General features: G+C 36.6%; 4 protein-coding genes across 8 annotated transcripts in view; 2 read left to right on the top strand and 2 right to left on the bottom strand.

Annotated features, from left to right (window-relative positions):
* C9H4orf54 (chromosome 9 C4orf54 homolog) overlaps positions 1-11,067 on the top strand; it is an 18,437-nt gene extending 7,370 nt beyond the window's left edge. Inside the window, exon 2 of the mRNA XM_030818457.1 lies at positions 6,410-11,067. The gene's annotated coding sequence lies outside the window, so the exon portion shown is untranslated. The remainder of the gene's footprint in view (positions 1-6,409) is intronic.
* A 12,301-nt stretch (positions 11,068-23,368) lies between these two features.
* On the bottom strand, positions 23,369-83,048 carry MTTP (microsomal triglyceride transfer protein). Its single transcript, XM_003257501.3, has 19 exons — positions 82,890-83,048; positions 72,141-72,300; positions 65,344-65,531; positions 63,922-64,065; positions 58,096-58,203; positions 55,972-56,088; positions 55,532-55,671; positions 52,443-52,593; positions 50,141-50,298; positions 46,618-46,786; positions 45,647-45,754; positions 40,402-40,614; positions 38,386-38,597; positions 36,120-36,217; positions 35,907-36,028; positions 34,216-34,443; positions 28,270-28,394; positions 26,145-26,315; positions 23,369-24,698 (listed from the first exon to the last, which is right to left on the bottom strand). Exons 2-19 carry the CDS (start codon positions 72,199-72,201, stop codon positions 24,527-24,529), a joined length of 2,685 nt encoding a protein of 894 aa, XP_003257549.1. The 5' UTR covers positions 72,202-72,300; positions 82,890-83,048; the 3' UTR covers positions 23,369-24,526.
* A 22-nt stretch (positions 83,049-83,070) lies between these two features.
* On the top strand, positions 83,071-98,216 carry TRMT10A (tRNA methyltransferase 10A). 3 transcript variants are annotated; one of them, XM_030819163.1, is made up of 8 exons: positions 83,071-83,214; positions 87,774-87,981; positions 88,922-89,084; positions 89,708-89,779; positions 90,906-90,980; positions 93,186-93,335; positions 96,131-96,236; positions 97,789-98,216. In XM_030819163.1, the coding sequence occupies exons 2-8, from the start codon at positions 87,797-87,799 to the stop codon at positions 98,055-98,057; spliced, it is 1,020 nt and encodes a 339-aa protein (XP_030675023.1). In that variant the 5' UTR covers positions 83,071-83,214; positions 87,774-87,796; the 3' UTR covers positions 98,058-98,216. The 3 variants fall into 3 exon arrangements, with proteins under 3 accessions (XP_030675023.1, XP_030675025.1, XP_030675024.1); XM_030819165.1 differs by lacking the exon at positions 83,071-83,214 and adding an exon at positions 83,452-83,570 and having other exon boundaries at positions 87,785-87,981; XM_030819164.1 differs by lacking the exon at positions 83,071-83,214 and having other exon boundaries at positions 87,767-87,981.
* Positions 98,217-101,810: 3,594 nt separating this feature from the next.
* On the bottom strand, positions 101,811-135,340 carry C9H4orf17 (chromosome 9 C4orf17 homolog). 3 transcript variants are annotated; one of them, XM_030818456.1, is made up of 10 exons: positions 135,253-135,340; positions 129,626-129,845; positions 120,272-120,481; positions 118,400-118,464; positions 113,025-113,168; positions 106,362-106,443; positions 104,839-104,959; positions 104,716-104,802; positions 103,631-103,674; positions 101,811-102,187 (listed from the first exon to the last, which is right to left on the bottom strand). In XM_030818456.1, the coding sequence occupies exons 2-10, from the start codon at positions 129,750-129,752 to the stop codon at positions 101,988-101,990; spliced, it is 1,080 nt and encodes a 359-aa protein (XP_030674316.1). In that variant the 5' UTR covers positions 129,753-129,845; positions 135,253-135,340; the 3' UTR covers positions 101,811-101,987. The 3 variants fall into 3 exon arrangements, with proteins under 3 accessions (XP_030674316.1, XP_030674314.1, XP_030674315.1); XM_030818454.1 differs by having other exon boundaries at positions 104,716-104,959; XM_030818455.1 differs by lacking the exon at positions 135,253-135,340 and adding an exon at positions 131,873-131,938 and having other exon boundaries at positions 104,716-104,959.
* Positions 135,341-144,179: the final 8,839 nt, after the last annotated feature.

Raw genomic sequence — 144,179 nt, 5'->3', positions numbered from 1 at the left:
TTTAGCTGCAATCTAGAAATACATTATTTAAATTCTTCTTCTGGGAGAGTCTGCAACAGACAGTATGTGATGATAACAGATAAAGAGGGGAGGGAGAAAATTAAAGACAAATAAGTCATCTTTTGCTTAGTGTAGAAAATTTTAAAAATATTCAATATGCATGGGTAGGAGACTCAGAATTAGAGAATTGGTTTCGAAGAAGGAAAAGAGTAGCCTAAAGGCAAAAGTGTTTTAATCGCTTAGACAGGTGGTGTGTTTACCTAGGCTGTTTTGGACCAGCTAATGCTATGAGGCCTTTGTGCAAGCTGTGGAGGTGCAGAAGCAAGGGGAAGGGAGGACAGGGAAGAGAGGAGGGAGGATCGGGCACACACTTGCACAGTATCCTCTTAAGCAGCTGCCTTTGGCCTTTCCCCTGTCTGTTGAGTCTAGAGAGATTAGACTTGGGGTTGTTTCCAGTAGACACAGATATACATTAGAGGTTTTAGTGTTTGGGACTTGAATAGTGATATTTGAAAATGTTTCCCTTTTTGAAAGCATGACATTTATTTTAGTAAATAAAGCCCTAAAGATAGACAGACAGGCCAAATCTGGTTGGCAGCTAAAGATTAGCTTTTTGTATGCAGGTAAAAGTTGACTTAGCCAAATTGAAATAATGAATTAAAAATTTTTCAAAACTCGCCATTTTGAACATTCTATACCAACCTCCAAAGAAAAGCCAGATGGATTTTTTTTAAGTGGTAATTCTTTTCCTTGTGTAAAAAAATTGTAAGTACTGTTCAGATATTTCAAGATACTCATATAGATGGTCAGTGTGAGAAATCTTGAAAGGTGATTTCAGGTCAAAATTTCCTTTAAAAACCAGACTTATTGCAGATATTTGTTTTGAGGTAGGGTAGGTTTATGCCCCCTTTTCAAATGAGAATTTGTGTAAATGATTTTATCTGACCACAGTATTTCACAGAGAAGAAAACTGGGACTTAGAAAGAAATGGTTTTACTGAGGTCCCCGAGAATGAGAGAATGAGGACCTTTAGAACCAGCTCTTAACTCCTGGGCCACACCTTGCTCCCTGCAGACCACTCTATGTTCCCTGGTGTGATGCATGGAGCGAAAAAGGGACAGTAAAGGAGGTGTAATGAACTCTGAACTGGCAGCAAGGACACCTGGGATCTGCTCTGTGGTGGCATTAGGCCATTAACCATCTGTGTTTCCATTTGCCTCTCTGGACATTTGTAAAATGAATGCTTCAACAAAATGCACTAATTCAACAAGCATGAATTACATGCCTACATTCTATGAGCCACTGTGTACTCCCTGTTGGGGCCGTAAACCCACATACAGATAACACAAATTAGGGGCCTACACTCCAGCGGAAGACAGACTTGTATACACAAAACTGCAAAACAAGTGTTCAAGAACTGTCATAACCTTTAAGATTCCTTCCAGTTCAAATAATAAGTATTTCATCGTCTATTTTTAGCACCACATTGCAATAGGGAGCTTCACTGTTCTTCCTTCCCATATATATTTGGACATAAACAGCTGCTGTTATCTTTTTCTGATTATTCTCCTATAAATGTTCCTTTATTAAAAAAAAATTTATAAGTGGGTTTTTCTCACTTCTCTTCATCCTGTGGTCAATATCCCAGTACTTCGCAGATTTTGCCATGCCACAACTCATCTAAAAAGATAATATTATTCACTTTATTATTATTTAGTACTCTCATCTCACATTGTGATTAAGGGACAAGGCTGTGCACCACCTGGGACCCAACTGCCCAGATGGCTACAGCAGTAACCCAGTTGCAACACACCAGTGTACTAGGCACACCAGTTGCAACGCTTCACCACTTTCTTTTGTTGTTGTTGTTAGGCCTTTTTGTCTGCCTATTTTGGTTTTTAATGTTCCCTTTCCACATGATCTTTGACAACTTTTTAATGAGATTTTCTTTTTAGATTTCTGTTATTTGAGGAACATGGCTATATTTTTCCCTTCCTGACATGCTCTCCTGCCCATCCACTTAGATGCTGTATTTTTGTTTTAAGATTTTAATTGGGACTTGATACTAAATGCCATTTACAAGGGCATAAAGATAAATATGTAATATTAACAAAAGAAAACTTTCATTGGCACAAGTAGTGGATATCAGCCTAAGAGAATTGCAATTATTTTGTTTCATCCCTGCGTGTTATTTATTTATTTATTTATTTATTTATTTATTTATTTATTTTACTGTAAGCCTTTGTTTCTTCCTTTCTCCCTGTGTTTCATGTTGCTCCTGCACTGTTGGTCTTTCTTTTCTATTTACTTCCTCAGAGTTATTTCTACCCCCTGTATAGGGCCCCATGCATCAGCAACTAAAGTAGCAAGAGCAAGGGCTGGATTCAGGGAGAGCTGTTTTATTATTCTAATGAGTCCCTAGACTGGTCCTTAGATCATCAAACCCAGTCTCTTTGTATTGAAATTCCAAGAGGAAATTGGCACTCAGAAAGGTTAAGTGACCCTTCCTTAGTCACAGAACCGGGACTCAAAACCTAAATATTCCATGCCAGTCTTTTTCTTTTTTAGAGATGGGGTCACTACATTGCCCAGGCTGGAGTGCAGTGGTGCACAGGAGCCTTCTTCTTCTTGTCCATTTCTCCTTTTCCTTTTCTCCCTAAGGCCACTTTTCTCTGATGGAGTTACTTCCTGGTGTCTGTCCCACTAGTCTCTCTTTTTTCCATTGCCATTTGCTTGAGAATTTACTTTTTGTCCTTTGTTTTTTTTTCAACTTGTTTCTTGTTGTGGTTTCTCATTTTCCGTTCACTTCAACTTGATTTAGTTCAGTGTTCCACCACCTTGCTTCTTCCCTTTTCCTCACTTTTCTTGTAGTTTTTTTTTTTTTTTTTTTTTTTTTATCATAGATTAGACAGCTTAAAGGGTAGGACTGGGTGAGTCCTCCATCTCCCTCACCTGAATGTTCTTAAAGCATTTGTACTTGGAGCCCAGGCAAGTCATCTGAAGGACAGGAAATTTGTTGCTTCGGTGCATGCAGGCCAGGTAGCTAATCTACAGGCTATAACCTAGACCTTTTATTTTCACTTCATTCCATAGTTACCTTCATGAATTGATTAGTTTATTTCTATTTTCCCCACTAACTTGGTAGTGACTTCCTCTCCCAATTATTGTATATAGCTGCTGTTTTATTTTATCTTCTTAATGTATTTGTTTGTTTTTGCCTTTTCTTTTCTCCTTTTCCCTTTAATCACATTGTGGCTTTCCTTTAGCTTACTATTTTGTACCCTTCTTCACGATTCCATTACCTTTATATTTTCTTTTTTAACTTATCTAAAATTAGTAAGAAATTAAAAGTAAAAGCTAGTATGTATTAATTATTTAGTATATACCAAGACTTAACATCATTGAATTATTAACACAGGTAGGTACTATTTTTAATCTCTGTTTGACAAATTAAACATTAACTTATCCCAGATCAACAGCTATTGAAATCCAGGCACTTGGAGCTCCGTGGCCCGTGCTCTTATAGATCACCCCCTTGCTCATCTATTTGTCTTATTCTCTGCTCTCTGGTCTCAGTTCTTTGTTGTAAATTTCCCTCTTCCCTTATCTGTTCTTTGTGTCAGGACTTTCCCACTACCTAACTTCTCCAAAATTTTTCAGCCATTGCATTTTTCCTCTCGGCCACATCAGTCCGCTAAAGGGTTAATTATATGACACATTAAAGTCCTTGTGGATGGGGGAAGAGAACACAGTTGGAATTTGACTGACTGCCCTGCTGCTAATTTTCCAAACTTCTGTTTCATTCAGAGGAAATAGAATCTTCTGGCCATTTTACTGCCATGGAGGGTGTGTGTGTGTGTGTTTGTGTGTGTGTGTGTGTGTGTTGTGGCTTGGAGGAAAGAGCAGGGAAAGGGAATAAGGTAAGAAACTGACCCTGAATCTGTCAGTGTTCAGCATATACTAAAACTCCATGTGTGTTTTTCATTTGATTAAAAAACTAGCTGTCCTTAGAACATGGTATGCCCCAAAAAGAAACCTGAGCGAGTTTAAGGACTCCTAGGAGCTGTGGCTCCCAGCGGTGGGAGAATTTTTGTTTATGTAAAGCAGAAGAATGTGGGCTGTAAAGGTAAGGGTGAAATCTTCTTGGATGCCAGTGGATTAAAGCATTTTAGTTGAAGGGAAGCTGTGTGGCTTTTACTAAATCACGAGTACGTGTGCCTTGAAGTCAGGCAACCCCAACTCAGATTCTAATACTGTTACTTACTAGTCTAAGTAACTAGTCTTACTTACTAGTCACAGTGTAGTCCAGGCAAGTGACTTGCTGTCACTAAGCCTCAATTTCCTCATCTGTAAAATGGGGTACATTTCAGGAGAGTAGTGAAGACTGAATTATGAAACCATGACAGAAGACATAGTACATAGTACACGGCTCATATAAGTGTTCAAGCTCCCTTGAAACTAGATCCTCATAAATGCCTCCGAATCTTCTTATCTTCTCAGGGCCCCTAACCAGAGCAGAAAATCAGCCCTTATCAATGCAGACTCCCAGGGTAAGCATCATGGACCTGTGCCCAGGATTGCTCTGTATTTCCCCAAACCGGAGGCAGTGCCCACAGCTCTGCAGTCCTCTTTGAGCTAGCTGGCTGATCTCTCAGGGCAGGCCAGTTGGCTGTGTGTCAGGGTACTCTAGTATCCCCCAAGGCCTTCCAGAATGTTATACAACTCTGAGCATAGCTTGCCAGCTGTGTGTGGTGATTTTCCCCTCTGTCTGGGCACAGGCCGGCGTGGAGAAAGGGAAAATCTGACCCAGCATCCCTGTTGAACTCTGTCATGTGTTCCGGTCCTAAAACCGTGGGAAGTCATCCAGTTAAACTCCCTGGTGACACAGTGTAGTCATCCCTTCATCTTTACTGACTTCTTCATGATCCATTCTACTGCAGTAAATGTTTGTGAGGCCTCTAACAGGTTAGCTATATTGGCGATTTTTATTACTTTTTCTTTAACAGGAATTGGGAGCAACTTTACTACTTTTCAATTTCAAACCAAATTCCTCTGAAATTAATGTAAGCAGAAGCGATATTCTGTGACTATCCAAAAAGGCAATATCTACACTATCAATCCCTAAATATGATCCTAGCAGATTGTATAACCAGATTTCTCCTTCATTTATATTACCGTCGCATAGTGCAATCTCTCTCGACTGTTTCCTTTCTCTCTCTCTGTCTCCCCTCAATGTCTTCTCACTGCTCAAGGAGTCTTTGCAAACCTTGCCTAGTGATGGGACTCAGCCAGAGTTGTTATCAAACCCTTGGATCCACATTGAAATTATTCTTCTCAGTCCCATATTTTCTTTTCTCCCTCTTGTAATTAAATTTTCTTTTTGTATTGCTGCTTTTTATGTCCTAAGGTAGAAAAACTTACATTTAGCAAATGAGAGGTCTCCAAATTCACAACGGTCCTTTTCATCTTGCAGGTCATTCCTCAATATAAAGTACAACACAATAAAATAAATGTGGAGTATATACATATAAGCTTAAAAATTATTCTTATAGACTTCTTTTTTAAAACACATATTTAAACAAGTTTGTTTCTAGATGACAGAATTAAAATGTCCTTTGCCTTGCTACTCTGAGTGTATATAATTGGCTAGATAGCTGTTATTTGATACTTCTTGGAGGTTATTTTTCACATGAGCCTTCTTAATCCCTAACAAATATTACCTGTAGGCCACTCTATTTCTGTTTTCATATTATGTTCACATATCAACTCCCAAATGTTAAGAAAAACTTACTTAGGCAAAGTTCTGGTAGATATACGAGAACTTATATGGAGATAGAAAAGGCTAACCTTCAGTAAGCTTTTGAACATGTCAATGCTATTCTAGAATGGATTTAACTAAGTTAGGTTCTAACCAGTACATCCTATTTTGAACAAAATGTACTATGTGAATCTCCACATAATTTAAGTACTGGTCATTTGCTTTGCAAGAATTCTCAGTATGGAGTTTACTCATTTAATAAGATTGATAACTAAATTTCAAATATTTCCATTTAGCTTAAATATTTCTGCATGCTAATATTAGAAACATATCTATTATATTATTTTATCTTTTCTATGAATGATTTCAATGAAACTGAACATTTAATTTTAAAGTCATTTTTGAAGAGTTGATTAGATTTGATTCAAGTTCCACTTGGGGCAATTTCTTGAAGTTGGCATAATGTTTAGTAAGTTCATAAAAACATTTGCCAAGCACATTTTAAAATGTTAACTTCATTATTAACATTGAAATTAGTCAAACAGTAAATAAAATGTATTTTAATATTTTTCTTGTTTCGTAAAAGTGAAATTTGCTTTTAGAACTAAAAATCTTTTCCTTGACTATTTTTTTAATTTTTTTATTTTATAGGAGCAAGACAAAAAGATGGACTATTCTTCTTTAATCTGGAATTTGCATTGTAATAGCACTAAGAATTAATTCATCTGAAAAACTTCTTCCACATGTGTTATTCTTAATTTTTGCTTCTTATAAGCCAAGTGTGTAAGTTTCTATATTTTTCTGAACAATCCTCTTAAGGCAGTTTTTATTCTAATTTTATTAAGTTGATTGAATGGTTGCATTTTTTCTCTTTATGACTATTTCTTTTTATACTTCTACACAGGATATAAGCTTTTTATTCACCTCCTTCCCCCCTGTACTTGTGACTAGACAAACAATTCCTTTGTTCCCACTCTTCAGTCAAAACATGCAACAGAATGGGATTGATTCTGTTGTAAACCAAGCTAGTAAATAAGTAATTTGGATCATGAATCTCCTTATAGGTTCTTGGAATATATCAAGACTAGCTGGCTGAGTTGTAATACATATTTAAGTTTTCAATATGATGGTCTGCTCTTTGAATCATATATCAGCCAAACCTACCCATTCTCTTGGTTATGCTTTATATGTTCTTTTATTAGGTTTGGCACGATTTCAAATGTGATTGTGAAAAATGGTGGTTTTAATGTTTGTGCTTTATTTTATTTTTCCCATTTTTACAATGCCACAACACTATTTGTTGCCTTAAAATAGAATGGCTTGAAATACTGGAAAGCCAATGATTGCATCTAAAATTAAGTACTTAGTCTCAGAAAGGTATAAAATATCTATTTTCCTTTAAGAATCCAATTATTTTTGTGGGTGCATAGCAATTTTCTTTTCTTCAGTAATTCCCTCCATAGTTGCATACTCATGTCTCTCATGGATTGTTTAGTCTAAAGAGTGACTCGTTTGGGGCAGTAGAGTAGAATATGGCACTAATTCAGTGGCTGTGATTCACTCCAGCCCTAGCCTCACTATCCCAATAACAGTAACCTAGAGTTACAGCACTTGCTCCTTATGAGGATGAGGCAGGTTTGAAGAGATGTCAAGAATCCAAATCACAGAATCTTTTATCAACATTTAGTACTGTCTCAGTTGTAACCCAATTCTGAAGGCTATTTGAGTGAGTGTTCACAGGGAGTCTTGAAGACTGGAAGACTTGATTGAACAGATAAATATTTAGCTTGTTATAATAAGTGTATCGATATATACTTGGCAAATGTTACATTGAAATATTACTTAATTACTTTTTAAAGGAATAATTTGAAGGTTTTCCCAGGATTTTTTTTTTTTAAGAATCTCCTTTTATTTACCAATTTGTTTAAAGATAAAGCATTCTGGTAATTTTTTAAACACCCTATTATTATTGTAAACATCAGCAATATTTGCTTTCTGCTTAACTTTTCTTCATAAGCCACAGAATTTTATGCTACTTATGACAAAAAGTGTGAGTAAAAAACTAGGAGACTGAGTTTTGTATGATTTATATAATCTTGTTACTTTGTAGTTATGCTTCCCATCTCAGACTCTTAAAAAAACTTAATTTCACTTTCAGGGCCTTACTTTAAGGGATCTTACTCTGAAAAAAAGTTCTCTTGGGTATAGGGAAAGGTTTGAGGCGGGAATAGTCAGCTCTGATCACGATTCAATTGCTTGTGCTGATGAGCTGTGAAATGAAGCTATAGACTTTATGAGACATGAAATATGAAACATAGTCTCTGTGTATAAAAAAGATGCCCTTGTTCCAAATTCAAGAAAAAGATATTTCTTTATCTTAGAGGTCTTCTTACCCGTCAATCAATTCCCCCCAGAACTGACTTAAGTTTTCTCCACTGGGGAACAAGTCTTATGACATCAGAGCTTCCTCGTTTTCAGGAGAGATTGGCTGGGTATAAGGTAACTTAATATTGACCCAAGAAAGTAGAATCCCTTTCAGAAATCTTACACTTATTTTACTGAAAGCAGCACCAAGAAACCTCCAGTATTTGAATATACCTGGTGAAACCTATATAGGATTTGGGTGGATAGTACCAAAATTGTTAAGACTGGTTTAAAGCCAAATGCGACTTTCAGGAAAAACCAGTGGCCATGTTGAGTAGTGACTGCTCACCAGCCCTTCAAAAAGAGAGACAACTCCTTCTCTAGAAAATGTGGTAGAGTTGAGGGTTTGGGACCCCTAATCTATGTATCAGTGTTTCTCGCTAGCAGATTTGAGTTTTAAATTCTCACACTGAGGTAAATCAGGACACAAACTAAGGAAAGAAAGAAAAAGCTTTTCATTTGTTTGTTCTATACAAGAGGCTTCACCTTTTAGGAAGCTGCCAAGGAAACAGTGATGTCTAAGTGGTTAAAAACGCAACTTTTAAATAATGTTCTATTAATATCATGTCATCTGTTGATAATTTTATGGTTCTCTATTTCACCAAATCATACAAAGCTGCTAGGCCATTCACTACCTCCAGTGATAGGGAAAAAATATTTTCACGGGCATGAGGTAAATCTCAATCTTTATTTTTATTGTTTTGTCATTTCTTGAGGTTGCATGAATATTTGAATGAAGTGATATACCCTTGCTTTTATAGCTCAACTGGAATCAAACAAGAGTCTATGAAGCCTTCTGACTCATAAAACTATTACCCTAATAATGTCCCTTTAGTTACTGAACTTCCCTTTTATTTTTTATTACTATAAAACCATTAGTAAAACATTTCCTAAATAGTGCCTTGAACTTGAATCTAATCAGAATTGCAGAGTCTGGCTTTTATAATATCCTCTTAGGGTTATATGTGTGGCTCAGTTTTCCAGAAGACCCACTTTTTACTTGTTGATAAAATGGTCATATTTGAAATATGTCCCATTTTAATCGTTTCTGGAAAACTGAACATATTTGTAACCATATAAAAATTTAATTCACCAGAATGTATTTTTTTAAAAAGTACTCAATGAAATTGCCCTCAGGATTAAGTGAAGGCCCAGATATGTAGGTAATGACATAGCACATAGGCTCTCTGTATGTCCATTTATCGTGGAGTAAATAAGCTAAAGCAAATTACACATTATATCTTTATAACAAATCTCAATTATTGACATGTATTTCTAATACATCCTTATGTCACTGGAAATACCTGGTGATATAAATTCCTTTTTCTTATTTTCAAATTTGACATTATCATCCTTGCCTCTTAAAAAGATACATTTTAATTGTTTTCATACTTCATAGAAATCAAAGTCTGTGTTTGCTACAAATTGAATGCTCACGTTACCTGAAATAATACTTTGGACTGCAGGACAGGACAGTATTGATTCCTAAGTAGATTGACTATAATCTCATGATAAGTATGTATATGTGCATGGGAAAACAACATTCAATAATAGTCTTTGTGTTTAAAAACTATCACGGTATACATTTTCTTATGTGGTGCTTGAGGAGTTTCTACAGTTTACAAGGTGTAGGTTTGCACCCCAAATTCTCAGGGTATACTATTTCACCCAAATACTTGAAAGAAAAAGGTGCCCTGTATTTTATCAGTACTGTTGAGGGGGAAATTTTTTGTGTAAGTTTGTTTGATAAAACTGCTTATAAAAATCAAATTCACAAAATATGTTAGGCTTTCACATAATTTCTAAGGAGATGTATGTAGAAATAAGATATATATTATCAAGAGACTGCTTATATATTCTTAACTAACTTCTGGGTCCTAAGTAGACCTCACAGGTGCATAAAATCATTAATAAAGCATGTAGCACTTGCTAATTGGTGCCTTAAGCTTGAATCTAATCAGAATTGCAGATGCTGGTCCTCTGGGGAAAAAACATGTCTGTCTGTGGCACGTGTGAGTACTAGGCCCAGGGGAAGAGTCTGAAAATTGAACTCATTTGTATGTCCTGTGTCTCAGAAGAGAACTGAATGTTCAGAGCAGCATTTGTAAGCTGTTAACATTCAGTATTTCGTGTTGCAACTAGAACACATTATTAGATTTATTCCTGTTTAATTCATAATGGTGCAGAATAAAACACACACACATATCTGATTTGATTTCTTTTTCTTTTTTTAAGTTTCATAATTGCTTTTTATGGCTCGTGTTAATGGCAAAAAGTCCTTCCCAGGGCTCCCTGAATAACTTACCATACCTGTATCCATAGCAGGTCACGCTTTCTTTTTATCCCCACTTTGAAGACGTGTGTTTCTGTATTTACACATAAATCATACTATTGTATAGTAAAGACAACAGTGGTTGAAAAGAATGTGAACACTGTAGAAGTTACGTTGGAAAAAAGGAGAGTAAATTGTGTGATTAATGGGGAAGGATATTGGATAATGTTATACACCGGACTATGAAAAAAGCTGGTGGTAAATGGGAAGAATGTGAAATTTTAAACTGCTCTCAACGTAGGAATTTTGGTGGAAAAGTTCCTGCCTGAGGTCTGATATGATTCAATTGTAGAATGCAATGAGCTTGGCCAAGGGGACTTTGAATCCAGCCAAGGGGACTTTGAATCTCAACAGCTCTGAGAATCACATTTTCAGTGCATTGAATATGGAGTAAACTAGACAAGGATTCTGTGAGACTAGGCTACTTACCTTTAATTGCCAGCATTTGTAAATGATTGTGCAATCTTGTATAATGGTCTTTTATTTTGACTGTTTTGGAAAAAAAAATGTTTTACTGTTTTTTTCTCCCCAGTAAAAATTACTTCAAAGAAAACATGCATTGTTTGTCTTTATTTTAACTCAAAAAACAAGCTATGGATAGTTTTATTTTCTTCTACTTTAAATCCTTCATTTAATTAAAATACTCTATTAGTATTTCACATCCAGATACTATTAATTTTCTATTGCTGTGGTAACAAATGACCACAAATTTAGTGGCTTAAGACAACACAAATTTATGATCTTACAGCTCTGGAGGTCAGAAGTCTGGTATTGATTTTTGTCTGTACCCAGAGTATTTTACTTCCTGTACCCAGAGTATTTTGGCCAACCTAAGGAGTCTGATCTGAGCTTGGCTCATTAAGTAGCATTGTAAGGAACACCAACCAAGGTGTCTGACACTCCACTGACACCGAAGAGCAACACAGATAACATGTGTCCCTGAGAGTCCACGGTGAGGCCCCAGAAAGTAATGTGGTCATCCCTCTCAAAAGCTACATGTCAGAGACATACATTTTGGAAACCTACTGCACAGTGAAGATTAATGCTGTAACATGTCCCTTAAATAATCCACTAGTCAATTGAGATCACTATAAACCTTAAGATTAAGGCCCCAAAATGCTTGAACCCATATTCCACAAAGACAGACATCCAGGATTCCTCACATCTGTCTAGTCATTGGGGAATATAGAGCAAGAAAGGAAATTAAGGGCAGTTTCAGATCTTATACGTTACCTCTGAGTCACCTCGGGCTTCCGGCTCTTGTTTCTAATGAATTCTCAAACTACAATCTCCACTTTGCATCAAGTATGCACCATTTTTCTCTGCACTGCGTTACCACACCAGCCTTCATTACAGCACACTTACCCAATCCTGAATATTCCAGAAACAGCAACTGTATGTGTGGCAGCATTTGGCTGAAGGTTTGCTGTATTTGGCTGAAGATCAGCAGGTAGTTCATCATACGGCAGGCAGCTGCATTAGCATACACCTTAAACCTGAACCACTGGCATTCCTATTCTTAAATAGCCCCATGCCATCTCTGGCACGAGATCATTTTCACTGGTTGTTGAGTTTATTTGTGCTCCAGACACTCTACTAATTGCTAGAGCCCTCTCCTTTCATCTTCCACTTCCTCTGCTCCCTAGATTTCTGGTTCCCCATCCTCTATGTTTCTGTAATTTCTTGTATAAAGCAGTTTACCTATCTAATGAATCCCTATTGATGCAGACCCACTACACTATATCCAGAAGATCTTACTTTCATAAGCAAGCATGCCTATTGCTCTAGTTATGTACTGCTGAGAAACAATCTACCTCAAAACTTAGTGGCTAAAAATAACAAAAATCATTTGCTTAGCTCATGAATCTGCAATTCAGGCAGGGCTCAGCATGGCAGATTTGAGTGTGATTCACATAGTATCAATCTAGGTATGGGAGAATCCACTTCCAAGACGGCACACTCACATGACTGACAAGTTGATGCTAGCTGTCAGCTGGAAGCTTAGCTAGGCCCTAGAGAAAAGGGTCTTGATTCCTCTTCATTTGGGCATCTTGCTGCTTGGGCTTCCTCAGAATATGGTGGCTGGGTTATAACAGGAGGCAGACAGTGCCAGTTTCTTAAGACCTATTTCAGAAACTGACAGCGTCACTTTCATCATCTCTATTTGACAGGAAATCACAGAACCCAGATTCAATGGACAGGAACATAAATTCTACCTCTCAATGGGTGGAGTGGCAAAGAACTGGGGGACATGTTTTAAAAGCACCATACTCATTAAGAGGTGTTTTTAAACAGTTATTTTTTTAAAAGGAATTCTTAAGTCAGTTCTTAGATCAGTATCATCTCTGTGAAATAAGTTTAGTAATAGCACTCTTATTAACAGTATATAAAATACTACAGTGTGTATGTATATATATAATATACACAAACACAATATATTTAACAGTATTACAATATAACATGTCATATTTATGACGTATGTATTATTATAATGAGAAAATTGTGAGATAATATGTATCACTCCTAGCCTATAGTTAGCATTCAAGAAACATTAACTGCTATGATACACCTCCCCATTATAGCACCTCTGCTTCTGAAAACTTCAAATTCATTGTTATACAGGGTACTTAAAAATAATCATTTATTGGGATTCCTTGTATGCATTATATTTACAAATATAATGCATATTCATTGAAAAAAATTTTAATTACAACATTTTAAAAATTAGAAAACAGGGGGAAAAATTTTTACTTGGAGACTCACTGCACGAATTGCCTCTAGAAAATAAATATAAGTATATTTGATATTTTACATGCTATTTTGTTTTCTACTTTTTTTGCTTCATAATATTGTACCTCTTCATTTACCAATTGTCAGGTTCTAACTGAGATCCAAGGGGAGTTGGTGGGCGAGTGCGGGGGAGCTGGAAAAACACTCAAGGAAACATAGACAGTTTTGACGTGGCTTTACTCTTTCTAGGCACGAGCAAGTCCAGGCACTAGCCATATGTACAGCGTTAGCAAGATAATTATACCTTTTACAAACAATAGTGGCTCCAAGCCTAGCATGAACTCACGTGGGTGATCACCTAATGCACCTCATTTGGCGTAGTTACACAATGAGTAGAGTTGTGCACCTCTGCTCCAAACTCACTGAGTCATGCTGGACTGGATGTCTGCCTCGGCCTATTCTTGACCACAGCACATCCATTTTCCTTACACCAATATTCTACCTCTTTGTCTTCCAATATTCTTGGAGGAATGATTTTTAACTGCTCTATCTTTTTTCTCATATAGCTGTATTATAATATGTTTAATCAATCTCATATTTTAAAGTATTTATAGTTTGGAGCTATGAAAATGATGCTGCAATAAATATTTTTGAACATAAATCTTTGTAAGCATCTCTGATTATTTTCATGAGGTAAAGTCCTCTAATTAGAATTACTAAACAAAAGGGCATGAGCATTCTTAGAAATTCTGACACATGAGATTTTGAAATGTCTTCCTCCCTTCATCTCCCAATTCCACCATCCCCACACACACCTAAATCACCAGTTCCTTAGAAATATTCTATGCTAACGAGAGCTGCCCTGCAAACACTGCATTTAGAAACCTCATATTTTAGCACTTCACTTATTTCAAATTATCTTGAAGGTGGAAGCATGAGCAGCTCCTTGTGATTTGCAGAAATACATATTTCACTGCAGAAAGTATTATATAAACTTTTACTTTGACATTTCCCTCACTTGCTACTTTACAGACATCAGGAAAGAGTAATGGACTAATGGTCTTATGTGGTCTTACGATTGTCATTTTCTTTCTTCATTCCTGGGTCAAGTTTCTCTAGAACAGGTCTCTCAAAGTGTGGTCCCCATATCAACAACATGGGAAACTTAACCTGTTTTCAGTGCAAATCCTTAGACCATCTTACACCTGTTAAATCAGAAATGGACAGGGAATGGTGAGAAGCTGCAATCTGTATTTTAACAAGCCCTCCAGGTGCTTCTCATGCAAATTTGGGAACCACTGCTCTGGAACACTGTGCCCTGGCAACACAGTTTGGTCACCTTCCTGGACGGCAGCAAGACTGATATTCCTGAGTAGAAAACTCTGCTCTTGACCCATTATATTAGTGTACTAGTCCCCAGTGAGATATTTTCTCTCCAATCCTCATTTTCCTCAATGATTTTTAACAATGGAGACAATAAATGCCTGTCTCAGGGTTTTGTGAACATTTCATAAAAACAATTCTTAAAAAATATTGTTTTCCTTCTATATTGATACAATTAATCTAGCCTTTATTTTTTGACCATTTATCTTTTTTTTTTTTTCTTTTGAGGGAAGTGTCAGAGTACCAGGGCATGAGGGGAGAGTAAATTGCTTTGCTATGGAGGCTGTAACAGAAATCTGCCCACTTCAAATGGCACCTTGGACATCCTGAAGAGCAGTTTAAGTTATGGATGCCCTTAGCATCCATAGGGAATAGCTCAGGGGTCATTGAACACAGACTATACACTGCATGGAGAATGCTGAGGATATATACATGGCCCTGAGTTTGAGAAGCTCACACTTTATTTAGAAAGATATTTACATAAGTAATCTTAAAGTAAAACTTCTAAAAAATAATCACATAAGGCAACAGAGAAAGGCAGTCACCTAAGTTGGTTTGGTTAATTTCCAGTTGGATTGTATATTTAATAAGCGTACATGGGAAGCAGGTGTCTCCATAGCTGGCAGATTCTATGTGCAGGAAATGTAATAGGAGCTGGGCTTGGTAAGATTTGTTTGGGCAGAAGGGAAGGGGGAAGGCAAGAACAGAGAAACAAACAGCTAAGGGTAAGATCTGTTTGGGACAGTGCATATTTCAGGGGCAGGAAAGGTGATATTCGTGAAGAGTCATGCATAGGAGACAGGAATGAAGTGTGGAACCTGAGTGTGAGAAGAGAATCGAATTCTAGTCTTAGGAGCTCAGACTGGATCTTGCCATAGGTAGCAGACTCCTCTGGAGTTAAATCTTTCAGAATTAAATCCAGACTCTGCCTTTTCGCCAGCTGTGAGACATTGGACAAGTCACTGAATCTCTCTGTGTTTTGATTCTACCTAAACAAATCGAGTGTGTAATAATAGTTCCTACTTGGTAGGGTTGTTATGAGAGGGAACTGATTTAATGCCTGTAAAGGGCCTAGAGCAGTACATGGCACTTAACAAGTGTAATATAAAATGTTTGCTAAATAATAAAGGTAGAGAAAACTTTGTTTAGGCATGTTAAGTAATGTTAATTCTTGGGAATTGTCTGCTCATCTAACAAGTGCTTTGTATTTACCGTAACTCCTTCAGATCTCATTAAAGACAAATGTCTGTTTTTTTTGTTTTTTGTTTTTTCTTTTTTTGACGGAGTCTCACTCAGGCTGGAGTGTGGAGAGCAGTGGCATGATCTTGGCTCATGGCAACCTCCACCTCCCTTCAGGCAAATTGAGTGGGAGAAGTATTTTAAAAAGATAGATACCCCCAAACCAAATAGCATTGACTCATTTTCACTAACAAAGGAAATCAGTTAATTTATAACTAAAGCCTATTCTGGAAAGAGAATGTCCACACTTTTACATGTAATCCTAGAAGATTATGGCAGGAATCTTTCTATTAAAAATAGAAGGGTGAATATAGTTTACAGATTTACATCATGTTCCAGTTAACTATGAATAAATTCAGCTTTTATGCATAGGAAGGTAGCAAAGGATTACTAGTGTCATTCTAGACTAACTATAATCCCAAGATAGGAGGTAAATGATTAGCTAATATACCTCCAGCAGTAGAATTTTTATCAGTCTAAATATTCATATTCTTTTCTACTCTCATCAAATAGGATTGTGATTTTTACAGCAGGCTCTATAAGACTGCAGGTTATTTCTCTGCACACTCAAGCTGAAGACTAGCAGACCTGACTCTATGCTGGGGTCTTAGATGTCATGGACAGTAATGGAAGCTGATACAAAGTTAAAGGAAAATAGCAGTTGGTTAAGTAGCAGCTGGGGTTGAGGTAAAGTACCCATGTAGCCTAATTCAAATCACCTCCTCGATGATGTTTTCTTTATCTTTTTTCTCTTTATGCTCCATTAGGATTTTGAATATGTTTCTTTTACATTTGTATAATTGAACTAAACTATTTTTAGATGTATTGCTTCCCTCACTTCACCGAGTTTCTTGAGATAAAGCAGCATATCTTGTTTTTTTTTTAATCTAGTACATTTCTTGATTCTAATAGATGCTCCATATTGCATAAGACAAATGATTAAATAAATTAACAAGTTGTAGAGAAGGACTCATCATATAAGCTTGGCTGGATTTCTTTCATTTTCCCCTCCAAACTACTTTTGACTGTTTCTACCTGATTTGTATATAGTTTAGATTAATAGGACACTCTTGCCCTCTGGCTCCTGGCTGATTCAGCTAAGGGGTACCATCAACAGAAGACAGAGAGATGAAAGAAAGTGAAAACAGAGTTTCCCTAGTTTCCACCCAGTGGAGATGGTGAGAGTGGTTGCATCCCTCTACCCAAGGCCACAGCTCCACACAGTTTATACTCTATGGGTGCCAATAATCACTCCCTCCGTTGACTTCTCGGGATCCCTGTTGTTAGGAGCCTCGGGGAGCTACATCATCCCTTGTGGTTTTTTCTATATCCTGCCCACATCTTTATAGAGTTTTTTGAGCTCTCCTCAAATTACCCAGTTTCAGTTTCATGTTACAACCCTATTTCTTATAGGGGCCTTGACATGGAAGGAGAAACTGATGTTAAGGAAGATGAAGACCGAGAATAGGTAGAAGTTTAAACATAGATATGACATTCTGCTCAAGTCCTAAACAAGAATGACTGAGCTGGAGTGGTGTCTTCTGGTATTTTCTTCCCTCTCAAAAATCCTATCCATTTTACTTATGATGTAGAGTTCTCTTAAGATTTTCTCCAAAAACTTTCTACTAGAACTTTCTTATTTTGTGGATGAGTTTTAGATTCATTCCATGCCCCCTAGTGAAAAGACTTACTCTTTTCTTCTTGGTAATTATCATATTTACAGAGGACAAAAGCAAAAAAAAAAATGGTTAAGAAAGGATCAGTGAAATCTCAGGTCAAGTTAGGTATGCAGAGAAATGGATGGAAGTCATGTTTTTACAAAATGGAAGAATAATTTTTTATAATGTGAAAGTAGTGTTTTCATGATAAATAAACAAACAAAACTGGTAGCCATTCCAAAACTTATGATGTTCATGGATGAATGTCCAGAAATAGATTCACTCTATTGAGTCAGAACATAAAATGTTGCTTTACTCAGAAATTGTGTAAGACTGCACATGAAAAGTTAATATTAATGAATACTTATTAAATGCTTGTTATGTGCCAGGAACATGCTTATTACCTTACTTCATCCTCACAACAACGTATGAGGTGCTGCTCATTTTCCCAATGTAGAAGCTGAGAGGCTTGAAGGTTTATGTAGCAGTAATAAGAAGAAGAGGTGAGATTTCACGTATGCAGGAGTATCTTACTCCAAATCTCCTCACTGCTGCAATCCCCTGCCTCCCACCTTCCTGGATGCTGCATGGGAAAGGTTTTCATGCCATTCTGCACCAATTCTGGAGAGTTAGAGAGAAAATTACTACTATGCTCTCCAACTACCTATAAGGAGGAGGTAGAAATAAAGTGCAAACAAACTCCTTTTTATTAAAACTGATCAGTTATAAGATATTGGTCACTACATCTCCAAAATTAAAAACATTAACCAAATGCTACCAAGTATGTGCTGGGCAGTATGCTTTACATGCATTATCTCCATGAATCCTTAAAACAACATCGTGAAATAAAGATTATAATACCCATTTTGGAAATGGCAGATAGGTTGAGTCCCATGCCCAAGATCCAGCAGGTAGTGGAACTGGATTTCTAATCCAGGCCTCCCTGTCCTATTGGCTTTCTCTCCCCTCTTCCTTCTGGGGGAGGAAATTGACTAAGTTGACAAGAAACACTGAAGCTTCAACCAATCTGAATCTCAAACATATTCTTAGTGCTGGTACAGGCACCTCAAGTTGTGTGTCCCTTCTCTGTGCAGTCGGACGTCTAGACTATCTTGAAAGTGTTTTAAACATTCAAATAAGCTTTTATTAATTTTCAAGCACAGCAGAACTTACAATACTTCATATTCATGAGTTCTCCATCTACGGACAGATTCAACTAACTGAGAATCAAAAATATACGGAAAAAAAATTTCATGAAGTTTCAAAAAGCAAAACCTGAATTTGCCCCACATTGACTACTAAGTTGAAGTCATGTGAATGAAGTGACGTTTAGACATTGTATTAGGTATTATAAGTAATCTAGAGATGCTTTAAAGTATACTCAAGCATGCGTGTAGGTTATATGCAAATACTATGCCATTTTATATAAGGGATTGAGCATCCACAGATTTTAGTATCCACAGGGGTCCTGGAACCAATCCCCCACAGATACCAAGGAACAAGTGTATATTACTTAGTGAAAATAGAACTAGAGCTACTGCCAAACGATTTGGGCCTTCCTTTCACATCCCGTGGTTATTAGTGTCTGTCACTGCTGTCACCACCACCACATTTTTCACCAGCATTGTCATCTTTGCTATGTTCACTCTCACCACTTCTATTCAAGATTGTGCTGGAGGTTCTTGCCAGGGCAATTAGTCAAGAAAATTAAAAAATAAAAACATTCAGATGGTAAAGAAAGAAGTAAAACTATGTTTATTCAAAAATGACATCATTTTTTACATAGAAAATTCTAAAGAATCTATTACCAAAAGATACAGAATGAATAAATGAGGTCAGCACTGTTGCAACATAATTTATTTTTTACATGAGCAATATGTTATACAAAAATAAACTATATTTTTATATACTTGCAATGAACAATCAAAAAATGAAACAAATGTGTTCAGCATAGCATCAAAAAGAATAAAACATTTGAAATAAATTTAACAAAAAAAGTGCAAAGCTTATACTCTGAAAATTACAAAACACTGTTGAAAGAAATTCAAGGTGTGCATAAATGAAAAGACGTTTCGTGTTCATGGACCTGGAGACAATGTAATTAATTTTTGATGCACAGATTCAACACAATCTCCATTTGAACCCAAGCTGGCTTTGTGGAAATTGACAGGCTAATCCTAAAATTCATATGAAAACTTAAGGGACTCAGAATTGCCAAAACAATCTTTAAAAAGAACAAAATATGCAATTCACACTTCACAAGTATAAAACTTACTGCAAAGCAACAGTAATCAAGGCAGTGTGGTACTAGCATAAAGATCGACATAGAGATTAATGGAATAAAACTAACAGTCCAGAAATGAGCCTTCATGTTTGTGGATGCCAAAATAATTCAATGGGGACAGAGTTGTTTTTTCAACAGTCAATGATGGCACAACTGGAAATCCATACACAAAGGAATAAATTTTGATCCTCTACTTCTTACTATATAAAAAATTAACCATGATGGACTAATTTAAGGGCTAAAATATGAAGTTCTTGAAAGAAAACATAGAGTTAAATCTTTGTGACTTTGGATTTGGCAATGGTTTCTTAGATATGACACCAAAAGAACAAACAAACAAAAAAGAAAAAGTATAGATAAATTGTATCTCACCAAAATTACAAACTCTTGTACTTCAAAGGCCATTATCAAGAAAGTGAAGACACCAACAGAACGAGAGAAGATTTTTGCAAATTATGTATGTGATAAGGGACTTATACTGAAAATATATAAATAATTCTTACAATTCAAAAATAGGAAAAATATTCAATTTTAAAAAGTGCAAGGACTTGAATCATTTTTTTTCTTTTTTGAGATAGGGTCTCGCTCTGTCATTCAGGCTAGAGTGCATTAGCACCATCATGCCTCACTGCAGCCTCAACATCCTGGGCTTGAGCGATCCCCCAACCTCAGCCTCCGAGTAGCTGGGACTACAGGCATGTGCCACCAAGCCCAGCTAATTTTTTTATTTTTATTTTTTTGTAGAGATGAGGGTCTTCCTATGTTAGTCAGGCTGGTCTCAAACTCCTGGCCTCAAGCAATCATCCCACCTTGGCCTCCCAAAGTCCTGGGATTAGAGGTGTGGGCCGCCATACGCAGCCAAATACATTTTTTTATTTATTCAAAATATAGTGATAACTTCACACCCAGTAGAATGACTATAATCAAAAAGAGGGATATTAATAAGTGTTGCTGAGAACGTGGAAATATCAGAACCCTTATACACTGCTGGTGGGAATGTAAAATGGTTCAGTCACATTGGAGAAAATTCTAGCAGTTCTCAAAAAGTTAAATATAGTGTTAACATTTGAGTCACCAATTCTACTGCTAAGTATAAAGAAATGTAAACATATGCCCACCAAAAAGTTTGTACACAAATGTTCATAGTGGAATTATTCATAATATCCAGAAGGTGGAAACAAACCAAATGTCCGTTAACTAATGAATGGATAAACACATGGCATAACTGTATAGTGCAATATTATTCGACCATAAAAAAGAATACAGTGCTCATACATGCTACGACGTGTACGAAACTTGAAAACACAATGCTAAGTGAAAGAAGCCAGTCACAAAAGACTACATAGTACATACGATTGCATTTATATGAATTGTCCAGAATGAATCTATAGGAACGGAAAGTAGGCTAGTGATTTCCTAGGGCTGGGAGATGGGTACATTGGAAGTGATAGCTAAAGGGTACAGGTTTCTTTTTGGAATGATGGATACGTTCTACAATTGATTATGGTGGGCTTCTGATTCCATCAGAGGAGGAGACCTGAACAACCACAGAGAAAGGGCAACTACTCCACCGGGCGCGGTGGCTTACACTCGTAATCCCAGCACTTTGGAAGGCTGAGGCGGGCGGATCACGAGGTCAGGAGATCGAGACCATCCTCGCTAACACGGTGAGACCCTGTCTCTACTAAAAATACAAAAAATTAGCCAGGCATGATGGCGGGCGCCTGTAGTCCCAGCTACTTGGGAGGCTGAGGCGGGAGAATGGCGTGAACCCGGGAGGAAGAGGTTGCAGTGAGCAGAGATTGCGCCACTGCACTCCAGCCTGGGTGACCGAGGAAGACTCTGTCGCAAAAAAAAAAAAAAAAAAGAAAGGGCAACAACTCTTAGCTTTATTGCTGCTGTCACATGTTTCTCATTTTCATAACCTACTGTCTGTATTCGTTTAGCAGCAAATCTTTAAAACCAAAAGCATGTGGGAAACATCCTATAATGGGTTCAGAGAGCAGGTTCTGAGGTGAAACTACTTATATTTGAGTCCTGGTTCTTTCACTTTCTAAGTGAGAAAGTGTCTTCTGTGGGGCAAATTAGATGTCTTGTGTGCCCAATATTGTACTATTCAATACAGCAGCTTCTAGCCACATGCATCTACTGAACGCTTGAAATGTGTCTCATCCAAACTGAAATGTGCTTTATATACAAGATATATACCACATTTTGAAGACCTAATCTTCCCCACAAAAGTAAAGCTTCCCATTATTAATTTTTATATTACTTACATATTGATACGATAATACTTTGGATATTTTGGGTTAAATAAAATATATTATTACAGTTTACTTTGCCTGTTTTGGTTTGCACTTTTAATGTGGCTACTAGAAATTCCAAATTACTTATGTGACTCATATTATATTTCTCTTAGTGCTGATCTATTATATGGAAATAATGCTACCTGTTAAATATAGTTTTTATGAAGATTAAATTAATGTATGGAAAATGCTTTAAAATACCTCGCATATAATAGGCACTCAGTAAGTATTAGCTTTAACACTTACTTGAGGGTGGTCAGTTTAGAGAAGCAGGGAGCAACTTGTCACAGGCAGGACTGCAGCATGAGCCAGGGAATGACAATAACACTTCACAGAAGAAAAGAAGCCAGGCTAATCTTAAGGCTTGCAGGAAACATCTGACTGGACAGAGGCCTGGAGATTCACATTAGGGGGCTATACAATTCCCAAACAGATGTCTTTTCAGAAGACAAATGTGTCTGTATGCTGACTTTTGTAATGGAGAAGTAGTCAGAACTAGAGGACTGCAAATGAGGTTTGAATTTTTTTTCTGGCTCCAATATCTTATTTCCAAATGTGGACTATCACTCTACCCCTCTTTATTTTCTATCTTGTTTATCTAAAAAAGGAGTTACCGTTTGTCCTATGCTGCTGCTTTCTTGTTTCTTTGGAGCATGTTAGAGTTGCTCAGGATCATCCATTCTCCACTGGGTGGGCAGATACTTGGCTCAGCAGCCCAGTAAACAGTTGGAAAATGGCAAAACACTAACATTCAGGTCACCACAGTTGTCACTGTTAAGTAAATGATTACATTTTGCAGAGGTGGCTGTGATTTTTTAAACCTCACAGGGCTGAAGTGCCTGAGTCCACAACATCTTCAGCTTAGTGCGCTAGACCAACTCACTTTCCCTGCGACGTCAGCATCTTTACAGAGTGGTTTCCCCAAGGCTGATGCTACCGTATACCATGTTCCACCCACCACCTTAGTTTCTGATTCCTTTCTTCCTTTTTAGTAACATGACAGTAAAGGGGCCGGTCCAGAGCTTTATGAAAACTGGGGTTATGGCATGTTTTCAAGCTCACAGGTCCTTAAGAGGTTCCGACTGCTGATATTTTCAGTGGCCCATTTTTCAAATGGGTCTGGTCTCCCATCTAGAGAACCTGGCCTGACCTATATTGCTGCAGAGGCTTAGCTGTGTATGTGTCTAGGCTCAGAAAGTGGCAGGAATGAGAAATATGGTGTTGGAAGTAATGAAAGACAAAAGGAATTCAATATGATTTCTACATATTTATTTTATTACACTTCGTTTTCAATTTACAACAAATAGTGGGCTAGCTAAACTTTCATTTCATGTGTCTGTGTTTAGTGGAAAATAAGCACCTGTCATTTGTTTTGGGTTTATCACCACATCTGTTTATTAATAAATATTTGCAAATATTCAACATGGATCTTTTAATTCACACAAATAAAGACTTTTTTTCCTTATTTCATATTTCGGAAATCCAAATCCACCAGTTTCTTGAAACAATGTTCTCTTAGTCATCCTAGCTATTGTGCAGATTACAGTTAAATGAACTAGAGCTCTTACCCCCAAAAAGGTAGATAAAATGATTAATATATGAGGATGTCCCTTAGAGGAAAGTGTACCACATTACAGTCTCAAAAATACACAGCAAAAGAAAAATCAAATGGAGTTTCTGAAATTAATTTTCCTGATTCCTCTGTGCTAAGCCCAATATTTTTGCAGGGCTGGAGGTAGAGACCTGAATGTCTTTGGAACAACGTCACTAAAATGGTCAGTAGAAAGATGAGATGTTATTTCTATGTGCCTTCTACCTTAAGTCTTAAAACTAACAATAACAGAGACATAAATATTAATTCTTGAAGTTGGCTAACAAAAGTCTTTTAAAAGTCTTGTCCCTTCTCCCCGGGCCCCCAACTCCAAGAAAAGAGAAAAAAAAAATGGTTTGTTTGTGTCTTACTTATTTTTTTTTTTTTCGGTTTAGGGAACATGTTTGGTTTTCCTGTCATGCTTAAGGAAGTCCTATCAAGGGCTTCATATACATTGATCAAAAATTGTTGAAACAAAATTGGGTTCTCCTTGTGTGGTTTTGTTTTTGTTTTTGTTTTTAACAAACACTAGCTTCCTCTTAGAGAATAACTATTCTGACTGTACCAAATGGGATTTGAGAGAGGTGTAAGTAAACTAAGAACGTTGTTGAAAGTGTCACATGATGATTCAAAATGACACTGTGGGTAGCATACTGCATATACCCAAATTTGATCAAACTGCAGTTTTTTGTAGCTTTTTACAAAAATCTTAAATACAGGTAAATATGTAAACGCTGTGCTCTCAGAGAGCAAGTACTTAGTCATGCCACACTGTGTCCCTTTCGGGGAGACAAATTCAAGTAAAATATCACAGGTCAGTTTCAAAACCATCCGCTGGAAGTACTGTCCGGCTGAGGGGCAAACACCACTCTGCACATCTCCGAGTTCTCTTGATGGAGCGGGAATTCACATCCTGCTAATACGCTTTCTTTTCTTTTCTGAGAGACATAACCTCTGCCTGTGGACAGCCTTTCGTACTTTTTCTCAAATTGCCTGTACAACAACAGCAACAATAACAGAATTACACACACAGTTAAGTCACCCTATACCTCTCCAGCCAAGTTACTGAATGTATACTTGAAGTTTCTGTTCCTAAGCAATTTGAGAAAGGATATGAGTGTCAAAGGCTACTCCATGAATGGGTGATTTTCTTCGCATTTCTTTTTATATCAACAGAAACACTTCAAATGCCTGGGATATGGGAGTCCTGCCATACATTTTTCTAGAATGAAAGACTAAATTCATTTCAGCTTTTTGGTGATGCTGTTAAGCTTTGCAGGCCGTGCTGTGTCTCACCCTTCATTCCAGAAGCCCCACCTTGGGAGCACTCTCCTTTTGAGTAACAGGCAAGCCCAGCTGGATTTAAGCAGAGAATGTGGACAGAGAAACATTCTAAGAGCTCTGGCCCAAGGCAAATGTGGAACCAAACCAATTAACCATGTGGATGGGTTGGTGGTCACTGCATTTCAACCATTAGAAGGTTGGGGTTTTTAAAATGCATTTGTGAGGTTTATTCTAGATATAAGTTAATGTAAGTTAGTGACAGCTTAATAGTTTAACTATAATGCACAATCTTTTATTCTGTGAGAATACAACCTACTCATGTTTACTTTTATATAATTGATGCATTTTTTAATATGAATCATGAAATGTCAGTAAAATAATGAAGGTGCTCAATTTTGGCCTACTTAAAAAAGGAGATGATGTAAGATGTGGCTTGCTGTTTTAACTGTACAAATGACCTTTATGGTTACCATAGGTCAACTATTATGAAAAGGTCTGTGCTACCTAGACCCAAGGCATTCTAGCTGTATGTGATAGTATTGTTACAAATAATGGTTACAAAATTCAAATGACACAGCATAAATGTTACATGGAAATTAGATCTTTGTATTTTAAAACACTAACAATTTTACCAAAAGCATTATTTAAAAAAATTCAGAATCCCAAACTCTGAAACTTGAGCCAAAACTTAAACAGGGTCAAGTTGCTGCTATATGGAATACTTAATAATTGCGAATTCATTTTGGCCCTTAAAGATGGTAAATGGATTGCCAGGTGTTTTATTTGAAATCTTTTGTCCAGCAGTTTATTGTGAAGATACCAGATGGTAAATGTGTATCTGATATTTTTTTATGAAACTATGTGGCAACTCCTATGGTAAATCATAGGCCTTTCTTTCCTTCATAAATTGTTTCTGGATTAGAATATGATACTATCTCCAGAATCAAATGAACTGGTCATTAGATTTTTTTGGTATCCCAGAAACTGACTTTTTTTGGCCTTATCAATTATTCTTCTACTCATTTAAAGAAAATTCATCTTTCCCTGGGTTTCTACTGTTTCCTTTTAATTCTGAAACTGAATATTCTAAACTGAATGCAAGTTCCTGGTGCACTGGGGATGGTCCTGGAACATGACCTGAATGCTGCATCTTACCTGAATGGAGCTTCATCCTTGTCCATCTGCATGCAAACTAAGAATGGGTACTGAGAAAACTGCACTGTGGAGATAAACTCCAGGCCTGCTTCTGTTTCTGTACTGGTTTCCAGGCCAGCTTTCACAAAAGAGGAGTCCACTGTGATGTCAGTGGTTATTACCACCGTCACCCTAAACATTTGAGAAAAAAAGAAAAAACCTGTTCATATTATATTTAATGGAATTGGACTAACAGCTATAACTTTACAGGGTCTGAACGTATGATGCCAGTGACTGGAAGGAAACACTTAAGGGATTCAGAGGTGACCTGGATGTGCTTAGAGTTCTGCTGGTAACCAGGGCCTGGTGAGTCTCAGATATTGGGCAGGGAAGGTTTGCCCTTCCCCTGAGCTCTCCCCTGCCTTCAGTTGCAGATGCGGTAAGTGTCTGTAAGATACTACATTGTTTTGTATGGGCACAACAAAGACCAAAATGAAAACATTCCTGGAACCCAGTCCTCTCAGCAGGTCAGAAATACCCACGTTATATTAAAATGGATTCTAAACTCACCAAGAAGACAATCGATGCTTATAGTTTTTTGTTAACTATCTCTCTGTTGGCTTCTAGGCAGCTATTTTAATTCCATTTCATTACCTTCTCCAAAGAGTCTCTAGAGGTGTAAGCCCTTGATTGCCAAGATATTTGAAAAAATATTGTGTTACAAAAAATCATTCTTACAGTGAGGCATGTACAGTAGGTCCCAAGATGAAAAATATGGCGGTTCCTTTAATGATGCTCTAGATAACTGGATAAACAGATTGCATTGGCTGGGGAATGTGCCCTGGATAATAATGAAGAGGATAAATAATTTCAATAGAAGACTTACTTCTACCGTAATTGAATTGTGGACTTTAAATCAAACTGTGAGAAACTACTTTCACAATTAAATCAGAGTTCTATGCCCATATGTTTTGACAGGGATGTTAATTTTTGCCGTGCAAATTAAAACCCCTGCTGCTGTTATGATCAGTGTAAAAATAGGTCAGAGGTCGTTTTCATCCCTGAATCACTTATTCTGATGTCCTATATTCAGCAAAGGTTTGCAAGATATTTTTTCAAATGAACAAGTGGAAATGGAAGACAGATTGGTTACAAAATAGATAATGGTAGATTCTTAAGGATACTGTGTACTTTTTAAAAAAATCCAAGTTACTTTTTTTGTTGTTGCTGTTGTTGATTTCTCTTTGCAAATAATTCAATTCCATTTCATTTGGAAAAACTTCTGTCTAGAAAGTACTTTGGAAAGAGGTGAAAGATGGCTGATTATGTGGGAAGCCCCAAGTTACATTGTGAACACTTTGATGACCAGTGTCATTTTTCATTCTGTGGCTCCTTTTAGTAACACTGTGGGTTACACTTCACATTAAATGTGCTACTGTTTGATTGCTCTCAGTTCCTTCAACCATAGTTCAAGATGAATCAAAAATTTGATTTTATCACATATGTCACTTTTGCCTGAATGTGTTTTTAAATATCAAAAAATTAAAATTAGTTGCATTTCTATTTCCTTTTTAAAAATTCTGTAACAAACAGAAGACTAATAATTTTCATCTTCACACTAGTTCAAAGGCATTGTTTTATGTTCAAAGTAAAACACTTTCATTACATCTCACAGGTAGATTAGAAAAATTAAAGGAGCTTAGAGTATTTTATTTAGAAAAAGGAATGCTGATGAAAAGACTTAAGGACTCCTAACATTTAATAGTTAGTTTCTGCACAGATGAAATTATCTATTTTATTTTTCCCCACTGAAGACAACAAAAGAGGAAAGTTTACCTTAAAGTGAAATTTCTTCTCTTGGTGGAATACCAAAAGAAGATGAACCATCTGATTCACAGGGCATCCTGTCTATGTATGTCTTTAAAGGCAGGAAAATTCTTGGCTGAGTCATATTAGATACTGAACTGCTCATAAGAAGCTATGGACAGAATAATTTCCTATGATCACTTCCAACTCTATCGTTTTATGATTACAGATAGAAAGCATAGATTTTGAAAAGTCAGGTTAATTCCCAAAACATATTTCTGAAGTTCTCTGCATATAGTCTTATATGTAATTCATAAATGTATAATGCATAAACACTTACCTATTTTTTACTCGGGTTTTAGACTCACGATACCACAAGCTAAACTCCATTGCACCTGAAATATCAATAGCTAGACCACCCTGGACCTCTATATTGGCTTTTAGTCCAGATTGTAACTGAAGTTCCTAGAAGAAAAAAGCATAATAATAGTTATAAAAATAATAAGTACAATTTAGTTAACCCCCTTTCCAATGGCACATTTGACCTCCTGCTGTAGATAATTCCATTTGAGTTGTGTTGATGTTGGAGTCTTTCTCTAGGCTTGGAAACATGCTGTCCTAATTTTAATCACCAGAAGTAGACTCTGTTGATTTGCTAAATTAATTAGTCAATTAAAATGCCAGAGTGATGAAGTGCCAATTAAGAAGGATGTTTTCCTTCAATCATTGCTGCACTTTGAAAGGAACAATGGTTCTCAAAGTGTGTTTCTGTGAACAACAGCATCAGCATTGCCTGGGAACTGCTTTGAAGTACAGATTATCAGCTCCCCTTCACATCTACTAAATTAGAAACTCTGAGGATGGGGTCTAGCAATCTATGTTTTAACAAGCCCTTGTATGATTCTGATCCACCTAAATTTGGAAACTTTTGAACTAAGGAAAATGAAGGCATCTCCATCAGAAATCTAGCTGTGGCTTTTTGTCCAGGGAAGTAAGGGGAGGAGGTTTGGATCAGGTGATCTCTCGAGGTCCTTCAGCACTTCTCTAGTTATGTGCTATGTCAAATACAGTCAACTGCATCCTGCTAGAAAATAACAGACAATATTTAAAACTCCTGGTGGAGTGTGTTTCTCTGTTAGTATCCAAGGGGAACTGGTTATAGGACCACCTTTGCCCAGCCCTGAGTATAACAAAATCCAAGGGTGCTGAAGTCCCTTATATAAAAAGGCATAGTATTTGCATGTAACCTACACCCATCCTCCCATACACTTTAAATCATCTCTAGATTACTTATAATATCTAATACAATGTAAATGCTATGCTGCTGTTATGCTGTATTTTAAAAATTGTATGAATATATACTGTCATTTTGCTATATTTTATTTATATTTTTTGATCTGAGGTTGGTTGAATTTGATGAGGAACCAGCGGTTACAGAGAGGCCAGCTGTGTACAAGTTCCAGGAATTGCTTACATCCAACTAGAAAAAGAAGGCAAAGCAATTTAACTAAGCCTAATACCCTGCTGTCTGACATTTGAAATGACACTGAGTTAACAGTCAAGTTCAACATGAACTCAATAGCATTTTTCAGAGGAACAGTAATTATTTACAAACATGGCCCACCCTGAGCAATTTTGTGGTTGTCTGAAACCCATTGTTTTGTGCTGTTTGCCTGCATTTAGCTTTTAAGTCTTGCATTTTTTTTTTCATGTACATTAGTTGAGGTGATGTTGGCACAAAACTTTTTAGCTGGATTGGAATCAGATTGCCTGGGGACAGTGTTGGAAGTGATAATGATTTTGAGAAAAAGACGCAGTATCCTTAATTTTGATATTCCTCCAAAGATCTTAAATTCCTGGCAACCGGCAGGATGACTAACTTCTTTATGTAACTGCCCTACTCAGACCAAACAAGCCATGCATTTGCCAGCTATAACTGCCATGATTTCACTTTCTAGCAAGGATTGTGTTGATCTCCCTGAGTTCTCTTCACTTTCCAAAAAAAGGTCACAGGAAACCCCAAGGAAAGGACTTGGTTTACAACCAGGTGTACTAAAAAAGTACGGTTGTGGCATGCAGCTACTTTCAGTCTGAAGGACACTCTTTGATGGAAGCATGACAGTCTCAGTGCCATGCTCAGGACACATTAGGAGACAGCCCTAAGGATACTTAAAGAGACATTTGATATAGAACAAAATATGGTTGCATGGGATGAAGGTGTTTTCTCAGGCATTACAACTAATGTGATGGACACAAACTATCCTGAAGAAAACACAATAGTCATGCCCACATTTTCACCTATGCCTGTGAACTATGGGACCAAAATATGAGAGTTCTGCATGTGTACTCCAAACATGATTGTTTCCAAATGAAAGCTATGGTGTGCCTCACCTCAGAAGTATTCCTTTCTTTGCATCTTTTTCTCTCTTCCTAATTTGAAAATTATAATCTTGTTCATCCACCCAGTCCAGCAGAGGCCTGTGATGTGGATCTTGGCCTTCCCACCAACCATATATTAAATGGAAGGCAAAATACATCAAGTGCCATGGAAAAGGCCATTTCATGGCTGTTAGACAACGCACCTTTTGTGGGGAGAGAGCATTTCCATTGCAAGGTGGGTTATGAGGAGTGCCTTGGATTTCTGGGAAAATTCTACTTCTTTACACAAAGGGACAATAGAAGAATGCATGTGCAAAGAGGAATTTTCTTGGACCCCCTTATAAAGATAAACCACTGACCCCTGTAGAAAAACAAAGCACTCTTTCCTTTTTGAAAGGGACTAAGCCACATGATGCTAATTTTTAAGCAGTATAAAGTAAGTGGAACTAACAGGTTTTGAGCACCTACTGTGTGCCCAAAGTTCTACAAAGCTTTGGTGTCTCATTTAATTGTCATACCAATCTTCCATGGTAGGCATCATATCTTAAGACTGAAAGGAAAAATCAGGCTCAGTGGCTACACATGAAGCCAGAATAAACACTCCAATTGTCTCTAGGGTGAAGACATTTCTTTTCTTTCTTTCTTTGAGATGGGGTCTTGCTCTGTCACCCGGGCTGGAGTGCAGTGGTGTGACCATGGGTCACACCAGCCTCAACCTGCTGGGCTCAAGCAATCCTCTCACCTCCACCTCAGCCTCCAGAGTAGCTAGGACTACAGGCATACCCCACTATACCCAGCTAATTTTTTTATTTTTTGTAGATCTGGGGTTTCACCATGTTGCCCAGCCTGGTCTCAAACTTCTGAGCTCAAGGGATCCACCTGCCTTGGCCACCCAAAGTGCTGGGATTACAGGCATGAGCCACTGCACCTGGTCTGCGTGAAGACTTTTCTACTAATATTCATGGCTATCACAAACTCATACCTCTCTTTTGTCTCCTGGTGTACAAGAAAGCCTGTTCTAAGAAATATTGCAAAAAAGAAAACAAAAGAGAGAGAGAGCATAGGTTTATGTCCTTGTTTGGCCCAGAGTGCATATTTATTTAGATTCTTTCCTATGAACTAGAGGAAAAAGATATTAGAACTTTGTAGCTAATGTGACCGCTTTGATCCTCTTGGTCCCATAAGTGTTTCTTATAGCTCAGATGCTGACATTTTGACAACTCATCCTGTTGCTTCCATTTAGGGAAATATGTTCTTTACTGGCTAAAGAGGATCCCCTTATTAAACTGACTTTATCAGACATCTTTCTCTGAAGAGTAATCCAATTAGCTGAAGAGAGAAAGTGTGAGCAAGCACAGAGTAATTCCATCTGCCCTGGTGGCTGTGATGGGCTACCCACTGCCAATACTTCCTTCAGTGTCAGCACTTGACCTAGAGTGGTATGTGCCGCTGAAGCTAGGATGGCATTACTGGAGTGCTCTGCAGAGCCAGGGGGCCTCAGACAGCTTAATTTGTATAATAACCTCAGATCTGCCAAATACTCCAACCTGACACACAGACACTGGGCTATGTTTAATAGCTAGGGGACAATCTTTCTCATAGAATACGCCTTGCCTTAGCTGCCCTAGCATAGTGAATAGAAAAACTGTACAAGATAATCTAGATCAGGGATTGGCAAACTATGGCCAGCAGACAAGTCTGGCCCACTGGCTATTTTTGTACATAAAATTTTATTGGAACACAGACATACTCATTTGTTAATGTATTGCTGATGGCTGTCTTCACTCTACAGTAACAGAATTGAGTGGCTGCAACAGAGACCATGTGGTCTGCAAAGCGTAAAATATTTACTTTCTACCCTTTACAGAACAAGTTTGCTGACCCAGGTCTAGATTACTCCTCGTGGTTTTACACCCCTATTCAAATCCTCAGGCATTGTTTATGGGTAGCTAAGCACATACAGGTGGTGTTGAGCTGTCCTCTGTGTCTTAAAAACGTGGACTACTTTTTCAGTACTTATGCTGCCTTTAGACGATTCTTTCATTAAAACTGGAATTGTGCAATGTAAAATTCTGATATAATTTGAGAACTGTTTTTTTCATGTGTGACTTGAGGATTAAGGGATACAAGACACACTGCTCTTTGTCCTTTCTACATTTGTATTGACGGAAACAATTTTGTTCAGACACCCATTGAAAAACTATGTTCAAAAGCTTCCCTCTCAGCTACAGATAGCCGTGTAACACCGTTTTGGTCCAAAACCTAGACAGGGATTCCAAACAATTCTTGAAAAAGAGTCAGACTCTGTGAGCTCTTATCCTTCCCTTCTTCCACCTTGGAATGAGGAAGTGGTGCTGGAAGTGGAGCAGCCATCTGACAATCACAAGGTGACAAGCATGAGGTCAAAAGTCACAAGTAAGAATGGCTGAGCTGAAGGAAGGCAGCCTGGATTCTGATGATATCTTAAGGTTTCCTATTAACCCTGGTTGGACCACCTACTTCCAAATGTTTGTTACACTATAAAAGTGACACTATTTAGTTAAGCCACTCTAAATTGCTTTTTGTTTTTGTTATATACAGCTATCCTGAGCTGATATGAGGAACAAGAAAGATAGAAAATTAACACTGTTTAATCCCAAATAATGAGGTTTTGGAGGAGTTTTAATACAGTCTAATATCTAAGATATCTCCCAGCCCTTAAAATCTATGATTTCATAACCAGAACCTAACAAATCAGAATCCTCAAATTATCTGGCAAACAAAAAAGCTGATAAAATCTTCAGACCACCTGTTCCAGGTGCCTCACTTTACTAGTATGAAATTGTGGCTTAAGGCTATTAAGTAACTGCCCAAGAGCACATAGCAAGAAGGTAACGGAGGCAAAATTCAAATGCAGGCTATTATCCATTAATGTATTAAAACAATAAAGTAAACTTTACAAGTCAGTTCAATCATCTGTAAATTTTTATTTCAATCTCCTTATATATTCTCAATATAATAAGCATGAATTAGAGTACACAGTGATCACTTTGATTCCTTCTAAGATTTTATTTAGCAAATATATCATTTTTTATGTTGCTGTGCTTAGTGAAGCAGAAAATAAATCAAACTATTAAGGAAAAATTTTAAGCACCAAACATTCAAATTCAAAGGTTATTCAGATTAACCCTCTTCTGTTTTTCAGAAAATCTAATTAGGCAAACCATCTCCATCCCACAGTATCTTGGCCACTTAAATCTTACTGCACCAAAGATAGTATTGTCATTTTTTGGTACAGCATCATAAGATTTCAGGCCACAAAAAATTGAAAACCATTTTGAAGAATGTGGCTCTAGAGAATGAAAGTACTCCTATACTCTAAGAATGAACACATCTTTCTAAGATTTTGTATACATGAGAATTTTGGGCAAAGAGTCTTTGTGATTTCTTGCATGTGGCTCATGGCCGTGGTTGCTTGTGCCTCTACTAATTTGGCAGGGTCAAAATGATGCACTGTAGGCATCTTCATCATCGCTGTCATTACAAATGTCATCAGTGACTTATAAGGCCACATAGTTCAGCTCCTGCCTTCAGGATAAATATCACCTAAGCCCTCGTGCCTGAGAAAGCCAAGTGAGGAGACAGTGGTAGCTCTATTCTGTTGTGTCCTAACCTTTCTTGTTTCTGTTAGCATCAACATTTTCTCTTTGCCTCAAATTAGAGGCACTTATTAATCATCTAATAAATGAAATTGTAACATATGTATAGTAAAGGAGAAAGGGGAACAATACCAAGAGGGCCAAGTGCTTGGAATATGAGCTCCAAGATGGGCACAATTTTGTCTTGTATCCTCTAAGAACTAAGCATATTTAAAACATGCCTGGGTATTTTAGGGACTCAATAAATACTCACAGACTGAATGAATTACCTGAGAATGATCTATTAGCAGAATAAGTCCTTTCACCACACTGATAGGGTCACCAGATGCTGACAGCATTTTGGACATCAAATCACTGTATCCATTGAAAAAGGTGACAGGTCTGAGCTGAACATCAAAGAGGATGGCTGACATACCAGCATAGGAGTCAAGGTTCTCCTCCCCCTCATCAGGGGTGGCTGCGATTAAAGCTTCCAGTCCTTGGGCTTCAATAACCACCTGGATAAAATCAATATAATGTTCATGACACAAGCTCCCTGCCTGCTCTGTAAATAATGGTGAAGCTTCTGAGCTGCAGCTAGAACTTCTCAAGGGGCCAAAAACTTAAATATTTGCAACAGCTAGAAACAAAAACTAAAACAGACAAAAACCTCTATGCCTGAATATAAGGTGGGTTAGTTTTTCATTTAATCCTCACAACCACTCTTTGAAGTACATATGATATTACCCATTTTGTAGATGAGGCAAAAAAAGTCTCAAGTTTACTCAGCTAATGAATGTCAGAGGCAGGACCCATACCCCTTCTGTCTGACTATGAAGACCATGAGCTTTCTATTTTATGATGTCATCCTAGAGACTCTTAGTCTTTCCAGGACTGTGGTATACAATACATCAGCTATCTTGCAGAGCATCTAAAAGTAGATGGAAAGGTGTTGGCAGAGTCATTCTAAGGCTGCTGCTATGTGAGGACATGGTATTCTCTAAGCCATGACTCACCCCATTCCATGTGAAACTTTTCTCCCTAGCCAAAAAAACAACAAAAAAAAAACTCGATGAACACCATGAGGGGGCTAACACACTTATTTCCACAACAAATAGGAATCCTACATATTTTCTGTCCTCCATACCCAGCCCTTTAACCCCTGGGTGTTTTGCATTTCAAAGTACATATCAGAAAACAGATTGTGTTTCCTCAGGACAGAAAGGCATAGTATTCTGACTACAGTAGTACCAAAAGGTATAGTAATATAAGATTGATAAAAACTCAAGTTTTTATAGCATTGGATCATTTTAAAAACTTAAATGGCTGTATTTACAAGGTTATAACTTGATGTGCATAAAAACTAAAAAGAAAGTACATGTCATTATTAGGAAGTCTTTAGAGACCATCACCTCAATTTGGATAACACTAAAGGGATGGAAATCAGCCAGATGTTGAATGCCTACATTTTATTCTTTTCTCTCCTAGCAGTGTTGGAGAAATATAGATTGACTCTTTAGAGCATCATATTCTATTATGAAAGGTTTTATTACGGGGAATCAATCTCTTCATAGAAACACCCAGAAAAAGAAAATATATTCTAGAATTAAATACTTGGGGGTGAGAGGAGGCTAAGAAATATATCTGTGAATAAAAATAAAATATTATTTTTAAACGTTTATGTGAGAAATATTGGCACGATTTCAGTTTTGTGAATATGTGCACCTTTGAAAAGACAAATGGACATTTGTCAAGTTCAATGGATCAAATTACTTAGGTTTCAAGTTCAAATTTGAAACTTTCTCTGAGTGACTATAAACCATACAGCCTCTTACAGCTAAGGGAATCATGGGCAAAATATGACAGAAGCCACCATTAACTTATACATTCTATAGCATTACCCACAGTATATGTGTTTTATTTTACCTCAGCCTGATTTCTTGCATACTTTATTAAGCAAAATCCATGAGAAGTGAGTTACCTGGCTACCGTGAAGACCAGCCTTCCCAATGTACTGAAAGATGTTCAGGTTACTTCTCCTTAGAATGCCAGAACCCGAGTAAAGAATGTCTAGGCTGTAAGTAGATGCCGAAAGGGGACTACCTGTTGACACACAATAACTGTAATTTAATAGCAGTTCCAGCAATGCTAAGTTGTGGGGTACGGAAGGAGAACCTATTTTTGGTGTACATACGTTCTATGTAGCCAGTGTAGGCAGAAGAAGATCCACTCCTGGAGAAACGGTCATAATTGTGAGCGACCATGTCCTTCAGAACTCGACGGACAATTTTGCTGCAACATATGAGGAAAAAAAAAAGCTGCACATTCATTGTAGTGACTGTTTCCCAAGTCAAATTTGGAAAAAAAAAATCCTCAGTGCAAAAAAGAGGAAGCCAAATTTTCCTCATGCCTTTCCAAGAGCCAGGGCGGTGCCAGCTGGCGTGGTAGCATCAGGATTAGGGCTAGCCCCTTCATTACTCAGATATTTGAAATTTAGTTTGGTATCAAAATGACAGCAAGGCAAGGGTGTCCAGCTTTGAGGTGGCTTACGTTGACTAGTAGACACATTTCAGGCATGGCAAAATGCTTTGATTCGTCATAGTTTTATTGTTAAATAGTGCATACACTTAAAGGAAAGTTGTGCCAAACCGGGGAGATTGCACAATATTTCTTTAAATGTTTTTCTGCATTCCCTAATAGTCTCTCTCACTAATGACATATGACAGTACATTTCCAGTATTTCTTCTATATCTGTGAAGTTTCCAATTACAGAAACAGCTCAGTAAAACCCATATAGAAATCATTGTCTCCTCTGGAGTAAGTCTTAATGCTTACCCCATTGCGTCCATCTTGTCTAAGTAATTAGTGTTAAGATGTTCATTTCTGATTACATAAAATTAATCATATCAGTAATAGCAACATTATGACAACACAGCAAAACATCAAAATAATCAACTATAGAAATCTGTTCCTAGGTCTAAGGTAGAAAATAATTGAGGGGAGGCAATGGCATCCTGAGAGGTTTCCCCTCCAATATCACTAGGTTATAAGATTTCAGCCTAGAGAAGCAAAGATGAGGAGGGTCATGATAGCTATCCTCAGATATTCAAAGGGTCTTCTTGTGGATGAATGACTAGACGTATTTTGCTTTGCTCCTGAGATAAAACCAGAGCCAATAGGAAGATTTCAGGTTATACAAAGACATAATGATGAGAGTCTCGGAACAACACTGGCACAAGTTCCCTCAAAGATGGTGAGCTTCCTGTCACTGGGAGAGGGAAGCAAAGTTTGAATACCACCTGCTGGGAGACTATAGCCCTACAGTGGACAGATACCAAGCAAGGGAGCCTCTAGTGTTCCTCCCCACTCTAATGTTTTTGGTTCTGAGACTCTGACCCATAATGTTGGTGATATTTTCCTCACAATTTCTAGTCTGTTCTCTACCCCACTGTCTCCTCTTTCCGGGTCCCAGAAATGCTACAGCCATAAGACAAAGGCAGCAAGTACACCCAGGATCTCCTTCACAGGGTCTCATAAAAGCAAACAAAGAAATGGAGAAGCTAAATGCGTTCAACTGGAAATACATGGCTGCAGAGAGACTTGGCTTCTTTTCTCACTCTCACCTGCTCCATTGCTCTTTTCTGAATGTCCTGCTCTTATCTCTGTCCTACTCACACCCCTGTTTCTTATGTCTTCCTTCCATCTTAGTCCTTGTTTCTCTTTCTTTCAACCTTTTAATGCTGTCTTTTTTCATTTTCTTTCTCTTTATTTTCCACCCTTCCAAGCTCTGTGGTGAATGCCTAAATCTGATCTTTCCTGGGGGTAGTGTTCTGCATGTAACTCAGGAAAAATGAAACTTCCTTCTCTGACCCTCTAATTCCAGGGTCCTCACCTTGGGGGAGCCACTTTGCATTTGGGAGGACAGACTTGGGAACTGGAAGGAAATTAATTCAGCAAGAGTTATAGAGTGATGAACTCTACTGATTGCACTCTTTAAATTTTGAATCAGCTTAAAATGTGGGCCGTGCCTAAGATTTTAAACTTAAATGGGAAATTTATTTGATCTGTGATAAATGAGGCTTCAAAAATTCCTAACACTTGAAATGCTACAATGAAAATCATTTGGTAAGAATTTACATTGTTTTGTTGTACTTATTTTTAAAATCCTGTTGAAAATGCAGTTAGCTTTTAAAACATTTGGCAATACACACTTGCCAGACTGAACAAGACATCCCTAGTAAAAATTATACCCAGAGTTCCCACTCATGGACTCATAGTGCCAAAGTGAAGTTGTTTCATCTGGCCCCCTAAATAGCCCTATTATGGGAAATCTGGCACTCTTTGGTTTTATGCAATGTAACCCTGCATAATGACCACATCATTATTCTTAGCTACATGGGTACCCCATGAACACACAAATAAGCTTGAACACACAGAGAGACATGTGCAATGTATTATACCTTGCAGGCATTTCAAAACGTAGGATGTCTTGAACAATGGCGAGCATGTATTTATTCATTTCTTGGGGAAGCTCCCCAATAGACAGCAGGATGTTCTTGACGTCCATGTAGGATGGATTGTTATTTAAAATTATAGCAGCTGCAGTAGTGCGCACAGTCTTTTCGTGAACTTTACGGTTTTGGTGGTATATTCTATTCAAGGTCTTCTTCACCTGTTCATAAGATGTTCAAACTTAGTGCACATCTAGATTTTTAAAATGGACATTTCAGCAGGAATAGCAGGAATAGTGAGTGTTCATAAAAATATACATGTGTTACTACATTTCCCAGATTTCTTTGTGACTTGGTGGGGGCCACGTGACTAGTTCTGGCTAATGGGCCATGGACAGAATCTATGAGGATCACTTCTAGGCTGAGGCCGTTAAGAGCTGGTGGCTTTCTCCATCTCTTTCTTCCATGACTGTAGTGAACTTCAGACCACATACTTCCTTATGCACATTAGGCATAGCATGAAAAATAAACACTTTTTTTTTTGAGGCAGAGTCTCACTTTGTTGCCCAGGCTGGAGTGCGGTGGCACGATCTCGGCTCACTGCAACCTCCACCTCCCAGGTTCAAGTGATTCTCCTGCCTCAGCCTCCCAAGTAGCTGTGACTAGAGGCGTGTGCCACCATGCCCAGCTGATTTTTGTGTTTTTAATAGAGATGGGGTTTCACTATGTTGGCCAGTCTGGTCTCGAATTCCTGACCTCGTGATCCACCCACCTCGGCCTTCCAAAGTGTTGGGATTATAGGCATGAGCCACCACGCCTGGCTGAGAAATAAACTTTAAACAAATTGTTGAGATTTTGAGGGACATTTGTTATTGCAGCATAACCTGGTGTTACCTAACTAATATAGAATTTTAAGGATACTACATGGCAATGGGGCTCTGGGGAGAGGTAGTTATATGAAGTAATGTTTTCTTACAATAAAGTACCTCAGAATCTTCCCATCTCTCTTCTTTTTAATTAATAGACTTTTTAAAGAGCAGTTTAGGTTCACAGCAAAATTGAGTGGAAAGTACAGAGAATTCCCACACACCTTTTAACCCTACACATGCACAATCACCCCTTGTATCAACAACCTGCACCTCAGTGGTACATCTCTTACATTCAATAAACCTACCTGGCACTTCATTATTACCCAAAGTCTGTAAGTTACATTAGGATCCTTTTGTTTTCTAAACAAAACATTAGCATCGAAGAAAACGTGCCAAAATAATTGCATTCCATAGCAACAAGTAACTTCATTGATTATTAGAACTGCCTAATGATATTCAATGTGTAAGGATCTATACTAAGCATTTATAAATATTTCTTTAATTTCATTTCCCTTTACCTTTTACTAACTCCCTCAAATCTTGGCTTTGCTCTCAAATATGTAGATGTTAAATAAGTCACCCAAGAACAAACAACCAGGGAAGGACAGAGCCAGAGTTTATATGTAGGTCTGTCTTTCTCAAAAGCCTGTGCCCCTAACCATCATGATTTGCAGCCACCAACTTCAACACAAAACTGGTGGGAAGGTGCTTAGCTACAAACTGGAAACACCATTCTCGGCAGATGGTTTATCTTGAGATTTATAGACATTCTCTGCCCTAACAAAGGTTTAATTTAGATGGCTTCCTGAAAAATGTAGTTGTAGTAACAAACAAAGTTATACTGAAACCAGGATATTTCAGTATTGAAAAATGTAACAGCATCTTAAAACTTTATAAAAGTAAATATATTTCAAAAAAGAATTTGTTTCTTAAAATAAGACAATATGCTTCAATATTTATGCTTCAGGATATAGGACGTTACCCTGTAAGAATATTTAGAATAGCCTCAAATGCAATTTAAGAGTTATTTTTAAGCAGGAGACAAGACTATTTGGGGAAAATATAAAGTGACTTGAGCGGAATTTGCATTTGACTCATGTTCAGCATGCTTTTTTTTTTCTTCTGTAAATGTTGCAAATATTCTTGGAGATTTTACCTCATCAGTTATGAAAGGGAGATCATATCTCTGGAGAGCAGTGGTAGCGAGGTGGCTGATGGGCCCTTCTCCTGCTTCTGCATACTTCAGAAGACTTGGGATGCCTTCTGGAAGCAGGGCATTCTTCAAAGCCAGCAGATACATCCTGGTGTCCTCTTTTTTCTCTGCTTTTTCAAGTCCTCCCAGGATTAACTTCTTAGCTTCCACTACTGCCTGAAAAATCATATACCTTAGATATATACATGACCATACATTGAAGAAGACTTGAGCAAGACTGGCTTTATTCTTGGGTTCAAGAAAGCAACCTACAGTTTTACAAAGTTTTGCACTGGTTGCTTGACTGAGGCACACAGTGGAATAAAAGCAAACAAGTAAAGCCTGATAAAAGTGTTGTGCTTTTTTAAAAAAAAAAAATACATATGCTAATACATTTTTCAGAAGCAACAAGTATTATCAATAATGGGCATATTTCATTTTGAACACATTTTGAATATATAAGGCCACTTTTTAATTTCATCGTGATTGGTTATTCAAAAAACTGCTCATTCACTGAATTGCTAAAGCAACAATTAGATGGAGCCTTAGTGTCACCATACACCTTTCCTTAAGTAAGAACTTGGGTGAGACCTCTTAGAGCTCAACCGTAAGGTCTGGCTCTAAATGTTTTAAAAGTGCTTGTTTTCACTTAATTCCAAATTTAATTAGTGCTGCAATATAGTTCAAAAATATGTCTTAAGTACCTCCTATGTGGTAGGTACTTTACTAGGTAGTTTTCAAATATGTTCTATAATCAGAAAAGTCCTTTTGTCCTAGTCTGAGAAAAAGGGGGATTGAGTGCAAGTTAATAGTTTAATGGGAAAGCAAATTAGAAATAGGGACATCTGGGTTCTGGTCTTATATTTGCCACTACATATGTTTCAGAGGCTTCAGTTTCATGTTTAAAATAAAGAGTCTTTGGATGACAGAGTCTAGGCTGAAGAAAGTTTTTTAAAAATAAAGGGTTTTAAGATCTAATTCATCCACAGATTCATAACCTCTGAAATTAGGCTACAAGCACACACAAACACACACACACATACACACACACACATACACGGGGTTGGGGAGAATGGATGATATGGGAAAGAGTGGAGAAGTATTAACAAAAGGCTCCCAATAGAAGGAAAGATGCTAAACATCACACTTAATCAGAGAAGTGACATTTCTCAACTGTCAAATTGGTGAAAAATTCAAAAGTTTGCTAACATATTTTGTAGGTGAGACTATGGGGAAATAGGCCTTTTCATAAATTGCTGGTGAAAGCCAAAATGGTACAATTCCTGTGGAAGATAATGTGAGAAAAACAAACAGAACTGCTTTTTGACCAGCAACTCTATCCCTGAAGCTACATCTCAACAATAGCAAAAATCTGTGCCTGAGATTATTCACTTCAGTATTATTTGTAATAGCAAAATAGAGGAAGCCACTTACATGACCATTCATAGGAGATGTTAAATAAAACATAGTCCATAGACACGATGGAGTACTAGGCAGTTGTCAAAAGGAATGAAAAAATCTCTATGTAGGGAATATTTTCATGATATATTGTTAAGTGAAAAATGTAAGATACAAAAAGAGTATGTATAGAATGATATATTTTGTGCAAAAAAGTATGTAAATGTGTGAACATCTGTTTACTGTTGCAAAAAGAAACATAGAAAGAATTTTTTTTTTTAATCAGTGATTTTGTTTACCTAGTGGAGGTAGGTGAGATTGAGGGAAAAGCATCGAGAAGCGATGAGACCTCTCTCTGATAGTATTTTTAAAACACAGTTTTGCCTTTTGAACCACATTACTATTTCACATGTTCAAGAAATAAAAGTAAATCAACAGGATGGAAAATTATCAAAATTCAATTTAACCAGAAACAAATGAAACTAAATGTCTATCAACTTGGAATATGACTAAACAGAAGAGAATGAAAAAGAATTAATCCAAGTAACTTTTGAGCATAGAACTTTGTGTAGATGTGATGGAATATATTCTAAGGACAGAAAGAACTGTAAAAGTCTTGAACTTTGGTTAGTTTTCTGTAGTAATACCAGTGTAGCAATTCCAAAAATATATTGTGTATGTTTTAGAATTGAGCAGGTGAATCAATATATTGGTGTTCTCGAAAACCACAGTTGTCACAGTGGGAGAAGGAAAATATAATGATGAAATGAGGGAAAAAATAACCCATATAGTGTTGAATTAAAATTAGAATTAGAGATAGCAGTGGGAACTCACAATTTGGTAAATACATGTATTTTTTTCATTGTAAGAGACTAGTTGAAATGGCACTCAAGTAATAAGAAGTAAAAGTATATAGAGGTAAAATGTCAGATGTCTGCGATTTACCGTCAAATTATTCAACTAAAATAAGACAGAAAGAGATAAAGCAAAGATGAAAATACATTAACAACTGATGAATCTAGATGAAAGATATCTGGGTGTTCATGGAATTGTACTATTCTTACAACTTTTCTGTAGGTTTAAATTTTGTCAAGTACAAATTCAGTGAAAATAAGGAATTAGGATGCCAGGAGGTCAAAACATAAGCAAAAGACAAACATAAAAAAGAAACATGTGGCATAGTACTGGTTGTGCACTTGTCTGGCTGCCATTCAGACTGTCACAGGACAGTAGCTTTTATGCTAGTAAGTTCTGAAAGGCTATAGAACTACACAGAATGGCAGGTTCCTTTTACACAGCATGCATATAGTGTGCCCAGTAGCTACCTTAAATTTGTGCGTATTTAATATAATACATAATTTTCTTTCCTTCCTTTCATATATCCTTGATTTGGGTAAAAGGTAGATGAGTGTTTCACAGCAGAAAATTCAAAAGAAAAACTGATCCTTTACTACAGTTGTTCTGTAGTAAATTCACTATGGCCAAATTTCATTATCCTCAAAGATGAAAAAAAATGTTTGCTCAAAAACATTAAGAAAATTGAATGTCAGTGATAGTAGATGGTTTGCAGCTACCTTCAAGGTAATTTTAAAGATGTGATGAAAACCAGGCTGTCCATTATCAGAAGAACTTCAGATTTGATCCTTTGCTCTGTTTCCTTATGCTACATGACTTTCCTAGGTAACCCCAGTCTCTTTCAAGGTTTCAGCCACTCTCTATTTCTGACCCTAACTTCTCTCCTGAGCTGCAGGGGAATGTGGACACCTGCCTGTTGGACAACTGAGCCTGGTGACCCAAAGGATTTTGAACTTAACATGGCCAAAACAAACTAATAGCTCTACTCTCCTCCCACCCCCAAACCAGGCTGTATAAACCTTACTTAAGTGGTTGGCATCACCATACACCTGGTAACCTCAACTGAAAGCTTTAGAGTCACCTGGATTCTTATCTCTTTCTCATTTTCCACATCTTATCAGTCACTAAATAAAGTGGCCCTTGAATCTATCTCCCCTCAGCCCTCTGCCCCTACATTAATTCAGACCTTTACTACTTCTTGCCTAGGTTATTGCAAATGCTTCCAGTCAGATCTCACTAACTCTAATCCAGTAAACAATCAGTCCACACAACATCTTGCTTCTTTCTTAATAAAAAATCTGAGTATGTCATTCATCTGCTTAAAGACTTCACTGTTCTCTTCTTTCTGTGGAATGAAGGCCAGACTCCTTAGCTTGTTATTAATGAAGATCCGGCTCACCTTCTATCTCTTTTCCCATCTTTCCTGTGTCTCCATTGTCACTTATCTGCCCCCAGAAACATACATATTTTATGTTCCAACCCCACAGAATTTCTCACTGTTCCCAAGCATACCAGGCCTATTTTGACTTTGGGCCTTTTCATACATTATTGTATGTCTCCTAGAAGGTCCTTCATTCCATACTTTGACCTCTTCACTTAAAAACCTCTTCTAGATTAAGTGCAAAAATTGTTATTTTGGTGGAAACTTCTCGAGCACACTCAAACAGAAAACGTTCCTGCATCTTCTGTATTGTCTGAGTACTTTGTTTATATTTCAATACTATTTATTTGTTTATATTTGATAAACAGACTAGGAGTTCTTTAAGGATGGTAGAATATTTCATGTATCTTTATATTTGAGGATTAGCATCATGCCTAGCACAGAGTAGATGCTCATTAAATACTGCTGAACAGATCTTTTGATATGTGGGTTTTATCTTTAGCCAAGATATTTAATACACAAATACCTGAAGTAAATCAGCTACTCAAATAATTATGGAAATTGAAAAATATAAGAGGTCATGCTTCCCTAATATAAAAATAATAAATTTAATTTCTGCCAGAACTTAATAAGTTAATACTCAAGCCTTTTCAGTACCACTGGATTTTAGTGATCTTTTTCATACTTAATGTATATTCTAGCTTTGGCTTGCCTCTTTTGGGACCATTTGGTTTCAAGAACATTTTCCCTACTATTTTTAATAGCAAGCACTTAGTAAGCAAAACGATATATAGTGCTGTCTGAGGTAGAAAAAATGCTGATGGGACACTGGCTGTATAATGTGGACAGAAAAAAATACTATGTTTTTATATATTTAGCATCTTTATTTGCATTATAGAAAGATGGGCTGTGTTAGACATTAATCTATTTTGGTTTTCCATATTTGGTTATACTTTAAAAGTATTTTTGCTTTTTGCTTTTTAATAAGAAAGATGTGAAAATTGATAGTCCACTCAGGCAAGCGGAAAAGCTTTAGGCAAATGAAATTGAAAATAAAATATGAAGTTCTCTGTGATTAGAAGTAACTAAATTCCTACTATCAAAACTTAAAACTGGAAACCACACTTACTTATAGACAAAGTTCTACTCTAGGAGATAGACTTAGAGTCTAATATTTCTCTGAAAACAAGAAGTATATCATACACACCATTTAAAACTGAGTACATAGTGGGCACTCAATAAAGTATATGGGTAGGGAGGTTATTGTACTATTCACTTTTTAGTAAGTCTTTATTAAATATTATCTATGTACCAGGAACTGGTGAGCAATTGGTGTTGAAAAAAACTGAGATCCATTTCTTCATGGAACTTACATTCTAGTGAAATGGAAATATACAATAAACATAATAAATGACTGAATTTTAATATATGTTAGATGGCAAAAATTGCTATGCAAATAAGGTAAGTAGAACAGAGTAAAGAGAACTAGGAGTGCCAATAGTAGGCAGCATGGTAAGTATCAAATAGGATGATGGTGTAGAATGATATAATACATGAGACTGGATTTGCACTTACTTTGAGTTTGCAGCCTTCGTTCTGACACAACTTTCTGACAAGTGTCCCAATGATGATCATAACAGTTTCTCTGATGTCACTGCTCCCAATAGAACCTTTGAACTTACTCTATTAACCAAACAGGGATAAAACAGGTTACCAAGACATTTAAATATTTCCAAGGAACACTTTTAGTTAAAAAATAAATACATACTTGGGAAAGTATTTTTATGTTTCTAGATTGCAAACTCAGAATTTTGCTTTTGAGACACTTACACATTTGCTATGTAGCTTTGAATTGAAGAGTTAATCCCCTTTTCAGGGATTTTTAACCTGCGGTACAGGGAATTCTTAACCCTGGAAGTTTATGGATTGGATTCATGGGGTCAATGAACAAAAAAAAAAGGGGGGGAAGGGTTATAAAATTTTATGTATGAGTAAAAAGGGGCCTCATCGCTTTTATCAGATTCTCAATGGGTACATTTTCCGTAAAGATTATGAACTATTCCACTAGATCATAGGTAGACAAGTGCAATTAGACAGAAAACATTCTTGGACACAAGAGAAGTCTAGCTTTTGCTTTCAACATAAATCTTTAACAGCAGAAGAATTGTATCTCTTCAGTGTAGGTGTATTAAATATCATGAGAATTTTTGAAGTCAAAACAAATCTTGTAAAATTGATTACTGAAGCATAACCTAGATTTCTCCCCTCTGAAATTCTGTCCTATGCTATATAACATGATAGGTGAACACAGTCTTTAAATTTCCATATAGTTTATACTATGTATTGAAATTGCGAATAAGGCACTAACTGAAATAATTTATTGTACGGCTAATAATTGGTGGATAGAAAACACCCCAATTTGAATATGAATACCCAGCAGTCTCTAGTTGATAGCCTTCATTCTGATCTAAGAAACTTTTAATTACTGTTAATATTCTTAAGAAGTTTCATAGGAGTTGAGGGTCTTTATTTTCTATTTGACTTACAACGAGGGCTCTCAGGAGTTCTTCATTGGGATGAGAAGCAAATCCACAGGCATAGAGAAACCTCTCCTGGAGGATAATGCTACTATCACTTTTGAAATCCAAAAAGTCCAAAATGGCTTCTAATGAGTCTGAGGTCTGAGCAGAGGTGACAGCATCCACCAGCTGAGGTCTATAAAAAAAGGCATAATCATGGTTATCAATGTTTAGGGGAAGGAATACTTAAAAATCTCTACCATTCACAGAGTCTCTATTGGTTTGAGTTTTCTCAAGAAGTGATTTTTTTTTAATTTGAACAAATGAAAAAATGATTAAGACTTTCTCAAAAAGACCCCTCCCCATTTTATTTTAATTTTCTCCTTTAACGCCCCTCTCTCTCACTCAAACAATGTATACTCAGAATATACAAACTAATTTTACTATATTAATCTAAGCCAAGTATAATTTGGAGATTTGTAAGTAAAAAATATATAAATACAATTATAAATTAAGTTCAAATTCTTTCCTATGTGAGTAATACATAAAAGCTATGAGTCCCCGAATTTATTCTCTTTCTTTGATTAGCTTTGCAAATACACATATTTCAGAAGTGCCTAATTGAACTACAGCAGTATTATTTGATGGAAAATCTTTTAACCTTAAATCCAAGGGGAAAGGTTTTCCTCTTTTTAAAAATAAAAAAAAAACATCATGGTATAGTTCTATGTTTAACCACAATCAATACGTGTGAGCAGAATGGAGCCCCTACAGGAAAACTCTAGTTACATATTCTAGTCATCAAAAATCTTTGGTTTTTTGAGCCTGGGACGGTAAAACTTCTAAAAGTAGTTGTCATACTAATGAACACATGTATGTAAATATTACATACTACATCTATATAAGCACACCAGACAATGTGACATGTGCTTAGTAGTTTATACTTTTAAAAAATGATGTACTATTTTGATCATAACAAAAACCTAGTGAATTAAGCTTAGATAACTAGAAGACATAATACTTATTGAATTTATATTGTGCAAGCACTGCGCTAAAAATTTTACGTGTCTAACCTCTCTTTAAGTTCTTCATCTGTAAAATGAAGCTAAAGTGGTATTTACCTCAGGATTGTTGGGAGGATTAAATTATGTTATCTCTGTAAAACATTCAGAAGAGTGCTTGACATATAGTAAGTGATTGATAAATATTAGCTGTTATTAGTACTACCATCTCATTTAATCCACTGAACATCCCTGTCAGTTTAATATTAATATTCCCCTGTACATGCTAGGAAACAGACGCAGATACACCTAGTCATTTGTTCAAGGTCACATAGCTGGTAAATGGCATTGCTGGGATTGAAACCTAGGTTTTTCTGACTCTGGAGTCCACGGTTTCTTAATTACATCGATGTTCCTCAAAGTGTTTTCCATGTTAACACTAGTCTTACAAAATGCTTTAAGAAAAGGGATTTTCAAGATCATGTGTTTTAGAAAATATTCAAAACTTACCAGAATATTATCTGATTAAAGATACTAAAAAATTCTGCAACAGAGAGAAATTAACAAGGTTTCATCCAGTTTTGCAAACTCAGTTGCTCACAGAATCTTTTCCTTTTTGCATACCTGTTAACTTCCTGCAAATTACAGGATACAACATATAGGCTGTTTGGGAAATGTTACATTCCACCACCCTTCCTCTCACTATCCTACAATAAATAGAAAGAATTATTATCCCTATTTTACAGATGTTGAAAGTGAGGCTCGGAGAAGCTAAATATAAAAGACTTCCTTGGCTATGTGCGGTGGCTCACGCCTGTAATCCCAGCACTTTGGGAGGCTGAGGCAGGTAGTTCACCTGAGGTCGGGAGTTTGAGACCAGCTGGACCAACATGGAAAAACCCCATCTCTACTAAAAATACAAAATTAGCCGGGTGCGGTGGCACATGCCTGTAATCCCAGCTACTCTGGAGGCTGAGGCAGGAGAATTGCTTGAACCCTGAAGGTGGAGGTTGTGGTGAGCCGAGATTGCGCCATTGCACTCCAGCCTGGGCAACAAGAGCAAAACACCGTCTCAAAAAAAAAAAAAAAAAAAAAAAAAAAAAAGACTTCCTTGAAGGATATACTATTATTGGAGGTCAGAATTTAAACTAGATTTTCTGATTTTAGTTCATCTTAGTATCCTTTCTATTACACTACACTGCATGTGTGTTGCATGTTATATGGTTCGATATTGTGTAAATAATCTGATTTATAAAATACATCATGCAGTCCTCCAAATTATTGCTGCCTTAAGATTTTTAGGATACAGATAATGCTAATAAGGTTTAGTGTATTCTCTACTCTAAATTAATACCTAATTATTCCACTTTTATTCTCAGTAATTTCTGCCTTTAATGTTAAGACAATGCCTATGTACTTTGAGAGTGGTAAAATTTTTAAAGAATCTTAAAAATATAAAAAATAATGTTAAGACAAGTCCCTCTACCAATATATTTTAACATGCTGTAATTAAAACAGAGCCTGATAATTTATGATTTTGCTTCTTTTTCAATTTCTGGTTTATTTATTTTTGAAGAGAATAACCAACTTTGATTAGTCATTTGGAATTCCTATCAATTTTTTAATGTCCTTAAGGCAAGTAAATAAATGCAATTGAGCATAAACAGACTTTTCAGAAAAAAGCTGCAATTTTCCTCCTGTTGGGGAATTCAGTTCTTTGAACTCAGTGACTGCTACTGCTGTGTGTGTGTGTGTGTGTGTGTGTGTGTGTGTGTAACTTGGCTAATTTCCATTTTTGATTATGTTAATGACTGTTTTTCACTGTTTGTCAAATTAATTGGGCCTTGTTCTATATCATCAATTAGGTTAATTGGTATCATAAGCTCAATTTGTATATATACACAAATTCTGTATTATAGACTAAAAATACATTCTATTTAGAAACAGATGCAATGTTTTGGGGAAAGAATTAAGTCAACTCTGTTTATTACACATGTAAAATGGATCATAGTTTCACCAAATATTAAGTAATGTATGGATTTATTTTCTCCAGATTCTTTTCACTGTTTGCCTCAGTTCTCAATTTTCTACGTAAAACATAGTCCAATTGGCTCTTTAGTGAAATCACATTTTCAACTGAAGAAGTCAAAGCTTTTTTGTTGTTTTCTTTTAAATCAACTCAAATCTGTTCAGGTGTCAATTAACAGCATGAGGGACACAATTTCAAAAACAAGGCAGCACGTGCCCCACGATGTCATGACAAAGCCCTGCCTTCACTTATCTATGTACCAGTCTAGTCCTGATTTAAACTCATAAACACAACAACATGTTTATTCCAAGTCCCTGCTAAAAATCTGCTATTGTATTTCTGGTCAAGTGACCATTAAATTACTGCACTGTGGCATAACTCTTTGATGAAAATGTATACAAGAAAATAATTGTTTTGGAGGTGGGGCAGTTGGTTTAAAAGGGGTCTTTCTTACTTCAAAAAACCAACAATCCAGAAATGTTTCTGACAGACAACCCCACACAAAGGTTGGGGAACTTACAATACTTCCTTGTTTTCCATCTTTAGGATTTGAAGGATCTCTTCTTTCTTCGAAGTCCTGAGGTGCTGAATGAAGGCCAGGAAGTTTCTGACAGCCTCGGCCTTGGAGAGGTTGTCAGGCTGCAGGTATTTCCTGGTGGACTGCCAGTGCTCCAAGAGCTGCAAAACATAAACTGCAGGCTCATACCCCACTCATAACTGTGAACGTCCACATTTACAAAGGGTGTTCTCCCTGGAATAAAACGTCCCCTGTGTCTGAAGCAAAAGCAGCTTTTCGTAGCTTACCTCAATACATCTGACAGTTCCCTGCCCATATCACACCCCTGGGACTTCCATCCACTCTGTGTACCATTCCTCTGTAGGACTGTTTTTGTCTATTCATATTTAGCTTGAAGATCCTAGGGCAATAATTAACTGGTTTCTGGGTATATAGGTCATTTCATGGCTACACTAAGGGAATTGTATCCAAGGCCAGGCTTTGACTACTATAGTGCAATTTAAATTGTGCAGAACTTTAATTAACAGCAAAATATTTCAGAGATAAAACAATGAGAACTGCTGAAGAATTGCATCAGGTTTCTAATTTACCTGCACCTCACTGAAAATCAACTTTTCGGTGAGCTCCCTATTCTCTCTCTTTATTTTATTATTTGTATGAAATTCAATGTTTTGCTGTTGCTAAGGTCTAAATTATTCATTTCTTATATCTATGTTTTTTAGAGTAGCATTTAGATAAAGGTAATTCTCACACACACTAAGTTATTCTATTGCGGTTTTAAAAATAGTATTAGGTTGTCACAAAAGTAATGGCAAAAACCACGATTACTTTTGCAACAACCTAATAAATAGTTCTAATTAACAGCATCTCTCGGCTTTGAAACTAACTGAAGAATTTATTTTTCATACTTTACTACTTTCCCCCCTAGTTTTATGAAATCCTATCAGTGACTTCTAACTCTCTAACTCTATAGTAATAACTTGCTGCCAGTTTTTAAATTATTCATTACTTCTAATAAGCAATGGATCCTTTTTTTTCTCTTTTTCAAGTGCCTTTTAGCTATCTAATCTTAAGAAGATAGTCCAAGTGAAACTCCAGCTGCACTTAACTAAAGATTTACTGGGTCATTTCTGAAGCAGAGAGCATATCAATATGAATTCAGGTGTTTTTATTTTTGTTTTACTTTAAAGAGCTGCAATAGAATTTACAAAAGCAAATTCCTCAATGACATAAATAAATCCTTTTCTATAATAATTAAGAAATATTATCAAAAATCTTAGATGGCTCATAATGTTTAATATCTACGGGAGAGAAATTAATAGTGCAGAGCATAAGAAAAGGTTAGTATTATTAGCCACCTTCCTAAATACTTTCCATCTCATACAGCATTAGAAAATTACATTAGATCATTAAATGACATATGGAAAAAAACAGGTAAAAGAAGAAACAGTGTTTGAAAATGATGATTTTGTGTTTTAAAATGTTTCGTTTTTCCTCTAACTCAATTTCAGAAACTAATAAGCAATTACTGTCTTGTACTTTAAGCAAATTATGGAATTACATCTTGATGATTTCACTTTTCTGAACACCAGTAATATTGAAGGAAAGAGCATCTTCCTATAGTTACACACAGAGCATGAAGCCAGTGGTTTGCTCTTCTGACAAGAGATTACAGATAAGGAAATGCTGGATGGTAAGTCATTTCTCTGAATGTATATCATAACTGATTCATGCAATAAAAGGAAAATTTTCTTTGTTGGATTAAGAATGTTACAAGATGATCTACACTTTGCCCTGGGGATGAGATATCGCATTTCTGACAGGAATTGTAGGGGAGACTGGGGTAAATAAATGTTTCCTAATTTAGGCAAAGATCCTGGTATCCTTTTTCAGTCCTTGCAGCAATAATCAGAACACTGAGGCCAGTAAAGTATGTCACCTGTGGACAAATAACTATTATGTGACAGAACTTTCAAGGTTCAGCCTTTGTTCACGTTCTTGATACCATATGCTTCCCCCTAACTTCATTAAGCCCTCTATCCTCCCTGAATTCTAGATGTGACTTATTAAAGGCTGCCCTTGAGTTATAACACTTTTTGAGAGGAACGAATGGTAACTGTTTGTTAATTATTGATGTGTCATGCACCATGTCAGGTGCATATTGTGAGACTGCTGTCATCACAACTCTGTGGTAGCTGGTAGTTCTCTAGAAACTGTCTTCATTGAATGAGTTGATGCTTTCACTGGAGACAAAATGAAAACAGAGTCTGATGTCATGATTATTCCCATATTTGTCTGCACTTACAGAAGGACATCCTTTACACTGGCTCTGGAAGACTTGCCCCACAATGGGAATGGCCGTGTACTTTGAATCAACTGCTTTGATTATGGCTGCAGCCTGCTTTCCAGACATCAGTCTTGGGCCTGCTTCGGTTGTCTTCAGCTCTAATTTCTGCCTGCATAATACCAAAAGGAAATGCTATATTATAATCATTCTTTTGAGTGAACAAGATACTAATTGCCATTCTTTTGGCAAACAAGATAGTAATTTATTCAAGTTGTATATAGCCATGTCTTTCAAACTGTGATATCTCCAGAGGTAACTGAAAGCTCATTATGAAGTCTTTCTGGAGCGACGATTATATTAAAAGATTTGAAAATTTAAGTTTGGATTTTCAAAATATTATGTCAACAGTATACAGGGAAGAAAAATTGCCTGGATGATGAATAAGATATGCAATGTCAGCTCTTTTGAATTTAGCCCAGCTTTCTGAAAATTATAGCGTCAATACAACCACATGTTACTTATTAGTCAAGACAGCTAGAAAATCTTATTTTCCAAAAATAGTCTCAACTATATTTTTGTCTGACATGCTCTTCCAGAACCTGTCTGTCATCAAAAGGTAGGGTCTACATCCCTCTCCTTGAACCGGGGTAGGACTCTGTGACTGCCTCAACTAATAGAGGAGACTGAAAGTAACACTGTGTGATCTCTAAGGCTATGTCTTAAAAGAGAATTCAGCTTTTCTCTGGCACACTATCAGTACATGTGCTTCGGAGCCTTGAGTTACTACATAAGAAGTCTGACATGAAGCTGCAATGCTGAGAGGCCACAGGGAAATAAAGATAGTTGCACGAGGAGCCTCAGATGTTTGAGTCTTTCCAGCCCATGCACCAGATACATGGGGGAACAACCTTTGAATAGTTTGACTGTCTGCAACTACATAATAGATGCCTAGCAAGGCCAAGGCAAGCCTGTAAATTATGACAGAGAACAGTACAGTGATTGTTGCATTTTATACCACTAAATCTGGGGTTGTTACATAGCAATGGAAATCTCATAGGCCTGATAAGTTATTTAAAATATTTATTTTATATGAAAATATAATAAAACACTATAGATATACCAGTAGTATATGAAGTAGAATGCAAAATTGTATTCCAGATGAGACTTCTATAAAATTTCAAGCATTTTAATGAGGCATTTTTACTACTATTTTGCATCTATTTGGTGCTAATATTAGAGCTACTCCAGAGAAATTTTTTGAGAAGCAATGGCATAAGGTATAACACATTCACTGCTAGAAAACATTGTTTTCTGAATTAAAATCTGAAAATAACAGAAACTCTAAGATTTAAAATTCTAGTTCTTAATCCTGTTAGAACAATTCTGTCCAGAGAATGGTCTTCAAATGATAAACAGGCCTAAATATTTAAGTTGCATAAGTCATATCAAAAATTTTGTCGCATCTCTTTACTATGGAACTTTTTATGTTTTTTAACAACAATATTGTTTTAAAAACTCTTAAAGAGAAAAATTACAAATGCTACCACTTTTTAACCTTAACATTAAAAACATTTGAACAGAGAAATTAGAAAATGAACTAGAATGAATCAAGTAGTTTGTCCTTTTAAAACTTAAAACCTGTTCAATAAATAATTGATTTTTAATACAATTTTATTTAAAAAGTAATTATTTACCATGTGCCATGAATTGTTGTAGATGATGTAAAAAATAAAGATGAACAAGATATAATCACTATTTTCAAGGAGCTCACAGTTGAAATGAGGAAGCACAATAAATACAGTCATGTGCTGCACAAGGACATTTTGGTTAATGATGGACCCATGTACGAAGGTGGTCCCACAAGATTATGAAGCTGAGACATTCCTCTTGCCTAGTGACATCATGGCTGTCCTATCATCACAGTGCAAAGCATTACTTACCTGTTTCTGTCAATGCTGGTGGTAACACACCTACTGTGCTACTGTTATATAAAAGTATAGCACATGCAGTTACGTACAATACATAATACTTGATAATGATGACAAATGACTATTACTGACTTCTGTATTTATTATACCATACATTTTATTATTATTTTAGAGTGTACTTCTTCTACTTATTAAAAAAATTAACTCTAAGACAACCTCAGGCAGTTTCTTCAGGAGGTATTCCAGAAGAAGGCATTGTTATCAGAGGAAGTGACAGTTCCATGTATGTTATTGCACCTGAAGACCTCTCAGTGCGACAAGATTTGGAGGTTGTAGGTGCCTTCCACTGGAGGAAGACAGTGATATTGATGATCCTGACCTTGTGTAGGCCTAGGCTAATATATATGTTTATGTCTCAATTTTTAACCCCAAATTTTTAAAAGTAAAACATAAAAATAAAAAATTTAAAAATAGAAAAAAGCTTATAGAATAAAGATTTAAAGAAAAAATATTTTTGTACATCTGTACAATGTGTTTTAAACGTGTTATTACAGAGCAGTTCAAAAGTTAACAGAAATTAAAAAGTTTTTAACGTAAAAATGTTACAGTAAGCTAAGGTTAATTCATGATGGAGGAAAAAAGTTTTTTAGAAATTCGGTGTAGCGTAAGTGTACAGTGTTTATAAAGCCTGCAGTAGTGTACAGTGATGTCCTAATCTATGACATCCACTCAGTGCTCATTTGGTGATTCATCCAGAGCAAATTTCAGCCCTGCAAATTTCATTTATGTACCTTTTATGAATAAAGGTACACATACATAGTATCTTTTATACTGTATTTTTTTGCTGACTTTTTCTATGTTTAGATACACAAAAGCTTACCATTGTGTTTAATTGTCTGCAGTATGCAGTACAGCAATATGCTATACAGGTTTGTAGCCTAGGAGCAATAGGCTATACCATAAAATGTAGTGTAGGCTGTGCCATCTAGGTTTGTGTATGTATGCTCTATGATGTTTGCACAGTGATGAAATTGCCTAACAATGCATTTCTCAGAACTTATTCCCATTGTTAAGCAATGCATGACTACACACACACACACACACAGATCTATTTACAAATCAAGTATAATAATATAACAAAGAATAGCAAAGAAAATAAAAATTTTAGCATTGTCTTACTTTGATACTATTTTCCCCTTAATGGTTTGTAGGAAATTCAGTCCAAAAGCGTGTGTTTCTTCAGCAAGCACAGCTATAACAAAGCTGTCTTCTATAGTATAGGTGGTGACCGATGTAACTTTTGAACTGACACCCAAGACCTAAATAAATAAATAGCCATGTTTATAACAAGTAATCATCGTTTAAATTATCGAATCAAGTCAAATAGCAAACCGTCTTTCAGTCTACAAACAGCTTCCCCATTATACCCATCCCTCATTACTAACACCTACAACTTATTGAAATGGGTCTATTCATTACATATGTGTGAATTTGTAGCCTAAACTAAAAATTATGAATGTTTCAAAATTCTATTTCTACTTTATTTTTCTATTACATTAAATTAATCTCTACAAAATGTAATTATTTGAATGCCTCAAAGAAAGTGACATTTATCATACCTGATTTGGGGTCGTAAATCCAGACCTCGCTATTTTGCATGAATCCAAGGCCTTAATTTTGATCACTTTGTCTTGATGAGCCTGGTAGGTCACTTTACAATTTCCAGAGATATCTACCTAAAAAGAAAGGCAAGGGCATAATGCTTGGGATTCCTTGTGGGCCATTTGAATTCTAATGAGAAGTGGCTTGAAAATTGAGGTCTCTAACAGGCCATAGGGGACTTTTTTTCTCCCCCAGGATGATAAGATGCAAAGACAAGAACAAGGTTTCTGGTAGCTCGTTGATTCCCTCCCATTCTCTATGGTTGAGTCTTAATAGCGCCTTCTCATTTTTTTTCACTAATGATGTGGGATTTCCTACTTCTCTCTAAATCCAATTAAAATTAGACAAATGGCCTGGTAATAATTGAAACTGGATAAATGGGTAATTCTGTGGCAAGAGAGTTGATTGTTAATGCTGTATGTAGATTCTGTGTGTGTGTGGTGTGTGTGTGTGTAACTTCAACTAGCTGAACATGATTAGAAATTCTTTTTTATTTATTTATTATTTTATTATTATACTTTAGGTTTTAGGGTACATGTGCACAATGTGCAGGTTTGTTACATATGTATCCATGTGCCATGTTGTTTTGCTGCACCCATTAACTCGTCATTTACCATTAGGTATATCTCCTAATGCTGTCCCTCCCCGCTCCTCTCACCCCACAACAGTCCCCGGAGTGTGATGCTCCCCTTCCTGTGTCCATGAGTTCTCTTTGTTCAATTCCCACCTATGAGTGAGACCATGCAGTGTTTGGTTTTTTGTCCTTGCCATAGTTTACTGAGAATGATGTTTTCCAGTTTCATCCATGTCCCTACAAAGGACATGAACTCATCATTTTTTATGGCTGCATAGTATTCCATGGTGTATATGTGCCACATTTTCTTAATCCAGTCTATCATTGTTGGACATTTGGGTTGGTTCCAACTCTTTGCTATTGTGAATAGTGCCACAATAAACATACTTGTGCATGTGTCTTTATAGCAGCATGATTTATAGTCCTTTGGGTATATACCCAGTAATGGGATTCTTAAAATCCTGTGGGATTAATTAAAATCCTGTGGGATTAACTCAAATCATCATTAGCTACATCATCAGTTTGAGTTTAGGCAAATGTATCCCAATACAGACTCTGTGTAGATTCTCTGAGCTTTTTCCTGGGGCCTCTGCCAGCATCACAGAAGCAGAGGTCTCTTTTCTAGCAAGCTAACCAACATTCTTTTGGTCCAACCCTACCATCAGATTTTTCACCCACTCATGGGCTGGTTGAATTCAGTCTAAGAAACTTGGACTCCAGCCTTGACTCCAGGTATGATACTGGAAGATCCACCTAACTTCTCTAGTTTCTTCTTCTGCAAAATGAACAGTGTTGGTATAGACCAGTGGTTCCCCACATTGACAATGCATCCAAATAATCCACAAAGACTGTTAAAATACAGATGTTTGAACAAGCACGTTGGCTCATGCTTGTAATCCCAGCACTTTGGGAGGCCAAGGCGGGAGGATCATCTGAGGTCAGAAGTTCAAGACCAGCCTGGCCAACATGGTAAAACCCTGTCACTACTAAAAATACAAGCTGGGCATGGTGGCACACACCTGTAATCCCAGCTACTTGGGAGGCTGAGGCAGGAGAATCGCTTGAACCTGGGAGGCAGAGGTTGCAGTGAGCCGAGATTGCGCCATTGCACTCCAGCCTGGGCCACAGAGTGAGACCCCATCTCAAAAACAAAGATGTTCAGGTCCTCCCCGATCTACTGAATCAGAATCTCTGGGATGAATATAGGGAGTCTATATTTGTAACAAGCCCCTCCATGGTACAGTAGTGCACAGTGATGTCTGGGAACCACTGGAATGATCCCCATGAAGCTCCTTTAGTATAAATATTTCTAATTCTCTCTACCTTGTAATTAATTAACAAAACATTGGGATAAATGGCAATTGTTTCATAGGCAAATGAGACTTCACTACACAACTCACCTTTTCTGAGCATTACCTTAGTAGTAACTCTTCTACTGAAATTGTATAAGTAGAAATCCTTACAAACTTTATTGAGATGCTGAATCCTTAATATTATTGGTAAATACCTCATTGGTGGTTCCAGAGCTTAACTGTGTCTGAAATAGGCTAGCCAGGCCTCTCTTGATATTTTCTATGGCCACTGCCTCATTTTGATATGAGTAGAACTCTTTGACCTGGTGGGGAGAGGGGAACAGAACAAAAATGAAGCAAAAATGCATCATTTATCAGATTTAAATAAGTGTCAGGCAAGGTCAGATTCTTACCTGTGTTAATCCTAGGAGAAAGAGATCTGACATTCCAAATCTGGAATTTCCTTTTTGTGAAAAGAAGCTATTTAAACCTCTGAGACCATCAGAATATGAAGTTTAGGGAGACTGATAGTGAAGGCTCTTGCATGATGGGCACAGCATTGGGAAGGAGCACTGATATAGGCTGGGAGCCTCATGAAAACAAGAATGGCCCAGGGAAGAGAAATGATGAACATTGTTTGAACATGTCAGCATGTTCTCTACCTGTAACTGTACTAGAAACAAAAAATAACTAAGGTTTAAAATAATAGCAAACAAAAAAGTTCTTGGACAAAAATGGCAATCACTACCTTTGAGATTCCTGAGATGGTACAGCCTTTATGGGCTATTGCAAGGCCCCAGGCATGGCCATAATACCCATGGTCAACATTTCACAGGGGCAATGTTTTCCACCCTCCATATATATATATATATTCAGAAGGCTGGAAAATTTGGGGTTGAGATTGCTATTGCTGCATAACCTGCCCCAGGCACTGCTTTGAGGTTCCCATCAGAAGGCAGAGAAAGGAGGTTGAAATGAGGAGGGTGACTATGATTTGGCAGGAATAGTAAGCCACTTAGCTTTGTTTTATCATCTTTGATATTTATAGGCACAGAGATGATAAGTGTCTTTTGCCATTTTGATAATTTAACTAATGTTTAAGAAACAAGGATAAAAGTACAAAGCAAATTTAATGGAAATCACCTTGTTTGTTTTCACCCTGTAGACTTGATATGCATCACACAATTTAGAAATAGAGGATAGATACGTGTTCCCTGTAAAAATTCCCAAGGTCTATGATAATTATAGCTGAGCATTTCTACCAGGAATATCCTGAATGCCTTCCTAGTACTCTTTAAAACCAACCATAGCTTCTAAAGTAAAACATAAAGCTCAATAACTATGCAATGAATCCAAATAATACCACGCTCAGTAATTTAGTCTACATAAAAACTCTCTTGTGCCTTAGAAGAAGAGAATACTTTTCCTGAATTTTCCAAACAAGTGTCTCAAATTTCTATTTTTACTTCCTACATATACTCTGCCTAGTGATGGCTTTACTAGGTACTTTATCTGGCAATCAGTTTTAGTCATTAGACTGGACTAACCTATAAATGTTGGAATAGTGTTTGTCCGACTTAGAAAGGAACTGGAATAATGACCTCAGTGTCTGAAAATTCACAGTATCATATTCTCAAACAAATCACTGGCAATATCTCAGACCCAAGCCTGAGTTTCTGAAGTTCTATTTTGTAAACTGTATCTCCTTCCTCTAATAATCACAGTGTAATTTCCTTTTCAAATATTTGGAAGTGTATCTCCAGATATCATGACAATTAGAAGTTCATAACTAGATTGCCCCAAAATAGTCAGAAGTGTTCACTCAGTGGCAATGCACACATGTCTATATGGCCCATGTCTTTTTGGTATGAACCTTAAATACTTCAGAAAGCAAGATCTCCTAAGTGGGAAAAATACCAGTATTGTCACCACTATTCACTTTCCTTCAAGGCTACAAAATGTACCTGAGCTATTTCTGAAGTTTTACCTAAAAGGTAAGGAAACCCAGTTCTTGGATTTAATCTTTGGACTGTGCATAAGGTTCAGTGCTTATCTGTTACTGACCCACTGCAATGGATCAAGTTTTGATCTTGACCTCTGGATCCCTTAGAAAATGGTGTTAGAGCCTTTTTTCCCTCCTAGCAGGCTGAATGATAGATATAAACTGTGAGACACAAGAAAAAAGTTTTTTTCATCCTTTCTATTAGTTTTTATTGCTTCCCCAGAACTAGAAAAATGAACACATCTCTTTTTGTTTTATACGACTGCTACTTCTAGGGCCTAAATTCTGTTTCTTTAGTGTAGACTGATGAGATCCAAAGTGAAGATAGTACTGATATCCATACCAGCTAAATGTCAAAACTGTTAGAATTGAGAGCTGCCTTGTAATCCTTTAAAAAATAATAATTTGAAATCAGAATTTTGCAGTTCAAGCCACGTGGCTGTCACAGCAATAATCTTAAATTTATTATTTCACAACAGGAACTGAGTAAGTTTTATTATACACAGGCCATAAAGTTGATTACTCCATTCAGCAATGAAATTAGTTCTGAACATCCAAGAGCACTGGGTTCTTATCTAAATTCACAGTACTCAGAGCTTCCAAAGAGCAGCAGCAGGTACGACCTGGTTACAAACGAAGTCTTTAACCCAAGGAAACCACAGCTAGAGGGAGACTGGGTAAAATGGCTGGGAAGGTGGTGCAGTGCTTCTTCCAGCCAAATATGAGGGGCAGTTTCCTCTTGAAATAGGTAGGCATCATTCATGTTGTTTTTTCCTTAGGAAGAAGATGCCTTTCTCCACACCTTCCTTTATATTTATATTAAGAATAAGAGGAGACTAAATTCCATTAAGTGGCCAAACAATAAACATAATAAAAAGAATCCCAGCAAACAAAGATTAGTAATTTTATCTTTGATATCTATCTAAGACAGAGCATGGCTAGAAAATGACACACTGGAGAAGAAACAAGTAAAGAAATATACAACAAATTTCAGAAGGACTTTCAAGGTGTCACATTTCTTATGGCAGTTCAGTGCGTGTACAAGAGCCATGCTGATTTAGAGAGCAAATCAATGCCTGGAAACAATACAAAATAAAAGTCTGACTCAGCAGCCAAGTGGTTAATTTAATCAACACAAAGCCAAAACCAGAAATGGAAATCTGGTAATTATCCAGTTAATTGGATCAGCATTTCAGGCCAAAAAAAGAATCCATGGTATAACTTGAGGCATCTTTCACTCGCCAGCATTAATCAACTTAATCAATAACTGTCACGTTTACAACTTAATGATTTGTAGACAAAACTAGAGTCATGCCCACTTATGTAGGGAAGATGAGTGGGCATGGAAAAAAGATGTGCAATGAATATGTATCTAAGTATTTTAATGGACTCTCTTTTAAAATGTAAATATGAGAGCCTCAGCTGGGAAAGGGAGACAGGGGGAGGTCTGGAAGGACAAAAATTACATGCTGATGAGCATCTTTGAAATCCCAGAAACTTCAGGGAGCACAACTTAATTTGAGCCTGTGGTAGAAAATGCTCTCTAAGAAAACAGCCTGTCCATAGCCTTACTCTGCCTGTCCATAATTTCTCTCATAGTAAACTGAAATGATAATTTAAGTAATGATCTTTCTGACAGTGATATGGCCAAAACTTCCTGTTGGCTTCTTAGTCCTCATTGTTAAGTTTTTTCCAACAAATATTTTATTACATACTTGAAAGATACGATGATGTACTTTAACCCGTGGTTACAGTAAATCATCACAATTCATAGCTCCTCTAGAATTGGCCCATTGCAGTTACTAAAATAATGATGTGGCAGTTCCATCCCAACCTTTGAACAGTGAGGGTACTGAGTCCTTTCATGTGTGTAGCAGAAGACTTTGTACTCAGCTGCTACCAAAGGAGCTATAAAATGATTGGTTGTCATTAAGATTATAAATGCAAATAATATCTATGATCTCAAGTGTCTTGCCACATTGGAAGCTCAGAGAAGAAAATAACAGTATTTCATGTTGTTAACAAAGTTGAGCCATAAGAAAATCAAATAAGTCAACTGATCTCATGATGTAAATAAGGAACACTACAAGTCAACCAAAGAGGCAGGCATTTCTCCAAATACTTTCCAGCTAGAAGACAGTAGACATAGAAGTTTGAGCATAGACTCTATTTCAAATCCCAGCTCTACCGCCTGCCAGTTGTATGACCATAGGCAAATTTCCTAACTTTTCTTAACTTTGGTTCCTCATCTATCACAAGAGGTTGATAAGGCAGCCCTTACTGCTCAGGGCCATTACAAGAATAAAAGAGACAATTCATATAATGCCTTTAGTCAGCACCTAGAACACAGTAAGTGCTTAGTTCGTTTTAGCTATTATTAAGTAAACAATAAGTAAAACATTTATCAAAGTTCGACTCAGTTGAGCCGCATATAATCTTATTTGTTTATCCTTTATTTTAGAAGCATCTATATTCAGTCTCCCCTATGAGCAAGGTGCTGAATAGACAGATACAACTCTGCCCGTGAGAAACTTACTCTGAATGTGGAGAGCCAAGACATAAAAAGAGAATGACAATACACTGTGATAAACGCTTTGATAGAAATAGGCCCAGGGGTTTGGAAAGATGTCAGAGAAGGCTTCATAAAATATTCAGTGCAAGGCATAATTCTGGGTGCTTTGGGGAAGGAGGGAGTGGAAGGGCATAGAGGTGAGGGGGAGAGGCTGAAATACAAAGAGGAATTGGATTTTTTTCTATCCAACACCCATAATCTAGCAATGAACACAAATGACCAAAAAGAAAGTGATAAGGGTCATGAGTGAGCTGCAAAGTGCTAAGAGTATTCTAAAGAGTGATGGTTATTTCCAGCTGGCTGGAAGGGTGTGAACTTTATGACAGAAATGGCATGTGAGCAGTCAGAAACATGGCAAGTATTTTGACAAGTGGAGAAGGAAGAGAAAGCATTCTTGAAGATAGTGATTCATATTTGGTTGTAGGCGAGGTGAAAACACAAGATTTCTTCTTGTGAGTTCCTTTTGAGAACTTCATATAAAAATGTGCGTCATGATTAGCAATACACATATATGAAATGCCCAAAGTATTTGTTTTCAAATACTTCAGTTGAAAATAAATAAAGTATTACTTTATCAGTATATAAAGATCAGTTTATCTTTATTTTGAATTTAGAAAGTGAAATTTTAGAGATGTATGGAATTATAACTCTAATGTTCCCATTCTGTTTTCCTGCTTTTGTTCCTAAAATTGAGCTGTCATCTTTAGACACATTTTTATGTATGTCAACACACTATCTGTAATTTTCATAAACACACATATGTAACGCCTAATAATTAACTGATCACAATTGTTTCTCAATTCCAAATTTATTAAGATCATTTTAATTGATTAGAATCAAGCCATAAGTGATGCACACTTATAGAATTTTTAAAACAGATTTTCAAATAGATATTATAAAGTGTTCAATAATTATTTTAATATATAAAATGCTTTTCCATATCAGAGTTTTAAAATAATTTCTAAAGGCTTTAAAAAAACTCTACTTTAGACTTGTCATACCCTTTTAAAAGCTTTAACCTTGTACTTTAGCCAGATATCGATAATCTCATAACAAATGAATATTACTAATCTAAGTTGGATCATTTCAGTCTCATAATTTGTCTCCTTTCCTGAAATCATCCAATCATGCTTTGATGACTTGCTTTGTTACATTATGTTTGTAATCCCTTATAATTTGATAAGAAATTTACCTTTTAATAATGCCTTTCATCAATAAATAAATACTTGATTCTACTATAAAGATTTCCAGAAAAATAGGAAACAAATTGGCTAGTAAATGTAAGGGAACCCAGGGCACTGATTTAGTTTGGAAACATTTAATTTGCAACCTCTGTTCTTTAGTTCTTGAAGAAATTCCATTTACCATAAAAGTAGTTACAGTGTGATTACCTCAAAATAATATCTACTGAAGGAAAGAAAAATATGAAGTTGGAGAAAAAGATGTGGAACCTAAATGCCCCTTTACCTTTCCATGGATTAGATGAAGGAGCATAGGTCTTTGCAGAGCTTCCAAGTTTTCCTTTCCCATGATTTTAGATGGACTTTTCCCCTTGAAGATGCTCTTCTCTCCTCTCTGCTGATTCACATTTTCAACATTTACATCCTTCATCTGGAGTAACAGAAAGAAACCTGTTATAAAAACTTCCTATGTCTGTCTTCATCAGAGTCTCTCTGAAAATAAAATGATAAAGAAACAGACAGAGTTGGCCACAATTTCTTCTGTCATTTTTCAGTTCATGATTTATAGGACCTTGCCACTCACTTTAAAAGAATGGAGAAGGCATTTAAAAAGTAGGTTTTTTAATAAGGCAAAAATAGCAATACTTAAAGAACTCTGTGACTTTAGGCTTAAAATAACTGTGACATGAATGTGGTTCTTTCCTATCATTGCCACTCTTCATTTGTTTTGTGTGGTTGCTGTCTGCCTGATCACCTCACTTCACTTTACCACTTGTTGGAAAGGACCCCTGCCCCATTCTACCTCATCTGTGTAAATAAAAATAAAGTCTAATTACTGAATAAGGAGGAATATAATGTTTTCTGGAGAATAGTTTACTGTTGTATTGAGAAATGGCTCAGAGAGATGGATGATGACGCTTTGATCTAACTTGGAAAACACAAGAGCAATTAGAGACATCCAAAGAAGCAAATATCACTTGTAAATGTATTGCTATGACGTCAATATAAAGGACATCAGCAACTGCTTGTTCCAAGTACTTTGTCCTGTGTGCCTGTTTCACACCAAGATGTAGAAGAATAACTGACTTTACTCAAGGAATCTATTATCTTTAGGTTCTTGAGAAGCAAATAAGGGAATCACCATATATTACAACTGGAAAAGGCCCCAGAGACTATCTAATTTGGCCTCCCTTCTCAACACATAAATCTAAACCATTTAAACTGACCAAACACTGTTATTCAGGGGAGTACTTGGTTCCTTCCTCAGGAAGAACACAGACTAGGTTTACTCTCTCTTCAGTAATTCCACCTGTTGTATCAAGGAATTCAGGAACCTCCTAACTGATCTCCTCTTGAGTTAGAGTGGTCTAAATTGTTTTTCATACAACATGGATTATTGACCCTTCTCTCCCAGAACATTTTGAAAAGACTCTAGTATAATGTCCCTATTAACATGATCTATAGAATTGAACACCATACTCCGGTTGTTTACCAGTATATACCTTCTATTGTCTGTTTCAACAATTTGGAAAGATCAGTTCACTTTTCATCAGCAAAACCTTTAAATACATGGAACTGCTTATTTTAGTGATAGATAAGAAACTAAATGGATGTATAACCAGGAACCCAAAACAAGTGCTGTCCAGTGGTACACTTCTCAAAAACTCTGACATCTAATCTTTGCATTTATCTGGTAGAAAATGCCTACCGTGATTTGGATCAATTGGTCATCATCACCATCAGGATTCCTCCACAGTAAGGCCACATCCACGTTGGAGGAAATGCGGTAGCCCACGCTGTCTTGCAGTTTTCCTTCGCCCCGATCAAGAAAAACTTCAGTGGAGTATGTGAGCTTGTACAGCCGGTCATTATTTAATGAGAGACCAGTTGTGTGACCTGCATAAAGATAATGACACATATGCAGTTTTCATTGTAAGGGAACATGCTGTCTCACTATCAGTGCATCTCTCTACCACAGTGGTGCTCACGAAGCTTGGTAAATATTCGCTGATTGAAACATGGTTCTACTTCTTCTGCTGAAATCATTGACTTGAAAAACATAGATAAACAAACAAGTAAGCTCCCATTTCAGAGAACTTAGTTTGTATTCCTAATCAGTTATCAGACAGTGCCATGGTTGAACTATAGATATTTTGGTTTTTTTTTTTTGTTTAAATGACATGGTATTTCTCTTAATTATATGAACATGATTTCAAGTAGAGGACCCACCAGGAATTGGTTTATAAATTTAATATAAGCCATTTGTAATTAACGTATTATTTAAATGCAAGCAGATCAATGTCAAGGTAATTTTAGTGGTTAGAAGGAAGTTCTTTAATTTGGATATTTTTGATATTTAAGAAACATCTCTTCAGTGTAATTTACTCTATTAATGTAATTAGCAAACTTTTCGTACAAAGGTACATTTCAGGGTTGCACATATGTAACTTTAAATTAGCTGTGCCTGAATAAACTAATGTTTTACTATATGAAATCTTAGTACAGGCTTAAATTTAGCATGGGGTAATTAAAAAGATCAAATAGTATACAAATCTGTACTGTAAGCCAAGAAAACTGATATATGAATGAGTTCACACAGTATCCAATTCAGTTTATCTAGCCCAAAGAAATGCCAAGGAGCAAGTCTTTCCCAGAGATGACTTAAAATGTACGGTCACATAAAGCTTTTTTCTTTTGTATATTTTCTATCTATGGCTCTCAGGAGATAGTTAAAAAAGACTTCAGTTTACCTTACTCCTCAATGCTAATGGGGTTGCATTGCCCAGTTTACTATAATAGGCAACCATAATCTTTTTTTCTCTCAAGAAATACACATATGGGGAGAGGTACAGAAAAGGGGTTTGGGGTGACTAGACAAGAAGCAAAGCAGCTGAGAAAGGTGATAGCAAAAATTACTTTGCAATGCCAAAAAATTAAGAAAACTCTGAAAAGGCCTTACCCGCCTACACAGTAACAATCTGTTCACTGTCTCCTCTACGTACGACAGCTCGTACTTGCCCAGAGGAAATGGTGGTCAAAAATCCATCATCTGCATGTTACGTGTATTAACTTATTTAATCCTCACAAAAATCTAATGAGGTAGGCACTATTATTAGTCTCATTTTATAGATGAAGAGACTGAGGGGACACAGAAACTATATAATTTACCTAAGGTCACCCAGTAATTCATCATAGAGACATGATTCTTTTTTTTTTTTTTTTTTTGAGACAGAGTCTCAGTCTGTCAGCCAGGCTGGAGTGCAGTGGCATGATTTCGGCTCACTGCAACCTCCATCTCCCGGGCTCAAGCAATTCTCCTGCCTCAGCCTCCTGCGTAGCTAGGAATACAGGCATGTGCCACCACACCTGGCTAATTTTTGTATTTTTAGTAGAGACGGGGTTTCACCATGTTAGCCAGGCTGGTCTCGAACTCCTGACATCAGGTAATCCACCCAATCTCGGCCTCCCAAAGTGCTGAGATTATAGATGTGAGCCACCACGTCTGGCTGGAGACATGCTTTTAATCCAGGCTGTCTGTCTCTAAAGATGATGCTTTTATCTATACTATATATCTCTAAAACTTTAGGTTGAATTATTTTCCATTCCTGGGCAGTGAGCTAGAAATTTATTCATTCATTCAACTAGAATATAGTGAGTACCTGTTGAATAGTAAGTACTTTTTAAGGCTCTAGGACTACACCAGTTAACAAGCAGAGAAAGGCAGAGAAAATTTCTTCTTCTTTCTTTACTTTTTTTTTTTTTTTTGAGACGGGGTCTCACTCTGTCACCCAGGCTGGAGTGCAGTTGTGGGATCTCGGTTCACTGCAACCTTCGTCTCCAGGCTCAAGTGATCCTCCCATCTCAGCCTTCTGAGTAGTTGGGACCACAGACTCACACCACTAAGCCCAGTTAATTTTTATATTTTTGTAGAGATAGGGTTTTGCCTTGTTGGCCAGGCTGGTCTTGAACTCCTGAGCTCAAGCAATCCACCCACCTCACCCTCCCAAAGTGCTGGGATTACAGGCATGAGCCACCACACCCGGCCAGCAGACAAAGTTTCTACCCTTTGTAAATTTAATATCCTTTGTAAATTTTCTACCCTTTGTAAATGTAAATTGGAATTTATATTTAAATGTGATGGAGAAGAGCAATAAAAAAGTGAGTACATAAGCAAGTTATATAGTATGTTAGAAGTGCTCATAAAGAAAACTGAAGCAGGAAAGGGAATGGAGATGTTGGGAGAAAAACCTCTATGGAAAGGTGACATTTTGGACAAAGGTTTTTGGTGAGCCACATGGATATATGTGGGAAGGGCATCCCCCTCCCCCAACTCCTACCCTTTCTACCCCTTCCCCTCACAGAGGAAGCAGCAAGTGCAAAGGCCCCGAGGAGGGCTCCTGCAGGTGTAATGGAGGAAGAGCAGGGAGACCAAAGATGCTGGAAATGAGTAAGTAAAAGACACAGTGAAGGAGACGAGGTGAAGGAGGTACCTATGGGTGGCAGGAAGATTTGGGGAGTTTGAGTGAGATAGGACGCTGCCATAGAATTTTGGGTAGTGAAGTCACAAAATCTGTCGAACCTTCAACGAAAAGGGACAAGATTTTCATAGGAATCAAGAAGAGCCAGGAGAAGGAAGTATGAAAGGATCTAAATGTGTACACACAAAACCAAGCTGTGTCCAAGCACCAAGTCAGGCAGAAGCTGCGGTGTGAGATACAGAAGGCAAAGAGAGTCAGGAAAAACCTTGAAGGGGACGAAGGCTGGGATTCCGTCTTATGTCTATCTCTTCTGCATTTTAACTGGGGACTCTATAGCAGGTTCGAATACTGGCTTTCCGGTCAGGAAAAATATTTCGGTCAGTAGGCCTTCTTTTTATGACACCTATCAAATTCCACATAGGGCATAAAGGAAATACATGTTGTCTTATCTAATCCTCAGAGCAATTCTGAAAAGTAAGCATTGTGCGACAGCAGATAGAAGCTGACTCCAAGTTCAACCCGACATAGCAAATATAATGCAGACTTGATGTTTAAATTTACCAAAATCCAAGTTTTGTGGACTATATTAAGGTGTCCTCTGGTTAAAATAACTACGAAACATTTGTAGGAAGGTAACCTCTCTTAAATTCCAAAGCTTTCCAAACTATTATGTTATTCACTTTTTTTCTTACCTCTACTTTACTGGCCATATAATAAATCAATTTTTGACTATGAGTAGGAAATGTTAAAGCACAGGAAAGAATGGGCCCTTTCTTCCTCCAAACTGTTTCCTACCTCTTTCAACAGGAGACAAAGCCTTAAACAGTTCAAATAAGGTGGACTGTGCTAGAGTGTCATCCTCTTATACTTTCCTTTTGGATAAGTTCTTCTCTGTTTATGTTTTGCAGAGATCTGGCAACACTGGGCATTGGGGCGTGTCCCATTTATATTGTTGACTTAATTCCTTTTGCAGCATATTGCTCGTCAGAGTATGTATAATAATATTTTTTGATAACTGTTGTTAGATAAAACCAAAACAGAAATTAATATTAGCAAAAAAAGTCAGAATCTCTTTCATTTGCCCTTCAAGTGCATTTCGAATTTTTAAGTGACTTAAAAGCAACAAAACTGTTAGTTTTGAATCTTAAAGAAATATTTTTAAATACTCCTTTGTCAGATTTATACGAGTACAATCACTGACAACTGGCTTAGTCAAGAAGACAAAGCAGAGCTGAGTTAACGGTGAGGTTTGAAGAGACATGCAGTGATGATAAGGGTGATAGGTAATGGCATTTATGAACCCAACAGAAAACTAAAGGGTCAGAGTTAAAAAGGAGGATGAAAGGTAAGAACAAAAAAGAACTGGAAGATGATTAATAAAAATTGACTAAAAAGTAAGGGTGGGGTGAGAGATTGAGAGAAAGGCTAGAAATGAAGGAAGTGTACAGGTTTAAAGGTGACAAAATTAAATAGAAGGTAAAAATACGATATAAGGAAAACACAGAGAAGGCGCTGAAAATAGTCCAACCATTACAAAGCATAATTAAGAAAAAGTAGGGAAAACTTGAGTCTTTAGAAAGTTCACACAGCAAATCATATAGATGTGCTCTTTTATCCTAATCCTAAAACCCTCTTCAGATTCCAATCTGCCATTCAATTTTCCTTTTTCTTTTCTTCCTTCCTTTCTTTCTTTCTTTTTTTTTTTTTGGAGACAGAGTTTCGCTGTTGTTGCCCAGGCTGGAGGCTGGAGTGCAATCGCGTGATCTCGGCTCACTGCAACCTCCACCTCCCAGGTTCAAGCAATTCTCCGGCCTCAGCCTCCTGAGTAGCTGGGATTACAGGCATGCACTACCACGCCTGGCTACTTTCGTATTTTTAGTAGAGACAGGGTTTCTCCATGTTGGTCAGGCTAGTATCAAACTCCCAACCTCAGGTGATCCACCTACCTTGGCCTCCCAAAGTGCTGGGATTACAGGCATGAGCCACCACACCCAGCCTCAATTTTCTTTAGATTCGAACCTGCCCTTAACATCCACCCAGATCTGAGGATTTACCAAACGGTTGCCTTGGTAATTTAGAGATGAGTTTTGAGGCAATGAGGCATGGGATCCCCAAATTTTAAATGGACTGATTTTAAGGTAAACTCTTCACGAGTTGTTTGCTAACTAATGTCAGTTGTTACAAGGGCAAAGAATCTATAATTAAATCATGGTGCCATAATGCAAAAAGTTATTCCATCTAGGTAAAGAAGCTCTCAAGTCGTACATCTTTAATTTATGGTATCAGCATAAGCAACGTACCATAATGCTAATGAAGCTTAAGCTCTCTTGCCCAGGATCCTTCCAAAGACTCCAGAAGAGGATACTAGCAATGTATCCACATGCCATATCTTTTTCAGTAACCTTTGCGATAGTAAGATATTTTTGTAATCTTTTCTCAAAAGTGGCCCCTAAATTATATATGTTTCAAGCTTTAAAAATATAGATTCACTACTAAGCTTGTACACAATAAACTGTAGCTACCTATAATATTCTAAACCACATTTTCTCATTTATGCCATTTCCCATTGTCTAGTGTATGTGTATATTTAAATCTTCTATAAGTACATTTGAAAACATGAGGTCGCCCAATTTTCTAGTTTATAAAACGGGAAAACAGGAGAAGCTCATGATAAGTACCATGTCTCAATTATTTTTCTCAAAATACTTATGGTATTAGGTTTGATATTAGGGTATTTAAATCACACGTATTTACTACTCAACAGTTTATTTGGCAGATGAAATAGTAAGTTCTCTATATAACACTCTCAGTCAGATATAATTTATAAATCTTTTTCTCATTAAAAAAATTCTTTTGTCCAAGTAAGAACTGTATGTTTAAATAGTAAACATTTAGAAATTGGTGAAAATATTTTCTTTAGTTCAAGAACCTACAGTGTGATTTGCTTAGGTGAACCCGTTTAAATTTAGCCCTCTATTGCTCCAATAATGAAGATTAGTTTTTATTACTCATGTGGAAATTTTCTACACAAAAAATCCTGAGGCAAACTTTACTTTAACATCAAAAGCCACATTTATCCCTAACAGGTTTTAGAAGTTTATAAGTGAATTGTTTTCTATCAATTACTTAGAGTACATGGTTTTAAAATTGGTCCCTATAATGCTAAGTTGTTATATCAACTGGTTTTAACAGTGTGTCTTCTTAAGAAACTAAAAAGTGATCATTTTATGTAATGCAGCATTTGGAAAACCGATGTTTATAATCTAGCTGATTTGAAGCAAGATTCTGTATTAATACACTTCACAACAGTTTTATTAAACCATTCCTCATAAAATGTTTGTTTTTTCTCTTGCCTTTTCAATGGTATTAATTCATACATATTTTTAAAATTAATTTCATCTTAAAATAGAAACTGTAAGCAGCAACATTATTTTTCCAAAGATAATGTCTTATTTCTTAAATCTACATCAGGAAATTTAATTTTTTAAATTCACTATGAATTCTATCATTTTTGAATTGTAACAGAATTAAATACATGTTGTGCCATTTCATTCATAATTCTTTGGCAAATCAAATGCCTTTTTCATTGGGTCTAATTGTTCTTGAGATCACATTGCTAAGCAACTAAAAGAAAATTTAAGAACTGAGTTTTTTTAAAAAAAATCCTCATTTACAATTCAAATGAAGGAGCTGCATTCAGTGTGACCAACAGCAGCAGGTAACAATAGTGAGTATCTTTTTTCCTTCTTTTAAAAACAGACCATGAATGAGAAATTGAAGCAAGAACACACCGGTCTGAGGAACTAAAACTAAAAGAATTATCTATTTTCTTAATGTTTGTAGGGATTTGAATTTGGTTTTCATTTCAAACTCAGCCATACTTTCACAAACATTCCAAAGTTACATGGTTTTGAAGATAGTTTAGTTAGAAACTTTCACTATTCACTCACACAAACACAAACGCACGTATCCGCCTCCAACCCCAAAGATGGACATTAAAGTTTAGCAAAAGGCAACACAAACTCACCTTTAACAGAAGCTGAATATGAGGAAATGAAGCAGAGAAAAAGCACAGCAAGAAGAATCATATTGACCAGCGACCCTCAACTGCATCCAGTGCCCAGCTAGGAGTCACTGAGAAGTGGACTCTCAATGGCAGCCAGTGAGGGAGTGACCCTCTTCAGAACCTGCAACAATCATGTTTATCTTTGAGGAAAGGTCAGATTCCAAACTCTAAAATCAGGACCTAAGTTCACTGAAGGGCTCACTATTAATGATTAAACGTAGGTGGGCTGCAGTTTTCAGTCTCTCACTCTTTTTAAATTTTTTTTACTCAGTGAGGAAACTTTAAATGTTTTCACTTTTGAGAGCTAAACCAAACCAGTCTACCATCCTATAAATGCAGAAATACTGAGGGGCATTCAAAGAAAAATACTGGTGGTGATACTTCTTTCTGCTTAATACATAATCATCATTATGCCTGTAATAGTAACTGCCTATATTCACATTACAATACTATGTGGGAGGGTAGTAAGGATTCTCAAACTCAGCTAAACCTAACCAAATTTTAATATTTCTTGTATGGACATCTTTGAATTTTTATACTACTTGTATGCTATTATAAAAAATTCACACTGAATTTTAGGATTTAAATTTAAACTGTTAAGTCATACCACCACCAATCACTTCAAAATAATGTTAAAGTAGATAGAACTTTCATGAAACACAGATGATTGTCCTTATGTGTGAAACTGTATGAGGTTGGAGCAAATCAGGATTGTCTGTCGTTAGCACACTAGCAAGCCAATCGAGTATTTCATAGTAGACCTTTATTTGTGTGTGTGACAACACACATTTGTCTGAGTCCCCAAACAGGCTGGATGCAGTCCTGTCCTTTCTGAATCTCATTTCTAGGAAGAGATTAAGAGGGGGAATTCCTGATCTTAGCTCTTTTGCTACAGAATATTAATTAGAAAACTTCTGTAGAATTAAAGCAAATACCCTAGTATGGCTAAGGCCATACTAACTGAAGCAATCCTTGTCCCTGGAAACTCCCATGAGAGAGACCTGATATGAACAAAACCTACTAACCCTACTAGAGCACATAAAGCCTGCTAAACCTGCTAAATCTACTAAAATGAGGTGACTTAGGCTGCATGTGGGAATGTTTTGGCAAAGAAGGGAAAAATGTGCTAGCAAAGGGCTATTTGAATGTATTTAAAAATATTTATGGCCATATTTTAGTATAAAATGAATTCTTAAATCTACCCTGGTCATTCTCAAAACCCTTTGCTCAAACCTTAACCTTGAGCTTAAATCTTCCAGATAATCTAGGTAAAAGATAGTAGACTTGATACAGACACAATGCAATTTAAAATGTAAAAATCTACGGAGTTAAGCATATTTCCCCTTGAATTATATCTTTATATGAAGATCGAAACATGGAAACTGTTCTTATCTTCTATTGGGATTAGAATTTCATTTGCTATCGCAAATTTTGCATAAAAATATAGCTATAGTACCTAGCAAAAATAAATTGTTTGGTTGGAGAAACCGCCTTAAGTTATAAATACGAAGTTTTCCAGGAGTTAAACAGAAAAGTAACTTTGTTAAAGAAATGTAAGTTTTTATGAAGAGTAGGGATTTTGAATACAAGGCAATGTGAAAGTGCTTTGTTACTTTCCATTTGAATAGATTTCTACAGTTTGCCACAATTTCTGTAACACATACATAGGGATATAAAATCATTATAGTTACTTGAACTTTACTTACATATTAAAAGCTAGTTTGTATTGTATTTGATTGTATGAGAGCTGTCCTTATGTATTTTCATTTGAGGCTTACAGTTACAAGACCTTTAATGTTTGTGGTTAGACTATGTGGTGCATGATTCCTGTCCTTCGGGTAAAGTACTATTCGTTGTCAAGTGTTTTCCAGAGTCCAATCAATAAAAGACGTATCACTATTGCCTAACAAACTAAATTCTATTTCATTTAAGCATTTGATTTCCACTAGAAAGCTCCTATGAGTCACTGTATTAACTAGCGATTTCAACATAAGATGTTCAAATAAGGCTGCTTCTGCTGGTTATAAATAACATCATCCTTTTATAAAATATAAACTTATAACTTATTCTTTTACAAGGACATTTTAGAAAAGACTTCTTGAGATTGTTTCATTGCAGATGACATAAGAATGCCAAAGCCTTTCCAAATTCAGTAAACTCTGTGTATCGAAGAAGTATTCTCTTCTGTTACTGTTGATCAAGCACAGCCAACACTGGGCAAGTATGTGAGCACTACCTCCTAAAACTCCCCAGCTATTTTACATAACATGTGAAGCAGGGCAGAAGCAAAGCACAGTAAAAAAAACCAGAGCTGCCATTTATGGAACAATTACATACTTTTGTTAATCACCTTACATTTTTATAGTAATCCTTACAACAGTCATTTGACATATTAGAAAAATGAGTCTCAGATTAATTTACTGAAGTGATTTTAGGACTATAGAAAAATAAACCTTGAAACCTAGACCCAAGTATTCTTCTTTGCTTAAAAAAAAATTACAGGTGGGAAGTGAGAAAAAAATTGATTTCTTACAGATGACATGCAACTGTTAATTGGGACTGTCTTCATAATAAGTCATCACAATTTTGTATGAAAACTAACAGAGCCCTTGATTTTTGTGAATTTGTGGTTAGACATTCAGGCTGAACATACAGGGGTAAAAGTTGATCTATGATAGTTAGATCAAAATCAAATGATACATTTCAAAACAATGCTATTGCAATGAAATTCCTTTGGAAGTACATGACACTGTGAAATATTTGCTATACTTCCATCTGCATTGATAAATAAGGAGACTATGAAATAAAGGCGGATAATTAATTCCAAAGTACAGTTGTGTTTCTGTTGAGTGTCAGAGGTTGTCAGGAGTTAACGTATTTTCTTAGATTAGAAGACAAATGAACTTCACCCCACTAAAGGTTGGAAGGAAATGTATTACTCTACTAGATACAGAAAGTCAGGATGTATGAAAGCTATGTGAAAAAAACAGTGTGTTTATAACATTGAAACACTTTGTTCTTAGAAAGAAGTATGATGTTAATGAAAAAAAAATTTAGAAGGACACTTTAAGTTATCCCTACATGGTCATAATAGTTTAAAATCTAACAGTATTTTCAAATCAATGAGGGGGTTAGCATTTTGAAAGAATCTTGAAAAAATTTCTTAAGTTAAAAATATTCTTAATGTGATGACATTTTTTATTCCAAGGCAAAATTATATAGGAATACATACAATATTTTGAAAGATATTGTTTTAAAATTCTCTACAAGAAAATAAAGATTCATTGAATTCCTTATCAAAAGCAAACCTGGTTTGAAACACTGGGAATCTAAGACTCCAAAAAGAACATTCATTTTTCCAAAAGAGTCATTAACCAAATTTTCTACCCCCTATACATATATACACACATACAAATTTGACAACAACCAAAAAAATCCTTTGTATCATATCAGTTACCATAAAAGGATTCTAAATTATCTTTGACCACACAAAACTGAATTGCTAGCATTTAAAGGAGAGAATTGATGGAAACTCTTTTAGTAGACTACTGTAAATACAATAAGATTTTAATTTTGATCAGAATAAATTTATTGGACATTTAAAAAAAGAAATTTCAAAACCTGAAATAAAATAATATCCAAGCATAAATGCAATTTTCCTTTTAAAGTATATACGATGCAGCCAATTACATTTATGAACTAATTCTTAATATCTAGGCATAAAAATTGTGAATTTATTTGAAGTGGAACCAGAAGCCAATTGTTTTAAATAATTACCAAAATAAGAAAATAAAAAATGTTAAAGAGAGGTCAAGAGATATAGAGGATAGAGTGAGTGGGGCAAAGGTAACATTTGGGGAATATATTTGAAGAACTTCCAAGAACTATTGAAAGGCACTGTATCAGTTCTCCATAGCTACCATAACAAATTACCACAAAACTTAGTGGCTTAAAACAGCAGATTTATTGTCTTACACTCTTGGAGATCAGAAGTCTAACACTGGTCTCACTGGGATAAAACAAAAGTATTGGCAGGTGTATCCCTTTCTGGAGGCTTTAGGGGAGAATCTGTTTCCTTACCTTTTCTAGCTTCTAGAAGCTACCTGCATTCCTTGACTCGTGGTCCCTTCCTCCATTTACAAATCCAGGAAGAGTAAGCTGAATCCTTTTTACTTCATATCACTCTGACCATCTCTTCTGTCTCCCTCTTCCGTTTTATGAATCCTTGTGATTATACTGGGCCTGCCTAAATAATCCAGGATAATCTTTTTCCCCTGAGGTCTGTGGATTGGTAACTTTGATTTCATCTACAACCTTAACTTAGAATATCACAGGTTCTGGAGATTAAGACATTTAACATCTTTGGGGAGCCATTGTCTGCCTATTACAGATACCAATCCACAGATTCACGAGGCTCAATAAGTCTTAAGCAGGATAATTTTTAAAACATACACACACACAAGTAGACACATCATAATTAAACTGCAGAATATCAAAGAGAGAGAGAAGATATTTAAAGGAACTAGATAGAGAGGACAGATTATTTTCAAGGAGAAAGAGAAGCAGACAATTACTAAATTATTAACAGTATCAATGAAAATTAGGAGACATTAGAATGTTGTCTTCAATGTGCTGAGAGCAAATACTTGTGAATTTAGTATACTATACATATTCTGTAAATATGTATTTTAAGTATAAACTTGAAATAGAGATTTTCCAGAAAAATGAAAACTGAAAATTTACAAAGGAGCCCTCCAAATGACATCTTTAAAAACCTGCTTCAATTAGAAAAAAATTGACCCCAGATAAAATCTGAGATGCAAGAAGGGATGAAGAGCAAAGAAAGTATGGTGGAGAAACACACTGGCTCTTAATAATAGTGTCTTGTGGAGATGAGCATAAAGTGCACAAAAAAAAAACATTAAAAATGGTGTCACAAGAAACTTTATGGTATAGTGAAAATTTGGATACCATGTTTGTTTAATGACAAAAATTAGTTCAATAAATTATGGTGTATCAATTCGACAGAATTCCATGAAGCCATTTTAAAATAATACTATATAAGTGTGTATTTTGTATAGTTTGGTATATGTAAATATGTAAACATGTAAATATAGTATATTTACCATATCTTAGTAAAGGAAGCAGTCTGCTAAACAGCAGATGTAGATATGGTTTGAGAATCTTGTTTAAACAATATACATACATATGAGCACAGAAAAAGGATTAGAACAATATTCACTGAACACCTTAATAATTATTATCTCTGAGAGATGGAATATAGTTTGTGCTTGCATTTTCTTTTTTGCCATTATATTTTCTCACATTCTATAATGTATATGTTACTTTAAAATAGGTTTATTGTTTATAACAGTTTTAGATTTACAGAAAAATTGCTAAAATAATACAAAGGTTTCCCATATAGCCTGCACAGTTACTTCTACTCTTAATATCTACATTAGTGTAGTTGATTTATTATTAATAAACCAATATTAATATATTATTAAATAAAATTCATACTTTATTTAGGTTACTTTTGTTTTTACCTAATTCTTTTTTTCTTTTCCAATCTCCCATCCAGCGTACATTACATTTAGTTCTCAAGTATCTTTAGGCTCCTCTTGGCTGTAATAGCTCTGAGGAGAAATGGTCAGATACTTCGCAAGATACTCCTCTAGTGAATTTTTGTGATATTTTTCTCATGATTTGACTGAGGTTGTAACTTTGGAGGAGGAAGACCACAGAGGTAAAGTGCTATTTTCTTGATACCACATTACATCAGAGGTACATAATATCAACATGATTTATCTCTATTTACATTGACTTTGATCACCTGGCTCAGCAGTGTTGTCAGATTTCTCCATTGTAAAGTTAATTGTTTTTCTTCACCCTTTTTTTCATAGTGCACTCTTTGGAAGGAAATGCTATGTACATCCCACATTTATGGAGTGAGGAGTTATGTTCTTCCTCCTTGAGGGTGGAGTAGCTACATAAATTATTTGAATTCCTGCACATGGGAAATTCGTCTTTAATTTCCCATTGATTTATTTAATCACTATATCAATAAGGACTTGTGGATATGTAATTTATACTTTGGGTTAAGGTTGAATCCTTCTTTGTTGCTACAATTGTTCTATCTTTTGCCACTGGGAGTTCCTTCAGTTGGCCTGGTGTTCCTTTGACATACCCCATAAATGTGTTTTGTTTGGGTTCTCATTTTGGTTTTTAGCATCTCCTTATTTTCTGGCACCGCAAGATGCTCCCAGCTCATCTTGTGCATTTTTACTCCAGTCTTAGAATCAGTCATTTCTCCAAGAATCTCTGGTTTCCTTTACTGAAGAACTGTACTAGAAACCAAGATCTGGACACTAGGTGTGCTCATTTTTACAGCATCAAGTCTTTCAATCTATGAACACACATCTCTCCATTTATTTAGATCTTCTTTGACTTCTTTCATCAGAGTTTTGCAACTTCTTCATGTAGATTCTGCTCAAATTTTGTTAGATTTATACCTATTTCATTTTGGAGGGGTTGTTTCTTTTTAATTTCAAGTTCCAGTTCTGCACTGCTGCTATATAGGAAGGCAATTGACTTTTGCATGTTAACCTTATATCATGTGACCTTACTATAATTGCTTATTAGTTTAGTGAGGGTCTTTTTTTGGGATATTTTTGGGGATTTTCTAGACAGACATTCAGTCATCTACAAACGGTTTTATTTCTTCCTTCCTTTTATTTTCTTTTTAAATCTTATTGCACTGGTTAGAACTTCCAGTACAATGGTGAATATATGTGTGTGCTATGTTTCTTATTATTGTCTGAGTTCTGTTACTCATCTTCAAATATTCATTTTTGAATCATTTTCATTTTTATGTGGTTCTTAAATATTTTCTATTATTTAAAACTTGCTGTTTTGAAATATTGCATTATAGTTTTCATCCACTTTTTTTTTGCTTCATATTCTCTTTTCTATTATAGCAACTTTAAATGAAATTCAACCATGATCCTTTTCCGTGGTATATTTTTAGGCTAACTAAGTTATTCTGTATTTTTAAGAGGGAGGATTGGGTAGAATATCTTTTCCAGTTTCATGGCTCTAGAGGCTCCTTTTCTAATATTTCATAAAATGACACATGTGTCTTTATATTTTCTGAGATCTGTCTCCTCTCTACTCTCCCACTTTTATATGCATCTGCTTTTTTGTTGGCCCCTATTGTCTCTGTCCTGTTCAATTTGGATTCTACTTTCAGCAGTTTCTCCCTAGTTTTGGGCTATGTTCAAGAACGGAGCTCCAGTTTGTTGGTTTCGAGAATTTACAGGCCTCACATCCCTCCAGCAGCTTCAGACCCTCCTGCTCATTCCTTTACACTTAGCTGAGTTTAGAGTCTGCTGAACAACCTGCCAGTTTTGACGCCGACCTCACATTGGTTTCCTCCGTGTTTCAGTGATTATTTGTTGGCAGTTTTGGGGCCTTCCCATTCTGAGGGTCTTCAGATGATCTGTTGTTTTCCCACCATTCCCTCCTACACAGTTGCTGATATTAAGTTGGGTTTGCTCCTTCCTGTTCATATTTTGAGGTTTTAGGGATTCCTTTTCACCTAGTTATGTTATAGCTATCTTTTGGGATTGTTGTTATTGTCTATCCTAGATGCTTTACCTGTTTTTATGAGGAGATTCAGGAAGTTCACAGACTACACTGCCTGTCTAATCACCTTCCCAGAGTCTGCAATATTCATATATTACTTGGCAGGATACGAGTAATATGTATGTATAAGTATGTAAATGTACAAATACATTTTAAACTTTTTTTTCTGTATTTTTGGAGTCAGTCGAAATACAGGTTGAAATGATTATAGATGAGTGGTCAATTCTTCCTTGTAGCTACCTTTCAAGTCATGTTTAAAAATGGGTTTCTTTTTGGCTTTCCTAGCCTGAAATTAAAGTACTCACAAGTGTTATTCCATTTCCACATCTCCTCACTCCCAACTAGCTGAGGAGCATCCTAAGACTTAAAATCAGAATTAAGCTTAAAATAATGGAATTTGTAATGATTGCCCAATGTTTTGAAATCAAACTTATGGAGGGGTTCATAATCATAGTTATTACTGTATTTTTATGTCCTAAAGTTCTAGTTCTGTCTGTAGCCTCCTTCTTATTCTACAAACTAGGGCCCAATTTAACAAACTGGTTGCCAACTGTCTGAATATAGCCCATAGACATATTTTATTTAGTCTGCTCAGTATTTTAAAACAAACAAAATAGCTGCCAACACTTTAAAACCAGATTTCATATTTATGGCTGTTCTTAAAAAAATGAGATCTGGTGCCATTAGGCCCATATTCTCTCCTGGAACTTGTACCCTGATTAAAGAGGAAATGCACTCTCGGGTTTGTGATATTTTCCTTCTAGACGCTTCTCTCATTTGCTACCTTCCAGTCCCCATAGATATTATGCATTTGTAACCCATGGAGTAGTATCTCTTTGAGTCCAACCTCTTATATTGGCTGAAACTACAAGTATGTGCTCATTCTTTTTAAAATCTGTTTCTACTCAGATGTCCTGCAGACTCCCCAGAATCCACGTATTTTAAAACAAAACTATTTTTTCAAAACCTATTTTTCTTTCTTATTTTTTTTTTCTTTTTTTTTGAGACGGAGTATCGCTCTGTCACCCAGGCTGGAGCGCAGTGGCACGATCTCGCCTCACTGCAAGCTCTGCCTCCAGGGTTCACGCCATTCTCCTGCCTCAGCCTCCCGAGTAACTGGGACTACAGGCGCCTGCCACCATGCCCGGCTAATTTTTTGTATTTTTAGTAGAGACGGGGTTTCACCGTTTTAGCCAGGATGGTCTTGATCTCCTGACCTCGTGATCCGCTCGCCTCGGCCTCCCAAAGTGCTGGGATTACAGGCGTGAGCCACCACACCCGGCCTCAAAACCTATTTTTCTTCCAGTATTCCCTAAATGACCCGGTTAATGTTATTGCATTCCTACAGTTGTCCAAGTTAGAGAAGCCCTTAGGGTTATTATCTCCTCCTTCTTCCTCATTCTATCCACAGCTTTTCAGTCATGTGCAAAACTATGACACACTTAGGTCTTTGCTTTCACTGTTCCCAATATCTTAAACTTTTTTACTTTTCTGACACCTGTACAACTCCTACCTACTTTCCAAGATGAAACAAAATTATTTAATCTCCAAAACTATGTCCTCTGCCTGAAGGAGCATTTAGTTGCTTCTTTCAAAGTACAAGCATTTCAAGTACATGTTGTATGGTATTTATTTACTGCTGGCTCCCCTATTAGATTAAGGATTCCTTAAGCACAGAGAGCATGATTTAGTCATTTCTGTATCACCAATACTAACGCAAAACACATAGAACTCGATACATGTGTCAAATAAACACATAAATTTTACAAATCAACGAAACTATTGTTTCACATGATTTCACCTTCTTAAACTTTCTATATGTTTCAATTTTTTGTTAAATTGGCTTTTGCTGGTGCTCTTTTGGTGCTTACTTTGGATTAATAATAGAATCATTTTAAATTTTGCACCAAATGACTACAAAGTTAAATGTCTACGTCAAAAGAAAATTTATTGGCTTCATTATTAGAATATGAAGCTTTTTTTTTTTTGCTTTAAAAGTTTGTTTAAAATATCTAAGGATGCCAGGTATTAACTCTGAAAAAACTGTATAATTATTTATAAAACAGATCCCATAGGAGCAACTGAACAGCTGTGGAAAGACTTGGCACATCACTTTGCCAGCCTGAATTTAATGACCTACATGTGAAGGGCTACATATCCAATTACTAATCCTCCCTCAGCTACTCTTTGCCCTCATATGGAGGCAGCTGAAAAAAGATGCCCTACTAACAGATCAGAAGTGGATCCAGACTTTTTTGCTAGTGCTCAGTTAACAAAGATCTTTTAGGTTTGAGATGAGGAAGAAACAGAAGAGGGACTCACAACAGTGTTATAGCTGACACAGTGTTTCAAGTAAAATTTAAAGGCTTATGGCAAGAGTGACTTTAGTTTTGTAACTAAATTTAGGTCAAAGAAATTTCGGCTCTTTTAGAGAACCTCAAATTCTGGATTTAATTTTCTATTCACTGAAGCCTTTAAACATGTCCAAATATCTTTAAGCATCAAGGATAATTTACTTGAAAATTCTCTCTATATGAGAAGCCAGTCTTCTATTCAAAGATGCAAACCTCATTCTTATCTTCAAATTCTGCAATAATCACCTATTAGAAGTAGAGGAGAAAAAAACTAAATAGAAAACGACAATCTACGAGATTGTATTTCATTTCTCTCTCAGTTGACATGGTCTATATATAGCAAAAAGATTATATAAGGTCAAGTATTATAAACAATGAAATGTCATCTGATGTTTTGCAAAACAGCATAGGAAAAATAGCTCAAGGAATGAATAAAGAGTAAAGCTATGGCTGTTTTACTTCAGCCATAAAAAAGCCTTACAGACTCTAAATTTAAATGCATTTTATTGTGAATCTGACTCACTCTTTGAATTTAATTTTCCACTTGAGTTATGTAAAATCATGTGATACGGTAATTTTCTGTATAAATTAAGAATAATATAGGGAAGAGATGCTTTTCTCTCATTTTCAACACAGAAAAATTAGAAGACTTTCTTCGTTGTTTTGCATTTTTAACAGTGGGACTATCTTAATTCCTTCATCCAACCCTCACAAGAACATATGAACGAATACACGTCTGCAGGTACACACTTAGTTCTTGAACGGGAAAAAACAGACATCACTGTTAACTACCTCCCACTCCCAAAACCCTAACTCCAGACCCCGCCCCGCATAGACCCCTCCCCTTTCTGCCATTGCGGGTTCGAAATGGGCGCAGTTTGATGACGTAAGACGCAACGGCCGTAGCCTCCGCTGTGTAACTACCGCCCTGCCTCTGGGAATTGAAGTTTCTGTGGAAGGAAGCGTGAGCGGTAACCAGGCCAACCCAGAAAGGCTTTCTTTCTGAGATTTCACTTCCCTATCAACTCCTCAGCTCGGTAAGTGTCCTGGCACTGGCTGGCGCTCCCCCGCACTATGGTATTCTCTGGGCGCAAAGGGGCGCGTGCCATGCAGCCCCCGACTAGCAACAAAGGCTTCCGGGGGAGAGGGGAGCAGTGGCGTGGAAGTGGTTGCCTGCGGCCCTCTTGCTGAAGGAAATGACGTCGATGACAGGCGCCCCCCGCGGCCTACCCAGCTGCTCCCTGGTTCGCCAGCGACAGCTTAATCCCGTCTCTGACAGGCGTTTGCTGCTTGGGAGCCTAGAAGGGATTGTGGGCGAGGCTCCGCCCCCGTGGTGGGGCGCTTTCCGTCGGCGTGTGTTTTGGGGTTGCCATCGGCCCGTAGTATGTGAAAAGTGAGTTTGCAAAGAATCAGTGGGAAATCTGTACTCTAAGGGGCCGGAAAGCGTGTTTTGGCCCTGCCACTTCGTGGCTCTAAAGCCGTGGGCTTTACCTCTTTAAAGCTGCCTTACCTCATTTTTCCTGCAAAGCGCTGACGTCGTTGAACTTTCTGAAATGTAGAGCCCGAGGGGAAGTTGCTGCAGGTGCTGTGAGCTGAGGACAGTTTTAAAAAGATCGAAGTGTTACTTGATTTCACTGAAATACTTTAAATTTGGAGATTTTTCTACAGATATGAAGAGGATGGCGACACATTACTTGTCACTTTCTGAAAGAATTTCCTCTGCCCCTTCCATTCCCAACCCTCTGCCCAAAAGGCTTGACAACTGAAGTGAACAAAGGGCTTTTCACTGCTCCACGTTTAGTCCGCATGTCTTTAAAAAGGGCATTCCTGGCCGGGCGCGGTGACTCACGTCTGTAATCCCCGCACTTTGGGAGGGCAAGGCGGGTGGATCACCTGAGGTCAGGAGTTCGGGACCAGCCTGACCAGCATGGTGAAACCCCGTCTCTACTGAAAATACAAAATTAGCCGGGCGTGGTGGCGCATGCCAGTAATCCCAGCTACTGGGGGGGCTGAGGCAGGAGAACTGCTTGAACCCGGAAGGCGGAGGTTGCAGTCAGCCGAGATTGCGCCATTGCACTCCAGCCCGGGCAACAAGAGCGAAACTCCGTCTCAAACAAACAAGAAAGGCCGGGCGCGGTGGCTCACGCCTGTAATCCCAGCACTTTGGGAGGCCGAGGCGGGTGGATCACGAAGTCAAGAGATGGAGACCATCCAGGCCAACGTGATGAAACCCCGTCTCTACTAAAAATACAAAAATTAGCTGGGCGTGGTAGCGCGCACCTATAGTCCCAGCTACTCGGGAGGCTGAGGCAGGAGAATCGCTTGAACCCGGGAGGCGGAGGTTGCAATGAGCCGAGATTGCGCCACTGCACTCCAGCCTGGGCGACCTAGCGAGACTCCCTCTCAAAAAAAAAAAAAAAAAAAAGACATTCCTTTGCTATCGCTGTCAAGTCATTAATTCCAATCTGCATTATTCCCACATTCGTTGAGATTTTTCTGAAAGGGAGAATCATAAATTACGACGATTATTTATTTTATCCCAATCCATAACTTAATGCAGTTTAAAAAACTTTTTCTTTTGGTGCTCATTGATGTAGGATGCATCCTTGCCTTACAAAGCGAGATAGTTTGTAAGCCCACCTGATAACCTATGTCTGCGAATGAACCCCACACATTTTTAAAATTTTATGCAAAAGTAAAATTTCACACACACACACATACATATATAATTTTTTTTTTTTTTTTTTTTATTGGAGACAGAGTCTTACTCTTGCCCTAGCTGGAGTGCAGTGCTGCGACCTTGGCACACTGCAACCTCTGCCTCCCGGGTTCAAGCGATTCTTCTGCCTCAGCCTCCCTAGTAGCTGAGATTACAGGCGTCCACCACCACGCCTGGCTAATTTTTGTATTTTTAGTAGAGACGAGGTATCGCCATGTTGGTCTTGAACTCCTGACCTCAGGTGATCCTTCCACCTCGGCCTCCCAAAGTGTTGAGATTACAGGTATGAGCCACTGCATCCGACTTCACACAAATATTTTTATAGTTACTGTAAAATACGTTCTTGAACATTTGTTGAACTTGGTTGAATGAATGAAAATGTACTGTATGCATCACTGCATGTGAGAAAGGAACGAAAAACTCTGCCATGGAATTTTATAAATTATTGCCCAAACTAAAACAATTAGAAAGCAAGTATACCTAATAAAATGCTGTTTTGCCTAACAGGTAATCTGAACACGCTAGTACATAGTGCAGTGTAGGTATACATTATACTTTTTGTATAGTGTAGACAGTGCGAGTTGGTAGATATCTTTGTAAAGTATACTATACGGAATAATTTATAAGATATCAAGTGAGCGTCATTTTTGTTGCATTCCATTTGTCTCAGTGCACCTGGCTTATTTAAAGCCTAAAAACTTCACTTAGTACAGTTGTTTTCTTAATCAGGAATAGTTTTAAAAAAGATGATGATGATGATATGATGATGATGATGATGGTAATGATGATGAAGATGTTGACCATCTCATGACCTTTCCTTGTATTTGAGAGATTGAAACATTACTATACTATGACAGGTCATGTTAAATTTAACTTAAGACTTCTTAGATAGGAAAGGCAAATGCTCCCCCTGGTGTACATGAGCTGTAAAACATTACATTGCTCTTTAAAAAGTCTTCACATAGGCCGGGCCTGGTGGTTCACGCCTGTAATCCCAGCACTTCAGGAGGCCGAGGCAGGCGGATCACGAGGTCAGGAGTCGAGACCAGCCTGACCAACGTGGTGAAACCCCTTCTCTACTAAAAATACAAAAATTAGCCAGGCGTGGTGGCGCGCGCTTGTAATCCCAGTTACTCAGAAGGCTGAGGCAGTAGAATCGCCTGAACCTGGGAGGCGGAGGTTGCAGTGACCGGAGATGGCGCCACTACACTCCAGCCTGGGCGACAGAGCAAGACTCTGTCTCCAAAAGAAAAAAAAAAAAATCTTCACATAGGGCTAATCAACACATGCCGTTTTTGAATAAAATAGAGAACTAACTGAAAATGATGCCACTGATGAACAGAAATGTGCTCTTTTGGAATATTATTATTTCATGAAGAGAGCAATTTGTTTTCTGTGAATTTTAATTGTGCTTTTAAGTTTCCTCCACTCGGTATTGTTTTGGATACCTGCATAGCTGAATTTTATTTAATGTATTGTGTATTGAAAGAAAGGAAAATAAAAGTGATCCAGGGGATCAAAATATATATTTTTAAATTGTTTTCCATCTAGCCTTTTTAGGCTTATTCAGTTTCCCCACCTCCAGTTTCTTAAATTGAATGCTTACCTTACTTTCTAGCTTTTTTTAAAAAAAATTAATGCATTCAAGGCTATATGTTTATCTCTAATTACCTTTTTTTCCTGTATCTCTCTCATTCTGTTATCCAAGTCTTTACTGCTCCTCCATGTTATTTTTCTATTCTATTTTTGTCTGCATCCTGAGTCAGATTGTCTTCTAAGTCATCAGTTACTTCTTGGGACTCCAGGTAATCTGGAGTTTGTCTCTTCTATTGAACTTTTTATGTCTTCATTTCCTAGTTTTCATGGATTCTTTTGCACGGATTCTTTTCTTTTTCACAGATTCTTGTTTTGCTTTTTAATAAAGCCTGCTTTTATATCACAGTTTTCTGTTTTGTTCTTATACTTCTTATTCCCTTATGACCTCTCTGAAATATTTCAGCCAAATTTATTTTAAAGTCATTTTGATTGCCCTATTTTTAATTTGTATCAAGTGAATTTATTTCTTGGTTATTGATTTCAGTTTTAAGAATCAGTTCTGTCTTTTTGTAGTTTCCCTCATTCTACAGCATTAAAGAAGACTATAGAAAAGATGCTTTTCATGTCTTTTTAAAATTTTTTGTTTTATTAAAAACAATGTATTTTCATTATATAACTTTAGAAAATGCAGAAAACCATAGGTAAGAATTAAACTTGTGTGTGTGTATACCTTTTTAAAAAAGTTGGTCGTAATGTATATATTGTTTTCTTTGATTTTGTTTAATGTATAACCGTTTCCCCTTATCATTAAATAATTTTGGCTATATAAGTTTTACAATTAATATTCCTTGCTGCTTAATTGCTTAATATTTCTTGCCTGTGTTATAGATTAACCGTAATTGTTTAGTTTCCTTTCACTGACATTCAGGAGGTTTCTAACTTTTCAGTGTTAAAAATAACACTGCATTGCATATACTCTTGTGCACATTTTTGTGTGCTTTTCTGATTTATTTACAGAAATTTAAGGATAAATTACTGGGTCAAAGGGTGTCTAAATAGAGATTTTAAAGCTCTTAAAACATATATATGTGTTGCCTTCTGGAAAAATTGTACCATGACCACCAGTAGTATATGAAACACCCCATTTCTTTAGACCTTTACTAGCATTGCTGAATATTTAATTGATATTAAATGGTATTTAAATGATATTTACCAATAAATGACATTTATTTGTCTAAAATTTTATTTCTATTTATTATTTTGTGGTTTAACTTTAATCATATTGATTATTTGAGTTTTTTAACTTTTTTATGCTTGTAAATTATCTGTTCATGTCAAAAGTTGTTTTTCAGAGGCACCAAATAATGTCATCTGAAATGTTGCCAGCATTTATTGAAACTTCTAATGTTGACAAAGAGCAAGGCATAAATGAAGATCAAGAGGAGAGCCAGAAGCCAAGATTAGGTGAAGAGTGTGAACCAATATCTAAACGACAAATGAAAAAACTAATAAAACAGAAACAATGGGAAGAGCAACGGGAACTCCGCAAGTATGTGTTTCAAAATGTATATGCTCTCTTCCTATTTAGCGATATGGAATGTTAGACCTTGCATAGCCCTTTGGCATATTAAATGTAATTGTGTTACTTAAAATTCAATTACTAATTTTAGACAAAAGCGTAAAGAAAAATGCAAGAGAAAAAATTGAAGCTAACAACGTATGTTGTTAGCTAACACTGTCAACTGGCTGTTCAAACTATTTTTTAAAATTGTTGTTGGGGTTTCTTTTAGCACTGTTGATGATCTTGCACTCAACACTTTTTCTAATGCAGAACCTTATTATGAGTAGCAGCCCAATTTTTGAAACAACTGACTTAGATAAGGGATGTAATTAGTGTCCATGTGCTAGTTATGGAATAAAAACAGCCAACTCAGAAAGATCAAGTTTTGGCCTAACATTGATTTTGCCACAAGAACCATTGCAGATTTTGGTGAAAACAGTTTGGCTAAATTTGTCATTGTAATAAATGTGAAAATTTATGGAGAGAAAATAAACTGTAGTTGGTGTAAATTAGAGAAAAAGTATGTAATTTTTTAATGAACAATTTTATTTTGCTTTTTTCTATACCTTATAAATGTGGCTTAATCATATAGGTGAATTATGAAAATAAAATTCATCATAACTCAAACTCAGTATTTATAAGGTTAGGGATAGTATGATACCAATAACAAATGAAACTATTCAGATAGTATAGTTAGGATTTAGACAGAAAGCTTTAGATCATTTTTGGAAGCTCATTCCCTTCCTATCTGAAGCTTTTAGATGGATTGTATAAAACTGCTAATACTTGACCATTTTTGAATGGTCACAGAAGTGACAATTTCATATGATTTAACCTGATGATTTTTAAAAGTAATTGTTTATTTAGAAGAGTCTTGTAAATAACTGAATACACAATAACAAAATGTTATTTCAATTACTAATTTTAGACAAAAGCGAAAAGAAAAACGCAAGAGGAAAAAATTAGAGCGACAATGTCAAATGGAATCAAACTCAGATGGAAATGACAGAAAACGTGTTCGAAGAGATGTTGTTCATAGCACCCTTCGCCTTATTATTGACTGTAGTTTTGATGACTTGATGGTATTAAAGGTATCATGAATCATTGTCAGAAAAATCTTTTATGTGAATTAGGTCGAATCATTTTTGTTTTAATATGCAATATCCCTTTTATATAAATTTGTGTATTGAAATGAATCTTAAGTTTTTCAAACCTTCTTTCCCCTAAGTTAAATTAGCTAGCAAATTGCATTGATATAACAAATATGTATATTTATATGTGTGTGTATGTGTGTGTGTCAGTATGTGTGCAGACGGGAAAGAGAGAAACACACACTTCATAGTCTAGATGACAGAAATAAATGAATCATAAAGATCTGTGGGGTTTTACCAGTGTTGTCGGTAAAACATGAAAATAGTAATATTATGGCTCTAAAAATCTTGTTGTTGTCCCTTAAGAGAGTAGCCATTTTCATGAACTAGCATTTTAAATAAATACAAAATATGAAATAATGGGTCACTTACAGAGCATTAACTTACAGTAATTTTGTTAGTATGTAAGGAAATCAAATAACATTTATCAGAATGCATTTGTATTTAAGAAGAAAAATCGTATGTATATAGTCATCCCTTCTGCTTATTCCATTGCTTTAAGATCATAGAATGGCCATAGACAATTTTAATAACTTTGCTTTAAAAATTGAACTCTGTAATAGGACATTAAGAAACTTCATAAGCAGATTCAACGATGTTACGCAGAAAACCGACGGGCACTGCATCCTGTGCAGGTATGTCTGAAGATTTTAAAGCAGGCTCTAGTTTTCTTTTATATCTTTTGTGGCAAAAGACATAGATAATTCTTTTAGTCTTTGCAGTAGTCTTACAGGTAATCTTGTTTAATGCCTGTTTGAAGAAAAATTTTTTTTGACAGAAATAAAGCAAAATATTTTAAACATCTTTTAATATGTTATCTTAGACACACTCTTTGCAGTAATCATCAGTCTTATACAAATTGACCTTTTCATTGCCTGTAGTTGATATCTTCATTATGGGACATACATATATTTTTATACCAGTTTCTCAGTTTACAATTACTTCCAGTGTGGGAGAGAGATTGGACAGAGAGGCAGAAGCTGTGGCTGGCCACCACTTGATATATGTCGTGGTATCTGTTGTATAGGTTTTTTCTACTTAAAGGTTTTTAGTTTTCTTTTGGGTCACTGAGAGTTTTGACAGGTCTTTTTAAAGCTGAGATGAGGGAGTGATTTGGGAGGCTATTTGGCTACTGTTAAGAATAACATCTTTCTGTTGGAATTCTAGGTGACCTAAAAATTAGTACTGGCTCACTGATGTTAAGAACCAGGAACTACTAATATATTTTGGTTAGATATTTTGTTTTTACCAAGTGATAGTAATTTTATATTTTTGTATTTTGTACTTTTTGTTTTATAGTCTTATATCACTTCTATGATAGTCCTTTTATCCCCGTTTTTATCTGTAGTAGACCCCTTCTCACCTTTGATTCAAACTTAAATAGGTATCAGGGTTTAGAATCAAAGAAAAATTATGAAGACTTTATATTGTTTTAAAAAAAAAGAGGAGTGGAAACTTGACATGGAAGCAGGTAGTTTGCAGACAAGTGATGATTAAGGTACAGGCTTATTATAAATACTTGGGATGAAAACATAAATGGGATACTGCAGCTACTGGGTTATGAAACATGCACACAAAACATACTATTTCTACCACAGTTTATTGTATGCTCAAAGCATGTCACAAATTTTTTTTCTAGATAAATGAGAATAAATATATTTTGTGTTTCATCGATCGTCAGATGAGTAGATGAGAGAAATCAAATATTAGACTTAAATGGTCATTTGTTCTCTTTTTCTGTACTTACAAATCTTTTATCAGTTTTACTTGACAAGCCACGGAGGCCAGCTGAAAAAGAACATGGATGAAAATGACAAAGGATGGGTCAACTGGAAGGTAATTAAAACAGATAAACTCTCACATAATTCCAAGTATTTTTATGTTTCTAAAGGTCTACATTTTGTACCTAAATTCTATTTAATGCTACTTAATACAACAATCTCCAGATGCAATCTCTGAACCTAAGTCTAAGATTACAAATCAGAGATGCTGAAGAAGGGAGTGAGACATCTGGTAGCTTGTATTTGTTCTCATTAAATCTTTCCTATTTTATGGTCAACTTTTAAAACATATTTTTAAAAAGAAATAATTTTAAGGGCCTTTATATCATTTCTCCCTAGCATACTAGCTATACATTATATGTTACCTATAAAAATGAAGTCACTCTAAATTTTGGAAGTGTGCCTGCATTTTGTTTCTTCTTACTCTGTGCTGGCCACTAACCGCATGTGGCTATTGAACTTGAAATGTGACAGTCTGAATTGTGAATTGAGATGTGCTGTGAATGTGAAATACATACTGGATTTCAAAGACTCAGTACCACGAAAGAGAAAGAATGTGAATATCTCCTAGGTAATTTTTTAAATATTTATTATATGTTCAAATGTTAAAATTTTGGGTATACTGTATTAATAAATTGTTAAAATTAATTTCACCTATTTTCACTTTTTAAAATTTGGATACTAGAATATTTAAAATTGCCTATGTGGCCTCACAATTTTTTCTATTGAACCAAATTGTTCTCAGTCATTGGTAAAGGTGACTAAATAGATTGGCTTTGGTACCAGTCCCTGAGGAACTTGATCCTATTTAGGGATGTACTGGGTTGTCCCTGTACCTTTTTTCTTTCTCAAAGTCAGTTCTCTCAGTGACACACTTTCCCTTTCACACTCACTAATTCCATAACGAAGGCGTTTATTTTATTAATAGCCTATGATATGAAACATTTTCAAAAGCTTTTAAGTTTTTAATTACAGTATATTTACCAAATCCTGTATTTGTGCCCATTTTTCCAAGAAGTAGTGTAATAAATTAAAAGAGGCATGTTTTCAGTTATTTTGCAACTTGTTAAATTTATCGTTTATACCATCACCTTTCCAGAGAGACTTGAGATTCATTGGTCTCTAATTAATCAGGTTCCTCTTGGGGACTTTATTAAATTTGTAATATAACATTTTCCAGAAAACTGGCTATTTATTAATTATACATTTTAGGAGAGAGTTCTTTTGCTTCATTCTTGGTTTCATTAAAAATTATGGATAAATGTCATCTGAGCCTGGTGATACATCTTTTATGCAATCAGTGTGGCTTACAAAATCATGACTACCAGCTATTGTTCAATTTTGTACCTGCGACCTGACAATTTTGGTGAAGAAGTTTTCAAATGTGTGTCTCTTTGCAGAAACAGATACATGGAATTAATTAAATCTATAAGCTATTTCCTTTTCTTTTTTTTTTTTTTTTTTTTTTTTTTGAGACATAGTCTCTTGCACTGTTACCCAGGCTGGAGTGCAATGGCACGATCTTGGCTCACTGCAACCTCCGCCTCCAGGATTCAAACAATTCTCCAGCCTCAGCCTCCTGAGTAGCTGGGATTACAGGCACCCGCCACCACGCCCAGCTAATTTTTGTATTTTTAGTAGAGACAGGGTTTCACCATGTTGGCCTGGATGGTCTCGAACTTCTGACCTTGTGATCCACCTGCCTCAGCCTTCCAAAGTGCTGGGATTACAGGCATGAGCCACCACATGTGGCCAGCTATTTCCCTTTCATGATTCATGTAGATGGAGACGAAGTAATTGGAGAAGGCATTCTTTGGTTGTAGAACAATGTAAGCAAATACATGGCAGTAAAAATGTGTTTGTTTTGTTGGAACGGAAATAAAGTTGGAAAAGTAGATTACTGCCATATTCAGGAAAGAGTTTTTAAATTAAGGAGTTTAGATTTTATCCCACAGAAAAAGATAAAACATTGAAAGTAGTGTTTTTAGAAAATGAGCCTGCTATCAGTGTGTGGAAGTAGGTTGGAGGGGTCTGAGGCCAACAACGAGGAAATAAAATTAAGAGGCTATTTAAATGATCAAAGTGTGAGATATAAGAAATTGATGTAGTAAATTCAAAATAATGCATTGTAATTATATTATTTCAAACTTTGTTTCATATGTTTTTGAATGGATTTGTTTTGGGAAAAGAGAGTAATCATTTTTAGCCAACTTTCATAAGGTCTTATTAATTAGTAATCTCTTTCCCTGTTGTCTTAAAGGATATCCATATCAAACCAGAGCACTATAGTGAACTCATAAAAAAAGAAGACCTGATTTACCTTACATCAGATTCACCTAATATACTGAAGGAATTAGATGAATCAAAGGCCTATGTGATTGGAGGATTAGTAGATCACAACCATCACAAGGTACTATTAAATTTTTATTTTTGCTTTTGCTTGTTCTTAAAATTGATATATCACCATTTCCTGAAAGTAACAATAATACTAATGATAGCTTATCTTTATTGAGTGCCTACTATATGTCAGTCACCTTTTGAGCTAAGCAAAGTGTTTCACATATATTAGCTTGCTTAATCTTCACTCAACCCAGTAAGATTAGTGCTACTGTTATCTACATTCCACAAGTAAGGAATTCATGGCACAGAGAAATTAAGTCTAAAATCAACAGTAGTAGGTGACAAAGCAGCTATTTGAAACCAGGCCGATTGCAGTCCACATGTTTAAATGCTATCTATGCTTTATTGATAGAAGATTCTGCTGCTAATCAATTGCTAAGCCATTGGAACTTAAACTAGTTTTTAAATATGTTATTTTCATGGGATGTTTTTTCTATTATCTTTCATTTGTACTTTTTCTCTCTTCCCATCCATACCTTTATTTGGATGAAAAATTACAGAAATGCACTTTCTAAAAGAAAATGTGATTTTGTACTTCGCCAGCTACATTGCAGCATGCAAAATTCTTCATATCTGCTTGTCCAGTATGTTATTTCTGTGGCTATTGAGCACTTGAAATGTGTACAGTATGACTGAAGAACTGAATTTTTTAAATTGTAATCAATTTAAATTTAAGTAGTCGCACATGGCTACCAATTGGACAGTTGCAGCTCTGTTGCGTCATAGGGAATTTTATCAGAATGATCTTTTAGCCTTTTTGTTTTTTTCTTAGTGGAAAAATTCTATTTTGTTATTTATATAGAACCACATTTTTTCTCATGTTTATGTTTCTCTGAACTAAAACAATTTTGTTTTCAAAAGCACCTGCTTCAATCTATTATTATTTGCCTCCCCCCGCCCCCCCCGCAAGTATGCAAACCATTAGTTGAGAAATTGAGCTTTTCTTTCTCCTGTACTCTGTTTTTTGACCATTTCAGTTCTGGTTGGACATAGGCTTCAAGGATTTTAATTTTGAGAAGAGATGAAATTCATATTCTGCATTTTTTTAATTGACAGGGAAAAATAAAACTTACAGTTATTTAAAACTTCTCAATTTATGTTTTCATTTAATTTATCTTTGCCATTTGTGCAAAGTAGTGTTACTAATTAAATTAATTAAAGAAATTCAATTTTTTTTTTTACATTTATGGGAAGAATGATGGTGCTTCTATAGGAATTCAGTTTTAAGTTCAGTCGTATGTTGCTTAATGATGGGGATATGTTCTGAGAATTACATCATTAAGCGATATCAATATTATAGAGCATACTTACAGAAACCTAGATGGTATAGCCTACTACACATAGGCTGTATGGCATAGCCTATTGCTCCTAGGCTACAAACCTATACAGAATGTTACTGTACTGAATAGTGTAGACAACTGTAACATAAAGGGCTTTGTGTTTCTAAACATATTTAAACATAGATTATATAAAAGATTTTTAAAATACAGGTATACATGGTATACATGTATAGGGCACTTACCATGAGTGGTGCTTGCACAACTGCAAGTTGCTCTAGGTGAGTCAGTAAGTGAGTGGCAAATAAATGTGAAGACCTGGATATTACTGTACACTGCTGTAGACTTTATAAATACTGTACACTTATGCTATACTAAATTTATTTAAAATTTTTTCTTCAATAATGAATTAACCTTAGCTTACTGTAACTTTTTTACTTTATAAACTTAATTTTTTAAACTGTTGGAGTCTTTCGTAATAACATTTAGCTTAAAATATAAACACATTATACAGCTGTACAAAAATATTTTCTTCATATATCCTTATTCCATAGGCTTCTTGCTATTCTTAATTTTTTAACTTTTTAAAATTAAAAAAAAATTTTTCCTCTTTTTTTTTTTTAACTTTTTAAACTTTTTTGTTAAAAACTAAGACACAAACACACACATTAGCCTAGGCCTACATAGAGTCAGGATCATCAAAATCACTGTCTTCTACCTCTACATCTTGGTCCACTGAAAGATCTTTAGGGGTAATGACGTGCATGGAGCTGTCATCTCCTGTGATAACAGTGCCTTCTTCTGGAATGCCTCCTGAAGGACCTGCCTGAGGCTGTTTTATATGTAATTATTGTTATTTTTTTAGGAGTAGGAGGAATAAAAAGTATAGTAAATACATAACAGGTAACATATTTATTATCATTATCAGGTGTTATGTACTGTACATAATTGTATGTGCTGTACTTTTATGTGATGAGCAGAAGGTTTGTTTCTGCCAGCATCACCACAAACACATGAGTAATGCTTTGCAGTATGATGTTCCAGCAGCTCCAAAGTCAGTAGGTGACAGGAATGTTTTAGCTCCATTATAATCTTATGGGACCACCACTGTATATGAAATCTGTCATTGCCTGAAACTTTGTTATGCAGTTCAGGACTGTATTTTAAACTGAGATAAAGGCAGGGTAGAATGGGGAAAAGATATTTGAGTTAGGAGATACGTGAGCTAGATTTTTCTTGTGATTCTGCCACTGAGGAGCTTTGTAACTCGGCAGGAAACACAACGTCTTTGGTTTCCTCATTTGTAACTTGAGGAGCTTAAAACAAATGCTCTGCACATTGACTATACTTACTGTCAAGAGAATGTTCTCAAATGAGCAGTAAAACACACACATACCCCCCATTCGGATAATATTCTCTGAACTATAAATTCTCTGAACTATAAATCTTACCTAAAAATTATTTATACTGTTACAGAAACTTTAAATAATTTAATGTTCTTGTCGGAGTCATAGTGTCTTTGTTTTAGGGACTCACATATAAACAAGCATCAGATTATGGAATCAATCATGCACAGCTCCCGCTTGGAAATTTTGTGAAGATGAATAGTCGAAAAGTTTTGGCAGTTAATCATGGTAAGCTGTAAGGGATAAACTGAAAATATACCTGAGCAAACATTGTGAGAAAGAATATTACATTTAGTATTTGAACAAGTAGAAAGTATTACACCTTCCTGGAGACAAAATTGTAAAAAGTAATAATTTATAATTTGTTTAAGTAACAGAAATAACGTGTATTAGAAAATTTTGAAAATGTACGAAAGTATGAAAAAATTAGCTGTGTCTTACTACACAGAAATACTTGGTGTTAACTTTTTGGTATTGACTTCTAGTTCTTTTCCTATGTATATATATTATTATTTATTACATAATTGGATTTTTACTATATTACATACAATGTTATGAATCTGGGATATTTTCTCTCCTTTATTGCTTTATTTTTTCATGTCATTGAATGATTGTTAATGGTGGCCAGGCACAGTGGCTCACACCTGTAAATCCTAATCCTAGCACTTTGAAAGACCAAGGCAGACAGATCATGTAAGCCCAGGAGTTCGAACACAGCCTGGGCTACGTGGTGAAACTTCATCTCTACAAAAAATACAAAAATTAGCTGGGCGTGATGGTGGGTGCTTGTAGTCCTAGCTATTCAGGAGGGTGAGATGGGAGGATCACCTGAGCTCAGGAGGTGGAGGCTGCAGTGAGCCTTGTTTGTGCCACTGCACTCCAGCTTGGGTGACAGAGTGAGACCTTGTCTCAAATAAATAAATAAATTAATTAATTTTAAAAATGGTTGTTAATGGCTATGTAGTAGTCCATCATTTGAATATACAATAATTTAACCATTCTACTATGGTTGAATTGTGTTTTTTTCTTTTTGCTGTTGCAAATAACATTGAAATAGACATCCTTGTACCGGTCTTTGCCTGGACTTTGCTTTAAAAAAAATTCTAAGCCGAGTTTTTAGTCAATACACAACTACTTATTAAACTTTTTATGCGCTAAATACTTTCTATATAGCAGGTTCTAGGGAGTTATAAAAATGAAATTATCGATTCAACAAATGAATTGCCTCTAAAACCTTTGATATATAGTAGAAATTACTTTTTCCACAAAGTAATTCAGGTTAGCCCTTCAGCAGTATGCTGATGTGAGAGTACCCTGGAGACAATATTGATACTCTTTACTACAACCAATGTGAAGAGAAAAACAAAAGAAAAAAAAGCAGGCAAGGAGGTCCTAGCGTGAGTGGCTCTTTACAGGAAACATGAAGAAAGTTAAGTGAATGCTAACTAGGTTGTTAGCATGTAAAGGATAAAGATGTGAAGGGGCTAAAAAAGAGTAGGAGAGAAACTGAAAAGGTCCTTTATTGATTATAATTGACATGGGATACTGGTAAATTTCTGAGTGCTTAAGAACTGAACTGAGAAAAAGCTAGATAGGAGGTAACAGGCTTAACTACCTTGGGCAAATTGGGCTTGACAGACAATAGAAAGAAGAGATAAGAACGAAGTAGTTATTAGGACAAACTAGCACTCTTAACACAAAGGCAATGTATTTTAAAAGACATTGTGCAGCATTGTGATGAACTTGGCTAAGAAATGTACGGAGTTTGTCTTTGTTGCAGTGTTTGAAATTATTCTGGAATACCTGGAAACAAGAGACTGGCAAGAAGCGTTTTTTACTATCTTGCCCCAGCGGAAAGGAGCTGTTCCCACAGACAAAGCCTGTGAAAGTGCTTCTCATGACAGTCAGTCTGTCAGGATGGAGGAAGGTGGATCGGACAGTGATTCCAGTGAGGAGGAATATAGCAGAAATGAACTAGATTCACCACATGAAGAAAAGCAGGATAAGGAAAATCACACTGAATCTACAGTGAACTCTCTGCCACACTAAAGTTACCTGGTTTCCTTTTAGTTTAAGGAAAAATTAGGAGAAAGTGAGGTGCTATATAGAATATTGAAATTGGAAGAACATTTTATTTTCTCTTATTTCTGTTGTGATTTTTAAAAACTTTTTTTTGGACCTAAATAATAATAAAAAATGCCCTTTAAACTTTGTAAGAAAATATTTTTTGATTTTGCATAAGATTTAAATATGTATGTGGTTTTTTTGTTTTTAGAGCCTCAAATAGTAGTTTCTAGATAATTTTACTATATTAGTGTATTTTCATTTTCTTTCATTTTATATTCTTTAGAATGTGCCTTCTGACCTTTCAGTTTTTTAATTTTATAGTCACATCAACATCTTTATGATCTATTGCCTATGTATCTGTGAGGGCACATATTCATAAATATACTGTCAATCTATCAGAATGTTGTGTATGGTGGGTTACTTGAAAGAAATGTAGTAATTTTAGGAAGAAGTATCAGTTTGATAGACTTAATAATTCATTTCTTTTGGACTATGGAGCGCATATCTGTTCCTTCTTTGTGATGCCTTTTTATGGTTCTGAAGTAATTACTGAAGAGTTGAGGATCTCTTTAATGCATTTTCTTAATTCTTACAATGGTGATAAGTTACTTCAATTATAAAATTGAATTTTGCAGACTGAATTATTTTATAAAGCTGTTGCTATTGAAAGATCAATTTTGTCTTTACCTGCATTTAAAATGGAACAGCTCTTAGCAGCTGTGGTTTTTTTTTCCATATATTTTTTTAAAATTTGTTGGCTCTTAAGATGAATAAAGTTTATAGGTGCATCTGCCTCCTCTCCTATAAGAATATGCATACTAATGTATGTTTCTATAAATCAAATACACATGTGATAATATGCATGTAAATATATAACTATCCTCATCATGTATGGTTCTCAGTTATTAATTGATGATAACATGATTGATTTGCCATATATCTGTATTACTTGTGTGAATGGTTGTGTTGAACACACTAAGAACAATTTGAATTTTAAGTACAAAAATCCTTAACGTTTATATGGAAACATTGGCAAGAAAGAATAGTGTAAAAGGGAACTGTTTTAGTTTCCTATCAGTAATTGTACATGCAGTTAAATGTTTAAGGTAAAATGATTGGTCTCTGTCACAGCTGAAAGATTTCAGTAGCCTTCATTGAGTTTGGGTAAAATAAGTTGCTGTTCTTTTGTCTTCTTTTTAATAGATAAAAGTTATATTTAAGAAGTACATAACATACTATATATGTTACATACTAACATATATACACACAACAGAAAGTTTATTGGATTTAGTACTGATATTTACTATTTTTGTTACTTTATTCTTAGTAATCTATTATAGTTACCTATTTTAAGGTAAGGTCTGTAGGCAAGATATGTAAGTAAAGACAATCCCTACAATTTTAAAATAACAAAGCTTATGTCTTAAGTTGTATTTTTTCAAAGGTTCATGTTTTTCTGAGTAAATGTGGTTTATTAGCATGAAATATTATGCCTTTTACTTAAATTATTTTATGTAAAATAGGGCACTGTTTAATTATGAAAGGGGGAAAATCATTCCAAATAAAAGTTTAATTTTTATTAATTATAAAAAACTGTATTAGTTTCCTAGATGTGCTATAACAAATTACCACAAACTGGGTGGCTTTAAACAACAGAAATTTATTCTCTTAACAGTTGCAGAGACTAAATGTCCAGACTCACAATGTCCCAGTGCCATGCTTCCTCCTTAGGCCCTAGGAAAGAATACTTCCTAGCCTCTTCCTGGCTTTTGGTGGTTGCCAGCAATCCCTGCTGTTCCTTAGCCTATAGTGGCTTGACTCCAATCTCAGTTTTGTTGTCAAGTGGTCTTCTACCCTGTCTTCTATGTTTGTATCCGTGTCCAAACTCTTCTTCTAAGGAGACCAGCACTGGATTAGAGTTCACCATGATCCAATATGACCTCATCTTGACTACATCTGCAAAGACCTTGTCTCCATATAAGGTCACATTTACAGGGTACCATGTGTTAGGATTTGACATATCTTTTGGGGGACACAATTCTACCCACTACAGGCCCACATCTTATCTAGGATGTTGGTGGCAAGAAGGCGAAGATTACTACCTCTTTTGATATAACTAGTTTCTGAGGTATTTAAAAATTTGGTTTTAAAAATATTATTAAGCTTTTTGCTCATTTTAATGTATACTTTTCTCTCAACATTGTTTTGGTTTATTTAGGTTCTTTGTTAAAACTTCAGTAAATATTAAAGTTACATGTATTAGAACATAATAAAAGTAGAGAATTAAACTACCTAAATAAATGCATCAAAAAATACGTCTGCTGAAATACAGAATTTCCTCACATTTAATTTCTTTAATAACCTACCGTCATCATAAAGCAAGCTCATTCTTAAGAACCAGTCTTCATTCTGATTCTCCAGATTTTGGTGCTGTTGACATTATAGCATTTGAAAATGCTCAGAATGGAAAAATCAAAAACGAGAAAAGAAAGTAATTCTACTGAATAAACATCTTTTGGGAGGTAAATGAACAATGATGAAATCCACCAGTGACTGGCAATTATAAAGCAAAGGGACATACTATTACACTTTATAGACAGAAAAGGTCACAGAAATGATGTAGATAAAAGGCAAGAATTGTCCATAGAGCCCTGAGAAAGTATACAGACAACAGGTGTAAAGTGAGATAAAGAAAAAAAAGAGAATGGCAGAGATTTGAATTAAGGGCAGTAAAGGCATTTAGTAGTCATTAAGCTTTGATTTCAGTTAGCATGCAGGTATTTATCTCTGTTTCCCTGTCTCATTACCAGACAAATATAGAAGTCATCTAATAAATGTGAAGAAGAGAAGCAGTGACAGAATCAAAAGGTGGTATATTGATAGAATCAATGGAAACAATAGGGAATTGGACTAAGCATAAGCCTTGCCACTGCCACTGTTGGTGATGAGACTTTGGATGAGTTATTCAACCTTTGTTAGGTCTCAGTGTCTTTATATGTAAAATGGAAATGTTATTCCATTTTCTCTCTCAGGGCTTCAGCAAACAATTGTCAAGCAGTAGCTAATTACAATGCTTGTATTGGCTTTCTCATTTCTTGCCTTATTTCCCTTGTTTCTCAGTCTTTTTGACACGCCTGCCCTAAAATGGTAATAATATATAGGCTTTTGTTTCAGGCTGTACTTTCTGAGGAACCCAGGCTTAGATAAGATTTTTAAAATGTAAACTTTATAAATTACCAAATGAACACTCACTAAACAAAACAAGGAAATTACAGATCATTCAGTGAAACATTTATAAAAGCAACAAAAACAATGCTAACATTAATATCCACCATTAGTACTGACTGAAAACTAGTTTCTTTCTGGCTCAAGAGTTAGAAACAATATGTATATGTTTTCTTTTTGGAGGGGAAGGGAGCATTTTTTCATAATAGTTCAACAACAGTGAGACACTAGATGATAAAAATCATCTCACCTGTTAAAATTCTGTTGTTGGGTTTGTTTGTTTGTTTGTTTTTGCTGTGATGGTGGTGTTTTGTTTTTTGTTCTTTGTGTTTTTTTCCCCCTCTAACAGAGTTTGGGGTAGGTGTCAAACTGTAACTGCCTAATTCTGATTATGGATGATTTTTCTAGTATCAGGGCTCTATGCTCATGTACTGATAGTGCAAGACTGGAAACATAGTATATAAATAAACATATTTCTTTTACACATCGTATTAACTACAAATGGAAATGTCATTTCCAGTAATATTTATTTGCAGCATTACATACAGGTATTTTTAGATTTACATGTGCCACCATAAAGAGGACCACTTGATTCCTCAATACCAAAAATATTCATTTGAAAAATAATTCGGTGATGTAAATGTGAAGCTCATATTCATGAAAGAATTCACCCAGTCTAGAACTTTTCTACCTCCGGTGTGTTGAAGGATAACATGCTCTTTGGGGACACAGGTTGTATTCTTGTATACTCCTTGCTGACACTGGTTTTGCTGATCCACTCTCCTGAGTGTTAGGCCTGGGAGGAGACTTTGGTTTGCTGAAATATTCTGCAACAGGTATTTTCATATTATTTCTTCTTATAAGTAGTGGAGGCTTGTGCTCAGCCTCTGAAATAGAGAAAAAAATCTAAATAAGACCATAATTGAGACACTGAATACACCTTCTCCATGTTTTAGTAGTAAATTATCTATAAAAAACTATATGAAGTTTAGGTGAATCAGATACACCCAAAATTCACAAAAGAATATATTCCTTTTTTTTTTCACCACATGCTCATCTTTAATGAGTTATTTGTTCTGTAACATGCAGGATATGTTCCTTCACTCTCAAAAGTAAACATGATTGTGATCGCATAGGGTTGGTTATGGGTAAGAGTGACAGAGAGAAAGAAGGAAGATCTATGGTCCTGATAGATGCAACAAGAGAAGAGACAAGCAGTCTAAAACAAGTTAATTGTGCTTGTAAGACCTACATAATTGCACCCAAGCAGGAGTAGGGATGTAAGGAGATGCTAAATACCAACAATGGAGAAAATGGGGCATGACTTGGGAATTCTTATACAAAAAATTCCAAATATCTAAATGATAAAATATGTGTGAGCCTTACGGGTAAGACATAAAGTTGAATAATAGAAACCATCACTGTCATGATGTTATAGTCCCAGGATGAGGAGTTTGGTAGGAGAGGCCAGATACAATAGGCTGTCCTTGGAGTCTAAGTAAGGGAGTACTTTGTAATTTTTAAACTATACTTATTATTGGCTGTTAGCAGATAGTGTCTCTTTTGGGTTTGGTTAATCACACTGGAACTTGCTGGGGTCTAGGGTGACCCCAGTGAGCTCTGATTATATATCATTCCTGGTATAAAGGGAACTTGTAGAAATGACAAGACACATTTTTGTATAAAGCTTGTAGATACACTTCATAGTTGTTGCTCTGTAGTCATGAATGCTATGCTTGTTTTAAAGCTAGAAACTGCCAAACCTACAAGGATACTTTGGGCTATTTTGGACCAAGGTAGGACTTTCCACAATTCTTGATTCTCTCTGGTTCCCCTACAGACTGGAGCTGGGCTTCTGGTGGAACACAAAACTGCTCTTTTCAGTTGTATTTCAGCTGTCTTGTAGGTCACCTGCTTGTGGCTGATTGCCATTTTACTCTTCTCTCTGGTTGACTTTGTCTCCAGTGAAATTATTTAACTCCATTAAGCTGTGAAGAACCAAAACTCTGCAATCACTGTCCTTTTGTTAGGTCAATGCAGGGTTTCCCTTTTCACTGAATTGCTATAACCAAACCTATAGTTCCTGTTGTCCTGCTGTCTTGCTTCTCAAAGAGTGTCTGTCCATGATCAGGCACTTTGCCTTTCAAAACAAAGGTAAATTTATCTTTATGAGAAAGTAAGCAGATGCTCTCTCAAGAGTTGATCTGGAAATTACTATTGTATTTTTCTGTTTTCTTAAAAGCACTGATCCTTAAAATCTGTTCCCTGAGTCATTAGCACTTACTGGTTTCTTTATACCAACTCAATAGTTACCAAAAACTGTACTTAACCTTTTGGTACTTCCTTGTTTTCTTCAGATCCTTGACTTGACACTCTAGATCAGTTGGAGAAAGAAAAAAGTGAATTTCACAGATACAAAAAAGTATTTTCTATAGACTACACTGTCATCAATAAGTTCAGTGTATATGTATCTTAAATATGTTACCCCAATTCTTTGTTTTTTTTAATGCATAGGGTATTAAATTTACTTCCCAATGAAAAATTCTTCTTACTTTGAGTAAATATTTAACTATTGTATCATATGTTAGTCATTAAGGTAGAGATTAACTCTTACTATCTTCCAGTTTCTGATTTTATGGAAACTTTAAGATAGGGACAATTAGTAATACAATTTTTTTGTCTTAATGCTTTTTAAAGTGACATATTTATATTTTCAAAAATGTATTTTTCCTCTAACTTTAAGCTTTAGTCAACTTTTAATCTTAAAGCAACAAGATTTTCTCTCCGAGCTTAAATAACATCCTACCACACATTCTTTCACCATGATTCTACATAAATATATATTCTTCTTCTGTTATTGAAATAACAGCATTTAAGAAAAATTTCTCCTGCAATAATTTCAATTATTTTAGTAGTTATTTTTCTCTCTAGGGGACCCCAGGAGTAAATCAGAGAAAATTAAGTGAAGCAATTTATTTTAATCTTGCATTGTTCTACACAAAAAAGTGAAACCTGTGTGATACACACTTAACAAAATATGCAATAACTGTAACAATACAATTTTGTTTTCCTTAATTGCATCTATTTTTAGTTAAACTATAAAAACCTTTATTATCTTAGATTTCTAGGTAGCCACTCTGGCCTTTCCCTTAGTGGAAAAATAATTTTTCTTAAAAAGAAAGGTTACCAGATAAGAAAGACATAGTTTCTGCCAAAATGTTCTAAACAATAGAATTGAGAACAATTCTTATATTACATATATAAAAATGAAAGCAAATATATATTGCAGTCACTTACCGAATAAAGCGGAGCTTTAGAACCTCCTGTTTAACATTTTGAAAGATAAATAACAAGAGAATTCAAAGTCTTCATGTGCCATAGGCCCTCCCTCTAGGGGGCCATTATATCTAATTACCTGGTTGGTTGATGCCCTTCTATATCTCTGGTCAGCACTTTTGATTTTGCAAGTAAATTTGGGGGCGATTTAACTGTGGGTGGTGATTTAACTGTGGGTGGTGATTTAACTGTGGGTGATGATTTAACTGTGGGTGCTTTCTCAGTCTCTGCTGCTGGTTCCATTGAGGTGTTTCTTCTGCAATGAGTCAACAAGTTTATCTCGGCAAGCTCAGAATGAATCAAAGCTGAGACCCACTCTTTTTCTGGTTTAAAAGACAAAAAAGGGTGGGAGGAGTAAAGGTTGCAATTATCATGTTGGCTAGAAACACAAGAATATCCAGCTCCTGGGTATGAAAGACTGATCATCTATTTTCTGGATAGTTACCTATGTGGGAGTAAAGATTTCTGCAGAAAAGTTGGTTCATTTTAACATAGTTTCTGTTGACCTCTGATACTGTAGAGTGCCCCGAGTAGTTAACTCACTGAGGCACTTGTCCCTGAATAGCAGTGGAATAGTTTTAAAATATTGAGTACAGGAGCCAGTCTTACAGGCTGCTGCCAAAGATATAAGGATACCTATACAAAAATAAGAAGGGTAATATGATTCCATTAAAATACAGACTAATAGGTAATAAACAGTTACTAGCATATCTAGGAAGATATACACCAAAGTATTCACTGAAATGATGTCTGTGGTAATTTTATTGATTATTTTTGTTCTGTCTTATCTCTTTTTTTCTTTCTGGTTCATCTGTTCTTTCTCCCAACAATAAGGATTTATTACTTATATAGTTTATTAAATGTTACATTCTTAGGAAAAATAATTGGAAGGTAACTCAAGACCCATTGCCTTTAAACACTTGTCAATTGCCTAAAAAGTAGTATTGAATTCCTGGGGCAAGGTAATATTTCCAGAATGCTTCCTACTTTAAAACATTAGACTGTTCCTCACACATTGGTACTTCCTAGCATTGATCAGTGCAGTGATTCTCAAAGAGTAGTGCTGAGACCAGCATTATCAGCATCACCTGGGAACTTGTCGGAAACACAAATACTCAAGTCTCACTGCAGAGATTTTGCCTCAGTCAGTCTGGTGATCAACTACATTTGAGGATAGCTGCTCTCTGCCATTTATCATTGTTCCGATTGGGAATGGCATGTGTTTTCATGGAACAGGGCAGGAGGGGCCCAAAAGAGGTTAGGAGATGACTGAGTTGATGGTTTTGCTGGGCAACTGGCAGAGCTGTTACAGGTTGCATAGCTGTTCTACTGTTCTCCTTACCAAAGGAAAGAAATAAGCTCTGTGTTCAGAGTTAACAACAGGACAGAGGATTATGCTCAGGGAGGCCTCTGGGTGTGTGGACTCCGGAGGAGCATAAACCAACTCTAGCTGAGAATAATACCTCCCTTGGACACAAGTGTTTCATGTCACCCAAATGAGTTCAATTTAAGGCATACTGAATTTTGGGTTCATTGAATGACCCAAATAACATGCATGCAGCTGGATATGCAGAAAAGCGATTATCCTGATACTGAAACATTGCAGAAATAATATTGCAACATTATCTCTGCAAATCCAGGGTACAAAACTTCAGATATTGGCATACTCCCAGTTTCTGACAATAAATTGAGCTCAGTGTTTTAAAATTTATATCTTAATCGCACCTTTTAAAGTTGCATGAAGCAGCCACTGTAAAACTTCCGCCAGAGAATCAGTATGCAAAATGCCACAGAGCTTTGCCAGGATCTGACAGAGAACATTAGAGTTACATACGAGTAAATAAATAGTACAAGGCTTATCAGTTTTCCTTTACCTTCTCCAAAATCCCATCTTCCCAAATATCACTTTGTATATGATGTGCAATTAAGTCAATTCGGATTTTTAACTCAGGAGCTTGATTTCAAATAGCACACAGTAGAATCTTAGTGAAAACATTTCCAGTACAATTAACAGTTCAGGGTAGGCTATGGAGTGTGTTTGTCTGAGGTATTGCTCCTCACGAGAGGGCATTAGCTGCAGGGGTCTGCCTGCAGACCCTGACCGAAACGATGGATGAATAAAACGTACACTGACACGCAGATATTCTGTTTTGCCAGTCCAGCTGAGTGTCCAACCGCCTGCGCACCAAGAGAGGTTTGTCACTGTGGCCGGCCCTGAGCAGCTCGCACTCCAGGCATTTATTCGATATACAATTAACAACAGAAGCTTTGAGTAAACACACTTGTGGATAATGAACATGGTTAAGAGGGTAGTTCTAGGAATGATTAAAGCTCAGGTACTGAGGTCTAAGGTAAATACCATTAGGGGGCAATATCCCTAGTCGACCTCCCCCCAAGAAGGCCATCTGGGTAAAAGGTTAGTTAATGGAGGTAGGGTAAACAGACAACTGGGGAAGCCTCTATTGTCCCTAGTATTTACCCTATGATCTAATGTTCTAAGGTAAGAAAGGGCTGCCTCCAGCCTGTTCAGTTATTACAAGCTGTGTAACCTTTTGGCCTTCCAAAAGGTTCGTGACTATTCCCTATAACTTTCCCTAATATTTCCCTTTAATATTTCTGCCGCCATCCTGAGTGAATCCCAACATTAGTCTTGTTTTGTCTGTTCAGTACCAACATCTTCTAGTAGGAATATACTTTTGGTGACTTTATCCTTCCCACTGTACCACAGGGGTCTAATGAGAATCCATCAGTCACAGAACTGGCCCCATCTGCCCTGCTCCTCTACATAGTCTGAGAGAGAGGGATGTGATCTGGGCTGGAGTCATCATTGTACCTCAGTTTCTTGAACACAGCGATTGGCCCAATGGGATGGGAATATAATTCCCTGTATTTATTCAGAATGCTTCCTTGAGATTTTTTTTAAAAACTCTGGAGCTACAGGCTTAAATGTAGGTGACAGTAGAGATAGAAATATGGAATAATTCTCATAAAAATGGACTATAATAAGCATTAAAATAAAAGTACAATGTGTTAAGTAAGCACAGGTAACGAAGTTTCCAGACTGATTCTTAATTGTTTCTGCTGTTAGAATTTAGACATATCTGATACTCATATCTGTCTCCTGAACTTCAGTGCTATATATCCATCTGCCTACAAGATATATTCACTTAGCTATACTATAGATATTTTGGGCATAAAATATATAAAACAAAATCCACATTTCTCTTCCTAAAACCTGCTCCAAACTTACTTTTCCTCCTGGTTCCCCATCTCAATGAACAGCACCAACATACATTAAATTGTCCAAACTAGATGCTGAGATTCATCCTGGACAACTCCCTTGCCCTTTTCTAAAACATAATGTCAAACAAATTCAGTAAAGTCAACCTTCTAAATATTTCTTAAATCACTCCTTTTGTCTTCATCCCCATTGCCTAAAGCAAGATCAAATCTGGTTTGAGCTACTGCAACATTCCTTCTCTTAGTATTTCTGCCTGAAGTCTTAAATTATTATTAATTTAACAAATATTTGTGTTAGTCATTGTTCTAGATGCTGAAGATAGAGAAGCAAAATTAAAGGGCTGCAAAATCAACTGCCCTGTATTGAACTTTGTTATTATGTTAAGATTTCTGTCTTTGATAATGACATATCCTAAAGAGAAAAAGTTAGATTTGCTCCTAATTTCACAACAAATCAACAACTGTGGTGAAAATAGAAAAAAAGCCTCACGGTATTTTCTAAGCCACTCTGCCTCTATAGATTTTTCATCAATATAGTGATTGCACATCACTCCTAACTTCTTCTGTCATAGATCACTAATTGAAATGCCATTTGACCCAGCAATCTCATTACTGGGTATATACCCAAAGGAATATAAATTATTTTGTTATAAAGATATATGCATGTATATGTTCACTGCAGCACTATTCACAATAGCAAAGACATGGAATCAACCTAAATGCCCAACGATAGACTGGATAAAGAAAATGTGATACATATACACCATGGAATACTATGCAGCCATAAAAAGGAATGAGATCATGTCTTGCAAGGACATGGATGGAGGTGGAAGCTATTATCCTAGCAACTAATGAAGGAACAGAAAACCAAACACCACATGTTCTCACTTATAAGTGGGAGCTGAACAATGAGCACACATGGACATATGGTGGGGAACAACACACACTGGGGCCTGTCAGGGGGTGTTGGGGGAGAGGGAGAGCATCAGGAAGAATAGCTAATGGATGCTTGGCATAATACTTAGGTGATGGGATATCTGTGTAGCAAACCACCAGGGCATACGTTTACCTCTGTAACAAACCTGCACATCCTGCACATGTACCCCAGAACTTAAAAGTTGAGGGAAAAAATAGTGTTTTGTTCTTGAACGTAATTAATATATTGGCAAGTGAACTTGATGTCTTGAAATTTTATTTTAGGATTTGAGAATCTAGCCTAGAGTAGCCTCTATTGCAGGGCTATTTTTAAGGTGTAACTTTTCTGGGGTCTGAATTGAAGTCCTGGTATGTTCTGCAAGGTATCTTCACTCTGGTGGGGTCTTTTAAAGGTTTCTTAGAACTCCAGCAACTCTAAGCTCTGTGATACCTCCCATTAGCTCTCCTTGACAGGTCTCAGAATCACCCTGTACATGTGAGGCTTCATATTGGACTGAACACTTAATGGTACCCCTAAATTTCTGGAGCTCATTCTCTGCACAGATTTGTCTTCTTCAGATCTTACTTTGCAAATTCCAGCCACCTCAGCATCCCCAAATACTAAACTCTATTTTCTGTACCTAGTGAAGCTGCTGCTCTCTGTTCAGGCTCCACTTCTCTGTGTCATGATTAGGCATGTGCCCCAGGCAGAAGTCTGGGTTGAATATGAAAATAACCCCAATTGTTTCTCTTCTCTCAATGGTCCAATCTGTAGTGTCTGTTGCCCAGTACCTGAAAGTCGTTTCTGTATATATTTTGCTGAATTATATAGTTTTTTACATCAGGAGATTAAGCGTTGAGCCTAATCTATCATTTTGGAAGCAGAGTTCCTTGCTTGCAACTTTGTCACCCCTTTTCTCCTCAAATTAATCTGCATATTGTATCCAGAGTGATTTTTCTAAAGTACAGTTGTAACTATGTAATTCTTATACTTACAAAGTAATTCAGTATGATTTAGTGCTTAAAAATCTTTATTGGCTTCCCACACCCCTTGGGATGAAATCTGGACACCTTGATAGGGCTTATAAAGTACTACATTATCCAGTCTCTTCCTAAGTCTCCAGCCCCATCTCTTGCCACTTTCTCCATCCACTGTCTGCATCAACCATATTAATTGTTGTTCGTTGTTTTAAATAAGCAATGCTCTCACTCCTTAGTCTTAAGATACGAAGGTCATTTGACTGGGAAAGATCTCTTCCATACTTCTCTTTATCTTCTAATTATATCCTAAACATTCTTTAGGTCCCTTTCTCCTTGAAGGCTCTCCGAGCTACAAAGTCTCCTGGTACATGTTCTTATAACAGCTGCACTATTACTTCATAAGCTCTATGAATGAAGAAATTGATTGTATCCTCATACTCTAGTATTTTGTAGTTCGGCATTAAATATTTACAGAATAAATAAGATGCGTTTGGTCGACTTTTCTTTTTAAATTTGAGACTCAGCAGGTACATGTGCATGTTTGTTACATGGCTATATTGAATAATGCTGAGCTTTGGGCTTCAGTTGAATCCATCACGCAAATAGTGAACAGAGTTCCTGATAGTTTTTCATTCTTTGCTTTCCTTCCTTCCTCCTACCTTTTGGAGTTTTCCCAGTGTCTATTGTTCCCATCTTTATGTCTACATGTACCCAGTGTTTAGCTCCCCTTTACTGGTGAGAATATGCGGTATTTGGTTGTCTGTTTCTGTATTTATTGACTTAGAATAATGACCTCTAGCTGCATCCATGTTGCTGCAAAATGAATTATTCCATATTTTATGGCTGTGTAGTATTCCATGGTGTATATGTACCACCTTTTCTTTATCCAATTCATCACTGATGGGCACTGAGGTTGATTCCATGTCTTTGCTATTGTGAATATTGCTGTGATAAACATGCCAGTGCAGGTCTTTTTATCTTTTAGAACAATTTATTTTCCTTTGGGTATATACCCAGTAATGGAACTGCTGGTTTGAATGGCAACTCTATTTATAGTTCTTTGAGAACTCTCCAAACTGCTTTCCACAGGGGCTGAACTAATTTATAGTCCCACCAACAGTTTATAAGAGTTTGGCAGACATTTTGGTGTTATGTCTATAAAGATCTTTGGAAGGAAGGCTTGAAACAAGGTGCTAATAGACATGGAATTATGTTTCTCTTTCCTTTTAAAGTAATAATCATGAAACTGCATACCTTTCACACATACCCCTGCAAAAACATTTCCTGATTTCACAGCCCATTTAGAGTTACTCAATGAATAGTAGGAAATTAGAAAATATTCCACTTTTTTTTGTAGGAAACATGGAAGAATAGAATGCCTCCAAGATGAGCAATATTTCTGGGGCTCTTTTATACAAGCCAAAAAAACCTTGATAAAACCTACTTTATCGATTTATTCCCTCTCTGTTCATTTATTTAGCAAATAGTCAACAACTGTTTGGCAAAATACCATTGTCTGTGTGCCAGTTAATATTTTTCAAGCGAAGTGGTGAGTGCTAAGAAATCAGTTGTGAACAAGGCAGACAAGATCCCTGCCTTCAAAGAGTTTATATTTTAGCGAGTTTTATATCAGCCAATGTCCAGCTAAGTTGATTTTTGTAAGATGGAAGATGCTTTTGAGAGGAGGGCTCTTTCACAGATGCCCAGAAAGCCAGCTCTATAGGATCATGCAGTTCTATTGATATGCCCAAGGAAGGATGACAGTCTTACTAAAACTGCATTCAGCTTAGGGATTATTTGAGTTGAGAACTATGTATTTAGCTGATTTTCTACAGTTATCCTTTTGATCTTGAGTTCACTTTTCCTTTTAATTTATTTATTCAATATCCAACAAATACTTATCTAACAATTACTGGGTGTCTAGCACTCACCTAGGCACTGAAGATTAAGCAGTAGCAAAGGCAGACAAGTGTGAGATGTTACACGATTTAAATTTTAGTGGGAGTGGGGCAAGGAGAGAGATAAAATATTGAACTAAATAAATGTCTGAACATACATATATAGCATATTTATGCAAAAAAATAACAAAGGGTAATGGGATATAGAGTGACTGGATAGCTACTTCAGATTTGATGGTTAGAGAAAGTATTTCCGAGTAAGCAATACTTAAACTGAGACCTCAATGAGCAGGTGATCACTGAGCCAATAAAGAGAAAGATAATTCTTAGAGGAAAGCTCTTAAGGTGAGAATGAGAAAATTATAGAAAGATCAAAGTGGCCAGAGTGTAGCAGGTGAAACAGTGATTCTGAAAACTCTGTATAATATAAAGTCTTTAGCCAGAATCATCAGGAAATAATGTATAAACATAAGTCAAATATGTAAATACTCTCCCTCCTATACATTTCCTTTTATTCTCCTTCTCAAGTTTAATTATCAGCATAAATTATTACACCAAGGTCACTATCATACTCTGTGCTCTACTTTTAAAATACTTCTTTGTTAGGCTTATTCAATAACCATCTCTACAACATGCTCTGTTATTTGTAATTACAACTACAGACACTGATTACTTAAAATTCCAATTAGAGGCATCATTACAATCTTTTAACCCTTAGTTCATTGTAGTGGGGCTGACGGTGGTTCAATATGGAGATTACCAAAGAGATTAAAAGAAGGAAAAAAATGGCAGATGACAAACATCAGCTGACTGATGTATTCTTGATTTTATATCATTCTCAGAAATAACTGTGGCTGGGGAGGGCCTTTCAGAAAGCTCATATGACATATTACTATTAATATAACTAAGTTTATAACCCCAGACAGAGAAAGTTTGAAGACATAGTTTTGCAAAGAAAAGAGGAAGAGATGAATGTTGATTGGAGGAATCTATGTTTTAAAATATGAGAAGTAAATGTATAGATTGCAGCAAGACATTAAGAGTAGTGTCTCTCAAGTATTAGAAAGATGATAACGAAAGATGGAAAGAATAGGGCTAGGTTTATGTGATAAACACCAAGCTTTTCATTATGTCTGAATCAAAGATTGTGTTTATCTGAGAGTGGCAAGATTCCAAGGGAAAGTAAGACTGGAAATGAAAATAGGAGTATGCCTTGGATTTCAGGCTAAGCAGTCTTAAATCAATTCAGTTATCAGTAAGGAATCATTTAAGAGTTTTAAGGATGCTAGTGGTATAAAATTTTTGGATATTCATGCCGTTTCCAACTTATGGATTTGATAAACCTGATACTTACTTTTATTTCCTGATCCAGATAGTTTGGTATGCAAATGGTGTTTGCTTTCACATCATTCTTGGTACTTGTCATCCCTGAAGAAGAGCAGCCAGGAGTAGAGCATGCCTTTGGAGGTGATGGTGGCCTTTTGGCCTTAATTTCTTCCTAAATCAAAGGTATAATATAACCAATATACATTTGCACCCACCTATATTTTCTATGAAAATTCAATGTAAAATGAATGGGAAATATTGTGGTTAATAAGAGAGATAATGAAAGTAAAAAAAAGGTTAGTTTTATCTTAAGCTATCAAATATTTATATTTGGAGACAAAACAAATAGTGATATCTTATTAACTTTTGATTAAATTATTTTAAACTCTTGGCTAAATAACAAGATAACAAATTTGTAATATGCAATGTATAACCTTTTATATCAGATAGCAGCCAACTCATGACACATGAGATTTGCGGTTAAGTTGGGAAGATTTCCCTTTTATGACCAGGAAAAGATAGCTGAGAGGTTTTATGCTTTGTCTGTGAAGCAACTACATGATGCAAATTGCTACTTCCTTGCTCCAAGTAACAGCTAACAGCTGGAGAGTCAGAAAGGGAAACTAAATTTCTTCCCTTGATCAGTTGGAAGGGAAATAGAAAGGTTATTTTCTCGTTCTGGGAGGTAAATATACAGTTTGCAATTTTAAAAAATTAAAAGGTTCTGGGAGCTTTAAGTCCATGAAGAGTTACAGAAGCCTTAGATCCATGTGCCTGTTCCAGGAAAGGCTTTCTACCCTTCAGAAGTGACTGATTTATAATAACACATAGAACCTAGTGCCTAAATGAGTCAACAATCTGGGATTTTGATGATTGGAATTGATAAAACAATATTTAACTTTATGTTTAGTAAAAATAAATCTACAGTATATTTGAGGCATTCTTTTTTTAAGTTTATTATACAGATTCCTTTATGGAAAAATAGTAACACAGTAAGTCCTTAATGTTGTTGATAGCTCTTAGAAACTGACTTTACGTGAGATGACATATAACAAATCCAATTTTTTTTTCTCATCCACTGATATGATTGGCTCTGTGCCCCTCCCAAATCTCACCTTGAATTGTGATAATCCCCACGTGTCAAGGGCAGGACCTGGTGGAGTTAATTGAATCATGGGGTCAGGTTCCCCCATACTGTTCCCATGAAAGTGAGTTCTCATGAGATCTGATGGTTTTTATAAGTGGCCTCCCCCTTTACTTGGCTCTCGCTTCTCTTGCCTGCTGCCATGTAAGACATGCCAGTTTTGCCTTCTGCTATGATTGTAAGTTTCCTGACTCCTACCTAGCCATGCAGAACTGTGAGTCAACTAAACCTCTTTTCCTTATAAATTACCCAGTCTTGGATATGTCACACAAATAAAGTCCAGCAATTGAGTCATGAGTCAAAGAAGAAATAATAATGAGAATTAGAAAATACACTGAACTCAGTGAAAATGGTATGTACAAAAATTGTGAGAGTGGCTAAAGCAATCTTCAGAGGGGAATTTATAGCTTTAAAATACATATATCAGAAAGATAAAATGAATTAGAAAGAGAGCAATAAGATAAAGTATGTAATAGAAAGAGAAAACTAATAACAGCAGAAATTAATAAAATAGAAAATATACAACATAGAGAATCAAAAAATGAAAATCAATTCTTTGATATACTAATAAAATCAATAAAATTATTGAATAAACTTCTGTTAAAAATTATAAACTTCTTTTAATTGAGAAAAACAAAGACACAAATTAACACAACTAATATGTAAAAGCGTACTTCTTACAGAACCAGCAGATATTTTTAAAAGAATATAAGGATATTATGCATAACTTTGTCAATAAATCTGAATTTAGATTGAATAAACAACTTTTAGAAAAGAACATATTACCAAAAACTGATTCAAGGAGAAATAGAAAATCCGAACAGTTTTATAACAAAATAGATTTTAAAGCAAAGAATAGTGTCAGGGATGAAGAGAGTAACTTCATAATGATAAAAAGATCATTTTATCAAGAAGACATAGCAAACCTAAACAGTTTTATGCCTAGTAAGAGAGCTTCAAAATACATGATTAAAAACTGGTAGAAATGGAAAGAGAAATTTAAAAATCCACAATTATAATCAGCGATTTCAACACCTCTCCCTCAATAATTGGCAGAAAAAGTAGCCAATCAGTAAGGCTATAGAACAAGGGTCCCCAAATCCCTGGACCACAACCTGCCGCACAGCAGAACGTGAGCCGTGGGAGGGCAAGTGAGCATTACCGCCTGAGTTCTGCCTCCTGTCAGATCAGCAGCGGCATTAGATTCTCATAGGAGTGCAAACCCTATTGTGAACTGCACATGCAAGGAATGTAGGTTGTGTGCTCCTTATGAGAATGGAACACCTGATGATCTGAGGTGGAACAATTTCATCCTGAAACCATTCCCCCCACCCCACCATAGGTCTGTAGAAAAACAGTCTTCCAAAAAAGTTTGGGAGCTGCTGCTGTAGAAGACTTGAACAACAGTATCACCTAACTTGACCTAATTGATATTTATATTGCGCTCTACCAAACAACAGCAGAGTGAATATTTGTTTCACGGGTACATGAAAAATTTATTAAAGTCAACAATATTCTAGGCCATATAACAAGTCTCAATAAATTTAAAACATTACAAAGTATACAAAGTGTGTTCTCTGACTACAATGGGATTAAATTGGAATTAATAACATAAAGATATCCGGAAAATCCCCCAAATATTTAGAAAGTAAATAATATGATTTTGAATAACCCATGGGTGAAAGAAGAAATTGAAAAGGATATTAGGAAGTATTTTGAACATAACGAAAATGAAAAGTCAACACAGTAAAATTGGGGGATGCAGCCAAAGTAATGCTTATAGGAAAAATGTAATAATAAATGCTTATATTAGAAAAAAAAGGCTCAAATCAATGACCTAAGATTTTACCTTCTATAAAGATAGGAGCCAAAGTCAATGAAATGGAAACACAAAAGCAAAACAATAGAGATACTCAATGAACTGGAATACTGATTCTTTAAAATGATCAATAAAACTCACAAACCTCTAGCTAGACACATCAGGAAAAAAACAAGACACGAATTGCCAAAATCAGGAATGAGAGAACAAACATTAAACATTATAAAATAATAAAAGGAATATTTCACGAAAAACTTTATATCAGTAAGTCAACAACTTAGATGAAATGGACATATTCTTTGCGAAATACAAACTACCAATGCTGGCTAAAGAAGAAACAGACAACCCAAATAGCCTATATCTATAAAAAAAAAAAAGAAATTGAATTTGTAGTTAAAAACCTTGACTCAAAGGAAATATCAAGCCTAATATTTTACTGAAGATTTCTACTAAACTTCTAAGGAAGAATTAATATCCATTCTACATAAAATCTTCCAGAATATTAAACAGGAATTCCCAACTTATTCTATAAAGCCAGCATTATGCTGATATTAAAACCAGAAAAAGACTTTATAAGAAAACTACAAACAAATATTCCTCACAGACACAAGAATGCTAAACATTTTTAATGAAATTTTAGTGTATGACAAGGATAATACATCATGACCAAGTGAAGTTTTTACTGGATATGCAAGGTTGGTTCAAATTTGAAACTTAGCCAATGTAATTCACTATATTAACAGACTAAAAAAGAAAAATCATTGGATCATCTCAGCTAGATACTGAAACAGCATTTGGCAAAATACATCTCTCCCCATTTCTGTTAAAATTCTTAGCACACTAGGAATGGAAGGGAACTTTCTCAGCCATATAAAGGGCATCCACTAATAAAGTAAATGAACATAATATTTAATGGTGAAAGTCTGAATGCTTTCCTCCTATGATCAGGTACAAGGCAAGGATGTCTGCCCTCATCATTTCTATTCAACATTGTACTAGAGGTTCTAGCCATTGCAATAAAGCACAATACAGAGATACACAGCATGCAGATGCGAAACTATGATGGAAAAAATTATAAATTTTTTAAAGACACTTATCAAAAAAAGAGCAAGCCTCAGACTGGAAGAAAATATTTGCAAAAACATGCATGTAACAACATATTTAATCTAGAATATATGAAGAACTTTTACAACATTATAATAAAAAAGTCAACAACCAATTTTTTTTTTTTTGAAACGGAATTTTGCTCTGTCACCAGGCTGCAGTGCAGTGGCACCATCTCGGCTCACTGCAACCTCCTCCACCTCCCAGATTCAAGCAATTCCCCTGCCTCAGCCTCCCAATAGCTGGGACTACAGGTGCGTACCACCACGCCCGACTAATTTTTTTTGTATTTTAGTAGAGACAGGGTTTCACCATGTTGGCCAGGATGGTCTCGATCTCCTAACCTCATGATCTGCCTGCCTGGGCCTCCCAAAGTGCTGGGATTACAGGTGTGAGCCACTACACCTGGCCAACAACCCAATTTAAGAAGTGGACAAAAGATCTAACAATATGTTTCCCATAAAAAGATATATACGTGGCAAGTAAGAATTTGAAAAAATGTCAACTTCATGAAGAAAATGCAAATTAAAACCACAATAAGATACTACTACATACCCACTAGCTTGGCTAAAAATAAAAAGACTGACCATTCTAAGCTTGGGGAAGACGTGGAGGAAAAAACTCATACACTGCTGGTGGGAATGTAAAATGGGACAATCATTTTGGAAAACAATTTGGCTATTTCTTAGAAACTTAAACATACAACTACCATAAGACACAGTTATTTCACTCATAGGAATTATCCAAGAGAAAAGAAAGTATATATCCAAACAAAGACTTGTAGACAAATGTTCATATTAGCTTTGCCAGAAATTGGGAACGACCTAAATGTCCCTCAACAGGTAAATAGATCAACACATTGTAGGATAACCATACAATTGAATACTACTCAGCAATAAAAAGGAATGAACTATTGATGCACATAAAAACATGGATGAATCTTAAAATAATCATGCTGAGTTAAAGAAACCAGATTTTAGAAAGAGAACTCACCATATGACTTTATTTTTATAAAATCCAAAAAAGTCCATGCTAATGTTTAGTGACAGAAAGCAGACGAACATTTGCCTGTGGGAGGGCCAGAATCATGAGAAAACTTTTGGGAGTGATGAGGATGTGCATTCTCTTGACTGCAGTGGTAGTTTCCCAGGTGTGTATTTGTCAAGGCTGATTAAATTGTGCATTTTGAATATGTATATCGTATATTATGTTAATTAGACTTTACTAAAGCTGTAAAAATATTGTGAAACATGGTGACTTTTCGGAAAGGTATGTAAAGAAAAGGAGAGGAACTTATAGAAGTCAAACTAAATAGTGGTAAATAGCTGTTCCTTACCTTTTTAATTACTAAGGGATTCTCACTGGAAGTTTTGAAGCACTCTTTAATTTTTCTACTGGGCTCTGAAATAACGTTGAGGAAAAATGTATTTAGATTAAACTGAAAAAGAATTTATGTCACATGATATATGTGTCAATTGCTGAAATAGATGAGAGTATTTCTGACTTTAAGGTCCATTCAGGAATCTGTTTATAAATATTAGGAAATTTGCAGGTAAATGGCATTATAATAACATAAAGTATTTGCATTTAAAAACTAGTTCTATGCCCAAGATGATGATATAAAAACACAAGGCAAATGCTTTCTTGATCTGGTTAAACTGATTTAAAAAGTCTATATTTTAGGGAGGCCGAGGCGGGCGGATCATGAGGTCAGGAGATTGAGACCATCCTGGCTAACACGGTGAAATCCCGTCTCCACTAAAAAAATACAAAAAAATTAGCCAGGTGTGGTGGCGGGCGCCCATAGTCCCAGCTACTTGGGAGGCTGAAGCAGGAGAATGGCGTGAACCTGGGAGGTGGAGCTTGCAGTGAGCGGAGATTGCACCACTGCACTCCAGGCTGGGTGACAGAACGAGACTCCGTCTCAAAAAAAAAAAAAAGTGTATATTTTAGTATAAGACATATTTTTCTCTGTTTCCTGTCCATATAAATGTCACTTTATCTGATTAAAGAGAATTTTTTTGTTATTTGACCTTTAGGGAGAAAGATGGTTTGTGCTGAATTACAATTACATTCTTTATTTTCTTTCTTCTGTCAGCCTCTCAACCCTACCCATTTCATACTCAGTCATATAACTAAATCCCCCTAAGTTACCCTAAAACCACTTAAAGTTTTACTTAATTTCCCTTTACATTAATTTATAGATAAAAGAAAAAGATGACCTTTTCCCACATCTGCTATAGAAATCTTATTAGGTGGTGACACCTGATTCCCATCAAAGGCCTCTTTCTTGCAAATGCAGTTTTTAAGTTTCTTTGTTCTACAGTATGAAAAGGGACACAAGAAATAAGAGAAAATAAGTGGGCTTTGACTCTTCATTGCTAGCAGAAGGGAGGGAAGAGAAATTCTTGAAAGGATGAAATGAATTAAGTATGAAGACTTTAGAATGGTGTATGTCCACATAGTGAGTACTCTATAATTGACCACTCTTATTGCTATCTTTAGAGATATATTTTACTGCATTATGCCATAATAATTTTCATGTATCCTGACAGTTTTAGTAATAGCATGTAAATTGTATGGGGCAAGAAAAAAAGAACTGGATATAATTTCTACCATGCAGAATCCCTTTCTTCTATTTTACCTTGCTCTTTGGATTTTTCCACATTTTACTTTTGATCAATGCCTTTTTCCTTCAATTCAGTAAAAATTAATTCAATTGTTTACTAAGGACCAGGCACTGTGCTGGGACCTGGGGAGAAAGGAAGGATGGCAAAAACACAGAAAGCAATAACACAGGGCCTGACCTTAAGGAGATGACAGTCTCATGAGGACAATGTAAACATGCAATTTCATTCTTACTGCGTTTCCTGGACTCGATTTTCATCTGACATAGTTTCCCTATCAGTGTTGGAACAACATTCATTTCTGGCATCTTTTAGCTAGTTTTGTAGGGATTAAAGACTAGGACCACACCAAATATGTCTTAGGCACTATTAATAATAATGGTAATAACATTTTTGACATCATTGTGCTACTGAAATGAGATTAGAAGAGTGAAAAAAATTATATAACAAAATTTATGCTCCTCACAGTGAGGAAACTTGATGTAAAAACCACTGCAGCTATTTTAGCATCATATAGACTCCCCATACCCTTGTTTGCAGGAGGCATAAGGAAACATTTCATCAGTTCTAACTCAACTCACCAGAATGAGGCCGTGGAGGCACTTTGGCACTGTTTGGGGCTGGCGACACTCCTCTTACAGGGCTCTCCTGGCCTGCAGTGATGGGTGAGTAACTGCACTTGGCAAATGGTATCCTGTTCTTCTCTAAGTGGTTAGACTGGCCAACTCCCCACAATGTTCCAAATGCATTCTCATCATCATTCACAGTACAGATTGGAATGTTATTCAAGCCTAGGTGAGGAAAGATTAAAAAAAGAGACAGATCAAACAACCAGATTAGATGTTTGGAAGGTTTTCTTTGAATGATCAACAATTTCCCAACCAAATATCGTTAAATGCATGTAAAATGTTGGACTTCAAATTGTATAAACCAAAAAAAAAATTGTATTATGAACCAGTGCAAGGTAGACATTCTTTAAAAGTCAGTGTAGCCAATTACATGCTTCCTTAAAATCTCCTGCCATTTTGTCAGTCTTGAGAGATAGACCACATCATCAATCTTGTTCTGGGATTCAAGTGGAGTAGACTTTCTTCTATCCCGGACAAATCTCTCACTTCCCAAAGCTTGATAATAACTAAGAGGGTTTGTGCTAGCTGTCTTCATGAATGTCAGATTTAAATTTTTTAAAGCATCCAGAATGCCTCAATGTAACTAAGTCTTCTAGAAGAGATACACTGTCTCCTCCTTTGTCCTGGCAGAAGGTAAAAAGCTGTAGGAGCTGGAAATAGGAGACAGGATAAGGTAGATTGTGACAGAAGGAGGAAGGAGAAGTTGGTATAAAAGGAACTCCTTCCTCATATGAGATTTCTGGGTTCAGTCACTCTCCTAAAAATAACTATTCGCTTTTGGCTCAAATATAGGATTTGGTTCAAATAATAAGTTATAGACAGGTTCTCTTTTCAATATCAATGCTAAGTCATGTGGAATTGGACAGCTTAGGAAATGGGGGTGTGCCGGGCATTGCTTTCTGTTAATCAATGAGTTATGACAGGAGGTAAGAGAAGGCTGCATTGTCTTCCCAGAAACTGCCAGGCAAGCTTCTGGATAATGTTTTCTACACTTGCTCATTTTTCCAAATCTCTCTCCAGTACCACTGGTTCACCTTATTCTTAATTGTCTTCTCACATAACATCAAAATCATCTTTGCTGGCAACTCTGTCTGAAATGCGCCCGATCACTGTCTGTCTCCTTATGTGCTTTTATTTTTTTCCACAGCATTTATCACATATCATAATACATCTGTTTGCACATTGCTTTTCTCAGCTGCATTAGAATGTAAGATTAAATTATTTAAGTTATAGATCTTAAATACACAATATGCAATGGTCACAAATTTAAAATCTACTTTTTTTTTTTTTTTTTTTGGAGACAGAGTCTCTCCCTGTCACCCAGGCTGGATTGCAATGGTGCAACCTCCACTCACTGCCACCTCCCCCTCCCAGGTTCAAGCGATTATCCTGCCTCAGCCTCCTGAGTAGCTGGGATTACAGATGTGCGCTACCACGCTTGTCTAATTTTTTGTATCTTTAGTAGAGATGGGGTTTCACCATGTTGGACAGGCTGGTCTCGAACTCCTGACCTTGTAATCCACCCACCTCAGCCTCTCAAAGTGCTGGGATTACAGGCGTGAGCCACCGTGCCTGGCCCCATCTATATCTGAAATACACATTTAAGCTAATGCTTATTAGCTAATTTGGAATATTAGAATATCTAACAAATTAGCTTTGGAATTACAGTTTAAAATGTTAAAATGATTTTACATTTCTGATTTTAAGTAGAACACTATGAAAATATTATTAAGTTGGTAAACAGTAAAGAAATGGCTTAAATAATCTATCTATAAGTATAATTTATTTAACTTACAGGAGTTATTTACAGCTTAGTGAGAATTTGTTAAGTATGTAAAATATTTTTAAAAATCAAGTATATTTAATGAATAAGTGCCATTTAAAGCTTTTAAAGGTATTAACGAAGTTTGTAAATGGGACCAAATGTTAATCAAAGATTCCCCTCCACCAAGAAGTGAGTGTTAAAATTTGCTAGATTTCTAAGGCAGACAAATAATGTTGGAATTGAAAATTTTCTTTCAATTGAACATATATTACTATGAGCATGGCTTTGTGGCAGGAATTAGGGGAGAGTTGAAGCCATAAAAATTAGTCCCTTGCCTGCCAATAGTTTTATAGTATATGATAAGAAAATTTGAAGCAGAATGTGAAATAAAATATAGAAGAGGTATACATCAAGTGCTTTAAAGTATATAAAACCAGAAAAAAAAACTATTCATTTTAATACTATTTGTTTTTCATAGGAAAAAAAAACAGTTTCAATTAAAAATTAAATGTGGGTTGGCTGGGCGTGGTGGCTCATGCCTGTAATCGCAGCACTTTGGGAGGCTGAAGTGGGTGGATCACGAGGTCAGGAGATCGAGACCACCCTGGCTAACACAGTGAAACCCCGTCTCTACTAAAAATACAGAAAAAAAAAATTAGCCAGGCGCGGTGGCGGGCACCTGTAGTCCCAGCTACTCGGGAGGCTGAGGCAGGAGAATGGCATGAACCCGGGAGGCGGAGCTTGCAGTGAGCCGAGATAGCGCCACTGCAGTCTGGCCTGGGCGAAAGAGAGAGATTCTGTCTCAAAAAAAAAAAAAAAAAGAAAATTAAATGTGGGTTTTGAGATTTTTTTCCCACATGTAGGTTGTGAAAAACTGTGCCCTCAGGTTTGGCCAAGATAATGCATTCCAAGGCCCTCTATGACATCTTTACAGTGACATCTGTTTGCTTCCCCTTGGCCTTCATTTTCCTAATCTCCTTTAGGAATATGACTTTGCTCGTCACCTAGCCATTTTTCTTGAATTTGTTTCCCTGCTTCAACCTTCTCTGCTTCTCTCTCTGCCCTGGCCTGTCCCTCATTCCTTCCCACTTTGATGACTGAATCAGTCTTCTAACTGATCTCCCAATGTCTAGTGAGGTCCTGCTCATCTTCCACTTTCTACAATGCAGCTAGAATGATTTTTTGAATGAAATCAATTTATTACTCAGGGACACAGAACTGTGAGACTGCTGATGTAGAATATAAATCCTATTTAAAATCTGTCAGTAACTCTATAATTTTATCTGGATGCAATTTAATCTCCTTTCCTCCCACAATAATTTATCTAGCACCTCACTTGTGGCAACTACTCCTTAGCAAGTTGAGGTAAATCATGAACAAAACAGACACACCTTCATGGAGCTCACAGATTAGTGGAGGATTTCTGAAACTATTCAAATAATGAAGAAAATAACTATTACCACACCATAAGGTGTGGTAATTGCTGTAGTACATCCACCACCTACCTAGATCATGCCTTCAGCACCTAGGCTCTCAGCTCCCCAGCTCCACATATGTCAGTTACTTATGGCTCATTCTGAGTCCCTCTCCAGGAATTGCTCTTGGCTGAAGGGAGCTCTTGTACACAGTGAGAGCTCTTGTATATAGTGACTGGTTGGTGGGAATTACAAAGGCCTGGCCCCTTACCTGGAATTGAGACACCTCTGAAGGGATATCCCAGCTCCACTGCTCCGTGTGCGATTGGCTGAGGTCCCTATTGTATCTGCAGTTCCACTTCTCCTTCTACCCAGTTCTTCTTCCTTCACTTACTGCTTTCTTATCAATGTTTTCCCAAAAGCACTTCCTAATAAAGCTCCTTCACACAAATCTCCACCTCAGAGTCTATCTAAGACAATTACTTTAAAGAAAAATATAGAGTACTATGAAAAAATACCATAAGAAAATCTAATTTAGATTGAGGATGTGAAGCCTGAAAAGTCTCTCTGAAATGATATTTAAACCAAAACGAGGAACCACAAATAATGAGGGGAGGTTTATAATTAGAGGGAAGAGTATGTGTGGAAATCCAGACGGAGGTGGGAAAGGGCTTGTGACATGTTCAAGCAACTTAAGACAAGTCCACTGTGGCATATGCCTAATGGCAGAGGGGATCGATAGGAGATGAGGCCACATAATAGGAAACATTTTAGCCTATGTCAAAATTAACCACTTTATCCTAAATGCATGGGAAGCCTCCAAAGGATTTTCTGTAGGATAAACAGTCTCTCTCTCTCTCTCTCTCTCTCTCTATATATATATATATATATTTCCTTTTTTTTTTTAAAGAGACAGGGTCTTGCTTGTCACCCAAGCTGGAGTGCAGGGGCACAACCATGGCTCATTGCAGCCTTGAACTCGGGGGCTCAAGTGATCCTCCTGTGTCAGCTTCTGAGTAGCTAGAACTACAGGTGCACCACCAACTCCTCACCTCAAGCGATCCTCCCACTTTGGCTTCCCAAAGTGTTGGGATTGCAGGTGTGAGCTACTGAGCCTGGCCTAAACAGTCAAATTTACATTTTAATATGATCTTTCTGGTTGTTCTATGGAGAATAGACTGGAGAGAGGGAAAGAGTGGAAGTAAAGCTGCTATGAGGGCTACAAATTGCAAAGTACTAGTCAAAGCAGGAGATAATAGTGGCCTGGAATGGAGCTGTGACAGTAGCCATGGAGAGAAGTGGCTTAATTTACAAAATATTTAGAAGGAAAATGACAAGATCAAGTGAAGGTATTGGAAGGGGAAGAGAATGAGGGAGAGGAGTTAAAGAAGAACTTCAATTTTACAAACTTAAAATTTACAATACCATTTATTTGTTAGGATACACTGGTTGGGGAACCTTGCTTTTGAAGGAAGATCAAGAGTTCAGTTTTGAAGAGCACAGTTCAAGGTGCCCATGAGGCATTCCGTGCCTTGCAAGTAGACAGTTGAATATACAGGTCTAAACTTCTGAAGAGGTGTCTGAGTCCGAGATACATATTTGAAAAATATTTGGTCTATAGAGGGTATTTGAAACTTGTGAATGAACGTATTTGCCTAGCATCCCAGTACAGTTTAAAAAGAGAAAACACCCAAGGACTGAACTGTGAGGGATTCCAGCATTTACTGAAGAACAAAAATTAAGCTAGGAAGGAGAAGGCACAGAGGTAGAGGAAAAAAAACTGAAGCATATGTTGTTACAGAATCTACATTTTTTTAAAGGTGAAGAAAGAAAGAGAGAGAGGGAAAGAGAGAGAGGAAGGGAGGGGTGGTTAGCTGTGCCAAATGCAGCTAAGGGGTCAAGATGAGGATTGCAGTGTAGTGGATATCTGTCAGTTCTGCCCAGGACCTGTTTCTATCTTTCCTTAACAACAGAACCCAGGTTATTTTGCTTCATTATCCTCCCCTTATCTACCACTCTGCAGCCCCCACAGCCCCTGCAGCCATATGTTCTGGGGAAGATTGAACCCATTCCCCTTGCTGTAGTGATTGGTTATTTGAACCATGGCCTACTAATCTGTGCATGCCACTTCCCTGTCCATGAAGATTCATTCAAGGGTAGCATGAGATCTGGTGTGTGCTGGTAAAATGAAAATGTAAAGAGAATTTGGCTGAAATCTGCTGGGAAAGAAGTCAGAGTAGCATGCAGATGTGAAATTAAGAACTGATGTAGCTATGTTGCCACCAGGAGAGGAGCAAGCCAGCTCTAGGATGAGTCTGGAATTGTGGAAGGCAGAGAGAAGAGCTTTTAAAAAGCAGGTTGTTTAAGCGAGCCATCAAATCAAACCTAAAGCCCACCTCCCTGATGGACTTTCCAGTTACTTGAGCCAATAGATCCTCTTTGCACTGGATTTGTCTAACTGAAGGATAGTGGTAACCTTAGCAAGCCCGGCCTATGTAGAATGGTGGATGAAAAGGCCAGGCTTCGGTGGGCTGAAGAGTGGCTCCAAGGAGAGGAAGTAAAAACCATGAATGTAGACATTTATTTTGATTGTGAAGAAATATAAATTCCCTAGCATGATATCCGGATCCTGCCTAAATCTGGCCTCTTATCCACTTCTCCACCTCGACTTCCCATTATCCCTTCCCTCCTCCCCACATGCTCCATAACAGGCATACGGAGCTTCTTCTACAAAGTTTCCTAATATTCTTTTGCTGTTCTCTTGCCTTCCTTGTTTGTATACTTAACCCTGATGTAGACATTATTGTTACTAATGTCATTTTACAGAGTGGCTTGACCAGCCAGATAGTCCAGCTCCTGAGGGCAGGCTCTTGGCTATATTTTCATTCCAAATAAATGTTTGTTGAATGAATGAATAAATGCATAGATAGCTGAATTAATAAAGAGATGATCAATATTCATGCCTTTAAATATCATTTCTATGCTGACGACTCCCAATGTGCATCTCTACTCCTAAGTTCCCATTTGAGACTCAGACATAGATTTCTATTCTAGGTTTGGGATTGTGGGCAGCTCATTTCCATTTGGATGCCTGATGCTACTACACATGCAGTATGTATACCACCAAATTGATTTTATTGTCTGACAAGAATGTGAGCTCCATTAGGGTAGGAACATTTTTTCCTCCCTCAGAAACTTTGATCTATCTCCCACATCTAGAACCAAGTTTCTTATATATTTGAAATTGAATAAATATCTGCTGAATGAAATGACTTCACCTTCTCCCTTTCAGCTTTCCTGTTTCATCATTTTTTAGTTATAATAACTAAGGGTGGAGAAGGGTGCAAAGGGTGTGTGATTTGTTCATCTTCACCTTCTATACTAATCAGTTACCGGGACCTTTCAAACTCTCTCTAGCCTCATATTCTGCCATTGCTTGGTCCTGTTGCCAAGAGCATAGCAGGGACGTTTGTCCTCGTGTATCTGCACAGGTGCAACAGCCTCCTAATTCTCTTCTCTATCCCCAGGCTCTGCCCTTTTTTCAACAAAGCTTGGTTTATTTCTATCATGACATTTTTTTTCATTTTTAATTTTTTTAATAATTTTTATTTTTATTTCAATGTTTTTGGGGACACAGGTGATTTTTGGTTACATGGATAAGTTCTTTTTTTAACTTTTAAATTCAGGAGTACAACTGCAGGTTTGTTACATAGATAGGTACACTTGTGTCATTGGGGCTTGTTGTACAGATTATTTCATCATCCAGATGGTAAGTCTAGCACCCATTAGTTATTTTTCCTGACACTCTCCCTCCTCCCAGTCTCCACCCTCTGAATGGCCCCAGTGTGTGTTGTTCCCCTCTGTGTGTCCCTGTGTTCTCATCATTTAGCTCCCACTTACAAGTGAGAACCTGTGATATTTGGTTTCCTGTTCCTGCATTAGTTTGCTGAGGTTTATGGCTTCCAGCTCCATCCATATCCCTATTAAGGACATGATCTCATATTTTTATGGCTGCAGAGTATTCCTTGGTGTATATGTACCACATTTTCTTTATCCAGCCTATCATTGATGGGCATTTAGGTTGATTCCATGTCTTTGCTGCTGTGAATAGTGCCGCAGTGAACATACAGGTGCAGGTGTCTTTATAATAGAATGATTTATTACTAGCTAAGTTCTTTAGTGGTGATTTCTGAAAATTTTGGTGCACCCATCACCCCAGCAGTGTACACTGAACCCAGTATGTAGTCTTTTATCCCTCACCCCCTTTTCAACCTTCCCACTGAGTCCCTAAGTCCATTATATCATTCTTATGCCTTTGCATCCCACTTGTAAGTGAGAACATATATCTTTTGTTTTCCATTCCTGAGTTACTTCACTTAGAATAATGGACTCCAGCTCCATCCAAGTTGCTGCAAAAGACATTATTTCATTCCTTTTTACTGCTGAGTAGTGTTCCATGGTGTATATATACCACATTTTTTTTAATCCACTTGGTTAATGAGCACTTAGGTTGGTTCCATATCTCTGTAATTGTGAACTGTTCTGGTATAAACATGCATGCACATGTGTCTTTTTCATATAATGACTTATTTTCCTTTTAGTAGATATCCAGTAGTGGGATTGCTGGATTGAATTCCTTAGTTCTTTAAGGAATCCACTTACTGTTTTTCCATAGCGGTTGTATACTAGTTTACATTTCCACCATAAGTGTAAAAGCATTCCCTTTTCACCATATCCACGCCAACATCTATTGTTTTTTGACTTAATTATGGCCATTCTTACAGGAGTAAGGTGACATCTCATTGTTTTAATTTGCATTTCCCTGATAATTAGTGATGTTGAGCATTTTTTCATGTTTGTTGGCTGTTTGTATATCTTCTTTTGAGAATTCTGTATTCATGTTGCTTGCCCACTTTTTGATGGGATTATTTGTTTTTTTCTTGCTGATTTGTTTGAGTTCCTTATAGATTCTGGATATTAGTCCTTTGTCGGATGCATAGTTTGCAAATATTTTCTCCCACTCTGCAGGTTGTCTGTTTGCTGATTATTTCTTTTGCTGTGGAGAAGCTTTTTAGTTTAATTAGGTCCCATTTATTTATTTATTTTTGTTTTTGTTGCATTTGCTTTTGTGGTCTTAGTCATGAATTATTTGCCTAAGCCAAATGACATTGGTTTTTAATATCACTTTTTCTGTCACCTCAGAAATACGACACATTTCCATCTGCTGGAGCTCACTATGGCAGCATTTCTCTTGGGGATAAGAATCTCAGGGATGGGTGTGAGGGTCTATTTTGATTACACCCAATAGCCAGTGTTCATATGCTACTTTGTCGGGGGTGGTATCACACAGTCACCCCATCCTAGGTGAATTGGCTGGTTCACCCTATGAAGTCCAAACAATTCTGCTTGTTTTCCATATATTTCATAACCTTAAGAAATGTACCTCTCAAAACATCAGAACCCTTTTCTCTTTGTACCTCTCAAAACATCTCAGAATGCAAGACGTGTTTAAAAACTGTATACTTTTAAAATTCTTCAATCCAAGCTTGATTGGACTGCCTCCCTCAAAAGAGAAATGCTGTTATTAATGTCTAATTTTGAGTAATTCTATTGTATAAAGTTAAAGTAAAAGGTAGGAAAAGAGAGGAAGGAAAGAGAAGAAAGGGAGGAAGGAAGGGAGTGAATGAGGGCAGGAGGCAAGGAGGGAGGGAGAAAAGACAGAAGGGAAGGTAGAAAGAGTAAAACATATGCTTCCTTAGAGATGATATTTAGCATGTAGATGCTAGCATGGATGTGTGGATTGTTAAAATACTGAAATATTTTTTATATCAATTGCTCAAGGCTGCCCTGAGCTCCCTGAGTGGTCCCCATTTTCCTAGCCACTTTGGCCCCTCTCCAGGCCCCTGTCCTAACAATCAAGCAATTTAAGGGTTACTGTCCAACACAGAGAGGGACTGCAGGCCTCTGCTCTCACTCCAGTGCTGGCATCTAGTCCCAACAGTCAATGCCCATATCTCTGCAGTGGTTAGTTATTTTGAATAGCAGTGTTGTGTTTACCTGCCAGAATTATCAAATAGCCCAAGTGTAGAGAATAGAGACACATACTAGGACCTTAAGTCACCTTACCTTTGATGTGGCGGACTCTTCTGGGATGAGGGGTGTGCCTGACTAGAAAGCAGCTTACATTTCTAGCCATAATATGGCTGCCTTTGCCCTCGATCTGAAGAGCAGATGTCAGGGGGTTGAGGTTCATATTTGTGGCCTGTTTATTTTCCCCTCTTCACTATTGTCACAAAAGTTTTTGGGGTCTAACTTGATTGACCTCACTTCCAGATGTGCTCAGACCCTGAAATCACAAAATGACAAACATTCTGACAAGAGTTTCTTGTCACTTTCTTATATAAAACATTTCTCCATCTTCTTTGCTTGAACTAAATTGTTTCTCATGTTACAGCAATGTGAGGCTATTTTGTTTTCAGACCAAATTTTTGTAAACGTTGAAAAGTATAGGCATGGGTGGATCACAAAACATTTACCTAGGGGAAAATCAAAGTGTTTGATTTTGAAATATTTATATTTGTAAAAAGTATAAAGTATATTCTGTTTTTAATTTCATTTGAGCTCACTTTGTTGTCTTACCAGCAAAAAAGTATTACATGATTATCAATTTTGATATAGTAAATTTAAATGATGACTTTTAAATACAATACTCACAAATGTACTTTACATTGAATTAATTTTAAGTTAAGTCCCTTCATACTGTACTTTTAAAACCCAGCATCTTAAAATGTATATCATCTTCGGAGAGAATGGTAAAGCCCAAAGAAGGAAAAAAATCCAAAAGAGTGATGTATCTGGAGATGATAAACCAGAGAACCTTTGCCATGTTGTTGTTTGCAATATTGAGTAATAGTTAACATTTTTAGACACCTACGGTGTCATAGACCTGGGAGATTAAAGATAATGTTATGTATCTTGGTGAATTCACAACCATGTGAGAAAGAACATTTCTGGATTAAGAACATAGAAAGTCGTTATTTAAACTTTCTTGAAAACAGTATACTTTTGAAATCTAAGAAGGTTGATTTTCTGGTGCCTGTTGTATTTTTTCTATCTTATATGGAAATCTTATTCATTGTAGCAGAATTGGGAAATACACATTTTATTTATAACCATGGCAGAGACTTTTTGGGTTAGAATAATTTGCAGTGTCAAAAAATGTTCATGTTCTAGAAATTGATCTCAGGATTTTGTTGGGATGGATGCTTTTAGATCGTTGACTATCTTTTTAGACCAAAGCAATCTATGTTTAAGTGTTTCATGCTATATACTTAGACTGTATGGTGTATAAATTCCCAGACTTGTTGCCACAGAACATCTGGTTTTCAGGAACTTCAGTTTGATATATATAAACGCTAAAATTATCCTAGTTTGGGTAAAATATATGTAGACATTAAATGCAGAAAATATCTATCTAGCAATAAAAAGTATATTTTCATATTGCTGTTTATGAATACCACAGTGAGGAGCTAGTTCTAACCTCCTTGTTTAAATCATACTTTAGACTTACTCATTCTTTTGGTGTGGGACCTTTTGTACAATTAAGCCAGTAAATTTGCTTTTTACTTGTATTGAGGGGAAAAGAGTACAGCAATTTGGAGAGTGAAAAAGGCATTAAACCAGAAATTTAAAGATAGGATTCATGGTCCCAGATTTGCCATTAACCAGCAAAGTGACCACAGATTAATTGTTTTATTGCCTAGATTTCAGTCTGTTTATCTATAACCTGATGAAATTGACTTAAATGTTAGCTGATATTATTCAGTTATTCTATATGTGTCTGTCCCACATCAATTCTCTTAGATTAAAGGGTAGTGATACACTTTAAATTTTGAAAAAAAAAAAAGTCAACAAGAAAACAATGTGTATTTCATTTTCTTAAAACAGACTTACTTATTTGGCTTTTACATACTCTTGAAAAAAGAATGAACTTGAGGACTATTAACTAAATCATACCTAACATTTTAGAACATTATTCTAATGATGAATTTAAAATTATACCTGAGGACAATATTAAAAGCAGGTGATCTTGCTGACAAGAACTCAAGTCTGTTGATAACCCTCCGAGCCTCGTAATATGTCTAGACTGAGTTTTTGTTGATCTCCTTAAATCTCTGCACTTAAGCTAGAAGTTTTTGGTTGGTAGAGACAGACCAATCTCGAACGCTTCCAAAAGAATATAGCTGTCTTTATCCAGTTTCTCACACTCTTACTCCAAGAAGCCCGTGTAGTTCCCTGGTTGTTAAGATATGTTACATAGCTTAGCAAGGTGGTAACATTCCTTAGAAAAATCTAAGTTCTAGAACCTCTTACCCACTATTCTTCTCAGACCTCCAGTTACCCACTTGACAAAACCATGTGGCCACGAATGGTTTTCCTCAATTTTGGACATATAATAGAGTTAAATCCAATGCAAGAGAAAGAAAAAGAAGAAAAATAAAACAAAGAGCAATATAAATCAAATTTATAATTTTTCCCACAATTTTGCTTAAAGAACAGTTATGATATAACCAAACATAGCTTAATCCAAAACCAATGGGGAGAAGGTATACATGCTTTTAAGGAGTTTCTAATAACTGTGAATGGAATATAGTGCTCTGGTAGTCAGGATGTCTGTGCTGATGACTTGTTCAACAGCCATGAAAAAATATTGAAATGTTAATTAGAAGTCATAGAGAAACACACACACGTACATGTCGTGCTTCACAAGACTTTTCAGAATACACATGATTTTGAATTTCTGAATTACAATCTCTGAGAGCAATATAGACAATTTCTGAAAGGCAAATACTAGCTTAAAACAATGCAAGGATAGAGCCTAATTTGTCTATTTTCTTGACTGGCCCAAGAATTAAAGCCTTAACTGCCTTTGCCTATAACCCATTCTTATGCCGTATGCCTCCCTGTTTTACTGTAGTTTATGGGGAATTTTATGGGAGACCTAATTGACTTTCTAAGGTAATTTTTGTATTCTGAGATTTTTAGTTTTCACTTTGTATCAGTTGAGAAACTTTTTTACACAGCTAATAACAGAGAGCAGAAATAGTGTTTTAAGTAAGATAGACATGTATTTCGTCCTCACATGGAAGAGTTCAACCATCTAGGGTTGGTATGGAAGCTTTATGAAGCATCATTATGGACCTCGGCTTCATCTATGTTTTAGGTCCATCTTTCTTAATATTAGGCTTCCGTTTTTGAAATTATCCCTTGTTCAAGATGGTTCCTGAAGTTCCAGTCATCCAAGATGGCTCCTATATTTGCACATATCAAATCTGTACTCCAAGCAGGAAATAAGAGGAAGGTTGGGGAGGTAAGGGCTGACAAGGGCACATGCTAGCTATCTGCTCTTTGTAAGAGCCTTTTCATGAGTCTCAGACAATAATCTAGGTTGCATTGACCATTTATAGCTACAAAGAAGGATAGAAAATGTAGTTTCTTAACAGGGCACATTGACATCCCATTCTAAAACAGGGGCTCTAACAAGAGAGGGAGAAAGTGTATATTGAGTTATAAAAAGCAATCTCAACCACAGATCCTGACATTAATACCTAACTCTGGGTAGGAGAAGTCTATGCTCTGTGTGCTGTGCTTTCTCTTAGAGAGGGCCACTAGAGATAAACATGTACTTGGCTGTGTAACTATGTTATTTTCCATTTATGAAGCCCCATGGGGACTTTTCCTGTCTCATTACTAGGAAAAAAAATGATACAACTGGCTTGTTTGCATTAATTTTGTCAGAATCAAAAAGACAGAGGTTGCTCTGATGCACGGCTCAGGGTAGCATACGTATCCTTGTTGCCTTGGATACTCTATTATTTTAGCAAAGAAAATAGATGGAAAGTTTTTTTGGAATATGTGCATATATTTATGAGTGGTAATTAGTGATTTTTAAACATTATCTGGGGTCATGAAAAGCAGGAAATCCACAGGTTTTTCATTGCCCACAGATATTTTGAAAATTGTTATGGACTGAGTTGTGTCCCCCAACAAATTCGTATCTTAATCTCTAACCCCCAATGTGACTGTATTTACAGATAAGGCCCTCAAGGAGATGACTAAGGTTAAATAAGGTTATAAGGGTTGGACCCTAATCTTATAGGACTGGTGTCCTTATATGAAGAGGAAGAAACACCAGAGCCCTCTCTGTCTCCTTGCATGAGCTGGCCATGTTAGGACAAAGCAAGAAAGGGACATCTATCACCAGAAAGTGGCCCGTCAGCAGACATTCAATCTGCCAGTGCCTTGATCTTAACCTTACCAGCTTCCATAACTGTAAGAAATAAGTTTCTATTGTTTCTAAGCTGCCCAGTCTGGGGTATTTTGTTATAGCAGCCCAATTTGACTAAGACAAGGCTTCACCAAAAACTAAGCCTGCCAGTACCTTGATCTTGGACATTCAGCCTCCAGAACTTTGAACATATAAATTTCTGTTGTTAAAGCCACTCAGTCTATTGTATTCTCTAATGGCAGCACAAGCTGACTGATACAAATGTAAATATGCAGGATACTCTGTAAGGTCTGTTCTCTCCATGAATAAGCAGTGTGGCCACATCTCAGAGCTGTGAACTAGTTAGGCCTATTCATTTTGATCACCTAAAATCCTCACTTTGCATTTACTATAAAAATGCCACAGGTGTCTGATTAACATATGAGAAAGCAATGTAAGTGATTTCTGAAAGGAAAAGATGCTAATTTAACATAATGAAAGAATAAAATTTAATTTCATCTGATGCCTTGAACACGCTATATTCCATTCTGTCAATTTTGAAAGCATATGGTTCAGTCTCGAATGTGTAACAAATATCTACAATCACAGAACGCAGTACTTTTCACTCTGTGATCTCCAGAGCACAACAAAAATGCTGACATAAGTGTCATAGAAAGAGTTCTACAATGGCCGCCAAGATTTCCTCCCCATGGTGTACATACTCTGTGTTATCGCCTTCTCTTGAGTGTGGGTAGACCTGTTAATATGATAAATATCACTCCTGCAATTCGGTTGCATTTTCTGGCAAAGATGAAGAGATTTTACAGATATAAAGTCCCTAATCGAATGACTTTGAGTTTATCAATCTCTGTTAATCAAAAGGAGATTATATTGGCCTGGCCCAAACTAATCAGATAAGCCCTTTAAAAGAAGATTTAGGCCTTCCCCACTATCAAGGATGCTCCTTTGCTTACCTTAAAGAAGCAAGGCATTATGAGTTCTAAAGCTGGGAGGAAGTGAACCTGCAAACAACCATGAGAGCTTGGGAGAAGACCTCAGAAGAAGACCCAAGCCACAGCACATACCTTGATTGCAGCCTTTTGACAGTTCTCACCCAGCCTTTTCCAAAGACTTCCTGTTAGTCATACCTTCCTCTAAGAATATGAGTAACTCAAAACTTCAAAAGAATTAAAAAGAAGCTCTTCAAAAAAGGTGAATACACCCTTAGAGTTCTCTTCATGGGGCAAGATCTGGGTTCACATTGGATAGATAGAAAATATAAAGCTTCAGGCCAGGCATGGTGGCTTACACCTGTAATCTCAGTGTTTTGGAAGACTGAGGTGGGAAGACTGTTTGAAGCCAAGAGGTCAAGACCAGCCTGAGCAACATAGCAAGACCCTGTCACTACAATAAAATTTTTAAAAAAGAAAATATAGTTTCTTGTCAGAAGGGCACTGTAGCAAAACTCCTAAGACCAGTTGCTTACCTTGTTATTGTCCAGTCATAACCAACCCCATATGATCATCTGAGAGCCTCTTTTGGCAGGCATAGGAGTCCTGTGGCTAATAACATTCTCTTGCTGATAACATTGACTTTTCTGTTCTTCTCAGGAGTTACGTAATTAGATGAATTAAGATTATCTCTAGAGTCTCTTCTGGCACTATGATTTGATTTTGTTTTCTTCTGTGAGGTAGAAGAATATTATTTTCAGACACAAAAAAATACAACAAAACCACCTTTGAAATTTATAATTCCTTGATATCAAAAGATGATGGAACAGGAAGTTCTAAGCCCTCATCTCCCTGTAGAAACAATGAAATACTTAACAATGATAAGTTAACAATGACATGCGGAGCAAAATATCTTTGCACATATTTCAGATTGCAGTTAAGAAGTACCCCCAGATGAGCAAAACTACTGATATCAGCCACACTGAAATGAGTTGGAAGAGCAATTTTACTTTACCATCAGCCCCTCCCCCAAGTTGGCACAGCTCTGAGCTGGGAGAAATTGCCTCAGCTTGTGGATGCTCCATTCAGGTGTAAAAAGAGAGTGGAGCATATATTCATCATTCCTGGCATTTTGGCACAGTGCTCAAGGGACTTCTTTCTGCCATGCCTCGCTCAGAACACTGAGAGAATCAGAATAGTTTAAATTCCTAGGGGAAGTCAAGAATAAGGAAAAGAGGTGAGTAGCTCACCGCAGCTGGCACAATTCTGCAAGATCGGGAAAAGATACATAACCCTTAAACATCTTCCCCAGGAGGAAAGGAGGGAAGTGAAGTAAACATATCCCTAGAAAAAAAATGAGAGGCTCCCGAAATCTCTAGCTAGGCTGATTGGTGAAGGGCTTTCCATGTTGAACCCAGGCCTAACGAATGGCAGAGGTGGCTATTTCTTCAAATATACAGACACCAACACAAAGCTACAAGAAATATAATGAGTTGCAGAACTATGACACAAACAAAGAAGAAAGAAAAGCACTAGCAACTGCTCTTAAGAAAAGAGAGATCTGTGAATTGCCTGACAATTCAAAATAATCATTTCATAGAAACTCAATTAGTTATATATGGCAATGCAGATAAATAAGTAAATGAAATCAGAAAAATAAAACATAAACAAAATGAGAATATAAACTTAAAAACTATAAAAAAGAACCAAACAGAAATTCTAAAGATAAAGAATATAATAATTGAACTGAAAATTTTACTAGAGGGACTCAATGGCAGACTAGATCAAGCTGAAGAAAGGCTCAGTAATTTTTAAATACATGTCATTTAAAATTATCCAGTCAGGCTGGGCATGGTGGCTCATATCTGTAACCCCAGCGCTTTGGAAGTTTGAGGCAGGTGGATCTCCTGAGTTCAGGAGTTTGAGATCATCCTTGGCAACATGGTAAAATCCTGTCTCTACCAAAAATACAAAAAATTAGCCAGGCATGGTGGTGCCCCGTGATCCCAGCACCTGGGTGGGAAGGAGGTGGGAGAATTGCTTGAGCCTGAGAGGTGGAGGCTGCAGTGACCCAAGATTGTGCCACTATACTCCAGCCTGGGTAACAGAGTAAGACCCCATCTCAAAAAAAATAAAAAAAAAATTAAAAAGTATCCAGTCATAGGAACAAAGGTAAAAAGAATGAAAAAGAGTGAAGAAAGACAAAGGGACTTACGGAACACCATCAAGCAAATTAATATATGAATTATGAATGTCCCAGAAGGAGAAGTGAAAAAGAAAGAGGCAGGAAGCTTATTTAAAGAAGAATGATTGAGCCAGGTGTGGCGGTGGATGCCTCTAGTCCCAGCTACACAGGAGGCTGAGACAGGAGAATGGCTTGAGCCCAGGGCTGTAGTGTGCTATGATTATGCCTGTGAAGAGCCACTGCACTCCAGTCTAGTCAATATAGCAAGATCTCATCAAGAAAGAAAGAAGGAAAGAAAGAAAGAAAGAAAGAAAAAGAGAGAAAAAAGAAAAGAGAAAAAAGAAAGAGAAGGAAGGAACAAAGGGAAAGAAAGAGAGAGAAAGAAAGGGAGAGAGAAAAAAGAGAGAAAAAGAAAGAAAGAAAGCAAGAGAAAAAGAGAGAAAGAAAGGAAAGAAGGGAGGAAGGGAGGAAGGGAGGGAGGAAAGGAGGAAGGAAGGGAGAAAACGGAATGGAGAAACAAAGTGGAAAAACAAAGAAGGAAGGTTGGTTGAAAACTTCTAAATCTGGAGAGGAAAATAGTCATCCAGATTAATGAAGCTCAAAAGATCCCAAACAGTATAAACCTAATCAAATCCACACCAAGACACAATATAATCAAATTTTCAAATGTGAAAGAGAATACTGAAGGCAGCAAAAAAAAGTGACTCATGATGTACAATGCAGCCTCCCTAAGTCCATCAGCAGATTTTCCAGTAGAAACTTGCAGACTAGGAAGGAGTGGGATGATATATTCAAAGTGCTAGGAGAGTTTGTTATTTTTCCCCAAGAGATCAGATTGGAGGCATTGTTAGCATGCCTCTCCCACTTGGAAAGACAAAATAGTGTGTAGAGATTCACACGTGAACTTTCTTCCAAGAAGCAAACACAGGAACGTAATAAGAAAATTGAAAGCCACAGACTATTTGAAAGAAGCATTAGGCTGTAGCTTACACTGTGAGCCAACTAGAAAACTGTAAGTCCCCAGAGTGTGAGAAGGGGATAGACTACCTCTGGAACATACACTCCCACTGGGAAACCTGGCAATCCAGGCCATGGGGGAAGGCCTTAACTCTACCCAGTGCTGGAGCTGACTTGGTGAGTGGTAGGGAGTATATGAGAAGAATTGACATTAGGACAGGCTTTTATTCATTTTCAGTCTCCAGCAGGGTGGAGGGAAGCCATTCCTGATCCTACCTCACAGGGGACCTTGCCGAAATCTACCAGCTAACTCAGGTGGCAGTCACAGGTAGAAGGAAGCTCCCAACTGAGATTCATGATATAATCTTCAGTGGAGACAAACCCCCTTGGCCAGAACTGAGGGTTGAGTGGGAAGTGTGCTGCAGCCACAGGCACAGGAGCTGGGCCCCCCTGCTTCACAGGCAAACCAGGAGAGGCATGGCCTGAAAGCCATGGTTGCTGTCTCCTTGGGGGAAGAAATATGGCCTGCGGCACTTTTGAGTTCTGAGCACAGACTGTGTGGAACCTAGCTAGTTGTTGCTAGTGGAATGCTGCAAGTGTGAGACTGGCCTTGCCCAGTGAGTGGGAGCTGGGTGGAGCTTACTGCCACCTACTACTCTCCACTCTCCATGTGGACTCTTCTGTACAGCAGAGGCAACTGTGCTCTTCCCTGGAACGTTACCCTCATAGCCAGAGAACTGCTCTATAATACCCAGTGGGGCCACTGCTTTTGCTCACATGTGGAGGGCCCAAGCGCAGACTTGCCTGACCCAGCTCCCACTTGCCTTTGCCCATCCAACCACCCTGACAGCTTCAACAAAGGACAAAAACTTTTGTGGGTTCTGTGTGGCCCCATCCATTTCCTGAGTCACCAGAGTACATCTTCTGGATAACATAAGGCAAACACAAATCCCACTGCTACCACCGCAGCTGGTGCTCTTTTGCAAGCACCATCTCCTGGCTGGAGGCCAAGTGTCACAGTTCATTACAGTCTCTACAGGCACAATAACAGTGTGCAGAATGGAGAAAATTTGTGTGTAACCTCAGCTATCACCATTGCCTGTATCATCCTGGCTAACCAAGAGGTCCTGAGTCTGTCCACATGACCAGTTCCTTACTAATACAACTGACATTTGAGAAAGCCAACGATACAGTAAGGCAACTTGTATTTAAGGAATCTCACAAACTGTATGTCACTCCCCTGCCACCCTTTTCAGAGCTGGCACTGATACCCACTGCTGGACACCTTGAATATGGATCACATCACTGGACCCCTTACAGACATTCCCCAACACCACTCTGGAGTGTGGCAGCCCCACTGGGCAGCTAGACCCAGAAGAGCAGCAACATTCATAGTAGTCTGGCTCTAAGGGACTCCTACTCCTAGGGGAAGAGGAAGTGCACCACATCAAGGGATTTTTGCAACTCTTAAGTCTAACACAAATTCATAACTTTATAAACTGCCTATGCTCCATTGGTAACTGGGCATTGTGTATGCTCAGTTGACTACCATGAATAGACAATCCCCCAAAATAAGTGACACTGAACTAATGACTGAAGGTGCTGACCATTTCTGCCGCAACAGAAATTGCCTGAAGGGCCAAGGGCTTCTCAGTCAAGAAGTTATTTTTTTAAAAAACACCCTTTTCAGGAAGATTGCGTAAGTTAACTGGCTTTTTTTAGTGCAATAATGGAACCAAAGTGTTGTCCTCTTCTAAACAAAGGTAAGCAGGTTCGGGTTAAAGATAACAATTCAGCTACTTTTGTTGCCCTTTCTCATTTTTATGAGCCTTAGTCACATTTCCTACCCCTTCCAGTTATTTCAAAGGAGAATAAAGGCTGCCTTTTATATGTATATATTATATTATATATATATTATATATAATATATATAATATATATAAATATATATGTAAATATATATAAATATAATATATACATATAAAAGGCAGCCTTATAAGGAATGACAGTTACTAAATGGATTCTATGGATGTGTACTTTATTAGAATTGTTTAGCCTAATCATTAGAATGGAATCATTTAGAATCATTACATGTGTATCCTTGGTTAAAGGAGATGCAGTTAGTACAGATTTTTATGTGCATTCCTAGGAAACTCTTAGCCACATATTTCTGTTTTTGTGCATGGTGACCTCATAAGTAGACACCAAAAACTGAATCACAGTGGCTGAGTAAAATGAAAATTTTGCAGCTTCCTTCATGTAAATATAATGCCCAAAGGGAGAAAGTTACATCTACAGCTACTGCTATTCATCTGGTCTTCAACCTAAAAAAGAAAAATTGGAAACTGCTCTCCAAGCCCTTAGGGGAATCATAATTTTGACAATTCTAATACTAGTTTCTGACATTCCTATAAGAAATCGTTTCCTCTGTTGTCTAGAGATTGGTAGTACATCATATAAAGCTCTCAAGTTCCTTTCAAAGGAAAGTGTTATTTGAAAGATTTAATAATTTAAAAAGACAAATTGACCAGAAACGTCACCTCCCTTTCCCAGTGGAATGGGGTCCACTTGTTTTCTCAGCCTGCATTGCCTTTGGATGTCTGTGTCTTCTGATAATTTAGGTCAAATTCTTTCTAACTTGTGTTGTGTTTGGCCTGGGTGAAGTTGGTCTCTTTATTATTATGGGTTGCAAAGCTACTGGTGCTTCCAGGATCATTGGTATTGACATCAACAAATTGAAGAAGGCCATATCTTTGGGAGCTGCTGAATGTTATCAGTTCCAGGGATCTTGAGAAGCCTATCTGAGAGGTGCTCATCGAAATGAGTGACAACATGGTATCTGAAGTTACAGGCTTTGTTAAAACCAAGGTGTACTCCCCATTGAAATTTTTAAGATTGCAGATTTTATGGTTGGGCAACCAATATGATTTGGCTGTGTCCCCCCCACCCAAATCTCATCTTTAATTTTAGCTTCTATAATTCCATGTGTCATGGGAAAGACCCAGTGGCAGGTAATTGAATCATGGTGGCAAGTCTTTCCTGTGCTGTTCTGGTGATAGTGAATAAGTGTCATGAGATCTGATGGTTTTATAAAGGGGAGTTCCCTGGCACAAGCTCTCTCTTTGCCTGGTGCCATATAAGACGTCTCTTTGCTCTTCCTTTGTCTTCCGCCGTGATGGTGAGGCCTTCCCAGCCATGTGGAACTGTGAGTCCATTAAACCTCTTTCCTTTATAAATTACCCAGTCTTTGGTATGTATTTATTAGCAGCATGAGAATGGAGTAATACAGCAACCCATCAGTTGCTGGGAATCTGGCTTTTAATAGCCTCTCAGAGTTGGGATGAAGCCTTTAAGATGATCTAATCCAGTCACTATATAAGAGCAGGGAATCCCCATCTTGCTCTTGCTACATTAACACTTCCAGTGAGGGGAAATGTCACACAAGAAAAGGCAGCCATCGCCCTTTCAGAAAAGTGGCAGTTTCTCATCTTCACCCTTTAGATAGCTCTCTCCTTCCTCAATGTATCCACAACCACAAAGATAGATTCTTTTAGTATCCCAGAGTATAATTTGCCAGCATTCAAACCTGCCACTTGCTATTTTACCATCATTTGACCTGTATTAGAATTTGTTTCTTAATGTTTAGCCTACCCATGATCGATCTACCAGAGTTTTCCTTATTGAAAAGATGTAATAAAAATGACCTGAGTAATTCTGCTTTCTCTATCTACTCTTTTCTCTTCCTTTTCCTAGTTTGAGACATAGCATTATAACATTAACCACATTAAAAGCCTCCTTATTTGCCCTTAACTTTTTTTTAAAAAAAGAAAGTCTCAAGTCATTCTTTTGGTCTTTAGCTTTGAGACACTGTTCTTATAGGTCCCGAGACTCGATTTTATTATCTTGGATAGCAGGGCTTTCCTTTAATTTGTTGTTCTCTTCTCTGAGAAGTCTGTTTTAAGAGCTCTAGTGCAGCCATGTTGGAATGATTACATGTGTATCCCTATTCTTCTTCACAGAGATCATTTGCAGAATCCATTGTCAGAGTTTCATGCTTCAAATATTCCTCCCCTTTTAAACAACTTATTGTCTTGAGTACATAGCCATGGGCTCTAACCTATTTTTCCTAAACTTTAAAAAATTCGGCCTTTCCAAAGCTTAAATATAAGTCTTATTCTTCTTAGTGTTGCCTCCCTGATAATTAGGAAGGAAATCATCTAAGATGACATGGTCATTTCCATCCTTCATCTTACTACCAAATAACTTTCCCTACTTGCATAGAGTTCAGTCAAGAAAAAGAGTTCTCTTCATTGCTCTTTGAGTTGGTTGGAAAATGCAGCTGTCAGCAAAGCAAAAGCAAAATGAGACTTCTAGCACATATTCAGTTAGTCTCCAGCACTGCTATTCATCACTGAGCCTTATCTCTGTGGTTTATTTTGCCTTTTGATTCTTTGTTGAAGTGCTTTCCTCTGCACTTAAACCCAGTTATGGAAACTTCATGGGGATCTTTTAGGTGCACAGAACATTTATTTTTATTTGTAAGTAATTTTCTCACAAAAGGGGGTCATTTTAATGGACAGATTGTGATAAAAAGAGATCATTTTAACTAGTGGGAGGAGAGTGGTTTTGCCAGGGACTGCTAAGCAGGAGCAAATCTGACTCCATATTTAAATCCTGTCTTTATATGAAAAAGTCTCTCTTTTTCATTCTCTGCCCTTAAACAAGTTGACTGCCCTGAAATCCTGCAATAAGAATTATGGAAAATGTATGATTAATGGAATAGTTCCTTTTGGAACACACTTCCTTTGATCCAATGCTGCTCTTTTTTGGAAAAATAAATAGAAAGCCTCTCTCTTTGGAGGTAAGGAGATAAGAAGACAATAATTTCTAGTATAAATATGAACATAGCCATACATAACTGATGTCTTTCCAAAACCCAGATTGCTATTTTACCTCATGAAAAGTATTTTTAAAAAGTTTAAAAAACAAAACTAACAAAACACAAAACAGTAAAATGTGAAGGAGAGATTTTAGCCACTGTGAGTACCGTTCATCTTCCAGCCTGGCTGCACTCAGTGTCAAGAGAATTCCTCACCACCTCCCATCTCCAGGATGTGTCAACACAGTGGTTTAAGCAACCTCCACTACCACACCTCCAAGAATTAAAATAAAGGGAAATAACCCATCAGCAGTCCAAGGATGAACATAAAATCAAGGCTTAAAACATTTTGGTGGGGTGAGCTTTTTGAAAGTTAACACACAGACACACACACACACACACACACACACACACACACACACACACATTTTGGCTGTCTTAGAAATAAAAGAGAAGCCGGGAGCGGTGGCTTACGCTTGTAATCCCAGCACTTTGGGAAGCCGAGGTGGGCGGATCACGAGGTCAGGAGATCGAGACCACGGTGAAACCCCGTCTCTACTAAAAATACAAAAAAATTAGCCGGGCGCGGTGGCGGGCGCCTGTAGTCCCAGCTAGTCGGAGAGGCTGAGGCAAGAGAATGGCGTGAACCCGGGAGGCGGAGCTTGCAGTGAGCCGAGATTGCGCCACTGCACTACGGCCTGGGTGACAGAGCGAGACTCCGTCTCAAAAATAAATAAATAAATAATAAAATAAATAAATAAATGAGAAAAGCAAAAGTGGGTACATGTTCACACATAGTTTCCAAATCTCTTCTAATCAGAGGAGTCTCTTCTAGACTTCATCATAATTTTCTTTCAGCCTCTAAAGGTTTTATAATCATTTCTCAATAGCCAGGACACCCAAGGGCATTTAATTATCAACAGATACAACATGTTCCTATAAATGGAAGACAGAAAACTCCTTAAAATAAAGGGTACTGTATATATTATATACCTTATGGGAAAAGGCCTGAAAGAAAAATCTCCAAAATGTTAAATGTGTTTTTTCTGATTTCTTTTCTTTCTTTCTTTTCTTTTTACTTTTTTTTTTTTTTTTTTAGAGACAGGGTCTTGAGACCAGGCTGGTCTCAAGCTCCTGGGCTCAAGTGATCCTCCCGTCTTGGCCAACCGAAGTGCTGAGATTACAAATGTGAACCTCAGTGCCCAGCCTAAATGTGGTTTTTCTGGACATAAGGAGGACAGCTAATTTGATTGATTTATTTTAGTCTTTATTTTCTAACTTTCCTTCATGAGTATATTACTGTTTTTTTAAAATTTATTTTTAGATTGAACAGCAAAAACTTTTGTTTCTTCAATTTCTATTCCTCTCATTCATTTTTTAGTTTTAAAAGTAATATAAGAATAAATTTTCATAACAAAAATTTAAATCATATAAATGTAGAGA

This window comes from Nomascus leucogenys, chromosome 9 (assembly GCF_006542625.1).
Source record: "Nomascus leucogenys isolate Asia chromosome 9, Asia_NLE_v1, whole genome shotgun sequence".
Lineage (NCBI taxonomy): Eukaryota > Metazoa > Chordata > Mammalia > Primates > Hylobatidae > Nomascus > Nomascus leucogenys.
The sequence above is the reverse complement of the archived record's forward strand: the minus strand, read 5'-3'. Positions and strand labels throughout refer to the sequence as shown.

Bases quoted from the DNA above. Each gene is read 5' to 3' on its own strand.
- C9H4orf17 (XM_030818454.1), bottom strand. From the start codon at position 129,752: ATGAACCTCAACCCCCTGACATCTGCTCTTCAGATCGAGGGCAAAGGC. The intron at 106,444-113,024 runs GTAAGTATCAGG...GTTCTCTGTCAG, and splicing joins ATCTGGATCAGGAAATAAAA to ATCCTGGCAAAGCTCTGTGG. The intron at 103,675-104,715 runs GTAATTAGATAT...CAACTGATCTAG, and splicing joins GAAGGGCATCAACCAACCAG to AGTGTCAAGTCAAGGATCTG.
- TRMT10A (XM_030819163.1), top strand. From the start codon at position 87,797: ATGTCATCTGAAATGTTGCCAGCATTTATTGAAACTTCTAATGTTGAC. The intron at 93,336-96,130 runs GTACTATTAAAT...TCTTTGTTTTAG, and splicing joins TAGATCACAACCATCACAAG to GGACTCACATATAAACAAGC. The intron at 96,237-97,788 runs GTAAGCTGTAAG...TCTTTGTTGCAG, and splicing joins AGTTTTGGCAGTTAATCATG to TGTTTGAAATTATTCTGGAA.
- MTTP (XM_003257501.3), bottom strand. From the start codon at position 72,201: ATGATTCTTCTTGCTGTGCTTTTTCTCTGCTTCATTTCCTCATATTCA. The intron at 46,787-50,140 runs GTAAGTTCCCCA...CTTTTTTTATAG, and splicing joins ATGGAAAACAAGGAAGTATT to ACCTCAGCTGGTGGATGCTG. The intron at 40,615-45,646 runs GTAAGTGCAAAT...ATGATTTTTCAG, and splicing joins ACGAAGGCTGCAAACTCAAA to GCAGTAGTGGAAGCTAAGAA.